At 53.3% G+C, this 137,292-nt stretch overlaps 5 protein-coding genes, 2 long non-coding RNA genes and 1 pseudogene across 25 annotated transcripts in view; 5 read left to right on the top strand and 3 right to left on the bottom strand.

The window, feature by feature from the left end:
* Positions 1-3,259, top strand: part of MAPK8IP2 (mitogen-activated protein kinase 8 interacting protein 2) — a 10,163-nt gene extending 6,904 nt beyond the window's left edge. Inside the window, exons 11-12 of the mRNA XM_025282572.3 lie at positions 2,062-2,160; positions 2,558-3,259. Of these exons, the coding sequence (XP_025138357.3) occupies positions 2,062-2,160; positions 2,558-2,630 (172 nt within the window). The 3' untranslated portion in view covers positions 2,631-3,259. The remainder of the gene's footprint in view (positions 1-2,061; positions 2,161-2,557) is intronic.
* Positions 3,260-17,140: 13,881 nt separating this feature from the next.
* ARSA (arylsulfatase A) lies at positions 17,141-20,404 on the bottom strand. Its single transcript, XM_006066357.4, has 9 exons — positions 20,247-20,404; positions 19,639-19,872; positions 19,213-19,453; positions 18,914-19,132; positions 18,670-18,839; positions 18,227-18,351; positions 18,007-18,134; positions 17,654-17,756; positions 17,141-17,564 (listed from the first exon to the last, which is right to left on the bottom strand). Exons 2-9 carry the CDS (start codon positions 19,854-19,856, stop codon positions 17,245-17,247), a joined length of 1,524 nt encoding a protein of 507 aa, XP_006066419.1. The 5' UTR covers positions 19,857-19,872; positions 20,247-20,404; the 3' UTR covers positions 17,141-17,244.
* Positions 20,405-20,581: 177 nt separating this feature from the next.
* On the bottom strand, positions 20,582-33,704 carry LOC123333136. Its single transcript, XR_006550276.2, has 3 exons — positions 33,581-33,704; positions 21,363-21,525; positions 20,582-21,160 (listed from the first exon to the last, which is right to left on the bottom strand). It is a non-coding gene; the product is annotated as an uncharacterized LOC123333136 (long non-coding RNA).
* Positions 31,515-82,771, top strand: SHANK3 (SH3 and multiple ankyrin repeat domains 3). Of its 2 annotated transcripts, XM_025282569.3 has the most exons (23): positions 31,515-31,672; positions 32,924-33,592; positions 33,913-34,116; positions 35,018-35,089; positions 37,020-37,128; positions 37,204-37,355; positions 37,448-37,615; positions 37,691-37,807; positions 38,167-38,244; positions 38,792-38,858; positions 44,545-44,815; positions 47,637-47,839; positions 48,837-48,950; positions 54,001-54,076; positions 54,314-54,396; positions 54,763-54,887; positions 54,980-55,112; positions 56,002-56,082; positions 59,881-59,904; positions 63,489-63,619; positions 64,227-64,311; positions 68,618-70,871; positions 80,245-82,771. In XM_025282569.3, exons 2-23 carry the CDS (start codon positions 33,308-33,310, stop codon positions 80,837-80,839), a joined length of 5,427 nt encoding a protein of 1,808 aa, XP_025138354.2. In that variant the 5' UTR covers positions 31,515-31,672; positions 32,924-33,307; the 3' UTR covers positions 80,840-82,771. The 2 variants fall into 2 exon arrangements, with proteins under 2 accessions (XP_025138354.2, XP_025138355.2); XM_025282570.3 differs by lacking the exon at positions 59,881-59,904.
* Positions 82,772-87,721: 4,950 nt separating this feature from the next.
* ACR (acrosin) lies at positions 87,722-97,435 on the top strand. Its single transcript, XM_025282567.3, has 5 exons — positions 87,722-87,884; positions 88,856-89,062; positions 89,279-89,562; positions 93,906-94,051; positions 94,575-97,435. The coding sequence occupies exons 1-5, from the start codon at positions 87,817-87,819 to the stop codon at positions 95,112-95,114; spliced, it is 1,245 nt and encodes a 414-aa protein (XP_025138352.2). The 5' UTR covers positions 87,722-87,816; the 3' UTR covers positions 95,115-97,435.
* Positions 97,436-104,331: 6,896 nt separating this feature from the next.
* LOC102398204 lies at positions 104,332-113,377 on the bottom strand (annotated as a pseudogene).
* RABL2B (RAB, member of RAS oncogene family like 2B) lies at positions 112,472-130,069 on the top strand. 18 transcript variants are annotated; one of them, XM_044940680.2, is made up of 12 exons: positions 112,472-112,585; positions 114,459-114,616; positions 115,570-115,645; positions 121,112-121,180; positions 124,242-124,271; positions 125,411-125,486; positions 126,019-126,098; positions 127,957-128,068; positions 128,407-128,504; positions 128,856-128,939; positions 129,120-129,211; positions 129,601-130,069. In XM_044940680.2, exons 2-12 carry the CDS (start codon positions 114,510-114,512, stop codon positions 129,659-129,661), a joined length of 885 nt encoding a protein of 294 aa, XP_044796615.2. In that variant the 5' UTR covers positions 112,472-112,585; positions 114,459-114,509; the 3' UTR covers positions 129,662-130,069. The 18 variants fall into 18 exon arrangements, with proteins under 18 accessions (XP_044796615.2, XP_044796617.2, XP_044796616.2 ...); XM_044940682.2 differs by lacking the exon at positions 112,472-112,585 and adding an exon at positions 112,611-112,783 and having other exon boundaries at positions 128,410-128,504; XM_044940681.2 differs by lacking the exon at positions 112,472-112,585 and adding an exon at positions 112,614-112,793.
* A 6,164-nt stretch (positions 130,070-136,233) lies between these two features.
* LOC123333053 overlaps positions 136,234-137,292 on the top strand; it is a 1,157-nt gene continuing 98 nt past the window's right edge. Inside the window, exons 1-2 of the long non-coding RNA XR_006550225.2 lie at positions 136,234-136,876; positions 137,022-137,292. The exon at positions 137,022-137,292 is cut by the window's right edge and continues 98 nt beyond it. This is a non-coding gene — a long non-coding RNA (uncharacterized LOC123333053). The remainder of the gene's footprint in view (positions 136,877-137,021) is intronic.

Here is a 137,292-nt window from a genome sequence, read left to right as displayed (position 1 = left end):
AGTGAGGTGGTGGGTGACGCCGTCAGGCTGACCAGCTGGCTCTGCCTGTTGTGCCAGTGGAAGGACCCAAGTGCCACTGGCCAGAGCCAGGAGGTGCAGGGCCCTCCAGGTGCCGTGTCCGGGCGGGCTTCGGGAGGTGGGGCAGGCAGGACTGAGCTGACTGGATGTGGAGGCCAATCTGGAGGGAGAATTGGGTGACCTGGGCGTTGAGCAGTTGGTGACCCACACACCAGGAGAAGGGGCGTGGTGCGAACGGGCCTGACAGGCCGGCCGTGCAGTCTTCAGTTGCAGATGTGGTGAGCTTGCGGTGTCCATTGTTACTGGGGTCTGGAGCGTGGAAGAGACCTCGGGGCAGGTATGTTTTGGAGCAGGCGGATAACTTCGGCCATGAGGCAGACAAGATGGCCAGGCGGAGAGAGGAGGTGGGAATGAGCAGCAGCGTACCCGGCAGGTGGAGGCAGCCGTCCTGCCCAGCTGGACACTGCGCAGTGCCAGTGAGGCGTTCCGCGTGGCACAGTGCTGTGCGCCCCAGAGGAGGCGATGGGGGCTGAGCCTCGAGGCACACGAAGCCCTGCAGGGGCCCGGAGGTGCCACAGGTCCTCAAGGGAGGCAGAGTGTGAGAAGCACACTCTGTTCCCAGGGCTGAGGGCAGGTGTGTGCCATTTGCACGCTTGTGGTGAGACTGGGGGCACTCTGCCTGCTGGCTGGGCAACAGTTTCCACTCTTACCAGGGCAGAGCCCCGTTTGGCCGCTTCTCCATTGAGAGGGAGCTAGTTTGACGGGCAGGAGATTTGGGTAGGGGGCCGGGGCTCAGACCAGGCCGTGGGGTGGACTGTGCCATGAGGACTGGCATGCACGGCAGCCACGTGGATGGTGGCCTTGAGAGAAAAGGACAGCAGAGGGAGATGGGGCGCCACAGGCTCGGGCCCCCAGGCCACACTCTGACCATGTGCAGCTCTGAGGTTCAGCGGCCGGGAGGGGACCGAGGAGCTGCTGTCCCAGCCCAGAGCTTCCTGATATTCGCTGTTCCAGAACCCAGCCCAGGCCCCTCAGGGAGGAGGCACAGGGAGACAGTGCCAGGTGGCTCAGGTGAAGCAGGGGCGGGGTCGGCCTCTGCTGGGTGCCCGGGGTCTGGACAAGGTAGGAGCGAGTGGTGATTGAGATCGCAGGCGGCAGAGAGCGTGCTCAGGGTGCCGCAGGCTTGCTGTCTGTGTGCAGCGTGTATCTGACCCTTTCTGGGCCTTGGTGCCATCATCTTGAGGCCGGCCTCACTGCGCTGGTGTGAGGTTTGTGCCGGTTATTAATAAAAAGAGCTTGCTTAGGAGGGTGCCTGGCGCTTGCTCTGAACGCAGTCATCTGAACGTGATGCTCGAGACCAGGTGGTGACGTGTTTGTGGTCAACGCATGCATGCTGTGCTGGTGCCCATGCTGTCCTGTGGATTCCCATCTGGTGGAACCACAAAGCCCTGACCCCCCGGCGTGGACTGGATAGGCCACAGCTGGGTGAGGGTCCCGAGCCTCCTGCTGCGGGATGCTGACAGGCCCACCCTCTGGACAGTAATTTTTGTTAATGTCTTGCTGAGAAGGGCAGGTTCAGGAAAGCCGCACAGGGAACGGAGCTGGGGCCACGGAGCTGGGGTACAAGCTTCTCCAGGAAGACGCTTTTGCACATCAGGGCCCATGTCAAGCCCACAGCAGAGCCTGAAAATACTGTGGGTGTGCAGGACCAGAGGTGGAGCTGGGCAGGCTCCAGGCGTCAGGGGAAGGATGGGGAGGGGTCACCCGGGACGACCAGCAGACCAGGGAGAGACCGCGTCACCCGTGGCCTGGGTGCAGGCTCCAGGCGCTGGCTCAGGAGGAGGAAGATGCAGCTGGATACCCTTGTGGACAGATTAACAAAGATCACCAACTCCTCATGGTGCCCAGCACTGTGGTCCTGGACAGAAATCACGTGACCCGCACAGCCCCCAGCCCTGCCCGCCCTGCACCCCTGCTCTGACCCCTGGGGCCGGTGCTCCATGCCCTGACATCCCTGTGCGCTCGCTGCCCCACCCCCCACAGCTATTTTGGCTTCATCACCAAACACCCGCTGCTGAGCCGCTTTGCCTGCCACGTCTTTGTCTCCCAGGAGTCGATGAGGCCCGTGGCCCAGAGTGTGGGGTGAGTGAGTCTGGAGGGTGGGCCAGTGCACACGATGGCTGGGACCGGGGCAGGGTGCTGACCTGGTGCCCCTGGGGCGCGCAGCTGGGGGGAGGGTGGGGATGAGGTTTGGGGGGCGTGGGGGAGGGTCACATGGCAGTGGAGGGTGTCGAGGGGTGTGGGGGGGCACGGGGGGGGTCAGATGACAGTGGAGGGTGTCGAGGGGCATGGGGGGTGGTCCTCAGTGTGGGAGCGGCATCCCGTGGGGTGGGGAGGGTGGGGGTAGGGAAGGCCACACTGGACCCGGACAGTAAGGAGGCAGGTCCGGGCCAGGAGGCTGAGTGGTGAAGCTGGGGTGGTGTGGCGGGGCCCGGTGGGGCCGTGGGGCCCCGGGCCTGAGGACGCTCTCCCCCTGAAGCCGCGCCTTCCTGGAGTACTACCAGCAGCATCTGGAGTACGCCTGCCCCACAGAGGACATCTACCTGGAGTAGCCGCCCTGCTCTCCTGCTCCGGGAGCAGCCAGGGCTGGGGCCGCCTCGGGAGGCCGCCTCAGCTTCGGCAAGGACTGGACTGGGGGCCCGTGTGGCCTGACGCCTGGGGGGCTGCAGGCTGTGCGGGATCACGTGTCCTCGCCCGGGGGAGCCCTGCGCCTCTGCCCCCCACACGTCTCCCTGCCGCCCAGGGCTGCCCACGGCACCCCCACCCTGTCTGTCTCTGCTCCTCTGTGCTGCGAACTCTCACCCTCTGCTCTTCATTGTGGGGTCGGAACTGGGAGGGGCGTGGGGAGGAAGCTCCCAGGTGACCCCTCTTGCTCGTCCCCCGTGATTTATAAAGGAGTTTTAATTTTTATAGTGAATATCAAGGGATCGTCCCGTCCTCATCATGGGGACAAAGAGAGGGCCCCCCATACTGCCCCACTTGGCGCTCGGGGGATGCAGGGAGGGTTCCCCAGGAGGGCCTTGGTGGGGACTAGGAGTCGTCCCTGATGCTCACCCCGAGTCCCAGACGCTGCTAGGAGGAGGGGGCCCTGGCCTGGGCCCCAGCCACACCAGCATCTGCTTTTGCCGCTGCAAATACTCCCCGCAGTCCAGCACCTCAATAAACTTTCTGCTTGGTGTGACCCTGGCTATTTCTGGGGTGAGGGAAGCAGATATGGGGCTGGGGACCAGGTGCTGCCCACAGCGGCGGGGGCCGAGGTGCCAGGGTGCCGGAACTGCTGTCTGAAGCCCCGCTGGGCTCCCGGTGCAGCACATGGCGGCTGCCTCCACCGTCACTCGCTGGGTCATTGAGGAAGCTGAGGCCCAAGAGAAGGTCACGAGATGCATGTGCTGTCCACCTGCACTGGAGCGCCAGGCTGGGAGTGTGTGCAGGCTCGTGAGTGTGCCCGCATGCTTGTGAATGCGTGTGTGAGACACAGCAGGCGTCACTCTGCTTATATCCAAAGACTGGTGTTTTAAAAATTCTCCACAGAGAGCCAGAAGGCAAGAGGTGACTCTTTGTCACATGCCCTGCCTGCTGGGGAAAGGGCTTCCGTTGCTTCTGGCTCCGCGAGCACCCGCTGTCAGGCGCTGAGGTCAGCGTGGCAGTCAGTGCTTTCCCAAGGGTGGGCCTGCCCCACCCGCCGCGCAAACCCAGGACAAGAGCAGCCCGAGGAAGACCACGGGTGCAGGGGATGGAAGGAGGAGGGCCAGGGAGACAGTCACACGTGAAGGTCAGAGACGCCTGTCTGTAAAACCATGCGCCTCTGCTCACCCACCTACAGAGGACACAGTCACACACCAGGCGTCATCGGTGACCCCTCAGCATCTGGGCAACCGCTGCGCAGGCCAGGGCCCCGACCCTGCAGACAGGGAGACCCAACGGAGCACCTGTGAGCAAACTTCTTACCAGTTGCTGCTGAAACAGGCGGAGCCCTGAGCCGCCGCCTGCCCTTGAGCCGCCGCCCACACCCGGGAGGCTCCATTTGCCCAGCACCCCTCGCCCCGCCACTGGGCTCAGTCCCCTCCTCCAGCTCACCTCCCCACCTCTCTGTGTCTGAGGCTCTGTCTACCTGCCGGCCTTTGGTCAGCGGCCAGACATGCTTGGGTGGCCGTCACGGGCGCAGCTTCCTGTGGGGGCCCTTCCCACGCCTGCCCGGCTCTCCGCCCCGGCCTCCTCTCCTGAGCTCTCAGGCACCTTCCTTCACGCCCCCAGCTTCTGGGGGCTTCTCAGCCCGTGTTCCCTCCCCGGGCTCGCAGTCTCCAGCTCCGCCGCGCTCCCTCGCACCGGCGCCCTCCGCGAGCTGGGCGGCGCCCGTGCTGCCAGTGAGGCACAGGCCCAGCTGTCCTCCAGGAGCGCCCTCTGCCGGCCCCTGGGCAGCGGCCTCGAGGGATTCTGTCAACGGGACCCTGAGCAGGGCACGGAGGTGCACAGGAGCACACGCCTGGTGGCTGCCGCAGACACTTGGAACTCAAGCACTTCCCCCCACGTGCCCGCGTCCTCTTGGGTTGCCCGAAAAGTTCGTTCAGGTGTTTCATAAGCTGGTTTGGAGAACAACTTTTCAGCCGCCTCAACAGAGTCTGTGTTTTATCGTTTTTCCAGTTTCCTGAGCTGGAGCCAGCCTAGACTCCCCTGCTGTCAGCTTCGCCCCCACCCCTCACCCCTAACTCTGCCCCCTCACCTCCCACCTCTGCCTGGATCAAACCACCTGGATCTTTGGGCATCTGGCAGCTCCCGAAAGCTGAGCAAGCTGCTCGCCCTCCTAATTCTGTGGCCGTAATTCTGGTGGCTCCCAGCTGAACCTCCACCTGCCCTGTTGCTGCCCTCCAGCCCGTCTTCCCTCCACCCCACTTCCGCCCTTGGAAACAGCTTCCTGTGGGCATCTGCTGTCCTCTGCGTGTGGCTGGGTGGTCTCCTACCCTCCCGGATGCGGGAGCCCTGGGCTCTGGGCCCTGTCCCTCCCCTGGCAGAGCATGCCAACTGTGAGTCTAAGAGCATGTGTGTGTGCCAAGTCGCTTCAGCTGTGTCCAACTCTTTGCGACCCCATGGACTGTGTGCATGGGATTCTCCAGGCAAGAATACTGGAGTGGGTTGCCCTGCCTTCCTCCAGGGGACTTTCCCGACCCAGGGATCAAACCCATGTCTCTTATGTCTCCTGCATTGGCAGGCAGATTCCTTACCACTAGCGTCACCTGGGAAGCCAGAGAGCAGGACGTGGCTAATGCTCCCTGTCCTCCCAGAGCCTGGTGCAGGGCCTGGCACACATGCTGGGGGACCTTCGGAGCCCGGAGTGGGGAGTGAGTAAGCCTCCCCTGCCAGGACTCTGCCTTCTGGAAATCCAGCCAAGGGCAACATCCTACATGAAAAGCTTTATACACGTTCCTGTTTAAAATGTTGAAAGCAGGGACTTCCCTGGTGGTCCAGTGGTTAAGAATCCACCTGCTGATGCAGGGGACACAGGTTTGATTCTTGGTCCAGGAAGATCCCACGCGCCATGGAGCAATTAAGCCCGTGCGCCACAGCTCCTGAGGCCACAGGCTGTAGGGTCCGTGCTCGCAACAGGAGAGGCCAGCGTGAGATGGCCGTGCACCCTGGGGGGAGCCCTGCTCCCCACACCTAAGAAAGCCTGCAGCAGCAACCAAGACCTAGTGCGGCCAGAAATAGGTGCATTTAAAAAAAGTTGAAAGCATAAAAATCATCTAAATATTGACCAATAGGGTTAACTGATTTAGGCTATAAATAAATAATTGGAATAGTGGGCTGCTTTGAAAAAAAGTGTGCTTACAAATAATAATACAGAAAATGTTATGTTGTTAAGGAAAAATAAATATGCAGAGTCTATGCTAGAAACTACACTGAAAAAGACTGAAAGGAGACACGAAGATCGAAGTCGCCACCGGAGGTGAGGCGGACGGCTTCTCCTCCCTTTTTTCCCTGTCCTAATTGTTTATTAGGGACCCCCAAAGGCAAATAGAAACACTCACAGAAAAACTAAAAATAAAAAAGCTAACATAAAAAGCTATTTTGGCCACAATGAAAGTACCCATCTCAGAGGATTCGGTGAGCTCGGCCAAGAGGCTGAGCGCAGCACTCGAGCAAGTCAGGGCCAGTCCCGTTTATCAACACTGCACGAAGCAGAATGTTTCTATTTTATTTTTTAAGCAGTATTTTTCCATTATAAAGAGTAGTACATGATTATTATAGAAAATGTGGATACTGTAGAAAATAAAAGGAATATTAAAAAATCCTTATATCTTTCCAACTTAAAAACGATTGCTAAAATTTTGGTGTTTCCCCCCCGCCCCAGTTTCATTCCTGTATGTGAGTTTTATTTGAGGCTAGAAGGCGATTGAGAGAATCGAGGTATAATTTAAGGCAAAAAAATTAAAGCAGAGTAGGCAAGATCATTATAAAGTGAAGAATGGTGGTCTCGGCTCAGAGTCTAGTTATGAAATATTGACTGAGAAGTTCATGATTCAAAATGTTAAGAAAAGGAAAAAAACATAATCAGATCTAAAAATACAATCTATAAGGTAAAGAAAAAAATACACGTACAACTGGGACTTTATATTCTTCATGTCACTAGCAACATTCTTTTTGGATGTTAACGGGAATATTTCAACAGGGGGTTAGGTGTGATGCAAAGTATTGAGCTCTAACAGAAAACCCCAGAAAGACAGTTTAATAAGTCAGGGCATTTCTTGTGCCACATGAAGTCTGGAGGCTGATGTGGAGGGCATCAGGCTCCTCTTGGTCCTGGGTCCCTAGTGTGTGGTCTCTGTCCTCATGGCTCCCCAAGGCTGCTGTATCTCTGCACACTGTGCTTGGTTCCAGGCAGGAGGACATGAAAGGGCAGAGGGGCAGGCAGCTGGTTTGGTAAAGGCCCCACTGTGTGCTGTAGTGAGGAGTGGGCAAGAGCGAGGCAGAGAGGGAGCAAAAGCAGCATAAGGCCCATTCTTAAGGCTGGGTGCCCTTCCCTGATGCATCTCCCGAAGGTGGGCAGCCAGAACATTTACCTGCTGGCTCCGGGCCCTAGCTGGTTGAGGGCCACCCCAGGAGGGCTCACCCCTTGCCCTTCAGAGCATCTCACACTAGGGCTGAGGGCGGAGTGAAGAAGCAACTCCCCTCGGGATCACCCAGCCGGCCACAGCCAAGCTCAGGACCCCTGCCTGGGCTTCGGATCCTTCACAGCTAAGCAGCCATCCTTCTCAAAAGAAGCACAGAGAGCAAAACCCCCTGAGGGGCCTCCAAGTACCACCTTGCCCCCAGGCTGAGGGTGGCTGAGAGGCCAATGGCACCCCTAAAGACAGGCCATTAGGGGGCACAGCCTTGGTGCTGAGCGGAGCAGTGGTACCAGGACCCCGTTCCTGAGACAATGCCCTGAGCTGGCCTCACCTGGTGTGCAGGTGTGAGGTGAGTGTGAACCAGGAGTTGCTGCCCAGCATAGGTCTCTCCTCCGATGTGTCCCCACTCCGTCCTGGGTCTCGTGTTCCGGAATTAGCACAGGACCGGGCACACAGGTCCGTCTCCCGCCCTGGCTCTGCCCTGTGGCAGCATCCGGAGTCCACAGTCAGTGGCACCGAGTCCCTCGCCCTCTCCCCGAGAGTGAAGTGCAGCTTTGCAGGGAGGAGGACAGAACAATCTAGCCCTAAAAGCTGCCTCAGCCATCACTGGGGTTGATGACAAGACAACTTTGATTTTGTTTATTTCCTTTGTGCAAATTTAGAGCAGACAAGAGCAGCAGCTCCCGGCATCCGCCTGGCATGAAGGGGCCTGGCTCCCACCCTGTGTAGACTCCCACCCTGTGTAGACACCCCCCTCAGCGGAAGCAGCTCACTACACTCACACTCCACCGCCCGCAGAGAACCTGAACCCCGAGAACAGGAGCTCCTGTGCTCCCCCATTCCTGCCCCAGGCTGGCTCTGCTGGTGGTGAGCTGACCCCTTGCCTTGCTCTCTGGGCCCCAACCACCTGGAGATCCACTTCTGGGCAAGACAGGAGGCTGGATTGATGGTCCCTCCAGGCTGGAGGGGGCTGTGGCCCTCAGAGACCTGGGTGCCCTCTAGGGATGGCGGGCTCTGGACACCCAGCTGGTGATGCCGCTCACGCCACAGTGTTTTAGGGTGTGCAAGACGGGGGGAGTTTGCGCCCTTGCCGAGGACCCTGGGCCCAGCCAGAGACTGCCCCCCAGGGCCCTGTCATCTCGGACCCTCCCAGCCCCGTGTCCCTCTGCCTCTGCTCCCCTTCCCTGGGTCTGTTCCTCTGAGCAGAGGGACTCCGCTTGTCCCCCTGGCGGGGTGGGTGGGGCGGCGGCGGGGCAGGCTTGTGCCTCGGCCCCCGGGGCTGTGACCACCTGAGGGGAGGGGGTCTCCATGGAAAAGAGCCCAGGAGGCTGGGGGCACAAATGCATGCCTCCTCCCTCTGCTACCGCTGCCCCTTCGGCAGGCCAGGGGTCGGGGGGCTGGCGGGACTCTCCAGATGCCCCGGGCAGTGTGCAGGTGTGATGAAGGTCAGGGTCGGATGCAGGAGTCACGGGGAGTACAGACCCCGGCGGGGGCAGGCACACCCACCTGGTCCTCAGGCCCCTCTCAGAGTGAGCTGCAGGCCCTGCCTGGGTACCCTAAGCAGGACACATGACTTCCGGGACAACATTCAGGGAAGAGGTGGAATTCATTCTATTCCATGGAGATGCCCCCTTTTGCTTCCACTTCTGGCCACTTGGGGGACAAGCAAGCACCTGAGCCAAGAGGGACGATGGGAAGGCGAGGGGAGGGTGGTCTCCCTGCGGTCATCACGGTCAAGATCAAGGTCACAGGGTGGGGGGATGGGGGGTGGTGTCAGGACCCCTCCTTTCCTTCCCACCGCCTGAGGGGAAACCTGGCACCCACAGCCTGCTGTTCTGTTCATCCCAACAAAGTAGCTCCTGGCAGAGGGGCCTGGGCTCCCGAGGAAGCCGCTTAGGGGCGTGGATGGTCTTAGGCTCACAGGGAAAGGGCTGTTGCTTTTTTTTTTTTTTTTAATTATTTTTAGTTTTTTGACCATGTCGAGGCTTCGTTGCTCTGAAGGCTTTTTCTCTAGTTGTGGCAAGTGGGGGCTCCTCTATCGCTGTGGTGCCCGGTTTCCCATTGCTGTGGCTTCTCTTGTTGCAGAGCGCAGGCAGGAGGGCGCGGGCTCAGTAGTCGTGGCTCAGATGCCCTGTGGCATGTGGGATCTTCCCGGACCAGGGATCGAACCCATGTCTCCCGCACTGCCTGGTGCATTCTTTACCACTGAGCCAGCAAGGAAGCCCAGAGCTGCTTTTCAAATCAACAGCAGCAGAGCGGGGACATTTTGGACAGCATCTGGGGCCATTAAATGCATGTATAACGTGTGAGTGTGTGTCTGTGTCGGGGGTGCATGCCTGTTTGTGGGTGCATGCCTGCATACCGGTGCCTGTATGAAGAGGGTGCCTCGCACTAACACAGCTACAATGATGAGAAACAAGCTTTTCTGCTCTCAAAGCATCATAGCAAACCCTGCGTGGGGGGGGGGGGGCGGGGAGGGGAGAGCCTCACGCACATGTGTGAGTGCTCTGCCTCAGGGCTCGCAGACAGGGAGGTAGCCCTGACCGCTTCAGTCACTACCTCAGCCCACAGTTATGCTTCCGTGTGACCAAGGACTCTTCCTTGTGACATTTATAACGGGTAAATTTTTTAATGATATAACTGACACAGTCATGATTAAATTTTCATTTCCATTGAACTATAAAATCTTTTGTTTTGTTCAGTCGCTCAGTTATGTCTGACTCTGCAGCCCCATGGACTGCAGCACACGAGGCCTCCCTGTCCATCACCAACTCCCAGAACTTGCTCAAACTCATGTCCATTGAGTTGGTGACGCCATCCAACCATCTCGTCCTCTGTTGTCCCCTTCTCCTTCTGTCTTCAATCTTTCCCAGCATCAGGGTCTTTTCTGATGGGTCAGCTCTTTGCATCAGGTGGCCAAAGTATTGGAGCTTCAGCCTCAGCATCAGTCCTTCCAATGAATATTCAGGACTGATTTCCTTTAGGATGAACTAGTTGGATCTCCTTGCTGTCCAAGGGACTCTCAAGAATCTTCTCCAACACCACACTTCAAAAGCATCAATTCTTTGATGCTCAACCTTCTTTATGGTCCAATACTCACATCCATACATGACTACTGGAAAAACCATAGCTTTGATTATACGAACCTTTGTCAGCAAAGTAATGTCTCTGCTTTTTAATATGCTGACTAGGTTTGTCATAGCTTTTCTTCCAAGGAAAAAGTGTCTTAATTTCATGGCTGCAGTCACCATCTGAAGTAATTTTGGAGCTCCCAAAAATAAAGTCTGTCACTGTTTCCATTGTTTCCCCATCTATTTGCCATGAAGTGATAGGACCAGAGGCTATGATCTTCTTTTTTTGAACATTGAGTCTTAAGCCAGCTTTTCACTCTCCTCTTTCACTTTCATCAAGAGGCTCTTTACTTCCTCTTTCTGACATAGGGTGGTGTCATCTGCATATCTGAGGTTACTGATATTTCTGTCTGCAGTCTTGACTCGAGCTTATGCTTCATCCAGCCCGAGATTTCACATGATGTACTCTGCATAGAAGTTAAATAAGCAGGGTGATAATATACAGCCTTGACATACTCCTTTCCCAATTTGGAACCAGTCTATTGTTCCATGTTCGGTTCTAACTGTTGCTTCTTGACCTGCATACAGGTTTCTCAGGAGGCAGGTGAGGGGGTCTGGTATCCCCAGCTCTTTAAGAATTTTACACAGTTTGTGGTGATCCACACAGTCAAAGGCTTTAGTGTACTCAATGAAACAGAAGTAGATGTGTTTCTCGAATTCTTTTGCCTTTTCTATGCTTTTTTTTATGATCCAATGGATGTTGGCAATTTAATCTCCGGTTCCTCTGCTTTTTCTAAAGCCAGCTTGAATATCTGGAAGTTCTCGGTTCAGGTACTGTTGAAGTCTAGCTTGGCAAATTTGGAGTATTACTTTGCTAGCATGTGAGATGAGTGCAATTGTGCAGTAGTTTGAACATTCTTTGGCATTGCCCTTCATTGGAATTAGAATGAAAACTGATCTTTTCTAGTCCTGTGGCCACTGCTGAGTTTTCCAAATTTAATGGCATGTAGAGTGCAGCACTTTCTCAGCATCATCTTTCAGGATTTGAAATACCTCAAAGGGAACTCCATCACCTCCACTAGCTTTGTTTGCAGTGATGCTTCCTAAGGCCCACTTGACTGCGCTCCAAGTTGTCTGGCTCTAGGTGAGTGATCACACCACCATGGTTATCTGGGTCATGAAGATCTGTTTTGTACAGTTCTTCTGTGTATTCTTGCCACTTCTTAATATCTTCTGCTTCTGTTAGGTCCATACCATTTCTGTCCTTTATTGTGCCCATCTTTGCATGAAATGTTCCTTTGGTATCTCTAATTTTCTTGAAGGGGACTCTAGTCTTTTTCCCATTGTTCACTGAGGAAGGCTTTCTTATCTCTCCTTGCTGTTCTTTGGAACTCTGCATTCAGATGCTTATATCTTTCCTTTTCTCCTTTGCCTTTCACTTCTCTTCTTTTCTCAGCTATTTGTAAGGCCTCCTCAGACAACCATTTTGCCTTTTTGCATTTTTTTCCCCTAGGGGATGGTTTTGATCAACACCTCCTGTACAATATTATGAACCTCCATCCATAGTTCTTCAGGCACTGCATCAGATCTAATCCCTTGGATGTATTTGTCACTTCCACTGTATAATCATAAGGGATTTGATTTACACAACTAGTAAATCATCTGCCTGCAATGCAGGCGACCCCGGTTCAATTTCTGGGTCGGGAAGATCTGCTGGAGATGGAATAGGCCACCCACTCCAATATTCTTGGGCTTCCCTGGTGGCTCAGTTGGTAAAGAATCTGCCTGCAATGCAGGAGACCCGGGTTTGATCCCTGGGTTGGGAAGATCCCCTGGAGAAGGGAACAGTTACCCACTCCAGTAGTCTGGCCTGGAGAAGTCCATGGACTATACAGGCAATGGGGTCGCAGAGAATCAGACACGACTGAGCAATTTGCACTTTCATAACTGAATGGTCTAGTGGTTTTCCCTATTTTCTTCAAGTCTGAATTTTGCAATAAGAAGTTCATGATCTGAGCCACAGTCAGCTCCTGGTCTTGTTTTGGCTGACTGTATAGAGCTTCTCTTGGAGAAGGCAATGGCAAACTGCGGGGAGCCAGTGTGAGGACCTCCGCCCGTGGCAAAGGTCATAAGGAAGGAGGCTCGACATACGCAAAGGCGGGATCGAGCCTCAGGAGTCCCCCTGGAAATTCTCGAGCATCTACCCCCAAAACCAGAGTCTGCCTACTTTACTGTGTTGTGCTCTCACCTACACCTCTGACTTTACGGGGGGCTGTCCCCCACCACCTCTTTCGGAGAAGGAGTTAACTTAGAGCTCCAGTTAATAATAATTCCTGGGCGTGACAGGAGTGTTTTAACCTACAAACTCCTCTGAAGGTTCTCTAGCCCACCTGACAGGCTTGTCCGGCCACATGTGATTGTTCACAGCCTCCCAACCATGAGAGGCACGAGATGCTTTAAACCTTCTAAAAACAGGTTCTTTAGAGAAGTTAGAAAACTATTAGTATAGTATAGTGGGCTGATTAGAAATTGTATTGGTGAAGGGTTTTTCATTTGTTGAGCCAATGTTTATGGCTACATCTCCATATCCCTTGCCCCTTATACACATTAATGAATATAACTAACATATAAGAGAAATAAGTATTAACCTTTGATATTAATCACATTAGACCTTAGGCTAAGTAAATTCTTTTCTTAATTAAAATCCATTACACCCCCACCCTATAGGAATGTAACTTTATCTGGTACCTTCGGAAGGTGGTGTCTATTTTTAAAAATAATCACCCCTGGAGAAATAAGTGTTCTGGTGGACTGACCTCTGTCACAAGGAGAGATTCATAAATTGTCAGCAGGCCCCCTGGCCAGAAGATGATGTAACACCCCTAAGACCTCTGTATACATTTGTATGAAGCACCTGACTTTAATACAAGTCAGGACTGCTGACCCCGCGTGACTTTTGTATAATATCTCAGTGTATAAAAACAGACCCTGGAAAAATAAACAATGGGATCACTTCCTCAAAAGACTGGTCTCCCCATGTTGTTCTTTCTCTCACCTTCTGGCTGAATCCCCATCTGGAATGTGGAGGCTCATCAAGCCTACTAATTATGCCTGGGCCTCTAAGATCTGACCGGGGAGGCCTTAGTGTCTCCTCTCCTTCTGGAGAACGGGAGGACGCCTGCGGCCTATGTAAGTGACGTAAATTCCTTGCCTTGGAATTTTACTAGCTTTCCACGTAAACCAAGTTATTCAGCCTCTTTTCTCCACTGAATTTTCCTACTGAGCTATCCTCATTCTATTACTCTTTATATCTCTAATTAATATTTAATTAAAGCTATCGTATCCTGATCACCAGAGCCGTCTCTCCTTTGAATTTCCCTGGATCCACCAGGGCTGGACACCGGCAGCAACCCCCTCCAGTACTCTTGCCTGGAAAGTCCCATGGGTGGAGGAGCCTGGTGGGCTGCAGTCCATGGGGTTGCTGGGGGTCGGGCATGACTGAGCAACTTCACTTTCACTTTTCACTTTCATGCTTTGGAGAAGGAAATGACAACCCACTCCAGTGTTCTTGCCTGGAGAGTCCCAGGGACTGCGGAGCCTGGTGGGCTTCCGTCTGTGGTGTCACACAGAGTTGGACATGACTGAAGTGACTTAGCAGCAGCATAGAGCTACTCCATCTTCAGCTGCAACGTTATCAGTTCAGTTCAGTGGCTCAGTCATGTCTGACTCTTTGCAGCCCCATAGACCACAGCACGCCAGGCCTCCCTGTCCATCACCAACTCCCAGAGCTTGCTCAAACTCATGTCCATTGAGTCTGTGATGCCATCCAAGCAGCTTGTCCTCTGTCATCCCCTTCTCCTCCTGCACTCAATCTTTCCGAGCATCAGGGTCTTTTCCAATGAGTCAGTTCTTCGCATCAGGTGGATTGGAGCTTCAGCTTCACCATCAGTCCTTCCAGTGAATAGTCAGGACTGATTTCCTTTAGGATTGACTGGTTTGATCTCCTTGCAGTCCAAGGGACTCTCAAGAGTCTTCTCAAACACCACAGTTCAAAAGCATCAATTCTTTGGCACACAGCCTTCTTTATAGTCCAACTCTCACATCCATACACGACTACTGGAAAAACCATAGCTTTGACTAGATGGACCTTTGTCAGCAAAGTAATGTCTATGCTTTTTAATATGTTGTCTAGGTTGGATCATGGGATTCCCTGGTGGCTCAGACGGTAAAGCGTCTGCCTGCAGTGCGGGAGACCTGGGTTCAATCCTTGGGTTGGGAAGATCCCCTGGAGAAGGAAATGGCAACCCACTCCAGTATTCTTGCCTAGAAAATCCCATGGAGGGAGGAGCCTCATGGGCTACAGTTCATGGGCTCGCAAAGAGTCGGACACGACTTCACTTTCACTTTCTTTAGGTTGGTAATAGCTGTTCTTCCAAGGAGCAAGCGTCTTTTAATTTCATGGCTGCAGTCACCATCTGAAGTGATTTTGGAGCCCAAGAAAATAAAGTCTGTCACTGTTTCTGTCGTTTCCCCGTCTCTTTGCCATGAAGTGATGGGAGTGGATGCCATGATCTTCGTTTTTTTTTAATGTTTTTAAGCCAGCTTTTTCACCCTCCTCTTTCACTTTCATCAGGAGGCTCTTTAGTTCCTTTTCACTTTCTGCCATAAGGGTGGTGTCATAAGGACACAAATCTCCAGTGTGTAGCTTCAGTGCTTTATGCATGAGTACACACCACATTTCTAGCCCTTAGTCAAGGAGGGAACTTCAGTAGCATCTGATGGCTCCCTCCTGTTGTACCCAGTCAATTCCCACACACCAAAACCCGGGGAGTCTAGGTTTCTTTGCACTGAACTCCACTCTGTCTGGGTGCTCAGGACTGATGCTCATCTCCTTTGCTAGTCATTAAACACCACAGGAGCGGGACTTTCCCTGGTGGTCCAGTGGCTAAGCCTTCACACTCCCAGTGCAGGAGTCCTGGGTTTGATCCCTGGTGCAGGAACTAGATCTGCGTGGTACAACTAAGTTCAAATGACATAAAGATCCCACACACAATGAAAATCCTGTGTGCTGCAACTACGATCCAGTGCAACCAAATAAATACATATTTAATTAAAAACCCCACAGGAGCAGAGATGAGTCCCCTCTATTGATCCGTGCCCCAGCCCTATGCCAGCAAAGGTTTGTGGAACTAATGAGGTGATGCTCACAACCCAGCTGGGCAACCAGGTGCCTGCAGGTGGTGCCTGAGTGACGGCATTCGTTCAGTCTTGCTGGAGTTTGGATGTGATACAGAGATCGTGAACCTGCTTCCATTCCTGTCTGTCCTCATCCTGAAACCAAGGCACCCTGAGGTGCCTGCAGGCCCCCTGGAGGAGAGGGTGCAGGGGGCAGGGGGTGGGCACGTCCAGAGCACTTGTGCACGTGGGTCCTCCCTATGCCAGCCTCAGAGGGGCAGTTCCAGGATGCAGTGGGATTTGGGCATGGCTAGTGCAGCACCCAAGCCAGACAAGAACTGACAGGTCACATGGAGAACACAGAAGGGGCCCCTGTACCTAGACACATGCCCTCCACACATCCCGTTCACACATCCAACCAGCAAGACTGCTTCTGGCTGCAAGTAACAGACAAGCCAGTAGCCACGGTTTAGAAGGCTGGTTTGTCTTCTCACACTATGAGCTCCGGAGGGACATGGCTGGGGACGCTGATTAGCAGCTGCACAGTGCTGGTCAGGGCCAGCGATGACACAGCATCATCCTCACCATCTCCAAGGATGATGCTGAACAAGACCCTGGGCTCCAGCAGATGCCCTGAGCTTTCTCTGACAAGGATCCTTGGTTACACACCCTTCTCGGGCCAATCACTGGATTGTGAGTGGCTAAGACTGGCTTCCACTCTCCTGGGACTAGGAGAGGCTACACCTGAGAGGTCAAGGGGTCTCAGCCCACCAACAAAAGGGTGGACTCCATCAGTAGAAAGGGGATGGCTGTTTGGTCCACCATGAAGACAGCATACCCACTTTGGGGTCCTGAGCACAGCACTCTTCTCACTCAACCATGAGTGAGCAGGGGGCCCTGATATCAGTACACACACAGGTGGCCCGTGAGGGCTACACGCCACTGTGCAGATGTGTGCAGTGGGCAGTCAGGGGACGCTTTCTTCAGAGAAGGTGCCAGACAGTGTCAAGGATGGGCATCTTGGCCAGCTGCCAGGGCTAAGGGACGAGGGCATGGGTGAGGCATGGCAGGCTACCCGAGGAGTCTGGGTTCTGAGCACAACGGGAAGCCTGCAGTTCTGAGCAGATGGAGCCAAACCGGCACGTCTCTTAAGCGATTACTTTGGTGGAGAATGGCTCCTGCGAGGGCAGAAGTGAAGCCAGGAGACTGCAAACGTGTGCAGGCAGGCAGAAACCTCGGAGCTCTGGAGGAGGCGCTGGGGGCCGAGGGCGGCCTCTGGAGCTGCTGCTGTGCCTTCTGGGCGCGGGGCCCCCAGCCCACGTCATCACGCCGGCTGACCACTCCACCATGCAGGATGCGCGGCTCCTCACCCAACTGCAGACAGGCTTCTCAGAGCCAGGCAGGTCTGGCTCCTGTGCTTCTCTGCCGGGGAAAACCTGGCTCTTTAGGGCAGGTGCTGTGTTCTCCGAGTCTGGTCTCCGCCACTCTCTTGCCCCCTCCCCACCCTCCCCGGGTGCTGCTCCGGTGAACACTGTGCTGCACTCGCCGCCACGCTTGTGTGCACTGACACAAGCGATCTCCAGGGGGAGGAAGGCGGCCGTCTCTCGGGCTGGGCGACCTCAGGCAAGTCGCTGGACTCTCCATGCCTCAGGCTCCACATGTGTAACAGGGAGAAAAACACCTAGCTCAGGGCTCTCACAAGGACCACACAAATTATCACACAAGTGTCAGCTGGTGTTATTAGAGTTCTCGGGTACAAACCACCTCTACACCCCCACTGCACAGCCAGGAACCCCAGATGGCCTCCATCTGCGCCCTCAGGGCTGGAACTCGGGGCAGTGGCAGCAGGACGGCCGGGGGGTGCAGCTGGGCTGGCAGCAGACCTGCAGGGTGGGGTCCTCTCCCCGCGCCATCTGGCTGGGTCCGAAGGTCATGGCAGCATCAAACTGGGCCTTGAGCAGCTCAAGTTGCTTCATTGCCTGCAGCGCCTCTGGGGCAACCTCATCCACACTGTCCAGAAGGTTGTAGTTCTCACCAGGGTCCTCAGACAGGTCAAACAGCAGCGGGGGCTCATGGGCAGTCAGAGGACTAGAGGCGTGGCAGGCAGGGTCCGCAGTGGTGTCGCTGTGGACAGAGCCTGGGGAGGGGCGCACATCTGTGCACAGGGCAGGGGGGCTGGGCTCGGGGGCTGGGAGGGGTGGGCGGGGCTGGGGGAGGGGAGGTTACCCTGGGTAAAGAAGTGTGCCTTGTACTTCCCGCTCCGCACAGCAAAGACCCCTCGGACCTCATCCGGGTAGGCCGAGTAGAAGAAGAGGGTGTGCCGGGGGCTCTGGAGGCAGAGTCGGGGGGTCTGCACGTGCCCAGCACTGTCTTCTGGGCAGACACTGGCTCCCTGCCCACCCAGAAGCCCTCGGCCAGCACCTCTAGGATGCAGCTCGACAGCTGGTCCACCTGGCCCCAGGGACTTCAGGGGCTGCCCACACCCGCTTCTGGGGAGGGTGAGTGGCTGGTGGGGGCGGGGGGAAGGGAGGTCAGGATGGGGGTCGGGGGAGCTGTGGCTATGTGCTCACGGGCCATACCTTGCCTGTGCCCAACAGCAGGGGGCTGAGGTCAACGCCATCCAAGGTGATATTGGGTAGTTGGGCCCCCGCCAGGGCTGCCAGGGTGGGCAGCAGGTCCAGGGAGCTGGCCAGCTCATGGGTCACACCTGGGAGTAGAGGGCTGTACAGTCACTCCATTTGTGATCAGGGCCGGGAAGATGGGACCAAGAGTCCAGGAGCAGAAGGCCTGAAAACTGACCGGGAGCGATGTGACCTGGCCAGAAGGCCAAGGCAGGCTCTCGGACGCCCCCTTCGAAAGTGGTTCCCTTTCCGCATCGCAGGAGGCCAGAGCAGCCACCATGGGACATCCGCATCGTCTCAGGCCTGGGACACACGGGGAGGACGTCAGCAATGAGGAGCCCAGGGTTTCTAGCCGGCCTCGGGGACCCCAGCCCCAGACCGATATGTCACACATTTTGCACAGAAATGGCCAGCACGTGTCTGTCCACTCCCTGTCCTCCCAAGACCAGCACCTCCATGTACTCACAGCTGCCAGGCTCCCACATGCACCCAGGTGTCACCGTATATGGCCAACGACTCCCAAGACCCCCTTAGCCCACTAGGTTCTTGGCCAGCATCAACATGGGAAGACCCAGGGCCCTGTGTGGGGTTGACCAGCAGCCCCCTGCCCCTGCTGAGTACCCGTTGTCCGCAGTGAAGAAGACGAGCGTCTCTCCAAGCAGCCCCAGGTCTCCCACAGCTGTCAACAGGGCCCCCACAGCCGCATCCAGCTCCATCAGGGAGTCCCCAAATGGCCCTCGGCCTGAGTGCCCTGGAAAGCTCTGCCCACTGAACTGGGGGTAGTGGGTGTGCTGAGGATGGAGACTGGAGTTAGCACCAGGTAGGCGCCGCGGGGAGCCCGGGCGGGGGGGCCACGGTCACTCACATGGGAGGCGTAGTACAGGAAGAATGGGCGGCCTTGGTGTTGGGCATCAGTCATGAGGTCACGGGCAAAAGCCACGTAGCGGGCCTCGAGTCCAGGCAGCCAAGGGGGCTGTGCCTCCACCGACAGGTTGGCCAACAGTGGGATAGGGACCAGGCCCTGGTCACAGATGCCTTCGCAGGGGGTGGCCGGCGGGAAGCAGGTCAGGTTCTGGCAAGGGCCCTGAGGGAGCAGCTCCTTCAGTGGTTTAGACTGTGGGGTGGGGCTCTGGGGTCAAGGGGAAGGATCCTGGTGGTTCCTACCTGGTCATGGGAGTACGGGATGCCCAGGAATCGATGGAAGCCGTGGTGGGGGGGCAGAAAGGCCCCCTCAGGCCCCACCCCAAGGTGCCACTTGCCAGCTATCCCTGTGAGGTAGCCTTGGGCAGCCAGGACCTCAGCCAAGGTCACCTCCTCCAGGGGCAGGCCCCCTCGGGAGCTGGGCTCCAGAACTCCAGGGTACAAGCCCATCCGAACTGGGAGTCGGCCGGTTAGGAGGGCAGCCCTGCAGGGCAAGTCAGAGTCCATGCGACAGGGCAAAACCAAGATGCAGATAAGGGGAGAGAGGAGAAAAACAGAGACGTGAATTTCTCCATAGCGACAGAGACCCTGCTCCTCCCTCTGCACTCCGGAGTGAATCTGGGAGGAACCTAACAGTCAGGGGTGAGGGCTCTAGGTTCCCTTCCTCACCGGGAGGGTGTGCACAGAGACACAGGCACGTAGAAGTCTGTGAACCGCAGACCCCCTGCGGCCAACTGGTCCAGATTGGGGGTGGTGGAGCTGGGGTGCCCATAGGAGCCCAGGTCCCCGTAGCCCAGGTCATCAGCAAAGATCAGCAGGATGTTAGGTGGGCTGGCAGCAGCCAGACCTGCGGCCAAGGCCAGAGTGAGGGTCCACAGAGCCTCCATGGCTCATCGCACAGGCCTGTAACAGAGACCCTTGGGAGAGAAGGCAAACTGGCTCCCGCAAGCTCTAACTCGGAGACCCCAGATTTGAGCGCTACCCACTCCCCAGACCCGGACATTAACCTCCCCCAAGAACCCAGGCTCAGGCACTACCCTCCGCTGAAACTCCAGACCCAAATACTCCCTCGACGGAGGCAACCCCTTTCCAGATGCCTCGGCACCCGGAGACCCTCCACCCCAACAAAACCCAGGAGCCTGTAGCCCGGGATCTAACTCCCTGGAGACCCTAAAGGGCCAGGACACGTTCAGACTCTCAGGCGGAGATGTGACCCTCTTCTGCTAAAGGTCCCGCCTAGGCTCGTGGTCAGGGGGCAGAAGTCCCAGAACACTGACCCGCGGGGGCCCACGAAGCGGGACAAAAGCAGCTCAGGGCCGAGGAGGGGGAAAGTGCAGGACACCAGCCAGCCGGGGCCCTCAGGCGCTTCCGCCTCGGCCCGGCCTTGCCCCGCCCCGCCCCCTGACCTGTGACTCCCGCGCGGCCCGCCCCGGGGCGGGGCACGGCGCTGGGGGGCGGGGCACGGCGCTGGGGGGCGGGGCCTCTTCCGACCGGGGCGGGGCACGGCGCTGGGGGGGCGGGGCACGGCGCTGGGGGGGCGGGGCCTCTTCCGACCGGGGCGGGGCGGGGCGGGGCGGGGTCTCGGCTGGGCGGTGGGCGGCGGGTGCGCCCGGGTTTGCGCCCCGAGGCCTTCGGCGCTGGGGGCGGGCGGCGCGTGAGCTGCGCGAAGGAGGGATCCTAGTGTTGGCGCTCGGCGCGCTAGTGTTCCTTAAAGGCCCCGAGCCTGGAGAGTATGGAATGAGCAAATCAGAACCGAAACCGTGGAGTCCGCGGGCTGCTGGCTTTTCCTTCAACGCTATGTTTGGTGTTTTATTGAAACAGATCAAAAATTCTTTCCAACCTTTCCCCCTCCGTTTGTGTGTGTGTGGGTGTGGTGGCGGTGTGATGGGCCGTATGTGTGTCTGTGTGTGTGGTGTGTGTGTGTGGAGTGTGTGTGGTGTATTTGTGATGTGTGTGTGGTGTGTGTGTGTGTGGTGGAGGTGTGATGGGGCGTGTGTGTGTGGTGTGTGTGTGTGTGTGTGTGTGTGTGTCGGGCAGGGGGGTGGCGGGGCATCTGGAGGGCGGTGTCGTCTCTGCATCCATCCGGGTCACACCAGTGGGAAGGGCTCATCCACAGAGTTGCCGGTCCTGGCCCCGTCACTGGACAGCCTTGTATGAATGACTTCACGGTTTTGGTCCCCAGATTGTTTAGCTGTTTCAAAGTAAGAGAGCGCCCCACGAGGCGGTTAGGCGGGTATCTTACTCAGTGTAACTAAACACCCCAAGGTCAGTGCCTCCCGGAGAGTGCCTCCCCACAGCAAGTGCCTCCCCACAGCAGCTCCCGTAGGACATCTCTTCCCTGGAACCCTCCCCGGGGCAGCTCTCTGGCCTCAGGCTCCCCAACAGGGTCGGACCTCAGGACCAGCAGGATGTGGGCTGCTGTTGCAGAGGGTTTCTCATAGTTCCTGTCCCTGGAGCCAGCGGGAGCATGGACAGGGTCCTTGTAAGGCCTCTGGTCACTGGGGTGGGGCCAAGACACAGCTTCCACTGAAGCCCAGCTGTGGAGCTGGCATTTTCCTGGTGAAAGATGAAAGCCAAGACTAGAGGCAGTACGAAGGAGCAAAATTTGAAGGGCAGGGATCTCCCTGAGACGGGGCTGGGCTCCAGGCTGCTGCTGGCCTCATTGGGAATGGAAGGGGCTCCTGTGAACCATCCCCTTGGTGTCACACTCCAGTATGGGTCCTGTGCCTGTGCGTGGGAGCAGTATGGGGTGGGTGGCCAGGACAGAAAGTTTTTCCATGGCCCAGAAATCTTTGAACCTGTAATTGGAACTATCACAGCTGGTTGGCGCTGTGAATTGGAGTTTAAAAGGAATCAGCCAAAGGCTCTTTCTTCCCTTTCTGCTGCAAGCTGGGAACTACCCTTATTCTCCAGGAGAGCCGGCCTGCTGCTGTAATGTTATGCAAATGGCCGACACTTTCCCCTGCAGACTCTGGAGGTTGCTCAGGCGTGTGCCCACGGCAGGCAGCCCTGACCTCTGGGTGGGGAGAGGGCGCGTGTGCCTCCATCTATGTTTGTTCAAAGCTGAGCTCTGTGGGCATCCGAGTCTTTCCGTGATTGTGGGCCTTTCTTGGCATTGCTGTGGGAGCCGGCAGGAGGGTCAGCTTGGGACAGAGCCCCGGTGGGAGGCAGCCTGCCAGGGTGTGGGAAGTGGCTCTGGACATTGTTAATTTGGAACTAACACCCACAGTTAAGAGAGGGGCCTTGTGAGCCGTGCCGGTCTGGTCTTTCTACACCTGGAACAAGGGAGGGGCCTCCATTTCCTGGGCCTGCCGGGGGGCTGGTGCAGCACTTGGCCCATTTGAAGGTATTCTGTGGCGGTACCTGGGAATTGCTGATGTCAGGGATCCAGGACGCCAAGGGGCCTGTGTGCAGGCCTCCACTTCCCCCCTTGGGTCTGCTCCCTCCTCTTTGGCCTCAACAACCATCATTCCTAACCCCAGGATATCGGAGGCAAAAGATCCTAAATCAGTCAGATCTAACAGGGAGCAGGTTCTGGGTTCAGATCCAGGGGCTCGGATGATGCTGAGTGTGCTCTCGTTTTTAAAACCAGGGTTCACAGCAGCCCATGTGAATGAAGCCAACCTGCTGGAAACCTCTTTGGTTTAATAGAGAAAAAGGCACCCAAAGACAGAGAGAGAGAGAAGTGTACTGTGCGTGACCTGGTCTGGTGTCCCCCCGCTGTCCTCTGTGAGGGTCTGAAGACAGCGACCTGCGCTCTGGAGTCGAGGGGGGAGCAGCGGCACGCTTTAGACTCCGGGGAGCTGGCTACTGCAGGGCAGCAGGGGCCGATGGCATGGCCTCAGAGATTTTTGGCTCCCTGGCCATCAAGTCATCCTCCGGGACAAACACAGAGGGTAGCACCAGTGGCTGCCGGGCTGGTGGTGGAAAGACCCTAGGTTTCGGGCACATGGCCCAGACTTGACTCACAGTGCAGCTCCGCGTCCAATTCCTGGACATGAGTCACTCACGGGCCTGGAGCTGCCGGAGGGAAAGACCTGGCGGAAACACCCAAGGCGGTACTAAGTCTTCTCCCTGGCCTCCCTGGAGGGAGGTATGGCCTTCAGCCAGGATGACCATACTCTAGGGGAAGGGACAGTCAGTTTCTCAGGGGTTGCTGGCCGCTAATTCTGAGTGAATACCACTTCCCAGACATTCTGATGCCCCCATAGTCCACTGATCAGAGAGGGCTTTGGAGGTCACACAAGACAAGCGTATGGGGCCACGGTCCATCTCACCGTGGATGCGGTGATTATGTGAATTTATTTTGTATTAATTTCCCTGGTTCTTAAGCATATCATTCTAATACATGTATTGAGCAGCAGGCCAATGCAACACTACCTGCTGATCTAGACAAGGACTCAAGGTTGTAGGCCCAAAGTGAGGCTCCTGGGGTTCCCCTCCTGTAACAGCTGAGGAAACACTAGCTACCTTGACGGATAAAACCCCCAAATCTCAGTGACTTAACACAACAGATATTTACTTCTTGGTCACAGAAAATCCAGTTTGCAACATAAGCAGAAATAGGGGTGGGTGAGTCTCTGCTCCATGTAAGAATTTAGGGACCCATAGAAGAGGAAGTAGGGGCTTCCCTGGTAGCTGAGGAACTGTGCCATTTTTGACTCATGGATTTAAGATCATCCTGGATGCAGAAGGCTAAATAGAGAGCAGGCAGGATAAGAAGGAGGTATTTACTGATTAGGCCTAGGAGTGGCCGCGTTTCCAGAACTCTTGACTTGGCCCTACCTAGATGCAAAAGGAGCTGGGAAATACAGACTCAGAGGGATGGTCGGTTGGAGTCAGCAGGTGGGATATCAGCTTTAGGACATCTCAGTTTGCTGAATGTGGCAAAAAGTAAATCCCTGGGGACTAGTTCTGTGGAGCTGCTGAGGGAGAGTGTATCTCTAGGAGCTCAGGCTAGATGCTTCTTTCAGGACTTCCGACGACTTTGCAGGCACGAACTCCATGTACCAAATCCCTTTCAGCTCAAAGCACTCGTACATGGGTCCGTGCTCTATACCTAAACCCTGACTTTTACAGTTAGTGAGATGAGAGGTCGAGGAACTGGGAGGCCATAGTGTGAGGGATCCCTTGGAGAGACATGGGCGATGTCAGAACGCGGGGTGAGAGACAGCCTGTCGCCACAGTTCCCAGTGAGGGGGAGGACATGGTTGGCCAAGGGGGGCTGTTTGGTCACTGCTCTATTCCTAGTGCCTCACCCGCATGTTTTGGTGTGTGTTTGTGAGTAACCAACATTTTAAATGCAGGACGTCCTCTTGTTCAGTTACCCATCATTAGGCATCCTACGTGCTGACTGCTGTGGCTGAATACAAAAATCAGATTTCCAACAACACGATCGAAGCGCCTCTGCCGTGAAGCACTCGGAAACGCTGCTGCTGTTGCTCAGCCGCTCAGGCGTGTCCGACTCTTTGCGACCCCATGGACTGCAGCACGCCAGGCTTCCCTGTCCTTCACTGTCTCCCAGAGTTTGCCCAAACTCATGTCCATTGAGTCAGTGATGCATCCAACCCTCATCCTCTGACTCCGCCTTCTCCTCCTGCCCTCAATCTTTCCCAGCATCAGGGTCTTCTCCAGTGTCAGCTCTACGCATTAGGTGGCCTCAACTTGAGCATCAGTCCTTCCAATGAGTACTCAGGGTTGATTTCCTTTAGGATTAACTGGTTTGATCTCCTTGCTGTCCAAGGGACTCTCTTCTCCAGCACCACAGTTTGAAAACATCTATTCTTTGGTGCTCAGCCTTCTTTACGGTCCAACTCTCACACCTGTACACTGGAAAAACCATAGCTCTGACTATATGGACCTTTGTCAGCAAAGTGATGTCTCTGCTTTTTTTTTTACGGCTTCCCCCAGCGGTTCAGACAGTTAAGAATCTGCCTGCAACGCAGGAGACCCGGGTTTGATCCATGGGTGGGGAAGATCCCCTGGAGAAGGGAATGGCAGCCCACGTGAGTATTCTTGCTTGAAGAATTCCATGGACAGAGAAGCCTGGTGGGCTACAGTTCACGGTGTTGCAAAGAGTTGGACATGACTGAGTGACTGATACTTTCACTTTCACCACTTTTTAATACTCTGTCTAGGTTTGTCATCGCTTTTTTTCCCAAGGAGCAAGCATCTTTAATTTCATGGCTGCAGTCACCATCTGACATGACTTTGGAGCCCAAAAAAATAAAATCTGTCACTGTTTCCATTTTTTCCCCATCTATTTGTCATGAAGTGATGGAAAGGGATGCCATGATCTTAGTTTTTTGAATGTTGAATATCAAGCTAGCTTTTTCACTCTTCTCTTTCACCTTCATCAAGAGGCTCTTTAGTTCCTCTTTGCTTTCTGCCATTAGGGTGGTATCGTTTGCATATCTGAGGTCGTTGATATTTCTCCCGGCAATCTTGATGCCAGCTTGTGGCTCATCCAGCGGGGCATTTCGCATGATGTACTCTACATAGAAGTTAAATAAGCAGGGTGACAATATACAGCCTTGACATACTCCTTTCCCAGTTTGGAACCAGTCTGTTGTTCCATGTCCGGTTCTAACTGTTGCTTCTTGATCTGCATACAGGTTTCTCAGGAGGCAGGTCAGGTGGTCTGGTATCCCCAGCTCTTTCAGAATTTTCCAGTTTGTCGTGATCTACACACTCAAACGCTTTAGCATAGTCAACGAAGCAGAAGTTGATGTTTTTCTGGAATTCTCTTGCTTTTTGTATGATCCAATGGATGTTGGCAATTTGATCTCTGGTTCCTCTGCCTTCTCTAAATCCAGCGTGTATACTGGAAGTTCTCGATTCACATACTGTTGAAGCCTAGCTTGAAGGATTTTGAGTATTACCTTGCGAGCATGTGAAATTGCAATAAGGAGTTCATGACCTGAGCCACAGTCAGCTCCAGGTCTTGTTTATGCTGACTGTATAGAGCTTCTCCATCTTTGGCTGCAAAGAATATAAACAATCTGATTTCAGTGTTGACCATCTGGTGATGTCCATGTGTACAGTCCTCTCTTGTGTTGTTGACAGACCAGCGTGCTCTGTCCAGTGCATTCTCTTGGCAAAACTGTTGGCCTTTGCCCTGTTTCATTTTGTACTCAAAGGCCAAACTTGCCTGTTATTCCAGGTATCTCTCTTTTTTTCTTTTTAAAATTATATTTTATTCAAATATAATTAATTCACAATGTTTTAGGTATACAGCAGATTGATTCAGTTATAATACATAAAGACACATATATATATATATGTGTGTGTGTGTATGTTGTTGTTATGTAGTCATTCAGTCATATCCAGCTCTTTTGTGACTCCGTGGACTGAAGCCCGCCGGGCTCCTCTGTCCATGGGATTTCCCAGGCAAGAATACGGGAGTGGGTTGCCGTGCCCTCTTCCATCCAGGTATCTCTTGACATCCTACTTTTGTATTCCCATGTCCTGTGATGAAAAGGACTTCTTTTTTTGGTGTTAGTTCTAGACGGTCTTGGAGGTCTTCACAGAACTAGCTTTATGGTTATATTAGAATGTGTTCACTAGGCACCAGGTACATGGTGAGCATGTCACACCCATGTGCTCTCCTAACCTGCACCAGGGCCCAGGGGGAGCTGGAGCCACCTCGTCAGCCCCAGAGCAGGTGCCTGGCATGTGGCCTGAATGAGGAGGGAATGAAGCAAGTCCTACCATTGTCCCTAACACACCAGAGCTCACAGGGAGGCAGAGTGAAGCCAGGAAGCTTTCCCAGGCCACCAGGGTATCTGGTGGCTGAGCTGGGAATTTCCCAAGGCTGCAATCTTGGTCACTAGTGTCTATCGAGCTTCATTTCTCCCATGTGTCCCAAGCGTGGAGAAAGGGTTTCTTCCCTCAGCTATGAGCCTGAGCCTCCAGAACAGGATTCTCATCAGCCCTGTTGGGTCACATGCCCACTGTGGTGTTCCAAGTCCTGGTTTCTCCACTGACTCACCACATGCGACTTTGGACAAGGTGAGTTGTTTCTAATTTGCTCTGTTTCCTCATCTGTTACATGAGGACAGTAATGGGCTGGCTCAGTGATTTAGTGATGACTGAATGAGTTCATACACGTCATACACTTGGGATGACATGTAGTGCTCAAAAATCTGGGGAGTAATCTATTTTCATAATTATTACTATATATTTCTCTTTTATTTAAGCAGTTTTCATAAGGCTCTGTGGTGATCTCTCTGTGAAGAAGTCTCCATGTCAAGTTGTAGCCACTGTTGGTCCCCCAAGTTTGGAGTCTTAGTTATATTACCCTTTGGAGTCCCCAGGACCACCAAGCCAAGAAATTAACATGAAACAATTCCTGGGTTAGTTATTTTCCTCTGAGGGACACATCTAGGCTTCCCAGGCCCAGTTGAGTTCATAACCCCAAGTCACAAAACTGTCACAGAAAGAATCTACAGCCCCCCTGCAGTGAGCGAGTTGGTAGATACTACACATGAGATTAGACCACCAAAACTTTCACATATGTGAACTTTAAAGTAAATGTTTTAAAAATAGTTAAAGACAAAAGAAATCTTTTGTCAATGTAAAGAAAGAACAAGCAGATTTGATAATGTACTGAATACGGCTTGCAGAAATAAAATTTATGGTCACTGAAATTTAAAACTCTATGGGGGGGGGGGGAATAAAACCTATGGATGAGAGCTTCCCTGGTGGCTCAGAGGTTAAAGTGTCTGCCTGCAATGCGGGAGACCTGGGTTCGATCCCTGGGTCAGGAAGATCCCCTGGAGAAGGAAATGGCAACCCACTCCAGTATTCTTGCCTGGAGAATCCCATGGACAGAAGAGCCTGGTGGGCTACAGTCCATGGGGTCACAAAGAGTCAGACACGACTGAGTAACTTAATAACAGATTAAACTCAAACAGAATCAGTGAGATGGAAACCAGAAGTAGAAAAATTATCCAGAATACAGCACACACAGAGAAAAATCTTCAAAGTATTGAGAAAAAAATATTTTGTTAATTTAGCATTCTACACTGGCTAAATTATCACTCAAAATAAGGGTGAAATAAGACATTTCAAAGTCACTACTTTGTCACTACTTTCAGGAAGAAGAAAATTCAAGTCAGAAGGAAAGTGAGTGAAGAGTGGGTTGACATGTGACTCCACGAGCAACCACAACAGACTCGCTGGAGGCGAGAACGATGTGGACAAAGGCCTGAGGCTAAGGCTGAGCCCCTCTAGTGCAGGGAACGGGGAGGGGGACAGCCTTTACTTTGGGCTTTGTTAATCCCACATGTTACAAATCTAAGTGTATTTATGAAAATGATAGAAAGAATGTTTAACTCCAAAAACAAAGGGAGTTGAGGGAAAGAGGAATAAAGATAACGTGATCAATCAAAGGAAGAGCCCAAAGGGAGAAAAAGCAGCATAGACAAAAAAACAAAAAAATACTGACTGACAACACAAAATAAGAAGGCAAAAATCAGGTAAAACATAATAATCATCATAAAACACCATTAAAGGTTAATTTAAAAAATGGCTACACACACTACTTACCAGAAGCACATCTAAGAGTATAAAATGTAGAAAGAATAAAAGGAGAATGAGGGGAAAAGATATATGAGGTCAACACTCACAGAACAGTGCTGTGCCTAGGCTAAATATTGAAAAAAAATGAAGGCAAAAAGCATCATTAAGAACAAATAAGGTACCATATAATGATAAAAGGAATAATTTATCAGAAAGCTATAATAATTCTAAATCTGTTAGCATTAAAAACAAAGCCTGAAAAGACATATAAATCCCAAATTGGCAAAATTTCATGGAGAGGCTGCTAAAGTGGAATTTTATCCCACTTCTTTTAGTAATTTATAAATCAGGCAAAGGGAACATTGGAAAAGACATAGAATATTTGAAAAATACAATTAACAAACTTGATACAATGGAGGTATGATTTTATGTGTGTGTATATTGTTGGAGATATATATGGAGATACATATATATACACACACACAAACACACACACACACATACATATCTCCTTGCATCCAACAATTCCTATTGAATCACATCCATGGCAACCAGAAAGTCTTTATAAAATCAGTATTATTCAAATATACTCAAATATATTTATATTTGTATTTTTTTATATTTATTTTTTAACAAATAAATTATATTTGTATTTGTACTCAAATATACTCAAAGATCAGTATTATGCAGATCATCTTCTCTGACCATAACACAACAAAAAGAAATCAGTAGCTAAGGGCGAGTCCTTCCTCAAAAAGAAATAAATAAAAAGAAAGAAACCCAGTATACATTTGAAAGCTTAAAGTAGCATACTTTTCAGTAATCCCTAAAGCAAACAATACAATGGATATTAGAAAATCAACAAGGTGAAATTAAAAGTACTACTTATTAAGACTTAATGGAGGACTTCTCTGGTGGTCCATTGGCCAAGACTCCGAGTTCCCAATGCAGGGGCCTGGGTTCAATCCCTTCAGGGAACTGGATTCCACATGCCAGAACTAAGACCCGACTTAATGGACGTAACTAAAGTGGAACTTGGAAATTTATAACCTTAAACACTCATTGTCAGGGAAAAGAAAGACTAAAAATTGAATTCGGTACCCAGCTGAAGAAATTAGAAGAAGGATCCTAACAACAATCAAAGCGGTAGAAAGAAATAAACCGAAGAAAACAAAATAGAAATAGATTAGCAGAATGAAAAGTTGATTCTTCAGCAGAAGATTTGTATTCCTAGAAAAATAAAACTTATCAGACTTAGGATGAAATTGGACCTAAATGTACTGACAGATGTTAAATAACTTGAAGCAAACAAAACAAAACAGAAACCTAACCAGAAGCATCGCACCAGGTCCAGACAGAATACTCAGGCGTTCTGCCCCTACAACCTGCTCTGAGTTTGGAGAGGCTCTGCCCTGAACAGACAAAGTTGGGTGTGAACAGTTTGAAGATTAAAGTTCAGCAAATGTCCACTGAGCTCGGACTAAGCACGGGGCCTCAGACACAGGGGTGAACCAAATCAGGAAAGCTCCCGCCCCACGGGGAGCCTGCATCCTGGGGGGAAAGACAGGTCCTAGACCATAAGCAACAAGTGATTTCAGGGCAGGCAGACACTAGGGTGCTGTGGAGGGAAGACCAGAGTGGGGGCAGAGGAACAGCACAGGCGGGGAGACAGGCCCCTGGGGAGGGTCAGACGGCAGGATGCCCCCTGCCCCCCACCCCAGCCCTGTCATGGAAACTGGGCATGAGGCCAGGCCTGCGGGGCTTGCAGTAAGAGGGGGCTGTGGGCCAGGCCTCTGTAGGCAACAGCGAGAGGGCGGGAAAAGCTGGGATCTGGGTGAGGAAGTGGCCCAGGAGTGTGAAAGGAGGGCGTGGTGAGGGAGGGGGACGCGGCCTCACCAGGAGGGGCCCACAGGACGCTGCAGGTGGGGTGCTCTGCCCGCTGCGGGGCTGGGGTGCTTAGGACCTTGAGGGTGTGGGCACAGATGGCCTCTGCAGTGGCTGGGGGCCTGGGGGGCTACGGAGTGGTGGGCAGTGTTCCACTGGAGAGGTCTGACCCTGTGCCAGGCACGTTCCGGATGCTTTGCCCACATGAGCTTCCACAGGCCCTGGGCTTCAGAACCTGTGCTGGGAGGAAGTGGGGATGGGAGAACCATGAGTCTTTCTGGAATCTTAGCCCTGATGGAAGGGCCATGGGGTCTGGGGACTCCTTGCCTTCAAGGACTAAGACAGGAGGGCGGAGAGGCAGGGCTGGGCTGGGAGGTGCTGAGGATCCTGGGGTCTTTTATTCTCAACAAAATAGCCTGTCCCTGGGCCTCCTGCTCCATCAATCCACCAGGCTTCAGGGCCAGGAGGACATTCTGTGGGACAGGTGCTTCTGGGGGTTGGGATTTTTGCCATTTGCCAGGGTGGCGGTGGGTTGGGGAGTGGTGCCAGCTTGGAATTTGTTCATTAAGTGCCTATCTTTGGGCCAGGTGCTCTGTGGACCTGGCCCTGACACGGCAGGCCCAGTTGAGCCTGGAGACCAGGGATGTGTTGGTTGCTTCTCAGATGTGAGGTTTTCTCCTGAAACCGCGGCATTCATGGTACTGGGTGTATCAAGTCCAGTGGGCCCCTGGGGAGGCTGAAGGGGTCCCCATGAGGTCGTCTCGGTGGACAGGTGGGTGTCTGGCCACCCAGGTCAAGGGCAGGGCTGCAGGGAGAGCCCGGAGGCCTGGGGCTGCTCTGAGGCTGGTTGTGGGGAGATGCAGCCTCCTTCTTCAGTCCCGTCGCGACTCTGGTGAATGTGGCCATGGCCGCACAGCTGCCACAGCGGGAGGGGGAGGGACACAGGGAGGGGCAGCTCTGGGTGACTCAGGGAGGGGAGACCAGGGGCAGGAAGACGGTGGAGACAGGGGGGCCGGGAAGCACTCGTTTCCTCTCTCCAGGGCTGGGCCACATGCTTCCCAAGGTGCTTCCTGCAGATAAGTGGGCTTCCAGCAGCCCCTTCCTGCTCCCCCTTCCCCTATCCCTCCCATCCGCCCCAGCCTCTGGGGACCCTCAGCTCCCCAACTCAGGCCAGGCCAGTGGCCTTGGGAAGAGCCTGAACATCCTGGGGTCATACTCCTAGGCAGGGAGGGTCCGCCCAGGCCTCGGAAGAAAGCAGCAGCAGACTGCAGACAGCGCTGGACTTACGCTCGGTGGGGTCAGTGGAGTTCCTAGGAGGCAGAGATTTTTCCTGGAGGGGTGGTGGCTGGGGAGGGAGAGAGCCCGGTTTCCCTCAGGAGTCAGGGCTGGTCCTGGGGAAGTGGGTCTTGCTCTGGGGGGACCAGAGGCTGTTCCAGGGGCGGAGCGGCGGGTACTGTGGGGCTCTTTGGGGTGGGGACTGTTCTCCAACGGGGTGTAAAGAACTGGTTTGTGTGGGGGTAGGGTGCTTCCAGGATGTCGGGGAAGGGTAGGGAGGTTTTCTGTGTGTCTGTGTGTGTGTGGGGGGGGGCGGTTCATTCAAGTTTATTCCTGGGAGGCTCAGGGAGGGGATCCAGGGCTGCTCTTGGAGAAGGTGGGTGAGGCTGGGGTATTTTCTACCAGGACCAGAAGGTGTCCCCAGGCTGGGTTGTTCTGTGAAGGTTAGCAAGTGTGTCTTGTGAGAAGGGGAGCGGCCATGGGGGTCAGGGCCTGTTCTCTGGGGAGGAGTCCAGCACGGTGGGGGAGCTTTGTGGGAGTCAGAAGCTGTTTCTCGGGAAATCAGGGCTATTTCAACGTGAAGGGGCTGCTCGTTGCTTTTAAGAACCTTGAGGGCTCGGGTTTCCCAGCTCTGGGGTAGTTCTGTGAGGCTGACGAGTATTGGGGTGGGGGGGGGGAGCTGGCGCGCTCCAGTGGGGCGGTGGTGCCTGAGCTAGTTTCTTTACTGTGCTCCCCTCTCCTCCGCCTACTCATCACCCCCTCCCGCGTTGCCACGACAACGCGTAAAACTAAAATTCACTTCCCGGGTGCAGGTGGAGACTAGTAGCGCCCCCTCCCCTAAGCCCTGCGTCTTAGGTCGCGGCCCCATCCTGTTGTCGCTAAGGTGACCGGGGCGGGGGGCGGGTGACAGGCGTCGGAGCTAGGCGAACCAGGGGACCTGGGGAGGGGGCTGGAGGAGCGGCGGGCCTCAGAGTCCAGAGCGAACTCCCCAAACTCGGCTAGGGATGCGGGAGCCGCGAGCCGCGCTGAACACAGTTCGGCGAGGTCCTAAGGGTTAAGTTGGAGGGTTAAATGGTTCCGGTGGTGGGAGAGACCCCGGGGCTCTGAGGTCCCTGCCGTCCCACCCCCAGGACTGGGACCGGGTTGGTCCCTGTCATCTCCGGGTCTTGAGTAGGGTGGGGAGAGGGGGTCGGCAGAGTGGGGAGAAGCTGCCACCCCCGGAAATTAATTCTCCAGTTTTTCTCTCCCCTTCCTTCCCTGTCTCTGGTCCCAGTGCCCAAAGCGGCCCCCATCCCAGCTCCAAGACCCCCCGCCTCGCCGCATCTTCCCCGGTGGTCCACGGATGCTCTTCCGCAGCCGAAAGGCGGCGCGGTCCTCGCTGCTCAGCCACTCCCCCCACACCGAGGCCTAGGAGTCCCCACACCCCCAGCACAGCCCCCAGGGTCCCCACCCTGCAGCGAGGCCCTCGGCCTTAGCACGGACCTCCCTCCCCACCCCGGGACCCCAGACAATCCCCTTCGCCCTCGCCGGCCCTGAGCGTCCCGGCCCCCGCCTCCGGCTCAGCCCCCTGCCACCCCCGCTTCCCTCCCGGCTCAGGCCCCCTCCCCCCGCCGCCCCCGCCCCCGGGGAAGGCAGGCGCCGAGCGGAGCCGGGGCCGATGCAGCTGAGCCGCGCCGCCGCCGCCGCCGCCGCCGCCGCCCCTGCGGAGCCCTCGGAGCCGCTGTCCCCGGCGCCGGCCCCGGCCCCGGCTCCCCCCGGCCCCCTCCCGCGCAGCGCGGCCGACGGGGCTCCGGTGGGGAGCCGGGGGGGGCCGGGGCGCGGCGAGGAGCCCCGGGGCGCCCAGCTCCCGGCCGCTAGCGGCCCCGGTCCGGGCGCGGGGATGGACGGCCCCGGGGCCAGCGCCGTGATCGTGCGCGTCGGCATCCCAGACCTGCAGCAGACGGTGAGCCTCGCTGCCCGGGTCCCGGCGGCACCCTCGCCCTGCTCTCGCGGCCCCCTACCCGCGCGCCGCGAGCGGTGCGCCGGAGACCCCGGCCCCGGCCACTCGCCCCTCCCCCGCCGCCTCCACCCGGACCCTCCCCGCAGCCGGGCGGAGGCGGGGCCCGGGGAAGCACCGCCCCCGGGGCGAGGCCTCGCGAGCGGGGCGCGGAGGCGGGGGTCCGCGGCCTCCGCTCCCGCGCCGGGACTCGGGCGGCGCCCCGGGCCTCCGTGCCCCGCTCTGGCCGGGAGGCCGGATCGGCTCACGACCGCGCTCCGCTACAGAAGTGCCTGCGCCTGGACCCGGCCGCGCCCGTTTGGGCCGCCAAGCAGCGCGTGCTCTGCGCCCTCAATCACAGCCTCCAGGACGCGCTCAACTACGGGCTCTTCCAGCCGCCCTCCCGGGGCCGCGCCGGCAAGTTCCTGGACGAGGAGCGGCTTCTGCAGGAATACCCGCCCAACCTGGACACGCCCCTGCCCTACCTGGAGGTGAGCAGCGGCCGGGAACGGGCAGAGCCCCGAGCTCCAGAGGGCGCGGCAGCGAGGGGCACGGACGCGGGGAGTTAGTGTGTACGGGGCGACTGAGGAGTGAGCCGCGTGCAGGCGCGCGGTCAGCAGCACGTGCGACGGGGTGTGAGCGGGCGTGAGTGCCCAGAGCGCCGCGTGGAGTGCGCCCGCCGCGGGCTGTGTGCACATCTGTGTCTTGTCTTCCTGCCACTGCCTGTGCAGTCGTCCTAAGGACAGTCTAAGTCTTACTCGTTTGCTCACCTGTTCATGATGTAAAGGCCGTTGAGCACCCTGTGAGCAAGGGGACCAGATCCAGTTTGGAGGTGGGGGTGGCAAGTGCAATGGGCTTTGGAACAAGCGTTGTGGTCGCTGAGCTCAGCTGACTGGGCCTCCCTGGTGGCACAGGCAGGTAGGCACAGTTCTGTCCAGAGAGGGGTGTCTAGGAAGGTAGGCCTGGAACCTGGTCTTGGAAGAGGACTGAGGTTTCCAGGGAATCCTGGGGGTGGGGGTGAAACAGGAAGGGCACAGCAGGCAGAGGGACCGCTGGGCGTGCAGCACACCTGCCCTCCGTGCAGGTCGTGTCCATGGCGTGTGCATGGGCTGGTGAGGCCGGTGGCAGGAGCTTTGTTATGGGGCAATGAGCAGTGGGGCCCTGGCCACACAGCAGTGGGCAGTATGGGGCGATGAGCAGTGGGGCCCTGGCCACACAGCAGTGGGCAGTGTGGGGCGATGAGCAGTGGGGCCCTGGCCACACAGCAGTGGGCAGTATGGGGTGATGAGCGGTGGGGCCCTGGCCACACAGCAGTGGGCAGGACTCCATTGTGTGTCTGCTTTCACTTAGTCCAGGTGGGTGCCTTTTTCTGCCTTGTCTTTACCTGAGCAGTTTCGATACAAGAGACGAGTTTATGCCCAGAACCTCATTGATGATAAGCAGTTTGCAAAGCTTCACACAAAGGTAAGGAGGCAGCCACAGCAAGGGTACTCGAAGGTGATCTTCTGCACTCCCTCCAGTTCCCTCCCCGCCATGGCCAGTGCTCCACTAGCTCAGCCGTAGCTGGATTTTGTGATGTCAAAAATGTCCTTGAAAAATTCCCTTCTTGAGGCCTTCCCCCTGTCCCCAGAACGGCCATCCCAGCTTGGTTGGGCTGGCCAGCTTTGGCTCAGTCTGCTTTCTCCTGTCATCAGGGACCCAGAGTGGGTGTTGGGGGCGGCTAGAGGGCCGGATGCAGACTCCGGGCACCATGACTTTGGGGTGGTCGGTCTGGTGATGGGTTCCACTCAGGTCAGACTCGCTGACCCCTCTGGTGGGCCCCTGGCTAAGGGGTGGAGTGCAGTAGGGCACAGTGTCTTTGCGGGGCGACGTGAGGAGATGGGGTTGTTGAGGGGAGCTGGGTTGGGGTGGGGAGAACAGGGCATCCGGGACTTAGTGGTCATCCAGTGTGAGGCACTTGAAATTAGGCATCTCATTATTTTTTTTTTTTTCTGGGAGGAACTGTTATTATCCCATTTCATAGATGAAGATACTGAGTCCAAAAGAATTTAAGTGACTTGCTTACAGCTCTGCATCCAGTGATGTTGGGGTTGAACCCAGATCTTCTAACTCCCAGGCCCTATTCCTAGGCCTACCTGTGGGGTCTTTACTCCTGGGTACTGTTGCTAGGAGGGTCTGACCCCACATGCTCTTTGGGCGGCACCTCCCTGCCTCCTCTGAATGTAGGAGGGGCAGGGTGGGTACCCTGGCCCTTTCCATAGGCAGACTCCCTGAGTTCCCATCCCAGGCTCCCGTGGGCCAGTGGACATTTGCTTGCTGGACACTTCATTGGCAGTCTCTGGGGCCTAAGAGAGGGATCTGCATATTCACCCCTGTGCCCCAGTCACCCCCTTGTGACCCTGGTGTCTCCGTGCCCGAGTCCTCTGCTGCCTTGGTTCCGTGGCTGGGCAGAGTCTCCCTCACTGGTGTTGGTATAACCCATCACCTCCTCTCAAGTTGACCTCAGTGACCCGCAGGACACCTATGACTCTTGACCTTCAGTGAGTCTCAGTTGATTTTAGGATAAGTTTCAACTCCGTGCCACAGTCCCGTGTTTCTGCCTGCCTGGTCTCCGGCCGGCCCGCAGCACCACACTAAGCCTCCCGCCCCCCACGCGGGTGGGGCCGAGATCTTTCCTCTCAGCTCTGACCGTGCTTCCTCTTGGCCCGTCGTCCTAACCCTCCAGAGGGTGCCCCCTCGCGTGGAGCTGCCCCTACGGCACCTTGTCCTATTTCTGATGCGTTTTGTCTCTGGAGGGCCTGGGGCCTCAGGCCAGGGCACCTTGCCTGCTGCAGGCAGCGCTGTAGCACCAGCGGGAGCTTAGTGAGGCTCTGCTGAGTGAACTGGTGCATGACCGGGTGAGTGAAGGAAAAGCAGTCAGGGTCACGCCGCAGGAGGGGGCTCCCGGCAAGAGAGGAGGGCCCCGGAGCTGGGATCTGTCGTGGGGTGAGCTCGTGAGAAAGGTGCACCGGAGAAGGAGCAGGCTACCTGGGGAGCGGGGTGTGCGCTGCCCCTGGCTGGCTCCTGCCCACGTGGCTTCAGGCTTTTCCAGGCTGGACAGGTTGGGGCATCAGGGCCAGGGAGAGAAGCCAGGGCAGAGGCTAAGGCTGAGGGAGGGAACTCACTTAGCTGGGCTTGGAGGGCAAGGAAGGACCTGGAGCAGCACGCGGATCCAGTGGAGCTGGGATTGGGGCCGCAGTGGGAGTGCATGGTCAGGGTACCACGGGAAAGGGAGAAGGTCATGGTGTAGGCTGGCGGGTCCCACTGAGGGGTACGGCAGTTCCCTGGGTGATGTGGGCGATGGTCAAATGACGGTCGTCAAGTGTGGGCTGATCCGGATGGCTGGCTGTTCCAGGCGAACCTGAAGAAGTTTATGGAATATGTCCAGCTGCACAGCACGGAAAAGGTGGCCCGCCTGCTGGACAAGGGGCTGGACCCCAATTTCCACGATCCTGACTCAGGAGGTGAGAAGCAGATCAGGGAGGGGTACAGTCTGGGAATGGCCAGGACTGTGACCTCCACCTGTCCGTTGAACCCAGAGTGTCCACTGAGCCTGGCTGCCCAGCTGGACGATGCCACCGACCTGCTGAAGGTGCTGAAGAATGGCGGCGCCCACCTGGACTTCCGCACGCGAGACGGGCTCACGGCCGTGCACTGTGCCACGCGCCAGCGGAATGCGGCCGCCCTGACGGTCAGTGCAGGCCCAGCCCTCGCTGGAGCGTCGTGTGACCTGGGAGCGGAAGGAGGCTGGCCTGGCATGAATACTGGGGTTCTTGCCCTCAGACCCTGCTGGACCTGGGCGCTTCACCGGACTACAAGGACAGCCGTGGTCTGACGCCCTTGTACCACAGCGCCCTGGGCGGGGGGGATGCCCTCTGTTGCGAGCTGCTCCTGCACGACCATGCTCAGCTGGGGACCACCGACGAGAACGGCTGGCAGGAAGTCCACCAGGTAGGCGGGGGCACAGGAGCGGGCCTGGGGTCGGTCTGAGGGTCCAGGCTCCAGCAGTGACGCCCCCTCCCCCAGGCCTGCCGCTTCGGGCATGTACAGCACTTGGAGCACCTCCTGTTCTACGGAGCTGACATGGGGGCTCAGAACGCCTCTGGGAACACAGCCTTGCACATCTGTGCCCTCTACAACCAGGTCGGTCTGCACGTCTGCACACGTGTGCACACGGGTGGTGCTGTGCAGTGACTCCGTGTGTGTGCATGTCTGACCCTGTGGTCACACCACAGTTGCGTGTTCTGCCTCCTGCACTGAGCTGGGTGGCCTTGCAGTCCATGTGTGCCTGTCGTTTCCCTGAACACGTGTCACGCGTGTGTGTTCTGAAAAACCCCGTGTGCACTGAGTGCATCTGGACCCTCTGAGCTAGCTAGGACCTGCACACTTACACCTGCCCTGCTCGTCCCCATGCTACACGTGTGTGTGCTGAACACCCAGCCGTGGGCCCTGTGTGTTCAGGTGCTGCCCCAGCTGTGACCTCTCCTCCAATCTTCCCGCAGGAGAGCTGTGCCCGTGTCCTGCTTTTCCGCGGAGCCAACAAGGATGTCCGCAATTACAATAGCCAGACAGCCTTCCAGGTACGTGACTGTCTGCAGGAGCGTGGGGCTCCCTGGGGCGCGTCTCTCCATCTCTGTGTGGCTTGGTCTTTCTGGACCTTGGTCTATTCCCGGTAAAGCGTGAGGGAGCTTTGGGCCCAGGGTCGTCCCAGGGTGAGGTGGAGGAAGGGTGTGAGCCAGGGCAGTGCCTGGCTCTTATGAGGGGTGCTCATTGAGGACGACTCCCTCGGCCCCCCTTCCAGGGAGAGGAGAGGAGGGTCAGAGGGCTCTGGGGCCAGGGGAGAACAGGTGTGGGCTGTGACTGTCCATTCAGGGGCCTTCACAGGTCATGTGGGGAGACCAGGCGTTTGGAGGGGCCGTTCCGAGAATGGGCAGGGTGGCCAGTGTGTTCTGGCTTTAGCTCCAAGAGTCTTGTGTTCCAGGAGACCCCTCAGTCCCACACAGACTGGGGTGGTGGGTCAGACAGGGCCAAGGTCTGAGCCTGATTGGGCATTCAGGGAACCCCAAGGGCTGAGAGGAGGCAAGCCTGTGCTGCTGAGCCTCCCTCCATCTCCCTCCCACCCCCCAGGTGGCCATCATAGCGGGGAACTTTGAGCTCGCGGAGGTCATCAAGACCCACAAAGATTCGGACGTTGGTGAGTTCTGCCCACCAAGGGCCCTGCCGATGTGGATTTGTGGGGGTTGTCGAGGCCCAACAGGGCAAGAGTGAGTGGGGTTGTTACAAGGGAGCCCCTAACCCGGAGCCTTTTCCTCCAACTCTCCCAGTGCAACTGGGAGTGGTCCCAGTGGTCCTATTAGTGGGCCCCGCAGGGATAGGGAGTGTGCTGAGGGGAGGGCCTGCGCAGGTGACAGAGGGTCAGGTTAGGGTCACGGTTAGGTGAAGGCTGTGGATCGCAGTTAGTCAGGTCAGCGTTAAGGGTATGGTTGTGATTGTTCAGTTCAGCTCAGTTGCTCAGTCGTGTCCGACTCTTTGTGACCCCATGGACTGCAGCACACCAGGCCTCTCTGTCCATCACCAACTCCCGGAGTTTACCCAAACTCATGTCCATTGAGTTGGTGGTGCCATCCAACCATCTCATCCTCTGTTGTCCCCTTCTCCTCCTGCTCCCAATCGTAATTGTTACCACTGTAGATTTAGGAATCAGCTTAGGTCGGAAGCAGGGTTGGAGTTTGGTCAGGGTGTTTTCCTGTGAGGTCGTGTGAAGGGCCAGCAGGGGACAAGTGGCAATGGAGCGCCACCGCAGACGCTCGGTGTTTCACTTCAGCTGGAAACAATGCACTTTAAGTGGCCCACGGCAAGCTTCATACACGACAAGGCCACCTGTATGCGTGTGTGAAGAAATCAGAGCGCAGTGGTAGGCATGCGTGTGGGGAAGGCTGCAGCCGTCTTGGGACAAGGGGCTCTAAGCCCTCGGCAGCCAGTGCTTCGGGGGGCCCAGCACGTGCCCGAGGGAACCCAGGAGCTGTTGTCTAGTCTGAACCTCAGGCCTCAGGGGCCACCCTCTCCCAGGGCAGTGTTGCCTGTGGGGCTGGCCGGGAAGCTGTCCTGCAAATCCTGAGTCTCCCCTCCCCATGTGGAGTGGCTGGAGGTAGGCCTCTCCTCCTGAAAAGAGTATTTTCTGGCCAGCGGCTGCCCCTTCCAGCCACCTGGCCACAGAGCGAGCCCTGTCTCTGCTCCCTCTGTCCTGGGTAGACAAGGCTTTCTGCCCACGGCTCTCCTGGGAGCTTAGACTCCCGGGCTTCCCTCTCTGTTGGGACTGCAGTATCTGATGCCTCCATTTTTACAAAGTTTAAAGTGGCAATGGACAGCAAAGGGCTAAGGCTGGTCCCAGGGTCTGAGTCCTTGTTGGTTCTCATGTGAGGTTATGGTAGGTTACGGTTAGGCTAAGGTCAAGTTCACGTTTAAGGAGTCTTCGTACATAGGCTCCCCTGAACAGACCTGCCGGCAGTGAGGCTTGGTTGTGAGCCCCTTGTTTCCAGGCAGGGTCAGGGGTCCGTGACAGTGGGCAGACCCTGAACCCTCCAGCAGCAGCAGCTGATGTGTGTTGAGCACGTGACTGAGCCAATGAAACGGTGCCGACTTGCGGTCTGGGTTCTGCTTGGGAGAGAACTGTGGTGAAGCCTGAGGTCTGAACTGGGGTGAGAGGCAGAGCAAGTGCTTCAGTGATGGTCTGGCTGGGGCTGCTACTTATTTTGGAGGAGGTCGTCAGCCTGGGATGAGCTTGGCTTCTGGACACGTGGGCTCTGTCTGCTGCTTGTGATGTCACCTTGGGAAAGCGGCTTGGGACTTCTATGCCTCAGTTTCCTTAGGTAAAATAAAGTCTTTTATGGTTCTTTACTCCTTCCCCCGCTGACCTTATGCAGTGTTTGATTCCATGGGTCTGGACTCTGGCAGGTAGCCTTGGTCCAGCTGGTGGGAGGGAGGATGGGGGCTTCTCTGTGGTCCAGGCTGAGAGTCAGGAAGGCCTCAGCTGCCCCTCATCTTTGGACAGAGATGCTGGGGCTCCTGTGGTCACCATTATCAGCTTCTGTCTGGCTGATCCAGGGTGCGCTCACCTGGCTGGGGTCAGGCATTTGTGGCTGAGCTGAGAGGTCACATCAGTTAGTCCCACGGTTGGCATCAGCTCTGCTGGCCACGCACCCTTACCTGCTCAGATGTCACACATACACTCAAATGACACAGCCAGATGCGCCTGAGTCACAGGGGAGTATCTTCTGAGCATTTATGACAACCCTCTCAACAAGCCCCCAGTGAGTGAGTGCTGTTAGTCCATTTTTACAGAGGAGGAAACCCCAGGCACAGAGGGATTAATAGCAGAGCCTATCTTCAGACCGGAGTGATCCAGAGATCCACACTTGGTCCCCCCTCCCCTCGGCACACGCTCCCTCTGGGAGTCAGAGGTCCTGTCTCGCCTCAGCCTGGGGACCCAGGTGGGACCTGCATACAGCAGGAGCAGCAGGGAGGCTCTGCCCAGCCAGCCTTCCTTTTCCTCCAGCACGAAGCCGCCTGGAGGGATCTTGTAGGCTGAGCCCTGTCGTCACCCTTCAGGGGACAGGTCACCTGGAAGCCTCTTGGCAGCCCCCCTGCCCTGACCCGCAGGAAGCAGGGACCCTGCCTGGGAGCAGCCGCCTCTGCTTCCTTCCCTGCTGCCTCAGGCTGCCTCTGGGTCCTCAGGCCCTCCTCCCAGCTCTGGTGTACACACTCTGAGGCACACTTCTCGCTGACTTGTCCCAGAGTGCTTTTGAAGAGTACCCTAGGAAAGTGCTTCTCACTTCGTAGTGTGCATTTGAGTCACCCAGGGATCTAGTTAAATGTAGATTCCGACTCAGAGGGTCTGGGTGGAGCCTGAGATTTCCTAAGGAGCTGGAGGTGAGGCTGCTGGTCTGCATGACCAGAGTCTAGATAGGGCTTGGCAAACCGCACCCAGGCCAAATCCAGCCTTCCATCTGTTGTTTATTTTAATCGAGGCTTTAAAATCAAAGATTTAAATTTCAGTTAAAATCAAATTCATGTAACATAAAATTAACTATTTTAAATCAAATAATTTAGTGGTGTTTAAGACATTCACAACCAACTCTATTGAATTCCATAACATTTTCATCATCACAAATGGAAACTCTGTGTATATTAAGCAATTATTCCACATTCCCCCTCCCTCAGCCCCTGTCAACCATTAACGTACTTTCTGTGTGTATAGATTTACCTGTTCTGGATATTTCATGTAAGTGGAATGACGCTTGGTGTTTGGCTTCCTTCAATAAACTGAAGCATGTTTTCCAACGTAATCCATATTGTAGGATGTATCACTACTTCGTTAGTTTTTATGGCTGAATATTATTCCACTCTTTGTATCTGTGACCTGTTGTTTATCTGCTCATCCTTTGGTAGACATTGAGTGGTTTCCACCCTTTGGCTATTGTAAATATTGCTGTATGGCCGTGTGTGAAATGTCTTTGTTTGAATACTGCTTTCAGTTATTTTGGGTACATGCTTATAGTAGAATTGCTGTGTCATGTGATGATTCTATATTTAATTTTTTGAGGAACTGCTAAATTGTTTTTCACCATTTTACATTCCTACCAGAAATGCATGATGGTTCCAAATTGTTCAAATCCTCACCAATACTTGTTATTACCTTAAAAAAAAAACGATAGCCATTCTAGTCCAAGTGAAGAGGCATCTCACTGAGGCTTTGATTTGCATTTTCTTAACAGCTTTTGGTGCATCTTTTCACGTGCTTATTGGGTGTTTGTATATCTTCTTTGGAGAAGTGTCAAGTTCTTTGATCATTTTTAAATTGCTCATAGAATACATTAGAAAGTGTTCCTTCCTCTTCTATTTTTTTGGGAAGAATTTCAGAAGGATTTTGTTAATTCCTCTTTAAATGTTCGGTAGTATTCATTAGTGATGCCATCTGATGCTGGACTTTTCTTTGTTGGGAGATTTGTGATTACTGATCCAATCTCCTTGCTTTTTATAGGTCTGTTTAGATTTTCTGTTTCTTCTTGAGTCAGTTTTGGTAATTTGCGTTTTCCTAAAAATGTGTCCATCTTATCTAGTTTATCTAATTTGTTGGCATACAATTATTCACAGTATTCGCTTATATTCCTTTTTAATTGTATAACATCAGGTAGTAACATTTCAATTTTCATTTCTGTTTTCAGTTATTTGTGTCCCCCTTCTCTAATTTTTTTCCTTAGTTTAGTTAAAGGTTTGTCAACTTTATTGATATTTTTGAAGAAACAAATTTTGGTGTCATTGATTCCCTCTGTATTTCTAATCTCTATTTGGTTCATCTCATGTAGTCTTTACTGTTTCCTTCCTTTGGGTTTGGTTTGCTTCTCTTTTTCTAGTTCCTTAAATAGGTTATTGATTTGAGACTCCCCCCCACTCCTTTTTTTTTTTTTTTTTGAGACTTCCCTTTTTAATGTAGGTGTTACACCTATAAATTTCCCTTTTAGTACCGCTTTTGCTGCGTCTCATGAGTTTTGGTATGTTGTATTTTTGTTTTTATTTTCTCAAAGTGTTTTCAATTTTTCTTATGATTTCTATTTTGACATATTGGTTGTTTAAGAGTGTTGTTTAATTTTCCACATATTTGGGAATTTTCCGGGTTTTTTTCCCCCCTGCTATTTATTTTGAGCTTCATTCCATTGTCTCTGCAGAAGATACTTTGTATAATTTCAGTCTTTTTAAATTTATTGAGACTTTTTTGGTGACCTCACAAATGATCTATCCTGGAGAATGTTTCACGTGCCCTTGAGAATAATGTGTATTCTGCTTTTGTTTTGTGGAGTGTCCTGTATATATCTGTTAGGTCCAAGTGGTTCAAGTCTTCTGTGTTCTTACTGATCTTCTCTCTAGATGCTCTATCCATTATTGAAAGCAGGGTGTTGAAGTCTTAAATATTATTGTAGAACTGTCTGTTTCTCCGAATATATCAATGTTTGTTTCTATATATTTTGATGCTTTGTTGTTACATATATGCTAATAATTGTTAATCTAGTTGACAAATTGACACTTTTAGCAAATATAATGTCCTCTGTCTCTCTTAATACTTTTTAAGTCTGTTTTGTCTGATATTAATGAAGGTACTTAGATCTCTTTTGGTTACTATTTACATGAAATATTTTCTTTTATCCTTTTATTTTAAGCCTACTTGTGTCTTTGGATCTAAAGTGACTCTTTTGTAAAAGCATATAGTTGGATCATGTTTTAATCACCATCTGCTATTTAAATAAAGTTTTATTGGAACTCAGCCACACCCATTTGCTCATATATATTATCTGAGGCTGTTTTCACACTGCAGTGGCTGGGCTGAGTCCTTGCAACAGAGACTGAACGGCTTGCAAAGCCTGAACTGTTTACTATCGGATTCTTTACAGGTGTTTGCCAACCCTGGTCTAGAATATCTCTTTTACAGTTTCTCTGGTGATAGTCAACTGCAAATAGCTCCATACAGTGGTCGGCTGGTGAGCTGTGTCACATGTGGCCGGTTTTTTGTCTCTCTGGAAGCCTGTGAGATGGGCAGTTCCAAGAGCAGATCTAAGCAGTCCCGAGACTCATCTGGCTGACAGGAAGGGCAGGCTTTTACCTCTGAAGCTAGAGTTAGAGGCAGCTTGGTATGTGACCCTGCCCTCTCCCCTCCATCCCAGCTTCAGTCATGGGGTGATCACCTGACCTGTTCTGCCTGGGACTGAGGTAGCCCCTGGGACAGAGGATCTTACTTTTGAAATCTAGAGACACCAGGCAAACCTGGAGAAGCTGGTTCCCTAATCTGGCCGCCCGGAGTCTCACCTGTTCCCCTCCCCCCACCCCAGTGCCATTCAGGGAAACCCCCAGCTACGCGAAGCGGCGGCGGCTGGCGGGCCCCAGCGCCCTGGCCTCGCCTCGGCCCCTGCAGCGCTCAGCCAGTGACATCAACCTGAAGGGCGAGGTGCAGCCGGCAGCTTCTCCTGGGCCTTCACTGCGAAGCCTCCCCCACCAGCTGCTGCTCCAGCGACTGCAGGAGGAGAAAGACCGGGACCGGGATGGGGACCAGCAGAACGACAGCGGCCCTGCCACGGGCAGGGGCAGCCAGAGCAAGATCAGGTAGGAGGAGGCGGGCCTGAGCCAGGAAGAGCCGGCATGGGCGGGCGAGTGGCAGGGAGAGGCCCGCTCTCTGCAGAGGCCTGGCTCTGCAGGGATGAGCCCAGGTTTGGGTGGGGGCCTCCCAGGGTGGGGAAGGGAAAACGGTGAGGTCTCCTGGCCTGGGGCAGGCTCCCCCACACTGAGCTCTGTTTGCAGTCAGACTTGTGCTGAGGGCAGTGGGCAGCTGTGGGAGGGCGCTGGGAGGAGAGGGTCTGGTTAGACTTGTGGTTTAGAAAACTTTGCGCCAGGGAGGAGGACGAGGGCTGGGTGAGCTGTGCTAAGAGTTTAGGGACTGGTGCGTCCTCTCCATGAGGGCTCCAGATCCATAGGTGGACCCCAACCCTGTTCCCAGAGGAGAGTCTTGGTGTTTCCCCAACCCCTCTGGCCTCCATGGTTCTCCTGTTTACCCTTTAGCACGAGTGCTGGGATCCTGAGAACCAAGGACTTGTCATTCCCAGAACTTACAGCAAAAAGCCTGGGCAGGAGCCCCACTAGACTCTTGGGCTGGAAGCCCACTGGGCCGAGCAGTGGGAGTGAAAGGTGGTTACTGGCTCTACAGACGGTCGGAGTCCAATGCACTCCTTGCACCCGCAGCCACTCTGTGCCTAGGTTTCTCATCAGTTAGGCGGGACTGATCCTACCCCAAACATTGCCTTTGGGAAGCCTTCTGGAGCCTGGCAGTGAAGGCTCCCTACTTGGACCCCTGGTCACAGCACTAGCCAGCGCTGCCGATTAAAGCCTCTCGCCTCCCCGCACCTTCAGGGCAGGAGCTGCAGTTGCCCTGGAGCCAGTCATATAGAAGGTGCTCCGGAGACATGCTGGTCACCCAATAGCACTCTGTTTCCACAGTGACAGCTGGGCTGAGCAGCATAGTGCGTATCATCTCACTTAACCTTGACCTTGTATGAGGCTGTGGTCTATTTTACAGATGAGGGTCCTCACACTCAGGTGGGGTAAATGACTTGGCCAAGGCCACAGAGCTAGGAAGCAGCTTAACTTGCCCCCAGGTAGACCTGATTCCCAAACTTGCTAAGTGTGAGCATTCAGCAGAGGGCTTGGGGTGCAACAGGAGCTTATAAAAGCCATTTCTTCCTCTGCTGTTGTCCCTGCTCATACAGCCTTGACCTGTGATGTCCTCTCTGTCTTTCTGTGTCCCTACCCAGACTGCAAGGCTATTTGTCCTGCCCCAAGTCACTTCAATTCTCCCCCCAAATTTTGCATAGCCCTGTGGCTAAAATAACAAACTCTGGGATGGTTCAGTTCTGCAGAGGCTGCTCCTGAGTTGGAGCTGTGGAAGCCCTGCTTTGATTTGGTTTTTGTATATTCACTCATCCTTTTAGCAAACACAAACTAAGCCTTGCTGGTGGGGCTCCAGCTCACTGCTCTGTGGGGAGAATAGAATTTTTATTACTCTTTTTCCAACAAACATTTAGTAGGTGCCTAGGGTGCCAACTGTGGGGGGGGGCTAATAGCAGGGAGTTCTAAAAGTCTCAGGACACTGACAGCTGGGGCCCAGGGCTCAGAAGCAATTAAGTGGGGAGTGATCCAGGTAAGGGGGCCTCCCAGTGAGCGGCCAAGACTGGGCTGAGGAAGTTTGGCGCACTCTAGAGGGAGAGGGCCTCAGTGGGAGATCACCTTTGGTTGCAGGAGAGGAAGTGTTTTGAGTTTGAGTTGCTGTCGGTGGGGGTGGCATAGAGGTGGGGGAGGTGGCGCCCCCTCTTGGCAAAGCCTGGCCTGCAATGTCAGAGTCCCCATCACAGAGCAGGGCAGAGAAGGCTGTGTTGGAAGCTGAGCGGTAACTTCACAGTTGGCCAGACGAGCAGGAGTGGGATAGTTGAGGTGCTGGGAACGGCCAGGGCCGAGAAAAGAAGGCACCAGCCGTATTACTGAAGTGCAGCTAATTCTCGCCTCCGAGAGCCTGGCTGTTGGCGAAGACTGTGGACGTGGTCCGCCCAAGTGCTAGGGAGCCGGTGCAGGCCTCTGAGCAGGCGAAGGCTGAGGGCTGAGGCCTCGGGCTTGGTGCCCAGGCGGTCAGCGTGGAGAGGGCATGAGCATCCGAGGCGGATGTCCGGGAGGAGAGGACCCAGGTCCAGAGGGGGATTCGGGCGCCCAGAACTCGCGGCGGCCACGGTGTGAGGTGGCCGAGGCCCCAGCTGGAGGGGGGCGCGGACCCGCCGGGGGAGCCCCTCCTGGAGGCTAGGCGAACCCCGAACCGGTTCTGAGACGCTCTTCTCCAGTCCGAAGCCCCTTCGGACTTCCTCTCCTGGCCGGCCTCGCCTCCCGGTGTCCCCGCGCTCCTCCGTCGGAACGACCCCTCCCCAGCCTTCCCCTCCGCGCACCGTAGTCCTCCTCGGCCCGGTGGCCTCTCCCGCGTCCGGGCCGCTGCGACCGGGCCGCAGGGGGAAAGGAGGGAGCCCGGCCCGCCGCCCGCAGAGGGAGGAGCCGGGCCGCGGAGGAGGCGGGGCGCGCGGAGCGGCCGCGGCATGGAGCGAGCCCGGCGCGCCCGGGAGCGCAGCCCCGCGGCCCCGGAGCCCTGAGCGGGCGCGGCTCGTGCGCTGGCGGGAGCGGGCCGGGCGCGGCGGCGCGGCCCATGGAGCGGCCCCGGGCCGGGCCCCCGGCGGGCGGGCGGGCGGCGGCGGGCGGCGGGCGGCGGGCGCTGCGGCGGCGGCTGCGGTGAGGCCGGCGGCGGGGCCGGGCCGCGCGCCATGGAGGCCCCGGGCGCCGGCTTCGCGTGCCCGCTGCCCCCCGGCATCGCGTCCGTCACCTACGTGTTCGTCTACAGCCCGAGCGGGCCCGGCGGCCCCGGCGGCCCCGGCCCCGCGCCCGGCCCCGGCCCGGCGCCCCCCGCGCCCCCCGCGCCGCCGCCCCGGGGCCCGAAGCGGAAACTTTACAGCGCAGTCCCCGGCCGCAAGTTCATCGCCGTGAAGGCGCACAGCCCGCAGGGCGAGGGCGAGATCCCGCTGCACCGCGGCGAGGCCGTGAAGGGTGAGGGGGCGCGGGGGGCGGGGTCGCGGGGGGCGCGGCGCCGGGCCTCCTGGGGCCCGCGGGCGTTCGCGGCGGCGTGGAGGGGCCGTCACCAGGGTTGTCCCCGGGAGCTCTGGGCCGCCGCGGTCATTATGGGATGTCCGTGCCCCTGGGGATGCCTTGTGTCACCGTGGAGGGAGGGCTGCTCGTCTTCACGGGGCTCCTGTCATGCGGGTTTCTCTCCATCCTCTGTCATCTTGGGCTCCCCAAAATGTCACCACGGGGGCTCCTCTCCTCACGGGGGTGTTTCTGTGTCGTTCTGGGGGCTGGTGGTGTTGGGGTTCTCATGTTCGTAGGACCCTATCCGGTTACAGAGCTTCCTTGAATTATGGGGTTCCTGTGTCACTTCTGGGACTTTCTTCATTGGAAACGCTTGTGATATGTGGAATTCTCTGCCAGTTCTGTGGGTGTCTGTAATGAGGGGATCCTGTGCCGTGACAAGCTCCTCCCATTATGGGGTCTCTGTTATCACTGGCGTCCGCCCCTCATGAGTGCCCTCTGTCCAGGGAGCCTGAGGAAGAAGCAGTTGTGTTGGTCAGCTCCCCGTGGTCCATCATGGGGCCCAATCTCCTGGCCACAGCACAGTGACCCTCAGCTCTTGGCAGTGACCCCTGGGATGGGAGAGTTGGTTCAAGAGCAGGGAGGAGAGCGGGCAGGAGCAGGACTGTGGCCCCTGCCTCTGCCTCCTGTCCCCCCTCGAGTGTGTCCATCTGTGCATCTCTTTGTCCCCCACATGCCCATCCTGTGCTGTGCCCATCTGTTCTTTTCTCTCTTCCGTGTGGATCCCAAAATTTTCCCAGGGAAAAAGCCAGGAGGATGAAGGGAGGGAAGAGAAGAGGAGAGAGACGGGAAGGTTGGGTGGTGATAGTGGAGATGGTGGTCGGGGGCGGAGGGCAGCCAGGTGGGCTCCGGCTGCGCCCCTCTGCCCTGACAGCCTGTCTGGCTTCTGTCCCCCCAGTGCTCAGCATTGGGGAGGGCGGTTTTTGGGAGGGGACCGTGAAAGGCCGCACGGGCTGGTTCCCGGCTGACTGCGTGGAGGAGGTGCAGATGAGACAGTATGACGCCCGCCACGGTGAGTGACCCCCGCTTCCCTGGGCGGCTCCTGAGGGCACCTCTCTTCCAGCTTCCCCTTGCTCTTGCTTGGAGGCAAATCCAGATTATATTCACAGAGAAAAGACTAGAACAAATTCAAACACACAGAAGTAGATGCAAACTCATGTACATGACAGACATACCACATGCCCCACACTTACCAGCACACACATGTACATCTGGACCCTGGACAGCTGTGGAGACACTTGTGACATGCCCACAGGATGTACTCGTGTGAGTGTGCACCAGTCTGGGATCCCCCATGTGGCTCTCGTGACCACAGTCCTCCCCAGACAAGGTTCTCCCATCAACGCTGGGTACTTGGAGTGTGTGACTGCTGTGTGGCTGGCAAGCAAGTAAAGAGGTCAGTGTGAGAAAAGAGGCGTCATTCCAAAGTGGACAGATTGTCCAAGTGGGCAGCGCAGGGAGGCCTGGGCCAGCCAAGAGGAAACGAGGCCAGCTGGGCCCAGAGGGGCTGTCATGGGTGCCCCGGGGCCAGGATGGTCTAAAGGCAGCAGGTGGGGGACGACTGCATCCTTCGCCGGCAGGGAGGAAGTGGGGGCAAAGGCCGTGGCTCCTGGGGCTGGTCAGCAGCCTCCGTGTGACCCGGCTGGTCACCTGCACCTCCAGGAAGGAGCCCTCTGGGTGCTGGGATCTGAGGCGGTCCTGCCAGTAGAAAGGAGAGACTGGTCCTTTCAAACCCCAGCCAGAGCTGACTGCAAGCCCTGGAGGCCTCTCGACCCACAGTGGGACAGGGGAGCCCCCTCCTGAGTGGTGGCTCTTGGTGGTCACTAACGGTGTGTCTGGACCCGGGGTGCACACATCTGTCTTTCTGCACATGAGGGGCTCAGACCCAGCGTTGCCATGCTTCCTTATCCTGGGTTGAGAATTTCCCCAGGGCAGCCCACCCCGTGTGGCCTGGGCCCCTGCCCTGGGTGGAACATGGCCGCTGATCCCCTCCTGGGCAGGATTCTTTACTCTTATCCTTGGCTGTTCACCACCTTGCTCTGATGGCTCTTCTTGTGGCTAGGAGCCTGGAAGGGACATGACCCCCTCTGGTCTGCCCAGGGTGGGCAGGTGGGGGGGTGTGTTGAGGTGGAAAATGATTTCAGCGGTTTGGGCGCTGGTGCCAACTGTGGATAGGAGAGGCGGGAGGAAGCCTCCAGACCTGCCTAGGGTGGAGCCGCCTGCTGCCCGTGGTGTGGGGAAGGAAGGTTCTGGTTTGAGAGCTGTGTGGGTCCAGGGGCAGCTGGAGCGGAGTCTGAAGCTGGGGAGGAAGGAGAGAGGTCTGGACTGGACTCAGAATTTGAGAACAGCTAATGTTTCTTAGGTGGTTGGCATGTGCTGGATGCTGTGCTGGGAGCTGGGATCACAGGGGCTGGCTCTGTGCCGAACGAGGAGCAGGTGTGCGCCGTGCTCCAGAGGCACGTGTGGCGTGACTGTGATGGCGTGAGCCCAGGGAGGCTCCCTGAGTTGCTTGAAGGAGTCAGAGGGCTTTTAAGCAGAGGGTTGTTTGAACTGAGCCTTGAAGGGTGGCTGGGGCCCGCCGGGGGGTCAGCTGACGGGGTGAAGCAGAGCCTGTTGGCCAGAGTGTGGCATGGCCTGCTGCGTCCGCACGTGCTGGCACCCAGCGTGCTCCGAGCAGTGTCAGGATGCCTGGCTTGGTTTTTCGCTCTTTCACATCTAAGAATTCATCGGTTCATCCCAGCAGGCCTGGGAGGTGGGGACAGTTGTTGTTAGTCCATCTCTAGGAGGACGGGTTCCACAGTCCAAGGAGCAGAGTCTTGTTCGCAGTGTAGGTGGTGGGCTGCAGGGTCTGTGCTGTAACCGCCACACTTCACGGGCTCTGGTGTGAGTGAACCTGGATGGGGCAGGGGCTGGGCTGGAGGCAGGGGTCCTGGGACCAGGGGCGTTAGTTCATGGCGGTATCATAGGAGGCGGAGTCTGGGGGAGGGGGTTGCTGTCCTGATTGTGCCGTTCATTTAGGATTAGGGTGACGGTCCAAGCAGGACAAAGTGAGGAGATGGAGCAGGGGCGGGGGGCAGGGCTGGGCCAGGGTCGTGGAGAGGGAGAGGACACAGAATACCCTGCTGAGGGGGCTGTAGGCCTCTGGGCAATGGTGGGGCCCCGGACGAGGGCTGGGGCTCTGGCCTGTGCAATCGGAAGGTGTCAGAAGGTACTGGGTAGGTGGGAGCGTTTCATAGGTTGGCAGGGAGACAGGCCTCTGTCCTCACCTGCAGGCCTGGCCCAGCTGCTCTGGACAGAGTCTCTGGTCTGGGACCCAAGGGCTGAGTTCTGCCAGAGGTGAGAGGGCGGCCCAGGAACACAAACCTGCTTCCAACAGGCCCAGATCCAAAGAAGGATCTGTTTCTGAGACTGGAGCAGGGACTTCGAGGCCAAGGAGGGGACACTGCCAACATGTGTGGGCCAGGCGACACCTGTGGTCTGCAGAGCGTGGCTCCCACGGTGCCCGTCTGGGTGCAGGGAGCAGGCGCAGCAGGGAGGGTGAGCCGGTGGGGGCGGGGCGGGGCGGCCTGGGCATTCTGGCGCCGGTGTGGGGCCCCGGGCCGTGGCTCTGCCGCTCCTCCCTCCTCCTCTCCTTCCAGTACTCGGGCGACCATGTGTGTGTTTGCATTTTAGCTGGCTTTTACATGTCTGATTAATAAAACTGGAAAATGAATTTGCGTTATGTAATAAATATACTGTGTTTGGTCGATAAATATAAAAACAGGAGGCCAGTGATCTGCAGAGGCTCTTTTTTTTGGGGGTGGGGGCGGTCCTTCTGCAGGCAGGCACTGTGAACATTTCCAGAGTTGGGTCTGTGTGGAGAACGGTGCAGTGGAGGGGAGAGCGGTCTGGGCCCCCCCGGGGCTGGGCGAGGCCTTGGCTTTGGGGACTGCAGGGTGGTGGGAGCAGGTGTGCTGCAGAGGGGAGAGAGACTCTAGCACTTGGGAGGGAGCCAGTGAGGTAAAACTACAGGCCGTCAGAACCGAGGGGGCCTCCAAGGTGAATTGTCCTGCTCTGTAAGGAGAGGGCCAAGAGGGACTGTTGACGTGCAGAGAATCACACAAGTTAGCGGTAGGGTGCTGAAATCCAGACCAGTGCCTTTCCCGACATCTGTGCGCTGAAATCCAGACCAGTGCTTTTCCCGACATCTGTCTTCTGACGGTAACACAAGCGCTTCTTCCTGTCTTGCCACTGCTCCTTCTGTCCTTTGACTCACCACCCATCCTGCCCTCCACCTGCTCTCCAGCAACCCCCCAGCAAGCCCCCACCCCATGCTCTCCCTCCATCCACTTATATATGCGTTTACCATTTGACCTGGCCTGTCTGTCCCTTGTGCCATCCAGCCATCCACCAGCCAGCCAGTCAGCTGTCTACCACTTTGCCCTCCTAGTTAGCACTCGGAACGCCTGGTATGGATTGCAGAAATAAACACGGCACAGCTCCTGCCTGCAGGGAGCTCACCGTCAGTGGAGGAGACCGGCCGTCAGAACCGTGGTTCCCTCTTGGCTCTCCTTCCCCACTGCTGTCTCTTACTCCTCTGCCCCAGCTGCCCAGGCTGCTCACTGTTCCTTGATAACCCCGAGCTGGCACCTGGCATGTGACTCTGCCCTGAACACCCCCACCCCCGGAAGGCCCTTTACCCACATAAAGAGATGCTCCCTTATGCCTTCTTTCCTTTGTTCAACTCTCCCTTCACAGTGAGGCCTTCATGTGACCACCTAGAGCTGCCGTGTCCCCATCTGCTTACTTTTTCTTCACTGCTTGCCAGCATTCGACGTGTTCTGTGTATGCCTGGTTCTTGACTCCTCTGTCTCTTCAGCTGTACGGTTTAGACTGTACACTGCTCAGCGTAGAGGCTTCTTTCTGTTCTCTGCTGTATTCGTGGAGCCTGGTGCATAGTAGGAGCTCAGTACATACTTCTTTAACGAATAAGTTAATCTTGCGAAATGTTAAGCTGGTAGAGAAGGAGGGAGGAGCTGAGGGATGAAATCTGAGGTGGTGGTGGAGCTGCAGAGCTGGAGCAGAGGTCCTGGGAAGCCGGAAGCAGGAGTGGGTGCAAGGGTACTGGAGAGCCCAGTGCACAGGCTGCGGGAGAAGTCTGTCTGGAGCAGGGCGGTTGTGGCTAGAGGTGTGGCCTGGGACCTGCTGGCTTGCAGGACGTCAGCAAGGCCGAGCTGGGGTAGCAGGCAGCTGGCCAGCTCTGCAGGGAGAGCACGATGGGTAACACTCTGTGGGAGGCAGTGAGAGCAGGCAAGGGGACCCGCCCCCCAAACCTGAACCCCTCCCTGCCCGCTCAGAGAAACGATCTGGAGCAAAAGCCCGTGAGGGCGGGCATCCCTGTGGTGAGGGACACGCTGGCCACACAGGGCTGCCTCCATGCCAGAGCCTGAGAGTGTGTAGCGTGACGCCTGCACTTGCACACGCAGACACGCACACGCACACGCACACGCACAGCCACGTGTGTGAGCACAACAGCTGCGCGTGCTTGCAGGGCACACACACAGACACGCACACGCACAGCCACGTGTGTGAGCACAACAGCTGCGCGTGCTTGCAGGGCACACACACAGACACGCACACGCACAGCCACGTGTGTGAGCACAACAGCTGCGCGTGCTTGCAGGGCACACAGACACATGCCTGTTTGAACACAGCGCTTGCACACGGCTCTAGGCCACACACGTGTGCGTGCTCACCTTCTCTGCCCTGAGTTTCGGGGCTTGTTGGCTCTCCCTGTGGCTGCCCTGGCCTTGTTTGGTCTGCTCTGTGCAGCTGCTCAGGAGAAGGGTGAGCCACAGCCCCTGCCCATTCTGGACCCTGGACCCTTTCCTGCATGGTCCCCTCCGCCTTCTCACCTTAGGACTGCTGGGCCCAGTACCCCAGGCTTTGGACCCCTATTTCCATGAGGGCACAGCCAGGCCAGGGGCATGTGTGTGGGCAGAGGCTGGTGGCCCACACAGGTGAGGGGGGTTCAGGCCAGTTGGAGGGTGAGACCCTCTGTCAGCTCCTCAACCTCCCCTCAGAAACCCGTGAGGACCGGACAAAGCGACTTTTCCGCCACTACACGGTGGGCTCCTACGACAGCCTCTCTGCACACAGGTACAGAAGGGGTAGGTGGGCCGGTGGGCAACGGGGTCAGATGGGGGAGGCCCGGGGGGAAGCAGTCAGTGGGGCGGGGTGGTGCCCAACCCGCACATCTGCTGCCTCCCCGGCCAGTCCAGGGACGACTCCCAGGGCGGGCGCTGCCCATGGACCCTGTCTGGGGCATGTGGGGGGTCAGCCTGATCCGGGTGCTTTCAGCAGGGTTCTTCTCACCTCTCCATTTTCCTTCATCAGTGACTATGTCATTGACGACAAGGTGGCTGTCCTGCAGAAACGGGACCACGAAGGCTTTGGTTTTGTGCTCCGGGGGGCCAAAGGTAATGACCAGGGGGGTGTCCCGCTGGCGATGCGCGCCTCCTGCCTGGCCTCTGCCCCCTTTCTCCCCCACTGCCCGCTCCCTTCCCGCCTCCCCGCCGTGACTGTCTATTCTGGGTTTGGGATGTTGGTAGGAGGCAGCAGTTGTGTTCCCTCCCTGATTTTCGGGGCCTCTGCTGAGGGTGTCTAATGGAGTAGGGGCCTTTCTGGTGGGGTGTGGGGTGGGCCTCTCGGAGGCGTGCGTCCCGGATTGCTGGGCCGGCTCTTCTTGCCCTGGGCAGCCCTGTGTGCGGCCTTCCGGCCCAGGCTGGGCACGGGAGGACCGCCCCGGCGGCGCCCCAGTTGACCGCCCCCACCCCGCCCCACAGCAGAGACTCCCATCGAGGAGTTCACGCCCACGCCGGCCTTCCCTGCGCTCCAATACCTCGAGTCGGTGGATGTGGAGGGCGTGGCCTGGAGGGCAGGGCTGCGCACGGGAGACTTCCTCATCGAGGTGAGGCTGGGCCTTCCCCGCGCGCCCGTGGGTGCCGGCCTCCAAGCCCGGGAGGCCTCACTGGACCCCCACCCCGGCCCTGGCCATCGCAGGTGAACGGCGTGAACGTGGTGAAAGTCGGACACAAGCAGGTCGTGGCTCTGATCCGCCAGGGCGGGAACCGCCTCGTCATGAAGGTGGTGTCAGTGACCAGGAAGCCCGAAGAGGATGGGGCTCGACGCAGAGGTGAGTGTTGGGTTCCCCTTCTGTCCCCTGACCTTAGACCTTTGACCCTGGGCCCACGCTCCTCTTCTCGCTGCAGCCTAGACTGCTGACCTCAGGGGCCTGAACCTAGGCGAACACCCACGTGCGTGGCCTGGGCACCCATCCCTGACCTCAGACAGCCAGCCTTGCCCCAGCTTCTGACCCCTGACCCCAGGTTGCCCTCCTAAGATTCCTGCCCCATCCTTCCCGGTGCCCCCCAGCCCCTGGCATGGAAGAGCCCTCCTTCCCAACGCTGCCAGCAGCTGCCTGGAGGCCGGGGTTGCCATGGCAACTGTGAGGTTGACGCTGCCGCCGCCGCCGCTTATTGTCGGAGGGAAGGGGGAGGCGGCACCTGCGGGAACAGGAAAAGCGTCTTCTCCCCGCGCCGGCGCCGCCCGGGCTGTGTCGCCCGCCGCCCCTGCCCAGGCCCCGGCCTGGCTGCCCACACCCCGGCCCGCGGCGGGGCAGTGGCCTTCGGGGCCTGGGGGAGCCCTGGAGCGGCAGGAGCCCGGCTCGCGGGAGACCCCTCCCAGCCCCCACCCCATGGCTCTGGGGTCCCCTGCTCAGCCCTGGAAACTGCAGCCTGGGTCCCAGGCCGGGGCCTGCCGGCCTGTGAGCTCCCTGGGTCCCTGACCGCCTCCTGAGGCCCCAGTGGCCCTGGCCCAGCCTGACCTTCAGCCCCGCCGAGCTCCCAGCACCATGAAGAAGTTTGCATCCAGCCGCAGCCTCAACAAGATCCTGGCTCAGTGTGACTCGTCCTCCCGGGAGTACGAGGAGATCCAGGCGGTGGAGCGCAGGTGGCATCTGCACCTGGCCACGCCACGCTGCCTGCTGCTAGACAGGAGGTCCAAGGCCTCCCTCTTCTTTGCAGCCCCGCCGCCCCCTAAGAGAGCCCCCAGCACGACGCTGACCCTGCGCTCCAAGTCCATGACAGCAGAGCTTGAGGAGCTTGGTGAGCGGCGGGGCAGGTGGGGGGCAGACAGCCCGGGGTGGGGGGCCGGGTGGGGGAGCCGGCCAAACTCAGGCAGAGACAGAAGGGAGGACGGACGGACAGACGGATGTATGGATAGGTCAGAGGTAAATGCGTGGGTGCTGGAGTGGTCGGGGAATTGGGCTGAAGAGGGAGGAGGTGTGTGGCTGGACTGGGCGCTGAGGGGCGGGTGGCAGGGCTGGAGACGGACAGTGGGGTGCCCAGGTCTGGGGTACGGGGGCAGGGCCTGGCCGCCAGCGTGCTTGCCTGCATGTGCACGCGCTGCCCCCGGCGCCCACGCCTCCAGTGTGACTCTGCTCCTTCATTTCATCCGAGTGAGAAGAGGGGCCCTGAGCTTTGCTCCAGGCACTAACTGTGCGGTCTGTGCCTCCCTAACCCTCTTAGCACCTACGTATGCATCCGCTAAGCAGGGTAATTACAGTGAGCTGCTGACCTCAGGGCTGCGTGAACATTGCTGGTACACTGATGGAACAGGCCCTCAGGAGTGGCTGGAGGCAAAGAAGAGTGTGTTGGGGCTTGGATGGACATGTGGGGGCCACAGTCCCAGGATGGCCACCAGTAGCCTCATCATTGGCGTGTTCAGATATACATGACCGTGTCCTGACATATGGACAGTTAATGGTGGTCATGCCCTAACTTATATGACCATGAGTATCTTCATCATGGCATGTTCCAATATACATGACTGCTAACATGCTCTATCCTTCTATAATCTGGACTCAATCCTAGTCTGGTTCCAGCCATAGAAGGACCCTGACTCTGGTCCTAAGATGAGCTGTGACCCAGTGCTGGGCACAGGAAGGGCCTTGATCATGGTTCTAGACTGAGCCCCAACCCTGGTTTCAGGCTTGGTTCTGCCCCAGCCATAGAAAGAGCCCTTACCTGTCCCCTAAAATTACTTCTGACTTTCCTCATGGACTGACCCCTGACCCAGTCCTTTGCTGAGCCACCCCCTTCCAAGCAGGTGCTCTTGACTGCAGTTTGGTTCAGTGGGGAGGACAGCCACCAAGACAGATTGAGCTGACGTGGCCAGGACCGTCTTCCCCATAAATATTCTGAATAAAGCAAAACTTTAAAAAAATATGCAGCCAATTCAAAATGAAGGGAGAGGAATTTCTCAGTTCTCAAAAATGAAGAGAGAAATCAGAGCCAAGAGTGTGAGAGGAAGCTAATGCTTCCATAATCCATGAGGTCTTGGGACAGATACAGATCCTAAGGGCAAGGGATCAGGGCTCTGATGCCCCTACAAAACCCAAGAGATGTGGAGACGCTAAAACCAAGCCCCAAACTGGAATTAGCATCAGAAGAGCTAGGAATCATAGAATGATGTGAAAGAGACAAGTCAAGGTGTTTAAACACCAAGTTTAACAGAACTCATAAGGCAAGAACAGGACAGTGAGAAAAATAAGCAGATTTTAAGAGGATTCCTAAAGAACTGTTACTGAAACAAAGTTTAGCCACTGAGATTTTAAAAATCCATGCCTGGGGAACAGTATACTGACCTACCCGAAGGAAGAAACTATGAATTAAATGATAAATCTGAGATTACCCAAAATTCAGCACAGAAAGATAAGGAGATGGAAATTATCAAAGAGCAGAAAAGAGATATGGAGGGCAAACCAGACAGCCTAAATAAAGCCCCAGAGGGAAAGGGTAAAAAAATTGAGGAAGAGGCAGTATTTGAAGAGTAAATGACTGAGACTTTTCTAAAATTGAACAAGGACGTGAGGATCCAGGTTGCCGGAGTCTAAGTCTGAAGCAGTGAAGTGGAAACAAAGCTACCTCTGGTAGTAAGAGTTCACAGCACGACAGGTGAAAGGGAGACTCTTAACTACCAGAGGACGATGACTTAGAAAGAACAGGGGTCAGACCGACAGCAAGGTCATCGTCAGCAGCAGCAGATTCTGGAAGACGATGGGACAGTAACTTCAAAGTCTTGAGTCAGAATGCTTTCCACCTGGAATTCTGTGTCCAGTAAACTCCTCAGTCAAGAGTACGGGAGAGAAGTGGGCGGACTCTGGGCCCCAGGGTCACAGGGGTCTGAGACCAGTCAGGGGGAGCTGATCCATCACACTGATTGAGGCTCCAAACCGATCGATAGACAGATGCCAGTCGGCAGTGGATGTGGCTAGACCCCACACTAGGCTCTGGTGGGTGGTTCCCAGAAGTCTCCTGCCAGAGGCCCTGTTCAGCTGCACGTTCAGAAGGGATCCTCCCCGCTTTGCACAAAGAGGTGCTTGGAGAGCCTGTCATCCAGGGACTCAGGGCCTCTGCCCTGCAGAAACAGAACTGCCTTTTGCTTTCTGGGCTGCTTCTGTCTGCAGAGACCAGTGCGTGGAAAAAGAGGCTCCTTCCTCTCTGGTCTGGGTGTTTCCTCTGCTGCCTTCTGACAGGGCTGCTCCGCTGACCCGTCTTCCAGAGGGAAGGGGCACTCGTGCGGCCTGAGGTCAGATCCTTCCACCAGCTCTTCCTGAACAGAGTCTGGGGAAGGGGAAGGGACAGCTTCGCACAGAGCCTCCGTGCACACTGCTGAGTGAGGGGTCGCAGTTTTAACTGAACTGGACCCAAGCCCTTCCTGTGGCTCTGTTGTGAGAAGGGCCTGGGTGGCCAGGAGCACAGGAAGACCACTCCTGCCCCCGAAGACAGTTGTTCTGGGGAGCCAGCCCACTTGCTGACCTTCTCCTGACATATGGTTTGAGAAAGCCAGGCTGGCATCAGGGTCTTCTCAGGTGCCTAAGCAATCATCCCATGATTCACTGTGCTTTTAAAAGGTAGAAATAAGACCCATGGGTTCCTTGCCAGCATAAACACATTACTTTTATGTCACAACATCAAGGGCGGATAGGGCCCTTAGGTATCCTGCAATCTATTGAGACGAGGACTTGAACACGTGGAAAAAAATGAAAATATGAGGCCACAGAAGAAGCAGGTGGCAAGGATGGGGCTCAGGCCAGGTGGCGCCTTGCTGTTCAGAGGGTCCTCAGGAGGAAGAGGAAGGGAGGTGTGTCCAGGGGGTGGTGTCCCAGCAGAGGGGGCCGAGGAGGCTGGCAGAAGTTGGGTTAGAGGAAGGGGTTGGGTAGGGACTCTCCCTGTGAGAAGAAGCGAGGAGGGGGAGGAGGGGGGCGGGCAGGACCTCTCAGTCACCAAGTGCTCAGTGCATAGCTTGGCCCCGGGCATCCTGGGGCAGTAGAGGCCAGCGGGGGCCCAGGCCAGAGGGGCCCCGAGGGGCCGGAGCACCTCCGGCTCGTCCTCTTTCTCATAAGAACTCTGGGACTGCTGGGCTCCTTTCACTTTGGGGTGAGAATGTCAGGGCAGTGGCTGTGCCGGGGGTGCTCCCTGACTGGCCATGGTCCGGCAGACACACTGACCTGCCCGTTTTGGAAGCATACTTCTGGAATGCTCATGGGCGACCATCGCACCATTGATGGTCTCTGAAGTGGGTTTTTATGAGGTTTGGCCTTTTTTCTGAACAAACGTTTGATTCAACCAAGTACGATTTAGCCATGCATTCACGTGTGCATGTCTGCATGTGTGTGTGAGCGTGTGTGTGTGTGCATGCACACAGCATTGTCCCTGCTTGGGTTCCCACCTTGAATTTCCTGTACCAACTTGGCATTTGGGTAGATGTGCCAGTCACAACCTGCCGGGGTACAGGCTGGGAGGGGGGGAGTGGGGGAGGAGGGTGGGAGCGGGGGTGGAGCCCAGGTGCCGGGGGACAAAGTCTGCCTCTCACCCCGTTTACTCTTTCTTGATTCCAAGCCTCCATTCGGAGAAGGAAAGGGGGTGAGTCATCTGCTGTGCCCCAGGCCCAGCTTTGCCTGACCCCTGGTGAGGGAAGGTGTGTCAAGTCAGGGGGTCTGGAGGCCTGCGCTGTACCCTCCTGTTCAGGGGCACAGTAGAAAGACCTGGGAAGGGTCAGACGGGCTGGGCTGGGCTGGTGAGCGTAGCCACAGGCCTTAGGGGCTCGGGCGGGCTGGGCGGTGGTGTGAGGGCGTGGGAGTCTGAGATAGAGCTAGAAGAGCCCCCCAGGGAAGCCACGGCCTGTGCCAGGCCTGGAGCGGAGGAGGGGTTCCAGGGGGCCCAGCCGAGAAGCTCCCTGGGGCGACAGAGTGGCTGGGCCAGTGGGGGCGGGGGCCCGGGTGCTCAGCCCGAGCTTGGATTGTTTTCTGGGACTCCTGTGCCTGGTGTGTGGGTTCTGTTTCTGCCCTGGTCTGTTGTGGGGTTCAGGCAAGTGCTGACATCCTTTCAGGGCAGGAATCAGGGCCCCGCAGCTGGGTGGCCTTCAGCACCCCGTTCCTCCCAACAGGCTGCCCCCTCCATCCTTTGAGCCTCCTTCCTGCACATGCATGTGTCTGGCCTGGCTGCACCAGGCACAGCATCCATGGGAGGAGAGGCTGGGCCTGGGTGCTGAGTTCCCTCGTCTGCAGGCTCCACCCGTCAGGCGGCCGTGAGCCTCTGTCTGCCGCGCGGCCGTCCACGCCGGAGGGGAGCCTGCGAGGGCTCGGTTGTGTGTGTCCCGACTCGTTTGTGCCTGGCGCCTCCCCAGTCCTGGTCTGCTGGGCGTTCCCTGTGCTTGGGGCACACTCACCTGTCTCAGCCCGGGTTCCCCGTGTGACCTGCGATCTTGCCTCTGAGTTTTCCCAGTCCTTGCCCCAGTCCCAGGTGAAAGGCTTTCCCCAGGGTCTTTTCAGGTAGAAAACAGATGACTGGGTCTCCTCTGGGGACACTTTTCTTCGCACATTTGAGGCAGACACAGACGCTATCTTAGGAATGTTTTGGTTCTGCCCTCAGCTCATTAGCGGGGCTCCCAGGGTGCTCTGCTGTGGCCTGTGTGCTGCTTCCGGTTGTAGGGGACATGGTGGTGATTCGTCGCCCCTGAAGGCCCCTCACCTCCTCTTGGGTCCTGGTCCAGAGAGGTGCGTCCCCAGCTTCGTGCCTGCCGTGTCCGGTCTCCACACCCAGTGTGGCTGCGGGCAGTGGGACTGAGCAGTTCCAGGGCCCCAGGCCTGGTTCCTAATGGCCTTCATTTCTTCTTTCTTTAAGAATCTAAAGTAATTTATTTAAGCATATATTTTTTCTCGTTTTTTTGGGGATTGTGGTCAACCTCACCAGCTTGCAGTTTGCAGAATTCTTGGTTCTTTTCCTTTTGAAAATAAGTCTTGTCTGGCCTCGGGCCCCCTTGCTGGTGGCCAGCGGTGGTTTTGCTTTGCTAACTTGCTTTGTGTCTCTGGAACTGAGTTCTTCTGGACCTAGAGATGCAGCCTGTAAATACCCAGCTCAGGTGAGCATGTACCCTGTGTGGCACATGGAAATATTTTCTCTCTGCTCATGTTGTTATGTCTGCTGTTTCTGGATAATCTGGTTGTGAAGTCTGATCTCTTATTGGATCTGTGATTTGGGGCAGCTCCTCTCCCCAGAGCTTCAGATTCTTGCTGGTGAAGTGGAGACAGTAGCTGTGTCCTCTGCCTGTGGCTGTTGCGGGATGAGAGGAATCATGTAGTCTCTTCTCACGCTGGAAGTCACCAAGTGAAAAGTGAAAGTGAAAGTCGTTCTGTCGTGTCCAACTCTTTGCGACCCATGGACTATACAGTCCATGGGATTCTCCAGGCCAGAATACTGGAGTGGGTAGCCGTTTGCTTGTCCAGGGGATCTTCCCAACCCAGGGATCGAACCCAGGTATCCCACATTGCAGCTGGATTCTTTCCCAGCTGAGCCACAAGGGACTTAGCAAATGGTGGTGATGGGGATTCAGCTTCTGAAAGGAAATCACTCACCTCATTCCAGAAGCAAAAGGAAGGCCCCTCTGACCCCCACTGCCCCTGGGGGTGCTGAGAGCTGTGCACAGGCCAAGTGGGCTGGTCTGCAGATAAAGGTGTGTTTTGCTGGTGACTCCAGCATTTGCTGAACTTCCATGTATTTGGAGCCTGGGTTGGATGCTCAGGACACGCAGGCGCGGACGGCCGTTTGCTCTCTCCTCCCCATGGGCTGTCTGGGGAGGTGAGGTGCAGAGACAAGAAGGGCTGTAGAAAGTGTATCCTTAGTGCCTGCCTTGAGCCAGACGCAGCTGCAGCCCTTGGGCTGAATGTGCTGATTCTCACAGCAGACGCTGAAGCGGGCACCTTTTTATGCCTGTTTTATCAGATCAGGAAATCAAGGCACAAAGAGACTAGGTCAGGACAGTCAGCATACAGGATGGGACTGGAGATCTCAGAGGAGTTTGTTTCCGCCCCTGTGGCAGTCGCTGAGCAGTGCTGGGAGGAGGTGTCGTGCTGACCGCCGCACTCCCGCTGGGGCACTTGGGGCGTCAGGTGACTAGTCGTAACAGATGTGTGCTCCTGTGTGGGGGGCGGGGCTCGGGGGTTTGGTGGCTGAGTGACAGGTGGGTCGCAGTGGGGCTACGGACAGCCAGGCCAGGGGGCAGCCGGGCAGACAGTGGGGCTGCCTCCCCCTCTGCTGTGTCCCGCGTGCTGGCCCTAAGTGGACCCTCCCCAGTCATCCAGACACACTTGTTTAACAGAATCTCCAAGTCATGTTGTTCATTAAAGCTACTGCTTTCCAAAACATTAAATAGCTTTAAGAGAAACGAGCAAGCAAAGCTTTTCTTTCATAACAGATTTGAAAAGAGTGCCTCCCGAGGGCACCTGGTTTAGGCCTCAGCCCCAGGCTGGGCCTTCTCCCTCCTAGCTTCTGGGGCAGCTTTCTGAGGGGCTGTTGGAAGCCCCTCAGCATTGCCTCTCCCAATAGCCTCATCTTAGCACTTCCCACCCTAGATGGAGCTGCCTTTCGAGTTGTAGATTCTGGGGCCTCCTCATCTGCATAGAGCTATGCTTTAGGTCTCTAGCCTGGGGCAGTGAACCACTAGCTACCCGCCTCCCTGGTTTTGGTTTACGCACATTCTTTATGGACCTGGCTGTGCACCAGGGTCTGTTCTGGAGCTGCTGCTTGCCTCGGTGCAGTGGGGGTACAGACGGGAATAAAGGAAGGGCAGCGGGAAACTGGGAAACTCAGGAAGTCTCTGGCTCTGAACAGTCCTGCCCCTGCCGTGGTCCTCCCCTTCATGGCCAGCCAGACTTTCCTGGAGCTGCGTTCATGGATTTATCTGGAGCATCCCTGAGGGGAGAGGCCAGGCTGGAGTGGGGGCTGGTTCTGGTGGGTGCGGGGCTTGGATGGGACACAAGTCCCAGGCCTCCTATCTTGGGTCAGGAGCGCATGCCTTGGGGAGTGAGGGCCGGGCCGGGCTGGGCTGGGCGGCCTCTGTTAGCAGCCCCGGGAGGACCAGCTTTGCGGGAGGCTGTGTCTGGGGCTGCAGAGGGCTGTCGCAGGTTCAGGGGCCCCGTGGCTGAGGCGGCACCTCTCTGGCTGTGCAGAGAAGCTGGATGAGATCCTGGCGGCCGCCGCGGAGCCGGCACTGAGGCCCGACATCGCGGATGCGGACTCAAGAGCGGCCACCGTCAAGCAGCGGCCCACCAGCCGCAGGATCACCCCTGCTGAGATCAGCGTAAGCCCGCCTGGCAGCTGGGGGCAGGGGCGTGGGCAGGGCACGGGGGCTGCGTCCCCTCCCCCCAGCTTGTGCATGTGGAGGGTGAGGGTCCCTCATTTGGACTCCACTCTTCAGGGGTGGGGGTGAAGGACCCCACAGCCTCTTCCGAAGACACTGGGGGCCATCTGAGCCCCCCGAGCAGCCACAGTTAAAGCCTGCTGAGTGCTCAGCCTTCTGGCTGTGGTGCTTGATGCCTCCTGCTTTAGGCAGGCTCTGTGCGCCTGGAGCAAGGACCCTAGCCCAGCTGAGGCCACGGCACGGTGTGCCTCTGTCCCCCACCGCCCGCTTCTGGGCTGTTTCCACCCGCCCCCCAGCCTCACCGAGGCCCCTGTCTGTAAGAACCCTGCCCAGGGCTGCCTGGGTCCCACAGCTCTGCCCCTGCTCCTCGGAGGCAGGACCTGGATCTGGCTTCTGTGTCAGCACCATGGGCACCAGGGCTGCTGGAATTAGCACATGGAGGGTCTGATCTCAGGCTTAGGAGGAGGATGGGTGGGGCTGGATGGGGAGCTAGGGACCCCGGTGCTCTAGAACCTCCATATACCCCTGCCCCCTCCAACTCTCACAGTCACTGTTTGAGCGCCAGGGCCTCCCAGGCCCAGAGAAGCTGCCAGGCTCCCTGCGGAAGGGGATTCCACGGACCAAGTCTGTAGGTACGGCTGGGCTGGGGGCTGCATGGGGCTGGAGGACTGGGTGGGTCTGGAGTGGGTGCCGGGCTGGAGGCCCCTGTCTCTTACCACCCTTCAACTGAGGTTGACAGTTCCTCTCCGGGTCCTGCCTCTGCCTGGCGGCGGCCCAGGAATCTCATTTGTTTGTGGACATAGATGGGGGTGAGGGGATGTCAGTCCTTCACCCAACCAAGAGATACTTTGCTGAAAGATACCCCTGAGGCTTCTCCCCATCCCTCCCCACCAGCGGGCACCCCGGTCCTGCTGTCCCACAGACACCGGCGTCCCCGTCCCTGGCTCTCCTGTACCCTGCCTGGCTGTGCCCCTGCAGCCCGAGCTCATGTCACACTTCTGATGCTAAAGCTACTCTCCCCTTGAACCCGCCTCTTCCCCTCTCCAGCACTCCAGCTACGTCTCTACGTCCCTCCTCTCCTTCACAGGCAGTTTTCTGCAGAAGTCTCCCTACTTGCTGTCTCCCCACCTGCCTCTTGGCCTGGGGCAGGCCAGCTTTGTCCATACTTAACACTGAAATTGTTCCCACCAGGGGATCCCTCCCAGGGGACACACTTGACTTTCCTGCTCCCTCCTTGAAGTCTTCCTCTCTAGGACTTCAAGGACAGTTGCCGTTTCCCCCTCGGTTCTTAGTCTCCATCTCTCGCCTGCGGGACGTGGGTCTTTCTCAAGGCTGTGTTGGCCTCTTTGCCTTCGGCACCTGTCCCCGTGGGGCCTTGTTCCCCCTCACCTTTGGCCACCTCCTCCTCTGACCCTGGGCTGGATCATCTAAGAAGCCCTCCCCACCACCTCCCTCTAGGCATCGGGGCCCCCTTACCTCCCCACCTGTCCATCCATCCACCCACAGACATGTCCAGTTTTCTGTCCATCTGTTCACCTGCTGACCGTTCTGCCTGCCCATCCCTTTATTCCTGTGTGCCCGATGCCCAGCAGAGTACATGCCAGTGCTCACTCGAGCATGTGTTTGCATGTGCTGGTTCATTTAATACTTCCAGAGCCTTCCTGAGACGACACTGTCAGTACCTCTAGATTGCAGATGAGGAAACTGAGGCAAAGAGGAAAAATGACTTGCTCCAGGTCACACAGCTGCCTTGCCTGTCTTCTGTCCACTCATCTGGCCAATCAGCTGCAAACTGATGGCAAACCCAATCCCTTATTCACCCCAGGGCCCTGCTGCTTAATACACACTCTAAACTGATGCTGGACAGGGTCTGGGGACTCAGTTGGGGGAGGTGACATGTTTGCAGACAGCTCAGCTCAGCAGTTGCATGGTGGGTATGCAGGCATATTTACTAGGGAGGACCAGTCATGCTTGGGTGTCAAGGAAGGCTGGGGAGTGTGTGTTTGGGTGAGACACGCAGGGCGCCTGGGGGTCTCTGGGAGATAGGGCTGAGCTGCTGGCAGCAGTGGCCCTTCAGAGGCTGCTGGGGCCAGTTCTGTGGTGGGAGGTTGGGGACGAGGTGCAGGAGAGGGCAGCTATTTTGGAGCCAAGAAGCACGTCCCCCTCACCTCCCTGGCCTAAGCCCTGGGCATCTGTGTTTCCTCCTCATGCTCTGGCTGCCCCACCAAATAGGAGTGGTGTGCTCCCTTACACACCTGGCAGCCCTGCCTGGCCAGGCCTCGCTGTCTCGTGCCTCAGTCTCTGAAGCCCCAGCTTGGGTCTCCCTGTGACCGTCGCCCGGGCTTCACCCTCTGTTTACTCTCTAGTCCACCTCCTTGGCCAAAGGGGGCTTTCTGCAGTGCAGAGATCACCTTGCATCCCTGGAGTTACTCCTCTGTGGGCTCCGCGTTGCCTCGGGGCCCTAGGCCATCCTCTGCCGCTTCATCTGGGGATGTTTGTCTCTGTCTCCTTCTGACTTGGCTCCGCATGCACTGTTACCCACCCACCCTCACTGTCTCTGGATGACCTGTCCCTCAGCCCCACCCAGTCCCAGTACTGAGCCCCGCAGGTCCAGATCTAAGTGCCTGTCCTTCAGGCTGTGAACCGCTCAGTGGAGATTACCAGCGTTTCCCTTCCTGGACGCTCCTGGGCTCAGTCCACAGGGAGCTCGTCTTTAATCCTCCATGCCCTAGCCTGCCACCTGTCACTCACTTGAACGTTGATGGAGGTGTCAAGACTCTGGGGCTCCTCATCCCTTGTCCTGTCTGTGTGACCCTGGCCACACATCTCAATCCTTGAAATTCAGGGTCCTGACCCGTAAACCTGAGGACCATCTAGTATCTGCCTCCTGAGGCCACTCTGAGGCTCACCCAGAGGGCTGTACTCATGCTCATAGTAGCTGTTGTCCTGCATCTTGAGGCTGGTGCACAGAAAGTGCTGGGGAAATGCCCAGGGTTATTATTTGGGCAGAGGGCCCCACCTGCTCTGTGTCAGAACAGAGTCCCATTTTCACCCCAAGGCAAGTGGCGTGTCTTCACCCCGCCTTAGAACGCGGTGTGCCAAACCTCCTGCATCCTCCAGGAGCACTGGCTGGTCCCGCGTGGCTCCAGCCCGTGCACAAGCTGGTGGGTGTTGAGCTGCGTTTATATGCCGCGCAAGAAACGTGGCGGGGAGGAGACCCAGGCCACACCTGGCCCGGAATCTGTGTCCAGCAGTGGGGGTGGAAGGCAGACCTAAGAGTGGTGATGGCGACTGCAGCTGCCTTCCCGGGGTGCTTCTGGGTACTCAGCCCTGCGCTCTAAGCCTTTAAACAGCTCCACGCCACACGCCCATGGGAGGGGGCAGGTCTCCAGAGATGAGGAAGCTGAGGTGTCAGGAGGCGAAGAAACATCAGACAGTAACGGGCAGAACTGGAATTCAAGCCTTATCGCACACCAAAGGCCCCCAGCCCCACCGCACGCCCCTTGCTGTGCTGTTACGCAGACACAGGCGGGCAGTGCTGTGTGGGTGGACTGGTAGAGTGCCACGGCAGCAGAGGGGGCGGTGGGTGGGGACAGGCGGTCTGCATGGGAACGCGGCCAAGCCCTGAGCCAGGCCAGGTGTAGATCCGCAAGCAGTCTTCCCAGAGCCCTGTGCGTCAGCTCTGAGGAGCTGCTCGTCCACTCTCCTTGGCCTGGGCTGTTCGTCGCCTGCAGCCTAACTGAGCGCGCGGGCGGCCCAGCTGTCTGCACTGCACACGGGCACCCGGGAGGCCCCGCCAGGTTCTAGCGAGGTGGCAGGACAGTGGGGGCCCTGCGTGTTCCAGCCCTGCTCTTGCACAGACCCTAATGACATCGGAGTGAGGCAGGAGGTAGGGTTCATTTTAACTCTGTGTTGTCCACGAGAGAACTGGGGCGTCGAGGGGCTCAGGGCCTGGCGTAGGCTTACACAGCCAGTAAGGAGTCAAGCTGAAACGTGGGTCACGTGCTCAGCCTGCCATCCCTCCTCTGCCCAGCCTTCCCGAATTTCTGCCACTAGGGCTACGGCAGTTCATGGGGTCGCAAAGAGTTGGACATGCCTTAGTGACTGAACAGCAACAAGGGCTATGGCATGACCTCCTGGCAGCCTCCCCCAGCCCAGTGCCCATGGGTCGCTAGGATGGAGCCTCTCTGGACCTGTCTCTTCACAGAGCACCACTCACCCGGGCCTCAGCTCTCTCTTCCTGGCCACAGTCCTGTTGCCCCTTGCCTACAGTGAATCACTCCTGCTTGAGAGAGTTCCCCCTTATATCTGACTGTCTCCCTTCCTCCAACCCCGGTTGCCACCAGGGCCTCCCAGTGACACCTGCTTATTCCACTGCTAGAGGCTCAAGAGGAAGCCTTGCTCAATCTTGGGCGGGAAGGCCTGTTCCGACCACCCCTCGCCCTTCTCTGCAGTTCCGTCCCCACTGCTGGGGTGGGGGTGGGGTGGGGGCTGCTGTCTTTGGGCCCTCTCCATGGGTCAGAGTTGGAGTCTTCTCTCAAAAGCCTCTGCTGCTGGGCCCTCCTCTCCCCTGTATTTGAACCCATCCCTCTCCCCAGTCCGCAGGAGCCCTACCAACCTGACGCCCGGCTTGAGGTGCAGAGCCTGGCCTTCCGGGACCAGTCCAGCCTGAGGACCTTGCTCAGACCCCCTGCCCTGGGCTCTCCGTGTCTCCCCGTGTCTCCCTCTGCTCTGTAACCCTAGTGCCCACACCCACCCTGACTCCATCCTCCGGCGGGCAGGCCAGCAGCCCTAGCAGATTTTGAAGATGCCTTTGCGCCCGGGACCTGGGCTGCCCCCGGGGGTGGGGAGAGGGCAGGCGTCCAGGTCCGGAGGGGCCTCCTCGCAGGCCCTGGCCCTCGGTGCCACGGCTGGGCTCACCAGGGCCTCTGTCTGCAGGGGAGGACGAGAAGCTGGCGTCCCTGCTGGAGGGGCGCTTCCCGAGGAGCACATCGATGCAGGACTCGGTGCGCGAGGGCCGTGGCATCCCGCCCCCTCCGCAGACCGCGCCGCCGCCCCCTCCCGCCCCCTACTACTTCGACTCTGGGCCGCCCCCCGCCTTCTCGCCACCGCCGCCTCCGGGCCGCGCCTACGACACCGTGCGCTCCAGCTTCAAGCCCGGCCTGGAGGCGCGCCTGGGCGCGGGCGCCCCGGGCCTGTATGATTCAGGCGCGGCCCTGGGTCCGCTGCCTTACCCGGAGCGGCAGAAGCGCGCGCGCTCCATGATCATCCTGCAGGACTCGGCGCCCGAGGCGGCCGACGCCTCTCGGCCCCCGCCAGCGGCCACCCCGCCGGAACGCCCCAAGCGGCGGCCTCGGCCGCCGGGCCCCGACAGCCCCTACGCCAACCTGGGCGCGTTCAGCGCCAGCCTCTTCGCGCCGTCCAAACCTCAGCGCCGCAAGAGCCCGCTGGTGAAGCAGCTGCAGGTGGAGGATGCGCAGGAGCGCGCGGCCCTGGCCGTGGGCAGCCCCGGCCCGGTCGTCGGCAGCTTCGCTAGGGAGCCCTCCCCGACGCACCGCGGTCCTCGGCCCAGCGGCCTCGACTACGGCCCCGGAGACGGCCCCGGGCTGGCGTTTGGCGGCCCGGCCCCAAGCAAGGACCGGCGGCTGGAGGAGCGGCGGCGCTCCACCGTGTTCCTGTCTGTGGGCGCCATCGAGGGCACCTCTCCGAGCGCGGACATGCCTTCCCTGCAGCCCTCGCGCTCCATCGACGAGCGCCTTCTGGGAGCCGGCGCCACCACCACCGGCCGCGACCTGCTGCTGCCCTCCCCAGTCTCTGCTCTGAAGCCATTGGTCAGCGGCCCGAGCCTTGGGCCTTCCGGCTCCACTTTCATCCACCCGCTCACCGGGAAACCCCTGGACCCCAGCTCGCCCTTGGCCCTGGCCCTGGCGGCTCGCGAGCGGGCTCTGGCCTCCCAGGCGCCCTCCCGGTCCCCGACACCTGTGCACAGCCCCGACACCGACCGGCCCGGGCCCTTGTTTGTGGATGTGCAGGCCCGGGACTCGGAGCGAGGGCCTCTGGCTTCGCCAGCCTTCTCCCCCAGGAGCCCAGCCTGGGTTCCCGTGCCTGCGCGGAGGGAGCCCGAGAAAGTGCCCCGGGAGGAGCGCAAGTCTCCGGAGGACAAGAAGTCCATGATCCTCAGCGTCCTGGACACGTCCCTGCAGCGGCCCGCTGGCCTCATCGTTGTGCACGCCACCAGCAACGGGCACGAGCCCAGTGGGCTGGGGGCCGAAGAGCAGCGCCCTGGCACTCCGGAGCTGGCCCCGGCCCCCACTCAGTCAGCTGTGGTCGCAGAGCCCCTGCCGAGCCCCCGGGCCCAGCCCCCCGGCAGTGCCCCCACCGACCCCGGGCCCGGCCAGGGCAGCTCCGAGGAGGAGCCGGAGCTGGTATTCGCTGTGAACCTGCCGCCAGCCCAGCTGTCCTCCAGCGACGAGGAGACCAGAGAGGAGCTGGCCCGCATTGGACTCGTGCCGCCTCCCGAAGAGTTTGCCAACGGGGTTCTGCTGGCCACGCCACTCCCCGGCCCCGGCCCCTCGCCCACCACGGTGCCAGGCCCGGCCTCAGGGAAGCCGAGCAGCGAGCCGCCGCCCGCCCCGGAGTCCGCAGCGGATTCGGGGGTGGAGGAGGCCGACACGCGCAGCTCCAGCGACCCCCACCTGGAGACCACGAGCACCATCTCCACCGTGTCCAGCATGTCCACCCTGAGCTCGGAGAGCGGGGAGCTCACGGACACCCACACCTCCTTCGCCGATGGACATACTTTTCTACTCGAGAAGCCACCAGTGCCTCCCAAGCCCAAGCTCAAGTCCCCGCTGGGGAAGGGGCCGGTGACCTTCAGGGACCCGCTGCTGAAGCAGTCCTCCGACAGTGAGCTCATGGCCCAGCAGCACCACGCCGCCACCGCCGGGCTGGCCTCTGCTGCCGGGCCTGCTCGCCCTCGCTACCTCTTCCAGAGAAGGTCCAAGCTGTGGGGGGACCCCGTCGAGAGCCGGGGGCTCCCTGGGCCTGAAGACGACAAGCCAACTGTGATCACCGAGCTCAGCTCCCGCCTGCAGCAGCTGAACAAAGACACCCGCTCCCTGGGGGAGGAGCCGGCCGGCGGCCTGGGCGGCCTGCTGGACCCCGCCAAGAAGTCTCCCATCGCGGCAGCTCGGTGAGCAGGGCAGTGGGGAGGGTCGGGTCCCGTCCGCCCCGCCCCGTGCTCCTCCTGTCCTTCCGTGGCTCCGTCCCCCAGCCGCCCATCCCGTCCCCTCTGTCACCTGTCCGTGCTACCCCGCCCTGCGCTCTCCTGTCCACCCCTCTGTCCTTTACCTGGCCTCGTCTGTCTGAGACCCAAGGCTCTTTCAGGGACCTGAGATGTCAGAGGTGCTCTTCTCTGCATCCCTGTTGGTGCTGGCCATGAAGGCTGGGCGTGAGCACCTCCGCACCCTCCTGAGGCTCTGTGCCCCTGGGAATCCCCGAGGACTCTCTCTTGACCATAGGTGCCTCTACCATTAAGGGTCCTTCTGTGGTCCACTCTAAAGTTGCCGCTGCCCCCACCCCCAGCTGCTGGACTTCTTGGTGCCCTGTGCAAACCGCTACCCACCCCACCGTCCTCTTTGTGGCCATGTGGCTGTGCCATGCGGTTGGTACCATCTTTCCTCACTTCCTTTTGAAACTTAGAGTACACTGGATCCTTTTCCTCCTAAGACCCACCACCAATTTCCTGTTTTCTGCCCCAGAAACATTTCTGTCACTCAGCACTGCCTTAGAGCCCCTCGAATACTGATTCCTGTGCGTGATTTTCAGAGTGCATTAAGGAGCCATTAGATGGAAAGCATCCTCTCTCTCTGCACCTCCATCTGCTTCTTCCCCGTACCTTCCCCATTCCTCTGGCCTCCCCGCCCATTGCCTGCACAAGGTGGGGACTTAGAGAGGCCATGTGGTGCTCTGGACGTGGGCAAGGGGCTGGGGGCTGCTCTGGCTCAGAGTCCGCTGCCACAGCCTCTGGGCTCACCCCTTGGCTCTTCCCTTGAGGACCTCATTCCCAAGAGTGTGCCCCAGAGAGGACCTCCTTGGGCCTGTGGGCTCCATGGATGCTGGTAGGAGAGCTGGTCTGAGTCAGAGCTGGTCACCCCCGGTCAGTCCTTGTCTGCTTTTGCCTTCTGCACCCTGGCGGCTCTCCCCCACTTCTAGCTTTGTGGTATCACGTGGGGCACCACCTCCTGACTCCTCCTCTCCACCATGTGACCAACCTAGTGAGTCCTGCCAGCCTTGGAATGCAGAGTTCACAAAGCAGTGAGGAGATCCAGGTTTTACTCACAAGGGCTTGTCCAATCTACTTTTTTCCCAGCTAAGGACTCAAAAGATAGGTGGGGGCTTGGGAAACTAGTGATGCTTCTCCTAAGTGGTTTGGGGAGCTACCCTCCAGCTCCCGTCATCCTGGGCTGGCTCTGGTGCCCTCCCCACTTTTCACCTCTTCCAACTCCCAGTTGAATGTGAAGGCCTTATTCCTACCAGGACAATGTTTCAAGTGCCCTTAGAGAGGGTGTTAGGGGTGTGGCCAGGGGAGTCCAGTTGGAGTGAGCAGCCCAGGCCTCTCAGGAACAGAGCCCTGAAGGCGGGGGTTTCCTGATGCAGCCTGGACCAGCCCCCATCTTTGCTCTCTGCTTCTCCTGCCTCCACCAGCCCCTGCACTCCTTTGTGCCCCTCCTGATGAAAATTAGGGCCGGTGACAGTGGGTAGCACCACGCCCGGCACAATGCAGGCCTTAATAAAACATCTGCCAAATGCAAGTGCTGTCTTTTGTGATCTGAGGCCTAGGCAGGCAGCTTAGGACAGATGCCACAGAAGGACAGACACTTGGTTGAGGTTTGCTGGCTGTCGAGACCCAGAGCCGCGCTCAGGGCAGCCCAGGCCCCGTCTTCGCTCCATGGGCTCCCGTGGGGCTGAAGCAGGTGGTCTATCAGCTGAGCCTCCTGCGGCATCTCCCGGGGTCTCTCCTGAGCCTCCTGCCATGTCTCCCATGGTCTCTCCTGAGCCTCCTGCCGCGTCTCCTTGGGTCTCTCAGGAGCCTCCTGCTGTGTCTCCTGTGGTCATCTTCAGCCTTTCCCATTTGTCATGGCAAGGCTCTCTCGTCCAGTGGCTCTGGGTTGCATCAGGACCTGCGTGTGTTTCCTTTCTTGGATGTGGGGGTCGGGGCAAGGCCAGCAGTTCCAGCTTTTATATTCTATCTGCTCTGCAGGCCCACGGCAGAGTGATTCTCTTTCCCTCAGGAGTTCCTGCAAAATCCAAGGCTCCGATTGGCTTCATCTGGGTCCCCTGTGTCCCCTGAAATGGTCACCTGAGTCAGGGAGACGCAGGGCTGCTGTTGAGCAGGCCTGTGTAATATGCTGTTTTAGGGGTCAGGGCTTGTGGTCAGCCCAGCTACTGGACAGGTGCTAAAGTGGGGGTGGGGGTGGTATCCAAAGGGGACTCGGGTGATATTCCCAGAGGTACCAGGTGCTAGCGAGCCTAAAACAGGAGACTCCTTTGTGCCATGGCATTCATCAGCTTTAGCAACTCACTTTGTTCCCTGACATTGGCCTGGGTCAGATGGTCCTGGATATCAACCCTCAGCAGGTTGCATCTGAGTTTGTAGTCTTGGACAAACCACTTAGCCTCAGTGAACTGCAGCCCTCGCTCGCGGAATAGTGAGGGTGGCCAGGTGCTCCGCCAGGGCAGCAGGTGGACTCGTAGAGCCCTTATGGGAAAATAAGCACACTCTGCACCGGACCAGACTGAGTCACGTCACTTGGTCTTCACCGCCTTTCTGTTGGATGGATACATGAATGTAACCTCCACTTTCCAGACAATACAGCTGAGGTTCTGAGGAGGGCCATTCCAGCCAGCAAATGGTGGCAGCTGACCTCAAGCCCTGCTCTTTATCCACTGTAATCTGGAGTCTCTGTCATTAAGCCCCTTCTGGTGACACACACAGGGTTAATGTGCAGTAACTCCCCTCACATTCCCGGATGTCTGACTCTAGGTGAGAGACCACATAATCGTGGTTATCTGGGTCACCAAGGCCTTTTTTATACAGTTCTTTGTATTCTTGCCTTGTCATCTAGAACCAGATATCCTGGAGTGTGAAGTCAAGTAGGCCTTAGGAAGCATTAGTATAAACAAAGCTAGTGGAGGTGATGGAATTCCAGCTGAGCTATTTCACATCCTAAAGGATGATACTGTGAAAGTGCTGCACTCAATATGCCAGCAAATTTGGAAAACTCAGCAGTGGCCATCAGACTGGAAGAGGTCAGTTTTCATTCCAATCCCAAAGAAAGGCAATGCCAAAGAATCTTCAAACTATGGTACAGTTGCATGCATTTCACATGCTAGCAAGGTAATGCTCAAAATCATCCAAGCTAGGCTTCAACAGTACGTGGACCAAGAACTTCTAGATGTTCAAACTGGATTTAGAAAAGGCAGAGGAACCAGAGATCAAATTGCAAACATCCATTGGATCATAGAGAAAGCAAGGGAATCCAGAATACCATCTACTTCTACTTCATTGTCTACGCTAAAGCCTTTGACCGTGTGGATCAAAACAAACCATGGTAAATTCTTAAAAGAGATGGGAATATCAGAATACCTTACTTGTCTCCTGAGAAACCTGTATGCAGGTCAAGAAGCAACAGTTCGAACTGGACATGGAACAACAGACTGGTTCCAGATTGGGAAAGAAGTAAGTCAAGGCTGTATATTGTCACCTTGCTTATTTAACTTACGTGCAGAGTACATCATGTGAATTGCCGGCTGGAGTCAAGCTGGAATCAAGATTGCTGGGAGAACTATCAACAACCTCAGATATGCAGATGACACCACCCTAAAGGCAGAAAGCGAAGAGGTGATAAAGAGCCTGTTGATGAAAGAGGAGAGTGAAAAAGCTTGATTAAAACGCAACATTCAAAAAATGAAGATCATGGCATCCAGTCTCATCACTTCATGGCAAATAGATACAGAAAAATGGAAACAGTGATAGATTTTCTGTTCTTGGGCTTCAAAATCACTGCGGACGATGACTGCAGCCATGAAATTAAAAGACACTTGCTCCTTGAAAGGAATGCTATGACCAGCCTAGATAGGGTATTAAAAAGCAGAAACATCACTTGGCCGACAAAGGTCCATATAATTAAAGCTATGGTTTTTCCAGTAGTCATATATGGATGCAAGAGTTGGATCATAAAGACGGCTGAGCACCAAATAATTGATGCTTTCAAACTGTGTTGCTGGAGAACATTCTTGAGAGTCCCTTGGACAGCTCGGAGATCAAACCAGTCAGTCCTAAAGGAAATCAACCCTGAATATTCATTGCAAGGACTGATGCTGAGGCTGAAGCTCCAATACTTTGGCCACCAGATGTGAAGAGCCAACTCACTGGAAAGACCCTGATGCTGGGAAAGACTGAGGACAGGAGAATAAGCGGGTGAGAGAGAATGAGATGGTTGGATGGCATCACAAACTCAATGGCCATGAGTTTGAGCCAACTCCAGGATGGTGGAGGACAGGGAAGCCTGGCGTGCTGCAGTCCACGGGGTCGCAACTGAACAGTGATCTCCCTCACTCAGAAATGCATGTGTGTTCGTTCTGTAGACCAGCACCTACGTTTATCAACCGGAGTATAACAAACAGCTCGTGGATTCTGAAGTCACTACAGTTGAGCCCAGTCAGTGCCCTCCGCAGGCCCAGCGGCCTTAACCCATGTGCCCCGCCCTTCCTTCGCCACGCCCCTCTGCATCCCGTCGGCTCCTGCTCACAATCTGTCCTTCCTCCTCCTTGCCCTCAGCCCTGGGTGGGAGCACAGGCAGTCAGCCCCCCGTGCAGTCAGCACCCCGTGTGGCGCACGTGTCGCCGGCTGGGGCTGCTGGGCAGCTCTTTGCAGCCAGCAGCGGCTAGAGTTTGGCCCTCACTTCTCACGTTGTGACCACAGCTGCTGCTGACACTGTCTGCTGGAGACATGTCCCAAATGTAGAAGGTTTGGGGTCCAGGTGGGGCTGTTTCCTTCTGGGACTGACCCCAGCTGAAGCTCGAGGGCAGTTGCCACGGCCACTCAGTGGGTCACACCCCCGAGCCTTGTCGCCTGGACCCAGGCCTGCCCGCCTCCTCACCACAGAGACACCACAAGGGAAGAAGTACTTGCTCTGCCCACCTTCTCCACTGATAGCTCAGTCCAGGCTCTGTGTCCCTTTAGCTGCAAGACACTCCGTGGCCTGGAGATCTAAAAAGATCTCAGACAGGGAAGGAGAGGTTACTGCTTACGTCAAGGACGTGAAGCTTGGTAACTTGTGGAAATGCATCCGGAAGGCCCATGGACTTGGCTGCTTGCAACTTTGATCCCAGACCAGCTCTCTCTCTGCTTCCAGCTTTCAGTCTAGCCTGACAAGCAGAACATCTTCTCAGAGCCCCACGCCCGCTCTAAACTCCCTCCGTCTTCCAGACCCCGTGCTTGGATCTGAATCCCACGTGTGGCCTGAGGGCTGCCTGTCTCTGAGCCCCACAGCAACGCTCGGCTCTGCTCTGGCTCTCGGTTTTATTCCTGTCTGAGCCGCACATCTGATTTCACCTAAAAAGATTCTTGGACACAAAGTTGGCGAGGTTTCTTCTCAGTGGTGCTTCTCAGAGCTTCTGATGTGCGGCATGCTGTGGTCTGACCATCTCCTTAGGGGGTCACCAGGTATCATCCCACAGAAGACGCACATTTTTGCGGGGATGGAGAACCCTGCCCGGGGGACCCCTGTGGGCCCTGTCCTGCTCGCATCCGGGAGTCTGGCTGGAGCCTGACGTGACTGCAGGTGCCTCAAGGCCCACAGGAGTTGCTCTTTGGAAACTGGACCTGTCGTGTGCCGGCCAGGGCAGGACACAAGGGCCAGCGTGTGTTCCTTCCTTGAGGAGGTCCTCACAGGTGAGGGACCTGTGAGGTGGATTTGCAGGAGCCGTGATCAGGGCCTCAGGGGCCACGAACTCCACTGGAGGAGTGGGAAAGGGTCACAGGGGGCGCCCAGGGGTGTCTGGAGTGTTGGAGGTTGGAGCCGTGAGCTGGTGCAGGCAGTGAGAAGTCAGGGCTTGGGTGAGACGCGGACACCAAAGGGGGCCTCGTGGTGCTCCCAGCTCGAGTCGTTTGAGCTCCTCTTGAGGGCTACTTCCCTCTATGAGCCTCTCAAGTTGCAGGAGGCCACAGGCCTAGACCTGCCCTGCATGAGTGTAGTGGCAGAAAGTTCCAGGCAGAGGCCGGGGCCGGGCTGGGCTGCTTCTTGCCTGTTGGCGTCGCTGGGCTGACAGGCAGTCAGGCCTGGAGTGACACATCACGTGGCTCTGGTCTTACAGCATTTCCCCTCATGCATATTGTGTTCCTGGCTTTAAGCTAGGTACCAGGAGTCAAGGCTAACAATTAGGAAGCCAGGCAAGAGGTCCTGAGCGAGCCCATGAAAGGTCTGGGATCAGAGGTAGCTGGGGGATGAGGAGAAAGGCCTGGGTTCATGAGCCATGCGGGTGAAGAGACAGGGCAGCTGATGGGGGCTCCAAGGCCTCTGGCGCGGGAGGGATCAGGGGAGGAGAGCATGTGTGGGGACCCCAGCAGAGGTCTGGGGCTCAGGAGAGACTGGCTCGGCCTGACATGCGGCGTCCGTGGACACACTGGTTACAGCAAAGGGTGGAGGTGGATGACATGGCCTGGGAGAAAGTGCGAACTAATGGGGGACCGATCTAGAAGGGAAGTGGAAGGGCACCTAAGAGGGGAACTGGTGGACAGGTCAGCAAGGGGACTCTGCTGACATCCTCGGCAGCTGCAGGGGCTGGGGAAGGGGAGGGGAGGCGTGATAGCAGACCTCACTGGTCCAGGCGCCAGGAGTGAGCCGGATAGTACAAGACTCAGACACCGGTGGGGAGGATGCCGAGGACTGTGGAGCCTGGCTAAGCTGTCTGCAGAAAGACCAGGAGGCGTCCAGGGTGCAGGTGCCTAGTGAGGTACACATGCCAGAGACTTCCCGGAAGCCCTCTGTGCCCGGGGCCTGGTGGGGAGGCCACTGGAGCGTGGAGAGCGGTGACGAGCGGTGGCGGACAGTGGCGGCCGTGCAGAGGTGGTGTGGAAACGTGGACCCAACCAGGGACGCCCTGGGGGTCCTGGCCCGGGACAATGTGGGCAGTTCCCTGTTCCCGAGGGGAAGGGGAGGAGGAGCAGACACCCAGATGTGGCATCCCTGGACACTTCCTGCCAGGCCCTGGGGCCTCGGGGGGACAGCCATGGGAGCATGACGAGCCCTCTCCCCCCTGAGGCCCCAGGGGATCGTGGCCCTTCAGTCCCTCTCTCACACGCCTCCTGGCACCAGCCCTAGCCTCTGGCAGGCACCCTGCTCCACACCCAGGATCTCCCCTTGGCAGGGTCTCCTTGGCGCTTCTGAGCCAGTACACCCTCATCCTTGGCCTTCAGCTCACCTCCTGCCAGGGCTCCTGACCCCGCTCCAGGAGACGCCTGGGGTGGGCACACAGGACTCCATCCTGAGATGCAGGTTCCCGGGCCCGGGGGGGATGTGCGGGGGCCTGGGCACGGGGACAGGAGCGCTGACCCCAGCTCCGCTCCCTTGCCCTCCCTAGCAATCTCTACCGCTTGGGGTCCCTCCAGCCCCTTGGGGTCCTCCCCCGCCTCCACTGCTGCCCTACTTTGCCCCGAAATCCAGGTGGTACCACCGAGGCCAGATGTGGGGGAGAAGAGGGTTTCTTCTAATGATCGGTGCCTGTTCCCTGAGCCCGTCACCCAGGTGCTCTTGGAGCCCCTCTCTGCTGGGGTGGGGAGAACACGGTCTGGCCTCTTCAAGAGGCTCTGCTCTGGATCTGAGCAACTGGGCGAGGCAGCGGGGACAGAGGCTGAGGAGAGGGAGCCAGGCAGCGGAAACCAGGTCGAGTAGGACAGAGCTGGATCTCCTGGGAGACGCTGACCTTGCACCGGTGAGAGAGGAGAAGACAAGACCTGCTTTCAGGGGACGAGTGATGCTCAGGATGCCCTCCACAATGTGGGGCAGGCACCAGTCAGGATGGCACAAAAGTGGGGGAACCCAGGGGAGGGGTCCTTAGCCCAGTTCAGGCAAGGGCAGAGAAAGGGAGGCGGGCCGGCAGCAGCACAAGGTCACAAAGCACCCCCAGGGCCAGGTGTCGGCTGGGCATCTGGCACACAGGGCTCTGCGTGAAGCCTGTGGATGAGGGCCACAGAGTGGAGAACAGGCCACAGGCTGGCCAGAGGCCCACCCAGACCCACCTCGTCTGGCCTGCACTTCCCCTCGCCCTGCAGCTCCAGTGTGCTCCTTCCCATTGCACCGGCCCACTGCCTCCGAGCCTCCTCCCGGGGTATCTGGCCAGCGGGTCCCCACCTGGCTGCGCACTGTGGTTCTGCCCGGCGCGCCCGCTCAGGGCCGGCGCTAACTCTCTCTCTCATTGCTCTCTCCTGCCCATCTGCATGTGGCTGCTCTGTCTAGCTGCGCGGTGGTCCCGAGCGCCGGCTGTGTAAGTGAGCATGCCCATCCCATGCCTCTCTGTGCGCTGCCCGCCTGGATCTCTGCTGTGCTTGGTCTCGTGGGGCCCCGGTGCCACGGCCGGTCCCCCGAGGCTTCCCTTGGCCACAGCAGGGGCATAGGGAGACAAACTGGGTGGGGGCGATGTGGGATACAGGAGGGGGTTTTCTCTGGAGGAGGCCTCCCGTCGGGCCTCCCACCACGGCCATGCTGGGGGGTGGAGGGGCTGAAGGCCGGGTCCGTCAGGTGAAGCTGGGGAGTGCAGACCATCTGCGCACGCGTGTGTCTGTGAGTGTGTGCTGTTTCTGCACATATGCTGCTTGTCACTGTCGTGGGCAGGCCATGCCGCTCCTGCCGCTGCTGCTGCATGTATGTGGCATACGTGGCTGCCGCCGCCGCGTGCTTTACTGCGCAGCGAGGCCGCATGGCACGTGCACCGCGGCCTCATGCCTGTCCTGCACGCGCTGCTCTCTGTGTGGGTGTGAACGCCTCCTGGTGTCCGTCTCAGACCTCATGGACTGTTCTGTCTTGTGCTGCCACCAGCCTTGATCACGGCTCAGCCAGCCCTGCGGCCGGCCCAGGTCTCTCTGGGTCTCATGATAACAGAGGGGCAGTGCTGAGGGGTACTGCCAGCCCTACTCTCTGGGTCTGGGTGGATGGGCGGTGTCCAGAGCCGGTGTCGCAGGCTGTCAGAAATGTCGGGTCAGCCCTTTGCCCCAGAGGCTGTCCTTGCTCAGGCAGCCTGCTCTCGGAGCCCCCGTGGAGTAGAGGGGCCGGGCTCTTACTCCATTCAGTCTAGGGCTCCCCTTCCCCCAGCAGGGCACTGACTCTGGGGGCCGGGCCAGAGGAACCACGGGATCCTATCCTCCTGTCTCCCTCCGGCCCCAAGGCTAACCCGCCCCCGGCCCCGCCCCCAGCGTCCTCCTGGCCTCTGGCCCCGCGCCCCTCCGCCCGGCCCCACCTTGCCTGGTACCCCTCACCTGGCCTTGACCCCCTCTCCCTCCGCAGGCTCTTCAGCAGCCTCGGTGAGCTGAGCACCATCTCAGCGCAGCAGCGCAGCCCTGGGGGCCCGGGCGGCGGGGCCTCCTACCCGGTGCGGCCCGGCGGCCGCTACCCTGTGGCGCGGCGCGCCCCGAGCCCAGTGAAGCCCGCGTCGCTGGAGCGGGTGGAGGGGCTGGGGGCGGGGGCGGGGGGCGCGGGGCGGCCCTTCGGCCTCACGCCCCCCACCATCCTCAAGTCGTCCAGCCTCTCCATCCCGCATGAGCCGAAGGAGGTGCGCTTCGTGGTGCGCAGCGTGAGCGCGCGCAGCCGCTCGCCCTCGCCTTCGCCGCTGCCCTCGCCAGCGCCCGGCCCGGGCCCCGGGGCCCCCAGCCCGCGCCGGCCCTTCCAACAAAAGCCCCTGCAACTCTGGAGCAAGTTCGACGTGGGCGACTGGCTGGAGAGCATCCACTTGGGCGAGCACCGCGACCGCTTCGAGGACCACGAGATCGAGGGTGCGCACCTGCCGGCGCTCACCAAGGACGACTTCGTGGAGCTGGGCGTCACGCGCGTGGGCCACCGCATGAACATCGAGCGCGCGCTCAGGCAGCTGGACGGCAGCTGACGCCCCCCGCCCCCTCCCCACGCCCCGGCCGCGCCCTGCGGGCAGGGCCCCCCTCCGCCCCCGGGCTGCGGGCTCGGCCCACTCCCCAGCCCCCACCCTACCGGCGCCCGGGCCAGGAATGTTGCATGAATCGTCCTGTTCGCTGTCGCTCGGAGACTTGCCCTGTACATTGCTTAGCGCCCTCCCAGGCCGTCGAGCCCCACCCAGCACACGGTCAGGAAGGGCGCGGGCCGTGGGGGGCTGGAGCGGGAGGGGGTCGGGGGCGGGGTGCTCCAGCCTGACCATCTCCCGCTGAGCTCCTGGTGGCTACTTTCCCAGAGGGGGTAACCTAGTCCAGCATGCGAGGTCAAGACACACCTTGGTGACTCGGGGGGAGGGGGGAAGACATCGGGGTTCTCGGTTGGGGGCCAAGGAGCCCCCTGTTTTGCATATTTTAATCCACTCTATATTTGGAACAAGAAAAGGAACAAATATCTCTGTCCTTAATAGCTTCCCTTCCCCTCCCCTCCAGCCCCCGGTTCCGCTGCGGCTGCCCAGTCTTCCATCTCTGGCCCCTCAACTGCCACTGCCACCCCACATGGGGCAGGGGACGCTCCAGCTGGTCTGGGGTTGGCCAGGGTCCTCGCACCCGCCCCGGGGCCCCGCTGGGCCCCCTCCCCTCGCTGAGCTATGGTGTTCCCCACCGACCCTTCAGGTGCTGCGTGGAGGAGGGGCGGCAGGCGGCGACTCCTGTGGGCCCTCGCACGGTCACGCGGCCTGGGAGAGCCGCCCGGGGTGGGTGTGGTCGCAGGGCCCTGGCACCTGCCCCCGGCCGTCTCCCTCACAGGGTCCCCCCCCAGCAGGGGTCTAGCCTCCTCTCCGCGCTGCTGGGCGACTACAGCAGAGAAGCCTCCCTGCCTCAGACCTGAAGTCGCCAGTTCCGCCCTGTGTGTGTGTGCGCACATGTGCGAGTGTGTGAAACTCGGGGTGCGACTGAGTGCATTGGAGCCCCTTGTGTGCCTGACTGGAGGGTGGTCCCAAGGGGCCACTCTGGACTAGTGTGGGGGCTTCGGAAGCTTGCACAGGGTGCGTGCATGGGTGTGTGCCTGTGAAAGCACCCCGTCTCCACTTCCAAAGAAAGTCAGAGGTCGTCTTGCACCCTGGGACCTGCTGTTTGCCCAGCCTGTCCGTCCAGAGCCTCGCGGAGCCTGAGTGGGCCTTCTTGGTGAAGCCTTGCTGCTTGGGAGAGGCCCCCAAGGGCCCTTGGAGGCAGTGCTCCGCCCCCTCTGGGCTTCTAGGGGGGATCATAGGGGCACCCCTAGAGTCAGGCCACTGCGAGCCTTGGGGAGAGGCAAAGACCCCAGTGGGCACCCCAGCCCCCCTTACTGTGACTCCTCACACTCAGCAATGACCTGTGGGGTGGGGGGCCCGGGACGTTTTTAAACCTAGGGTTTGGAGTCTGGACTAAGCTCCATCCACGTCACTCACGAGTTTCTGTTTATATTTCTAGCTTTTTTTAATAAAAATGAAAAAACCCAGAAAACAGAAGTTTTCACAGCCCAGGGGCTTGGCACGCCGGTCTGTGCCCACCCGCCCTGCCCCGGCCCACCGGCCCCATGCCCTGGGCAGATTCACACCCAGTAACCCTTTCACCAACAGACCAGGTCACACACACGGCAGCAGTCACTGTAACAGACTGCCACATACACACTCGTCTCACTCACCTGTGGGTTTTGGTTCCGTTCAGTTTGGGTTTTTAACTTTACAGGGTCAGTTCCGCTTCGCCCCTCCTTTTGTACGGAGCTCCACCTGGGGGGTTTCTCCCCCTGCTCCAGCTCCGAGGCCTCCTGACCCTGACGTTGTGATACACCCCACAGAGATCTATGTTTCTTATATTATTATTATTGATAATAATTATAATATTATTATGTAATAAATTTATAAGAAATGAAACCATTTCTCAGTTGCCTACTTGAGGAGATACTGGAAGCACAGACTCTGCCCTCCTTTGGGCAGGTCACACAAACCTCCCTGGCCCTCAGCAGGCGTCTGGCCGCTTACACCGACGACCCACGGACCCTTTCTCTGACCTGGTCTCTTTGCTGACCTCCATGCCCGCATGCCTGGCTTCTTTGTGCCTCGCTCTCTCCGAGTTGTGCTGGCCCTGAGCCCGTGCTTCCTGAACTGGAAGCTTCTCTTTCTGCTCACCAGCCCAGCGAATGACCCCTCCTGAGCCAGAAGTCCGGGTATCCTCCGTAGCCTTTGTCCACTTTTCCCGCTAGTGTCCAGGTGTCCCTAAATTCTGCTGCTCCTGTCTTTGAGCCCTCTCCTGTCTGCCTGTGCTCTCCTGCCCCAACAGCTCCTGCCCAAGTTCAGATCTCCCCTTGAGCCAGCTGCCACCAGCCATTGATGGGGCCAAGCCTGTGTGGTAGCTGGTGGGGAGGGTGGTAGCTCCCAGAAAGGGCAGGGGCACCTCAAAGAGTGAAGGGGGCGGTATAGTGAGGCGAGTGGACAGAAGAGACCCAGAGGGAGCCATGGAAGGTGGAGACTGCGTGGCTGAGGTCTGACGGAGGGCCAGAAACCATGGAGGCGGGCCATCAGACCAGCTGGGCACCTGGTGGGGTTCTAGGAGGGCAGTGTGTGCAAAGCCACGCCACACTGGGTCAAGGTGGAGCGTGAACATCACACATGGCAACTGTAGACCTCGACTCAGGATGGGGCCTGGGTGATGCCTCCAGGGAAGTGAGAAGATGCCGGGAAGGATAAGAACGGTGGATGGAGTGATGCCTTGTGTGCAGAAGGGGAGTGGACTCAGGTGTCTTTACCCAGGGCGGGCAGGAAGGTGGAGCAGCTCTGAGAAGCAGGTGGATGTCTGGAAGGCCTGCTCGGGAAGGCAAAGGCCCCTGTGAGGCTGAGATGGTGACCACTGGCAGTGGGGCCTTGAAAGAGGCTTGCAATCTGTCTAGAAAGCCCCACAATTTCTAATTTTCATATTTTCACATTTTTGGCTTCATTTTCAAGTTGGAAACTGTGGTCATCCCACAGAAGTGGCCTAGAAGGAAGTGGGGACCTGGGAGGGTCTGAATGTGGAGGCGCAGGGGGGTCTCTGAATTCCCTGAGCCCAAGCACTGCAGCAGCTGCGGGTCAGCCTCCTCTGAGCCGCACGTGGGACCCTGCGTCCGGCTGGAACTGGGCTCGGACCTGGGGGCCAGTCCAGCAGGCATAGCAGTGGGATCATGGCATGGAAATGGCATTGCCATACTGACCCTGGGTCCTGGGGAGAAGATGGATATCCCACGGGTCAGAAGACACCTCAGTGCCTCAGAAAATGAGTCAGAACCTTCAAGACCGGGACTTGGCAAGAGAAGCCTTGATCAGAGGAGCAGGTGGTGGGATGGCAGAGGGTCGTGGCGCTGAGTGAGCTGCAGCCTCCCAGTGCCTCTGGGCAGACACTTTCTCACTCAGGACGGTGGACTCTCTGCTTCCTCCTGCCCCCTCACGACCTCAGAATGTCCCAGCTTTATCCCCTCAGGGGCCCTAAGCATCTCACCAGCATGCTGTCTGCAGCCTGGAGCAGAGAGCGCTTTGTGGGTGGCCCTCACCGCTGACCACCCTACAGGTCCTGTGGGCAGCTCTGGGCACTGAGGCTGAACAGATGAGGAAGGTCCTGCTCTGCAGGGAGTATCATATGCTGGAGAATAACCGGGTGGGTGGGAGTTAGCAGGCTGGGAGAAATGAGGCAGGATCTGCGGGAGCTGGCTGGGGCTGGGCTGGGGGTGGGCACAGGATGGCCCAGGTGGGGGCGTGCAGAGGGAGCCAGGGCAGGAAGGAGGCTGGGGAAGCGAGAGGGGCTCGCGGGGCTGGGGAGGGTAGGGCTCGAGAACGGGGAGAAGGAGCCTCACGAGGGGGGGACCCCTTGTTCTGCACCCCCCCGCCCCGTGCTGGGACCTCCACCTTGGCCTGAGCCAAGCCACCAGGAGCCATTGAGACCCCATCCTGTGTTCCCAGAAGCTTAACTGTCCTGTACCTTCCTGTCTCTCCCTTGCTCTTCAGAACAGTGTGGAGGAGGCAAACGAAGTCCCTCCTCCGTTAGATTTAATGACACAGCTGAAGCTGCCGGTCTGTATGTGAGACACTCAGCATACGACTGTGTCTGGGAGCAGAGACTAGAGCCTGTTTAAGAGTCAGAAGGGGCTGCTGCTCTGCAGAGTCACACAAGAGTTTTCTTCTAAAATCTAGACACTGGGTCTTCAAACTTTGTTATTGCATAACCCCTAAATGTTTTGAAAATCTGGGTACCCCTTTCCATTTTGAAACTTTTATTTTACATTTTCATCTTATATTTTAAAAAGCTTGCAAACAAGCTTGCAAACGTTATGATTTCCAGAAAATTGTACATATTAACATTTAAAATAAATGGTTACATCATTCTGTTACAGGATTCACATGAATCTAAATACCATTTCAATTTTATGCCCATCAAAATCCTGTAAAAACACCTGGATAATCTTTAACAGTCAAAACTGTAACATCACTTATTGAATTCCTGCTGCCATTTCTTGAACTATATTTTCAAAGTCTTTTTTGATTACTTTATTAGGCACAATCTGTTACTGAGTTAAAATAAGCAAGTTCTCAGGTAGGTGAAATAGAACCTTGCAGACCTTCAGGTAGAGGAGGTGAGGCCACCTGCGATGAGAGAGAGACAGAAAGACACCTTGGAAACTTACGTATTGAGCAAGAGTCCTCCTGAAACTCAAGTAGCAGAAACAAGATCTGTGACACTCAGGCATGGGGAGTTAGAGACCCTTAATAGACACGGTACCTAAGAGCCCTGAAACCGATGGAGGGGAGACAAATGCCCCTCACGCTCAGGGTGAGGAGAAGGAGACCTCGACATGCAGCAGCAGGGATTAAAACCTTTTGCCACTCAAATAGCTGATAGTCTTGAGATCCGATTGCATTTTTATCAGGGAAATAAAACCTCTTGCCTGACAGGAAGGGAACTAATGAATACTGAACTCAAGTAAGGAAATTAAATCATCCTGCTTCTCACCAGGGGGATAAGTCCTTGTCACTTCCTAGTAAATAAAGATGAAAGGCATGTTCTGGCTTTGTAATAAGAGAGACAAGACCTTCTGACCTGCAGGGAGAGTAGATTTAGGGACAGTCATGTAGAGAAAATGGTAACTTCCTGACAACGAAGTGCATGAGAGGATGTCTCTGGACTCTGGAGAGGAAATGAGATGTCCTGACGATTAGACAGGAGAGACGGAGATGCCTGATGCCCAGGGATGAGGAGGCTCACAGAGGGAAGATGAGATGTGCTTGTGCTACAGCGGGAGAGAGGAGACCCCTTGGTCACTCAGAGAGAAGAGGCAGGGCCTCCAGATACAGAGCAGAAGAGATGAGGCGTGTCAGGTGGAGACAAGACCCCCCGACACTCAGGGCCTGTAAGACCTGCTTGTGCTCAAATGGGAGATACGAGATTTCATGGCCCTCAGATAGTGGAGATGAGACCTCAAGATACTCAGGAAGGGTAGGAAAGACTTCAGACAGGCCGTTGAGTTGGAAAATTTGGACACTTATGTAGAGGAGAGGAGACCTCGTGGTGCTCAGGTAGAGAAGATGAAAGCTCAGGATTCCGACAGGGAGACCAGGACCTCCTCCAGCAGGAGCCGGGAGACTGCCTGGCGGTCAAGTGGGGGCACGGGAACCCCAGCATTGCGGTGTGTCAGTTGAAGCTGCAGAGCACTCACAGCGGTGAGACGCAATCTCCTGACACTCCGAGGCTGTGAGACCTTTTGGTTCTCAGGTAGAGAAGATGGGACAAAGTCACGCTCCCGTCTGAGGTCTTTGGTCCTGAGCTGGAAGAAAGGAGAGATCCTCACAGTCAGGGGGAGGAGATGATAGCTTCCATCAGCAAGTAAGATATGTGCGACCTACTGGATGTTCAGTTGAGGGGGATGTGACGTGAAAGTTACATGAGATGAGAAATTCAGTCAGTTCAGTCGTTCAGTCGTATCTGACTCTTTGCGACCCCGTGGACTGCAGCACAGCAGGCCTCCCTGTCCATCACCAACTCCCGGAGCTTGCTCAAACTCATGTCCCTCAGGTTGGTGATGCCATCCACCCACCTTGCAATCAGAACGTTCAGTTAGAGAAGATGCTCAGGTAGAAGAAGTGAGGTCATCTGACTATCTGAAACGCTTTGTACCTGGAAAGAGGACAGGAGGTGTCCTGACACTTGGGTAGGAGAGGTAGGTGGTGCCTCGTGACCGTCACGTAAGTGAGGAGTGACTCCTTGACATTCAGATAGGCCAGCTGAGACCTTGTGCCCAGGTACAGGCGCCGAGACTGCTCCTCCAGCAGGGAGAGATGTCACCTCATCACGCTCTTGCAGGGAAGGTAGAATTTTAACATCCAGGTAGGTGAGTTGAGCATTTTTCTGTTCTGGGATATGAGATGCTGTCTCCTGACAAGCAGAAGAAGCATTATTTCATGACATTCAGGTAACTGTGCTGAGAATTCCTGACACTCAGGTACAGAAGACAATTTTCTGCTTCGCGTAGTTCCCATTTAAAGGAGACCTGGAGAGATCCAGGTAGAAGATATGAGACTTTGTGGACAGAAAAGTGGGCTTCATAGTTTTAAACTAGGGAAAGTCAAAATGGTCTTCAAAAAATGTGCTGAGAGCACAGCCTTGGCAGAGAGAAAGAGTTTGCCGCCTACGGGGTTAAGGTCTGTCAGTCTGTAGAGCCCAACTCCCTTGAGCTGCTGACGTGCTGGAGGTCTCACAGGGGGCTGACCGTGGTTACAGTTTGCATGAGGGCTGGGGGAGGCTGTGCAAGATGTCGGAAGTCGCTCCAGCATGAACCGCCAGGCCTGGTTTCTGGAGGGTGGGGGTGGGACGTCACCCTGCTGATTGGTCGGAAGGCCATGAAGCTTTGTGAGGTCACTGGGCTTCCAGGCCTGGCTGGGGCAGGACTTTGGCAGAGATGCTGCCAACTGCCGTTCTGCTGGTCTTGGCAGTATCTGTGGTCGCCAGAGATAACACCACGTGTGAGTAAGTGTCAGACAACTTGGGTGGGGGGAGGGTGTCTTCTGAGTAACAGACCCCGTCCAGACTCCCTCTGTCTGGGGCTCTGCAGAAAGCCAAGCTGGGGCCTTAGCATTCCCCCGGGTCTCACAGCGCTTTTGCCCCACATCGCCAATTCGGACCTTCCCTGCTCCCACCATCCTCAGCCCGGAGCCCCCAGGGCCCCTGGCATCTAGAGCTTCCTCCTGAGAGGAACTCTGGGGCTTCCGCAAAGCACAGGCCGGTTTCCACGGTGCCCTTGTCCCCACCAGTGACTGGCTTCACTGCCTCTTGAACATTGAGTCCTGCAGACCCTGGGAAGCACCTCCCCTCAGCCCTGTGCTGACCCCAGAGATCCCAGGGCATCCTCATGCAGCACCTCGGGGACCCCCACTCCATGTGTAGACTCCCAAGCCCACAGGGTACCCTGCAATCCCAGAAACTCCCTGCTTCTCACCGGTGACACAGAGCCCTGAACGTTCACCTCCGCCCCGCCCTGCACTCCTCCCCCGGGTCACTTCCACCTGCGCAGCTCTCCTCCTGCGGCCGCCCAGCCCAGCCCTGCAGCTCTGAGCCCCTCTGGCTCCTTCCTGAGCCTCCACCAGGGTCACCTGCTTCACGCCCACGCTAGCTCCCTCTCCTGCCCAGCCATCTCCCGCACTGCTAGGGCCCTTGGTCTGTCCTAGCTGCCTGTGGCCCCTCTGTCCCCACCTTGTGACCTCAAGACCTGAGAAAACTCCCCCCCACCTAACATTTCCCGAAGCCCCTGGCCACCTGTCCCGGCACGGCCCCCAGCACCGCTGCTCAGCTGCGTCCCCTGGACCCTCACCCTGGGGCTGCCCCAGCTGGCTCGGGACCCCATGGCTGCTCCCCCTGTGACCAGCCTCAGGCCCCTCTCCCCCCGCTGCGGAGGCGCCAGGATGGCCTTGACTTGAACAGTGCCTGTGGTCTCTCCTCAGTGGCCCCTGTGGGATACGGTTCAGGCAGAACCGGCAGGGGGGCATGCGGATCATCGGCGGGCAAGACGCTGCCCACGGGTCCTGGCCCTGGATGGTCAGCCTCCAGATCTTCACGTACCACAACAACCGGCGGTACCACGTGTGTGGAGGCTCCCTGCTGAACGCCCACTGGCTGCTCACTGCCGCTCACTGCTTCAGGATCAAAAAGTATGTGCGGGAACTCGCAGCAGGGGTCTTCAGAAAGGCTCTTCTTAGAACTGGGCATTCTCCAAGGGTCTCAGTGCAAAGGTCCCTGAGGCTCTGGGCCTAGTGGCAACCAGACTGAGGGGTTGACCCGGACCTGCTGGGGATGGGGCCCTCCGAGGGTCATGGTCATCAGCCAGTCTGCAGCCAGTGTGACCTGGCTTACCTCTGTGCCCACAGAAAAGTGACCGACTGGAGGCTGATTTTTGGAGCTAAGGAAGTTGAGTGGGGGAGCAATAAGCCAGTGAAGCCACCTCTGCAGGAGAGATATGTTGAGAAAATCATCATTCATGAGAAATACTCCGCGAGCTCAGAGGCCAACGACATTGCTCTCATAAAGATCACCCCTCCTGTTATCTGTGGGCACTTCATTGGACCAGGCTGCCTGCCTCAGTTTAGGGCAGGCCCACCCAGAGTTCCCCAGACATGCTGGGTGGCTGGCTGGGGATTCTTAAAAGAGAATGGTGAGTACGGGCGGGGCAAACCCCACTGACATGGTCTTAGGTGAAGGGGAAATCCGTTGATGCCTGCCCGAGCCCCACCCAGTCCCTAGCCCTGTGCTGTGAGTGGATCCTGTCACCGTCCCCTTTCACAGCCAGAGAAACTGAGAGTAAAGCTCTGTGTCCAGGGCCCCTTGCCAGTGGCTGGGGTGGCCACCAGGGGTGGCTGGGCAGCATGCACAGAAGAGCACCTCGGCATCTTTGGAATGGGGTCAAGGCTGGGCCTGGAGCTCCAGGGCTGCCTCTGGAGGTGGGGGTCATGCCTTGAGGCAGGCAGCATGTGGAGAAGGGCTCTGGATGGGATTTCCGTCTCCATGCCTCAGTTTCCCCATCTGTAAATGGAAGGGCCAGGTCACATGGTCTCCAAGCTCTGCAACTCCTGTGCGTGGCCCCTCCTGGCCACCTCTGCCCCCGACCCTTGGCTGTCAGTCCCACCCAGCTGTTACTGCAAGCGTCCTCTGTAGACGGCGAAAGGGGCTGCTGCTGGGCATGACTTTGTGTGGGTCAGCAGCCTGGGCAGCATGTTTCTGCCAGTGGGGCAAGACCGAGTAGAACAGGCCTCTGTGCGTGAGCTGCGCGTTCAGCTTCCCGTAGGCGGGCACGTGAATTTTCACCAGTCGTGTCACAGGTGTGAACGTATGATTGAAATTGACTTGGCGCTCAGTCTCCTTTGTTCACTGATGGAACATCTGTTCATTGGTGGAAAATCTGGGCCTCCTGGGGTTTAAACCTCAGTGTTTTTTGTGTCTTCTATCTTCTCCTCCCTCAAAATTGATTTTGGTTTTTGGTAGGACCGCTGTCTGTGCCGCCTTGCGGGGAGGGTGTCTCACAGCCTCTTCCCTGGCCTGGGGTGTCAGCCTCTGTCTGGCTGCTGGTGTCCGTGGCTCTGCCGCGGCTCCCAGAGCAAGCGCACACTTTCTTCTTGCTCCACCCCCTGCCCTGCTCTGTCCACCTCTCCAACCTTGTCCTCAGCTTTCGGGGGTTCTTGCAGTCCCTGGGAGGCTGATCTCAGGGTTTCCATCCAACAACCCCTCAACCCCACCTCTGCTCTCCTTTTGCTCAGGAGAATTGTAGGCTCCCGTCTATATCCTGGACGTCACACAAGGCCTCTTTGTTCTAGAATCACCTTGAATTTAATGCAGTTTCTATCCCTTTTTGTTTGTTTGTTTTTGCAAACCCATCCCTTAAAAAGTGAAAGTGTTTAGTCGCTCAGTTGTGTCTGACTCTTTGGGACCCCCCTGGACTGTAGCTCGCCAGGCTCCTCTGTCCCTGGAATTCTCCAGGCAAGAATACTGGAGTGAGTAGTCATTCCCTTCTCCAGGGGGTCTTCCCAACCCAGCGATTGAACCTGGGTCTTCCAGGGCCAAGTCTTAAAGAAACCCCCAGGCTCCTGTGATACTCCTTCTGACCTTTCTTTATCCGGACCTACCACTTCCTTGAACTCAGATGCTTTGGGGCTGGAAGAGTACTTTTGGGAATCGGTCTCTTTTTCCATCAGACTTTTAGTTTCTGCAGGATTTTTGGCATTTGATATTTAAAACCAAGGTGCTGAGATTGAGAAAGCTCTTTTGTGTCTCAGGACACCTGTCTCTTAACAATGAATTGCGTGGCTTCCAAGGCTGTAGGCTCTGCCATAGATTTAAAGGGTCACTTTAATGGCCAACAAGCCAGGCTTGTGCTTGTTAGTTCCATGTCACCTGTACCTAAAGGGCAATGAATGTGTGAAACCCTCCATGCTGCTTAGGTGGGAAGGAAAAGTGGGGGCTAAGGAAGTTGGGAACATAACCGAAGCCTTGCAGACATGTGTTCAGCAGCCATCCACTGAATGCTTGCTGGTGCCCTCCCCAGCCACGGTGCTCCATGGGCTTCCCTGCTGGCCTTACACTCCGAGTCTGCCCCTTCCCACCTGTACCGCACATGGTGTTCAAACCCTCTGGGCAGTGACTGGCTGTGGGTGCTGCTATGGCAGGGCCGTTGAGATTCTCCTGCCTGTGGGACCACATGATTCAGAGGGTACAGTCGCCTTGGCTCTTGGGCTCCAGTTCAGTTCAGTTCAGTTCAGTGGCTCAGCTGTGTCTGACTCTTTGTGACCCCACGGACTGCAGCACGCCAGGCCTCCCTGTCTATCACCAACTTCCGGAGCTTGCTCAAACTCATGTCCATCGAGTTGGTGATGCCATCCAACCATCTCATCCTTTGTTGTCCCCTTCTCCTCCTGCCTTCAATCTTTCCCAGCATCAGGGTCTTTTGCAATGACTCAGTTCTTCTCATCATGTGGCCAAAGTATTGGAGTTTCAGCTTCAGCATCAGTCCTTCCAATGAATATTCAGGACTGATTTTCTTTAGGATGGACTGGTTTGATCTTGCAGTCCAAGGGACTCTCAAGAGTCTTTCCCAACACCACAGTTCAAAAGCATCAATTCTTTAGCATTCAGCTTTCCTTATGGTCTACCTCTCATGTCCATCCATGACTACTGGAAAAACCATAGCTTTGACTAGATGGACCTTTGTTGGCCAAGCAATGTCTCTGCTTTTTAATATTCTGTCTAGATTTGTCATAGTTTTTCTTCCAGGGAGCAACTGTCTTAATTTCATGGCTGCAGTCACCATCTGCAGTGATTTTGGAGCCCAAGAAAATAGTCTGTCACTGTTTCCATTGTTTCCCCATCTATTTGCCATGAAGTGATGGGACCAGATGCCATGATCTTCTGTTTTTGAATCTTGAATTTCAAGCCAGCTTTTTCACTCCCATCAAGAGGCTCTTTAGTTCTTCTACACTTTCTGCCATAAGGGTGTTGTCATCTGCATATCTGAGGTTACCGATATGTCTCCTGGCAATCTTAATTCCAGTTTGTGCTTCATCCAGCCTGGCATTTCACATGATGTACTCTGTATATAAGTTAAATAAGCAGGGAAACAATATATAGGCTTAACATACTCCTTTCCCAATTTGGAACCAGTCTGTTGTTCCACGTCCAGTTCTAACTGTTGCTTCTTGACCTGCATATCTTGACCTTGATTTCTCAGGAAGCAAATCAGGCGGTCTGGTATTCCCATCTCTTGAAGAATTTTCCATAGTTTGTTGTGATTCACAAAGTCAACAGCTTTGGCATAGTCAATAAAGCAGATGTTTTTCTGGAATTCTCTCGCTTTTTGTATGATCCAACGGATGTTGGCAATTTGATTTCTGGTTCCTCTGCCTTTTCTAAATCCGGCTTGAACATCTGAAAGTTCATGGTTAATGTACTGTTGAAGCCTGGCTTGGAGAATTTTGAGCATTACTTTGCTAGCACGTAAGACGAATGCAATTGTGCGGTAGTTTGAGCATTCTTTGGCATTGCCTTTCTTTGGGATTGGAATGAGAACTGACCTTTTCCAGTCCTGTGGCCACTGCTAAGTTTTCCAAATTTGCTGGCATATTGAGTGCAGCACTTTCACAGCATCATCTTCCAGTACCTGGCCTTCGGTTTGGGCTCCAGGCAAGATGCAATGTTGGCTGCTCCAGCCACAATGCAGGCTGGGGTTTTCCTAACCCCTGGTCATGGCCAAGCATCTGAGGCTATAAAGGAAGTTCTGACCTGGCCTCAATGGTCATTTCAACCGCCTGTGCCCCTGACAGGCCTGCTGTGTGTGGAGGCAGCACTGTAGGTCTGTTGCCTCCATATCTGAATAGAGATTTGAGGCACACAGAAGGGGCTTATTGGCCCAAGCCCTGGGGGTCCCGTCCCAGCCGGATGGAGGCTAGAATGCAGGGGATGACCTACAGCCGGAATGAAAGGCGTGTCCTGGACTTGAGTCTAGAGAGGAAAACCCTTGGTGTGAGTCCAGGGTTCCCTACTGTGACCTTGGGAAGTGGCATTCCAATCTCCTGATTGGAGAAAAGGGGAATAACTGTTTCTAACTCATGAAGTGCCTGTGAGGAGTGAATGAGTGAAGCCTGTGTGACTCAAAGTAAGTGCTCAGTATGTCCTTGTTATAATTGTTAATAGCATAGCAAACTTCCATAAGCCAGCATCCACCCTTCACGTATATGAGTCTTCAGCTGCCTCCACTGCCCTCCTTCTGTCGTCTGTCCACAGTCCCCTCACTTCCTTCTCCTCCAGTTCCATCTCCCAAGTCTTGTGTGCTCTTCCAGCTGTGCTTTCTTCCCTTCAGGAGTGGATAAGGAGATGCCGGGGGCATAGGCTTGCGTGGCTCTTAGGTTCAAGTGGAGCATTTGAGGCCATTGGGGGCTCAGTGGCGGGAGGAAGGCAGGGCTTTCCCAGATGTCTCCTGTGCTTACTGATCACTGAGTCACCTGGCTGTAGCCCGCAGGACATCACCTGTGCTGCAGGAGGCGCACGTGGACCTTATCGACCTCGACTTATGTAACTCGACCAGATGGTACAATGGGCGCATTCGTTCAACCAACGTGTGCGCAGGGTACCCTGAAGGCAAGATTGACACCTGCCAGGTAACTCTCCACCGGGTGCGCTCGTGGACACTTCCTTTCTGGATCCCTGAGCAAACCTCCCTGGTCCTGTTTTCCACTGCCTGTAGTCACTATGTGCTTGGGTGGTGACATGCACACGCTGCCCAACAAAGACTCAGTCACCATAGTTAGAGCTTTCTTCCACCCTCACACAGAGATCATATCCTCTGAACACCGCCCAGAAGAGAACATTTACCTCTCTTCACCAGAATGCAAAAGGGTCAAATCCACTTGCACACACACGTTCATGTACCCACGTAAAACCATACACAGACACATGGGTTTGTCTGTCCTCCCTATCAGTGCAAGAAAACCCATGAAAATCCCTCCCCTTCTCACAGCCCCAAAGAAGTTGTTGGCACCACCTCAAACTCTGCCATAACTGCCTGTGTTCATGGCAGCAGGAGGCCATGTGACTGCAGAAATTACCTGCCCAGAGGCCACGGCCCTTCTGGGCAGGGAGAGTGGCTCAGGCAGAGCGTGACTTCTGTATCCTTCTGGGCAGGGGGACAGCGGCGGGCCTCTCATGTGCAAAGACAGCGTGGAAAACAGCTATGTGGTCGTGGGAATCACAAGCTGGGGGGTAGGCTGTGCCCGAGCTAAGCGCCCTGGAGTCTACACGTCTACCTGGTCCTATCTGAACTGGATTGCCTCCAAGATAGGCTCTAACACGGTGCACATGATTCAGTTGCCCACCACTCCCCCTGCTTCTACTCCAGCAGCCCAAGCAAGCCCTGGCTCGGTTCAGCCTTCCATTCGCCCACCTTGGTTCTTCCAACACGTTCCTCGACCACCTCCCTCTCAGCAAGCTGTTGCCGTGGCCCAACCCCCACGTCCCTTAAGCCCCCAACCCTCAGTCCCACCTCCCCCCCCACCCCCACGACCACCCCCACCGCAGCCTTCCACTAGGCCTCCCCAGGCACTCTCCTTTGCCAAGCGACTGCAGCAGCTCATAGAGGTCTTGAAGGGAAAGACCTTTCTTAACGAAAAGAGCAATTATGAAATGGAAGCCACAGGCCTTCCAGGACAACATGCCTCCTCCTGATCTGAAGCCATTCTCAACGGACCCAGTGAAGCCCTCACTCCTGAGGGAAAAAAAGATGAAATAAATGGATATAAATACAAATATAAATATATATACACTAAGAGACGCTTTCTGGACTTCTTCCTGTATGCCCTCCCCAACTTAATCCCTCATCAAGTCTACCCTGCCTCCATTCACCCTTGTATTGTACTAATGCTGTTGACTTTAAAAAAAAAAACAAACACAACGTGAGTTGTGAGTTAAGTTTTATTTGGGGCAAAATGAAGACTCTAGCATGAGAAACGGCACTTGAGATAGCTCTGAGAAACTGCTCCAAAGAGGCAGTGGGGGAAGGTCAGTAGCTGTGAGATTTTTGGTGAAGGGGGAGTACATGCAATCAAGCACATTTTATTTAGAGCTTTCTGCTGGTCTCCTGAAGATTCCTGCTGGTCATGAGGAGCAGACATCATCCTGAAGGATTTTAGTGCTACTCTAGATATGAGGAGATTGAAGAGTTGGCTTCGTAAAGCCAGCTCCTGAAAATATCTAACTGTCTGAAGACCGGTCCTGTTAGTTTTCCTGGAGCGCCAAGAGCCTCATTTCTGCCCTCCACCCTAAACTCTGCTCAGAGGGTGTTGAAGGTCAGCGGCTGGAGCGGCGCCTGAGTTCATTCTTGTGGAGGTGGATGGCAAGTGCCAGCTTGTAGTTGCCAAAGTCAGCTGTGGTTTTTAACTAGAACAAGATGACCTGGGGTCATAGTCCAGGTAATTATTAAATGCTGGTGTCTCTGCATATTAAATCAAGGGGCCGCACACTCCCTTGAGGTGAGCTGACTGAAAATGAAGGATGTGGGTCCAAGTCTGCTGGAGGCCATGCTCTCCTGGTGCAGAGAGACAGACCCACGAGAGGCCTCTGTCTTTAGTTGTGTCTTCTCTCCTCCTCGAGGTGGAAAATTTCCCCCCTGGGCCTGTGATCTGCAGCTGACACTTGGGTCTCCTTCCTGGAGGGACAGGGCTAAGCTCAAGAAGCACTCTGCCGGGAGCCTGCAGAGAACAGGCAGTGGGTTCTCGTATGGCTTGTGCAAGCTTCTCATGCACGTGAATAGAACCTAATCCCCTTCTTCTATTTTCCTTGTCCATATTACTCTTTGACTTCCTTTTCCATTTATCAAATGCAGACATTTCCATATTAGCACACGTGGACCCCTGTCTCTAACTGTGCTCCACAACAGGGGCATTTATGAGCCCGTGGTGTCCCAGAAGGGGACTTCTAGTCTTTCAACACATTTCCCCACATCTAAGCCAACACTGGTTCACAGCAAATTCATCAATCCTTGCCAACCTAACTGATGCTTACATTTTCGTTTTTAAATTATGAATGAGGCTGTTTGTAAGTGAAGTGAGACTCTCTGATCTGCCTTCATGTTCCTGCGGATGCTCTAGCCCTGAGAACGGCTCACAGATTCTGGAGCAGAAGGCTCTGCACGGGGACAGGAGGAGCAGGAGGAAATGGAACAGCTGTGTGCAGAACCCCCAAAAGGGGTCAGGCATCTGAGGAATATGCTTACTTCCTTACAGGATTCTCAGGCATGACCAGTATTCTCAAAAGTTAGAATTCGTAATTAAACTTATTGCTAGGAAGAATAGCAGAAAATGATTCAACAATGGCTAAACTCGCACATGGTGAAACTCAGACACTGGAAAACCAGGCATGTTAGGAATAACAGGTAAAGGGGCAGAAGTTCTAACTGTGAATTTGATCAGTACGTGACATCTAATATTCACAAAGAAAAAGCTGAATGAACCAATGAATATAATTGTAGTACATTTTAAATGAAAGTGTAAAAAATGGAGGTAGTTCATTTTTAATATGAGCAAGAAACCGAAGCTAGCTTCTTGATGTTTTCTGAAGAAACTACATTCTTGGTAAAGAATCATCACTGACCCTCTCTGGTTACCGATGAGTCTTCGCGTGGAGACGTGCTTTCAGAGTGGAATGGCTGGGTGGTGCGCTAGGGGTAAGCTTTGCTCTGTGACTGCAGCCCAAAGGTGTCAGCGCCATCAATGTAGTGAGCATATCCACCACTCCCCAGAGTTTCCTTGTGGGACCTTGTAATCCCTCCAGCCCTTTCCTCCCTGGCTCCAGACAGTCTCCAATTTGCTTTTTCTCATTATGTATTAAGTTGGATTTCTGAAGATTTTATACAAATGGAATCACACATCAAGTAGTTCTTTTTGTCTAGCTTCATTCAGCATAATCATTTTGAGATTCATCTATACGGCAGTGTGTTCAGCAGTCCATTCCTTTTTATCGCTGACCTTGTCATCACACAGCTATCCCAGTTTTTCTGTCCATTGTTGGTGGATGTTTGGCCATGTTAAGTACAGCAGCGATGTGCATGTGTATGCAAGTCCTTGTATGGAAACGTGCTTTCATAGCTCTTGGCTGAGTGTGTGTGGAATGGCTGCATCCTATGGTAGGTGTATGCTTAGCATTTTTTAAAACTGCCAAAGTGTTTTTTCAAAATGGTTTAAACATTTCACATTCCACCAGCAGTGGGAGAGAGTTTCAGTTCTTGAGCTCCTCACCAACACCTGGTCTTGATAGCTTAGTGGTGAATGGTGGACCATGTCACCGGATTTGTGGTCTCTGAAAGAGAGGGTTTAACTCTGGGACCAAAGACCTTCTCGGTCACTCAGAGTTTTTTTCGTAGATTTTATTTAAAGTGAAAGTGACAGAAAAGGCTTTTGACGTGGACATTAGAAGGGGACAGGAGAGTCCCCGCCTCACTGGTTCAAGTGGTTTATACTTGTCAACTAGCTGCTGAGAATAGATGAAAGATATTTCAAGGTTGTGAGAATTTTGTACAAACCCTTTACTGTAACATACATCCTGGGATGACATCAGCATGAGATTAGTCAGAAGGAACAGGTAAACCCCGAGCTCAAGGCTGTGGAAGTTCTTACCCAGAGCTTTTCCCATAACATATATAAAGTTCAAAAAAATGCATGCCTTTGAAGGAGAGACACTGTTGCCTACAAGGCTGCCTGTCTAAGGCAAAGACTGTGAAAAAGAAAGAATGTTTGCCTCCTCCTTAAAGGGGCCTTAGGCCTGGACTCCTTATTAACCTGCCTAAGTCAACTCTCTCAGTATGATCAGTTCTTCTAATTTTAGGGGTTCTGAGAGATGTGTAGTAATATTTCATTTGGGGAGTTTTTCCCATAAACAAATGTAGTCTATCAGTAAGTTTGAAGCATTCTAAATGAACACAGCTGAGATGTGGTATCGGTAATGTAGCAGGGCAATAACTCAATCCTAGAGCACAATATGGAAGGACTCCTAGGGAAAGAGGGAGGTAGAAAAAGGCATAAAATAAACATATCCAAGCAGAATTTGGATTTTTCAAGCATCACTAACATCAGTGGGAGACTGAAAGAAATAATGATAGGAACGGTTCATAGTACAACTCTAATTTCAGAAGCAACCTGCTTCAGAAATGAGAGGTCCATTCCTTATAAAGATATTCCAAAATATCCAACCTCTTGGAACCTCTGTCTGCTGATGTTACTACATCCAAATAACCCTTTATATTTAAAACTAAATCCTCAGGTGTCCTTTTAATGCTCTACATTTTTCAAGGTGAACAAAATGGTGTTCATGTCTCAATTTGCCAGGTTAAATTAAAAATAACATCCAAGCAGGTCTTAATTCATTACACTCATGTGTCTACTACGCAAAATATACAAAACCTATTTTGTGGGTTAATTCTTCTAGATATGGAGCTAAAAGTTTATTAATACATTCAGTGTTCTTTACATCATCTTTGTTCCCACACGAGTTTTTAAAAAAGCAAGAGTTGAAAGGAACCTTCAAAAGTCATTCAGTATGTTTCTTAAGTTTTAAATGATTTATTTGCTTTTTAAAAAAGTTATTCGTTTGTTTTTGGCTCCATCAGTTCTTGGCTGTGGCCTGTGGGCTCAGCGGTTGCAGCAGGCAGGCTCAGTTGCCCGGTGGCCTGTGGGATCTGTTTCCCAACCAGGGATTGAACCTGTGTCCTCTGCATTGGAAGGCAGATTCCTAACCACTGGACAACCAGGAAAGTTCTTAATTTTTTATTGTCTTTAAAATAAAAAAGACTTCAAATAGGAGACTTCATGACAATTCCCACTTAAGTTAAATCTCAAATTTTCACGCTTTTTTATTGGCCCCAGTAAAATAGATCTGGAGTCCCTCATTTTCTGTCCTCACTGGAGATAGAGCACAGCTTATCTTATGATTTCTTATGTTGAGTCCTTTAATAGAAGTCTCAATAACAAGACATGAAACCACATCTACAGCTCTTTCCTCTCCAGAACAAAATGGCCTTAACTTTTTGATCTTTATTTCAGAGATCTTATTTTACAATCTGTATTGCATTCCTTTTTATTTCTCCTAAATCTCCTTCCGAGTTCCTATAGGACCCTAAGGGACGACATGCCAGCAGGGACTGGATTTGTAATTTACGACCTTCCAGAGGAGACCCACCCTGAATAGTCATTGGAAGGACTGTTGCTGATGCTGAAGGTCCATTAGTTTGTCCACATGATGCAAAGAGCTGACACACTAGAAAAGACCCTGGGAAAGACTGGGGGCAGGAGAAGAAGGGGACGACAGAGGATGAGGTGGCTGGATGGAATCACCGACTCAGTGGGAACCCTGGGAGATGGCGAAGGACAGGGAAGCCTGGTGTGCTGCGGTCCATGGGGTTGCCAAGAGTTGGACACGACTATGCGACTGAACTGCAAAAAACAACCTCTCTTAAAGCTAGGTCTCTCTCTAATGATTGCCAATAAAGGACAACAGCCGGCCCACTATCTGCTCTTATGATAACAAGTAAGCACGAGTCAGCAACTCGCCCACAGTCTGTCTGTCCCCTGCGATTGGGTGGTTGTAGGTTCACCCTTCTCAAGAAGCATATCCTGTATGGCCTTGCTGACCTTTCTGCTGTTTGTTTTCACTGTTACTTTCTAATGTATGCTTTGATCTTGCCCCATTCATTATTCCTTTTCCCCAAATTTCAGAAAGTTGAGTTCTGATATGCTCAATCAAGGAGAACATATTCGTTCCCATGGTGTTATTCCTAGAGAAAAATATAAACAAAACAAGGCTGGGACTTGCTAGCTACAGCTTGTCCCTCCTGGCTGGCCTGGGTACTGAATTTGTCCTGTGAGCCAAGTGTTGAGCACTATGTCAGTTCAGTTTAGTTCAGTCGCTCAGTCGTGTCTGACTCTTTGCGACCCCATGGACTGCAGCATGCCAGGCTTCCCTGTCCATCACCAACTCCCAGAGCTCGCTCAAACTCATGTTCATCGAGTCAGTGATGCCATCCAACCATCTCATCCTCTGTTGACACTTTCTCCTCCTGCCTTTATCCTTTCCCAGCATCAGGATCTTTTCCAATGTGTCAGTTCTTCACATCAGGTGGCCAAAGTATTGGAGCTTCTGCTTCAGCATCAGTCCTTCCGATGAATATTCAGGACTGATTTCCTTTAGGATGCACTGGTTGGATCTCCTTGCAGTTGAAGGGACTCTCAAGAGTCTTCTCCAACACCACAGTTCAAAAGTATCCATTCTTCGGCACTCAGCTCTTACATCCATACATGACTACTGGAAAAACCATAGCTTTGACTAGATGAACTTTTGTCAGCAAAGTAATGTCTCTGTTTTTTAATATGCTGTATAGATTTGTCATAGCTTTTCCTCCAAGGAGCAAGCGTCTTTTAATTTCATGGCTGCACTCACCATCTGTAGTCATTTTCAGTTCAGTTCAGTCGCTCAGTTGTGTCCGACTCTGCGACCCCATGAAATGCAGCATGCCAGGCCTCCCTGTCCAACACCAACTCCCGGAGTTCACTGAGACTCACGTCCATCGAGTTGGTGATGCCATCCAACCATCTCATCCTCTGTCGTCCCCTTCTCCTCCTGCCCCCAATCCCTCCCAGCATCAGAGTCTTTTCCAAAGAGTCAGCTCTTCACATGAGGTGGCCAAAGTACTGGAGTTTCAGCTTTAGCATCAGTCCTTCCAAAGAACACCCAGGACTGATCTCCTTTAGAATGGACTGGTTGGATCTCCTTGCAGTCCAAGGGACTCTCAAGAGTCTTCTCCAACACCACAGTTCAAAAGCATCAATTCTTTGGCACTCAGCTTTCTTCACAGTCCGACTCTCACATCCATACATGACCACTGGAAAAACCATAGCCTTGAGTAGACGGACCTTTGTTGGCAAAGTAATGTCTCTGCTTTTGAATATGCTATCTAGGTTGGTCATAACTTTCCTTCCAAGGAGTAAGCGTCTTTTAATTTCATGGCTGTAGTCACCATCTGCAGTGACTTTGGAGCCCCAAAAAATAAAGTCTGACACCATTTCCACTGTTTCCCCAACTATTTCCCATGAAGTGATGAGACCAGATGCCATGATCTTGGTTTTCTGAATGTTGAGCTTTAAGCCAACTTTTTCACTCTCCTCTTTCACTTTCATCAAGAGGCTTTTTAGTTCCTCTTCACTTTCTGCCATAAGGGTGGTGTCATCTGCATATCTGAGGTTATTGATATTTCTCCCAGCAATCTTGATTCCAGCTTGCACTTCTTCCAGCCCAGCATTTCTCATGATGTACTCTACATGTAAGTTAAATAAGCAGGGTGACAATATACAGCCTTGACGTACTCCTTTTTCTATTTGGAACCAGTCTGTTGTTCCATCTCCAGTTTTAACTGCTGCTTCCTGACCTGCATACAAATTTCTCAAGAGGCAGGTCAGGTGGTCTGGTATTCCCATCTGTTTCAGAATTTTCCACAGTTTATTGTGATCCACACAGTCAAAGGCTTTGGCGTAGTCATTTTGGAACTCCCCAAAATAAAGTCTGTCACTGTTTCCATTGTTTCCCCATCTATTTGCCATGAAGTGATGGAGCAGGATGCCATGATCTTTGTTTTCTGAATGTTGAGTTTTAGGCCAACTTTTTCACTCTTCTCTTTCACTTTCATCAGAAGGCTCCTCAGTGCCTCTTCACTTTTTGCCATTAAGGGTGGTGTCATCTGCATATCTGAGGTTGTTGATATTTCTCCCCGCAATCTTGATTCCAGCTTGCGCTTCTTCCAGCCCAGCGTTTCTCATGATGTACTCTGCATAGAAGTTAAATAAGCAGGGGGCAGTACACAGCTTTGTATTGTGTACGGTGCTGAGACCACATAGAGAAATGCCAGCTGCCCTACTGTAGACATTCTCATTGTAAATAACTACCTGTGATGTAACATTAACACCTTTTCACAGTGATCTGGGAACAGTGCTATTTTCTTGCCAGCCAGTCAGTTCAGTAGCTCAGTCCTGTCCGATTCTTTGTGACCCCATGGACTGCAGCATGCCAGGCTTCCCTGTCCATCACCAACTCCCGGAGCTTGCTCTAAGTCGTGCCCAACGAGTTGGTGATGCCATCCTACCATCTCACCCTCTGTCGTCCCCTTCTCCTCCTGCCTTCAGTCTTTCCCAGCATCAGGCTTTTTTCTAAGGAGTCAGTTCTTCACATCAGGTGGCCAAAGTATTGGAGCTTCAGCATCAGTCCTTCCAATGAATATTCATGACTGATTTCCTTTAGGATGGACAGCTTTGATCTCCTTGCAGTCCAAGTGACTCTCAAAAGTCTTCTCCAATACCAGAGTTCAAAAGCATCAGTTGCTAATTGGATTAATTTCCTTAACTAACTCTGCAATTACACATAACACGTAGCTCTTTTAAAGTGTGCTATACACAATTACAAGACTGAAATTAAACTTAATCATACTTTAATTAGTAAACTCAATTTTGTATTGTTGTGTTTTTATTAAAGGAAGAACAACATGTTATGATACCTCAAATGTAGTGACTTTTGTTCAAGATGATGAAAAGTTTAGATAATTTCCCTTCAGATCATTTCATGTCAAAGTTACAGTTTGTTAATTAGTTGACCAAAACTGAATAAAATAACATGAAAAGAGACGCTCAGGCAGATGAGAATGAGACAGGATGCTGACCGAGGCCCAGGCAACTCTGCTGCTCTGTCCCCTGTGCCAGTGAAAGCAGCAGGTCGCTGGTTCCCACCTGGAAGGGGTGCCCGGCCGCTTTATTCTTACTGGGTTCAATAAAGCTTTAATCAGAGTGGTGAAATAAAATGCACGTTTTGTTGTAAGACAAGAAAAAAAAGTAAAATTTCTCCCAGTCTGGGCATCTTCTTCCCCTTTAGTGTGTGCTGTGTGTCTGCATTAACTAGACCTCCTTAGGTGAGAACCTTCTTTCTTAGTCTTGGAAAGAGTAACGATGACCCACTATGGCCTTGTACAGGCAGATCTGGATTGTGTGAACTATGAGCATGCCATCTGATACATAACCCTTAGTTTCAAAAATGACATAACTCTTCTCTGACCTCTAGTAGGCCGAATAGTTTTCAGAGCTTTCTGAAAGACTCTCTCCTGGGTCATAATCCTGAAATTGGCTCAAGTGAAATTGTCCCTTTCTTTCTTAGAGCAACTATTGATTACTTGATTAATTAATTGAAGAGCCTCAGTGAGTTTCTCCAACACTTCTTTCAGTAAGGCAGCGTCACTCTGGTTGGGTGATGTGCGTGTCTCTGCGCAGAGATCATTGGTTTTGTCCTGCTTGTCTGAAGACATTTGAAAAGCGAATGTTAAAGCAGTTCTTTTGCCCATTTCTGTTCCCCTCTAACCTGTAAAGAACTGAATTAACCTGTTTATTCTTTTCCTAGATAAAGAGAAGTGAGAATAAAGAATTAAGTAGTTAAAGGATGACGAACTCTCTGCCTCCGAAAACTCCATTAGCAACCCTGCAGGTAGACCAGGTAGGCAGGACGAGAGCTGAAGGGAGAGTCAGGCAGCCTGCCCACAGCACCGTGGGGCCCAGCCTCCTGCCCACAGCACCGTGGGGCCCAGCCTCCTGCCCACAGCACCGTGGGGCCCAGCCTCCTGCCCACAGCACCGTGGGGCCCAGCCTCCTGCCCACAGCACTGTGGGGCCCAGCCTCCTGCCTCAGCGAACCACTGAGATTATCTCCCCTTCAGGAAGATTATCCTTTCCCTTTAAAAGCTGTCATGGCCAAGTAGAATCTGTGGATTTGGTCTTCGGACATGAGTCTACTCCGCAGATCTTCTCTGCAATTGCTGGCTTTTCTAATTAAAACACCTTTCTTGTCTGCTGACACTTGCTTCTTGATTACTGTCTTTTGAACACTGAACGGCCGAACCCGGGTTTGGTGACAAATGTAATCATTTGGTTATTTTTATCCCCAGGAAGCACAGATTTCTTATTAGGCTGTCTGCTGTCATATTAAGAAATAATGTCCCATGTATGCAATATGGTAGATATTCTTTTGGAGAATCAATATTGTGAAGACTTTCAAATATACCTTTGTTGGTAGTCAGAGCATAACATAAGAAATATAAAGTTTTGGAAGTACGACTGTCTTTCACAAACCTTAGTGGGTTACTGGCTCAATGTCACGGTTCTGGTTTCCAGTTAATGTAACATCTCAGCAACAGCAACAGCTGTACTCACCCCATTTTTATTGAAAACTGAAGTTTCACACAGAAAACCAAAAGACTCTTAAAGTTCAAAAAAGATTTCTTTCCCATTTTCTAGGTCATTTATCCTACTTCTAATCCATTTAAAATCTGGTAATGTTTTTTCAAAATAAAATTTTTAAAAAGTGCAATTGAATTCAAAATTTTGGAGGAGACTGTGGTGGCTAATATATAATTATTCACATCAGAATTTCTTGATTGATTTTTCCTCCAGCAACCAAATATTCACCCCTCCCTGCAAAGAAAGTTGCTAACTCATTTCCTGTGAAAACTTTCCATTGACCATCCTCAGGAAGTTCTGCCTCTGCCAGCTGGTCTGCATCAGAAGCTGTGGATAGCATATCTGAGCATTTTCTTTCTCTGCCAGCCTCAGAGAAATTTCCAGCACAGATTCTCCTTCTTCCTATTTGGGCATTAAGTGGTAGAAAATGTAGAATCAGGAACTTTTGTTCTGGTCATGGAACTGGAGACTTTAAACCAAACACTCGCAAAGTGAACTGCACACGGTCACGTCTGGCGATGAAATGATACATGAACAAATTTAACGGTGGTCTTTGAGTTTGAGTCCCTGTGAAAATCATTGTTTTTCAGATCTCCCATTTGTCTCTTATAAGTGTCTTGTAGAGGGTCTCTCTCCAGTAAGCTGGCATCCACTAAATTATCATTCCAGGAACCATTCCAGGGCTCCACACAATCCCCTATACATTTTGGATTTTCTTTATCATGGGGTGGAAAAGGGAATGGCAACCCACTCCAGTATTCTTGTCTGGAAAAATCCGTGGATGGAGGAGCCTGGCAGGCTACAGTCCATGGCGTCCAAAGAGCCGGACACGACTGAGCGCACACATCGTGAGCATTATCGTGAGATGTGATCTAAGCACCAGTTTCCCAATAACCTTTGTCTATTGTCTTCCCTGGAGCTGTGAAAGGCAATAGTCATCACACCTCCAGCTGCTTTGAGCTCCTGGACTGCATATGGTATATAAGAGGTGTAGGAAGTTATTTTAAAAAAAGGTACACAGGAACCTCTTTAGCAAGCAAGACTGCAGCAGTGCCTTTAGGAAGTCTCTGATTGCTGCGACTGCTACTGGACTCCAGCAGTCAAACCCAAGACAGAGCTGCTCAGCATCTCTCAAGGCATTTGTGCATCCTCTGCGTTGATTGTTACACTGTAAGGGCATTTTCTTGAGATCTATTCAATAAAATTAGAGATACAAGGGAACATTTCATGGAAAGCTGGGCTCACTAAAGGACACAAATGGTATGGACCCAACAGAAGCAGAAGATATTAAGAAGAGGTGGCAAAAATACAGAGAAGAACTGTACAAAAAGATCTTCATGACCCAGATAATCACGATGGTGTGATCACTCACCTAGAGCCAGACATTCTGGAATGCGAAGTCAAGTGGGCCTTAGAAAGCATCACTACGAACAAAGTTAGTGGAGGTGACGGAATTCCCATTGAGATATTTTGAATCCTGAAAGACGATGCTGTGAAAATGCTGCACTCAATATGCCAGCAAATTTGGAAAACTCAGCAGTGGCCACAGGACTGGAAAAGGGCAGTTTTCATTCTAATCCCAAAGAAGGACAATGCCAAAGAATGTTCAAACTACCGCACAATTGCACTCATCTCACATGCTAGCAAAGTTATGCTCAAAATTCTCCAAGCCAGGCTTCAACAGTACATGAACTGTGAACTTCCAGATGATTGAACTGGATTTAGAAAGGCAGAGGAATGAGAGCAAATTGCCAATGTCTGTTGCATCACTGAAAAAGCAAGAGAGTTCCAGAAAAACATCTACTTCTGCTTTATTGACTATGCCAAAGCCTCTGACTGTGTGGATCATAACAAACTGGAAAATTCAAGAATACCAGACCACCTAACCTGCCTCTTGAGAAATCTGTATGCAGGTTAGGAAGCAAGTTAGAGCTGGACATGGAACAACAGACTGGTTCCAAATAGGGCAAGGGGTACATCAAGTCTGTATATTGTCACCCTGATTATTTAACTTATGTGCAGAGTACATCATGAGAAATGCTGGACTGGATGAAGCACAAGCTGGAATCAAGATTGCCAGGAGAAATATCAATAACCTCAGATACACAGTTGATACCATCCTTATGGCAGAAAGGAAAGAACTAAAGAGCCTCTTGAGGAAAGTGAAAGAGGAGAGGGAAAAAGTTGGCTTAAAGCTCAACATTCAGAAAACAAAGATCGTGGCATCTGGTCCCATCACTTCATGGCAAATAGATGGAGAAGCAGTGGAAACAGTGGCTGACTTTACTTTTTTGGGCTCCAAAATCACTGCAGATGGTGACTACAGCCATGAAATTAAAAGATGCTTACTCCTTGGAAGGAAAGTTATGACTAACCTAGACAGCATATTGAAAAGCAGAGACATTACTTTGTCAACAAAGGTCCGTCTAGTCAAGGCTATGGTTTTTCCAGTGGTCATGTATGCATGTGAGAGGTGGACCATAAAGAAAGCTGCGCACCGAAGAATTGATGCTTTTGAACTGTGGTGTTGGAGAAGACTCTTGAGAGTCCCTTGGACTGCAAGGAGATCCAACCAAGTCGTCCTAAAGGAAATTAGTCCTGAATATTCATTGAAGGACTGATGTTGAAGCTGAAACTCCAATACTTTGCCCACCTGATGTGAAGAACTGACTCATTTGAAAAGACCCTGATGCTGGGAAAGATTGAGGGTGGGAGAAGGGGATGACAGAGGATGAGATGGTGGGATGGCATCACTGTCTCGAGGGACATGAGTTTGAGTAAACTCTGGAAGTAGGTGATGGACAGGGAGGCCTGGCATGCTGCAGTCCATGGTGTTGCAAAGAGTTGGACACAACTGAGCGACTGAACTGAACTGATTGGAGAAACCATAGCTTTGACTGCATGGACCTTTGTAGGCAAAGCAATGTCTCTGCTTTTTAATACACTGTCTACATTTGTCATAGCTTTTCTTCCAAGCAGCAAGTCTTTTATTTTCATGGCTGCAGTCACCATCTGCAGTGATTTTGGAGCCCAAGAAAATAAAGTCTATCACTGTTTCCATTTTCTCCCCATCTATTTCCCATGAAGTGATGGGACCAGAAACCATGATCTTTGTTTTTTGAATGTTGAGTTTTAAGCCAGCTTTTTCACTCTCCTCTTTCACCTTCATCAAGAGGCTCTTTAATTCCTCTTTGCTTTCTGCCATAAAATAATGTCATGTGCGTATCTGAGGTTATTGATATTTCTCCCTGCAATCTTGATTCCAGTTTGTGCTTCATCTAGCCCGCCATTTCGCATGATGTACTCTGCCTAGAAGTTAAAGAAGCAGGGTGATGATATACAGCATTGCTGTACTGCTTTCCCAATTTGAAACCAGTCTACTGTTCCATATCCAGTTCTAACTGTTGCTTCTTGATCGCATACAGCTTTCTTAGGAGGCAGGTAAGATGGTCTGGTATTCCTATCCCTTTAAGAATTTTCCACAGTTTGTTGTGATCCACACAGTCAAAGGATTTAGTGTAGTCAGTGAGGCAGAAGTAGATATTTTTCTGGTATTCTCTAGCTTTTTCTATGGTTCAGTTGATCAAATTGGCAATTTGATCATTGATTTGTCTGCCTTTTCTAAATCCAGCCTGGACATCTGGGAGTTCCCTGTTCACAATACTGCTGAAGCCTAGCTTGAAGGATTTTGAGCATTACTTTTCTAGCATTACCAGTGCTTTAGGGGAGGGCAGAATGAGGAACAATTGCTTAATGGTTAGAGTTTCTATTTGGGATCACAAAAAAATTCTGGAATTGACATTGGTGAAGGTTACATATGAATGTTCTTAATGTCACTGAATTGTACACTTAGAAATGAGTTAAAATGGTTAATCTTGATATATATATTTTAACATTTAAAAAGTGAAAAAAAGTTACAGTAGAAAAAAATCAACTAAATCCAAAAGGATGCAGGAATGGAGAAAAGCAGGGCAGATAAGTACGAGATCGGTCGCTGCCGGCACTGCTGGCTGGTTTTGCGGACGAGCGCCGCACAGTGCGTCCCCGGGCTCGTCTGGCACGCGGGGCAGGGTGCAGCACCGAGCGGGAGGTGTGCTGAGGCACTTGCCACATTGCTGCCGTGGTCACGTAGTGTGCGGCTTTGGTTGCAGCCCCACGGAGTTAGGCATCTCCGCAGTTGACTTTCCTGTACAAGCAGCATTCTTTCTATTTCTGTATCCACGGACATTTGTTAGTATTGGACCAGTGTTGGAAGTGGAGATGTCCAGTAGACAATGGTGAGCATAGGTTGGAACTCATACGACAAGAATATAAAACGCCCATGGAAACTGATTTCAGGCGTACCCGATAGTCTATCAAGGTAGACTTCTATGGGGAAATCCTCAATATGTTCATCTTTGGCTGTCTCAGACAGGAAAAAACCTTTGGCTCTTTCGATTCACTTATTTCAGCAATTCAAGGTTATACTGAGTAAGCTAAGAAATGCCTAGCTTTACCAGACTGGATGTGAAACAATGAAGGCAATTTCTTCTAGGCTTCTGAAAGCAAAGTGATGAATGACCACTGGTGAGAGAGAATTTTATATTTTCAGTCACTGTTTCCTAGTACTTTACTGCTCATAACTATGCAGCCTCACCTGGTTATATTTAATTTTATTTTCACCTTAGTTATATTTTAAAAATAAAACATTTTCCTAAATCTGTGAATTAAACAGTATAACATAGTTACCACATCATGCTTCAACTGTCAAGTTAAATTCATCGTGAGATGTTATTAAAAAGACTTTATCTTTAAAAAAAATTTTTAGTGTATTATATTAAAATCTCTTTCAAAATTTTCTAAAATATACCACTAGAAAGGTCATTTTTAAAGTGCCTTATATGGAAATAAAATAAATATAAGTATAGTTGTAAAGGCAAGTCACTAATATGAGATGAGACCTACAATTCTCACGGTAAAACCAAGAATGTATGTACTTGCATAGACTGTGCTGCTGAACAGAGAAGGCTCATAAAAGAAAAAACTTTAGGTCGTATGGCTTATTTTTGGTTTTTTAGGTCTATACTGTCTTCCACAGCGGCTGCACCGATTTTACACTTCCACCTACGTGCACAAGAGTTCCTTTTCTGCACATTCTCACCAACATTTGTTATTTGTGTTCTCTTTGATGACGGTCATTCTGATTTGTGTGAGCTGATTTCTCACTCTGGTTTTGATTTGCATTTCCCTCATGATTAGTGATGTTGAACATCTTTTTACATGCCTGATAGCGTGTTCTTTTTTTTTTAATGTGCATTTTGTCCTTGGAAAAATGTCTGTTGAGTTCTTCTGCCCACTTTTCAATTGCTTTTTTTTTGGTAAATGTATTTTTTAAATGTTTTAAATTATGAAAGTATGGTAACACATTTACAGGAGACTTGGAAAATACAGAACAAAGTTACACACAATTCCACTGTATATTAAAATTATTTTTTAAGTAGATAATTAGTTGGAGTTTCAATATCAAACTCTCAAAATTTAACAGAATGCATGGACAGAAATGCATGGACAGAAATGACTGCAGCCATGAAATTAAAAGATGCTTACTCCTTGGAAGGAAAGTTATGACCAACCTAGATAGCATATTCAAAAGCAGAGACATTACTTTGCCAACAAAGGTTCATCTAGTTAAGGCTATGGTTTTTCCTGTGGTCATGTATGGATGTGAGAGTTGGACTGTGAAGAAGGCTGAGCACTGAAGAATTGATGCTTTTAAACTGTGGTGTTGGGGAAGACTCTTGAGAGTCCCTTGGACTGCAAGGAGATCCAGCCAGTCCATTCTGAAGGAGATCAGCCCTGGGATTTCTTTGGAAGGAATGATGCTAAAGCTGAAACTCCAGTACTTTGGCCACCTCACGCGAAGAGTTGACTCATTGGAAAAGACTCTGATGCTGGGAGGGATTGGGGGCAGGAGGAGAAGGGGACGAAAGAGGCTGAGATGGCTGGAGGGCATCGCTGACTCGATGGACGTGAGTCTCAGTGAACTCCGGGAGTTGGTGATGGACAGGGAGGCCTGGCGTGCTGCGATTCATGGGGTCGCAAAGAGTTGGACACGACTGAGCGACTGATCTGATCTGATGGACAGAAAAGTAGAAGGATACAATAGACCTGAAAAGCACTATGAACCAATTCAACATAATTAAGATTTATAGGTCCAGTGGTAAGACTCCTTGCTTTCAATGCAGGGTGCCTGGGTTCAATCCTTGATCAGGGAACTAGATCCCACATGCCACAATTAAAAGTCCTTGCTGCAACTAAAGATCCCGCATGTTGTATCTAAGACCTGATGCACCCAGACAGATAAATTTTCAGGCTTCCCAGGTGGTGCTAGTGGTAAAGAATCCATCTACCAATGTAGGAGTTTGATCCCTGGGTCAGGAAGATCCCTTGGAGGAGGGCATGGCAACCCACTCCAATATTCTTGCCTGGAGAATCCCATGGACAGAGGAGCCTGCTAGACTACAGTCCATAGGGGTGCAAAGAGTTGGACATGACTGAAGTGACTTAGCGTGCGTGCATACAACAGCAGGATACAAACTCTATTCAAGTTCCCAAAGACTATAAACCAGGAGACACTGGAACGTACAGGGACATAAAGTTGGGTGCAAAAATTTCATGGTCTAAAGGTATTGAAATCATATAAAGTCTGTTCTATTATTATTGTGCAATTATGTTAGAAATTAATGTCAAAAGATATTTGAAAACAACCCACATATTTTCAAGTGCAAGGTGACATTTACCAAGAGAGATCTTTGACTCAGCCATTGAAAGTCTCAATAAAGTTAAAAGACTGAAAAAACACAGAGAGTGACTGCAGAGAAGAAAGCAGTTAAATGAGAAATATATACCAAAATGAGAAATTAATGTCAAAGATACTTTAAACACATGTATTTGGAAATTAAATGTCCACTGGTAAATGATGGGTGTATCTAAGATGCCATAACAAGGAAAATTAGAAAATATTTGTAACAGAATAAAAATGAAAAAGGAATTTATCAGAACTTGTTGCACGCAGCTGATGCTACTCAATGCAACTAAATACAATATGGAAGCTTGAATAAGATATGAAAATAAACAATAGACACTGGCATAAAATTTTGTGGAATTTGGACAAAATATGTACTTTTAGCCCATTAGACTGAGCCATCCTAGCATCTTTGGTCTATATGAATGCACTAGGGTTTCTGTCCTTTTGCTATAAAATTGAGACAAATGACTAGATAGAATTGCAACAAATTGGAGGGTTATGTTTGGAATGATTGGACTTGAAATAGGCTAGACCAGTGCACATGAGTATGTATAGGCTGATACATACTTAAGTAGGTATCAACAAATCGCTACAGTATATTTTCGAAAACAAAGATGATACATGTTTTTCTCACTAGCTCTCCTGTGGACTTGATGGTTTATTTCGACCGGATGACAACTAGCTATACTAATCATTGTTTTGATCTGTATCCTTTATTTTGCCCATTTTATAAGATTGTCTCTTGCATTATCCATTGTATAATCAGTCCTCTATGTATATGGGATGCCATCTCTATACGGATATAGAGATTCTAGGGTTGTTCAGGGCTTTCCTGATAACTCAGTTGGTAAAGAGTCCTCCTGCAATGCAGGAGACTCCGGTGTTTAACCTCAGCCGCCTACCGGGGGCCAACGCCTGTCCCCCGCGCCGCGCCTCATGCCCCGCCCCACGCCTCATGCCCCACCCCCACGACTCAGGCCCCGCCCAGCGCATCAGGCCCCGCCCCGCGCCTCAGGCCCACTTCCCTAGACTCCGGACTCCCGCTTTCCACTCACTCCCCGAGACGTAAAGCCGCCTGGATCCTGGTTCAGTCCCCAGGTGAAGCCCACCCAGACTCTGGCAGTTGGAAACCCCAGGCCGGCCTGATCCGGATGCTCGTTCACCGGAGGTTCTCCGGCCCGGCATCGCACGAGCCAGCCTCCCGGGGTCCTTCAGGCCTTCGGCCGGGCAGCCCTCCTGAAGTCCTTGAGCGGTTGCGTAGCAGCTGCGGGGGACGCGGGCAGAGCTGGATGCCGAGTGAGGGGCGGTGGGCCTTGGGCTGACTGTCGGGGTCCGATAGTGGAAGGAATCCGGGACGGGCGGGTTCCGAGGGCGGTTAGGGGCCCCGAGGGCGGCTAGGGGCCCTGACGGCGGCTGGCCGTGGGCGGACAGACCTGCGGCGCCGCTAGTCTCCAGTCCTCGCTCGGAAACAGCCGAGATGACGAAACGGCGCGAGTGGCGGCCTCGCCTGTGGGAAGCGCCCCTTCAAGGCCGTCCTCGGGCCCGCAGCTGGACGGAGGGCCTGGTGGGGAAAGAATGGGACAGTGGTTCTGGCAACGGTGGGAGGAGGGAGGCGAGGGCAGCCCATTCTGGCCAAGAGGTTGAGGTGCTCGAAAACTACTTGAGTGAAAGAGAGCTTATCCAGTGGGTCGCGAGAATATCGACAAGCATTGAAGGTCTTCGAGAATAGATTTGGCTGCGTTTGGCTCCAGCTGCAGGGTGGAGGTGGAAGGGGCAGCCCCTCATTATGCTTATTAAGCATCTGCTACTTCCCGATCACTGCTCTTGAGGCTGAGGGTGCCTCGGTGAACAAGGCTGACTCCCTCCCTACCTGAGCAGAAGCAATAGCATTGCGGTCAGGGAAACTCAGGGGTCCTGTTGGTATTTTCCACCCTTGTGTGCACCTCTGTCATAGCTCTTGCCACAGTAGAGTTTTCCTTCGTGTCTTGTGCAAGATCTGCCGGTATTTAAGGCTGAGTAAGTGTGGGCGCTGCAGCTGCATTGTTGCATCGTTGAGCTCAGAGTGTGGACTGTGGCACAGTCTCAGTGATGTTTGTGAAGTTATTAATATATTTGGGCGTGATGACATGAGGATAGTGGAATAGAGCTAGAGATTATATTACATTTCGGTGCTGGCATTGGGTGTCTGGTGATGTCTTGTACAGACAAGGGATGTGAAGAGTGAGTTTGGGGTGGGCGGGGCTTAGGTTTCACAGGTCATTTTTGCCGTGTGCAGTGGTTTGCTAGTCAAACCCTGGTAGGCAATTGCATACTTGAGTCTGGCACTGAGGGGCACGCGGTCTCTGTGGAGATGCAGATTTGGCATCATCAGCATTTAGGAGATCCTTGAAACTAGTAGAGGTTGAAATAACCCTAGAGAAGAGGGCCTAGAGAAGAGGGCCTGGGAATGCCACGTTTGGGAAAGGGAAAAACAGCTACTGATTTCAGTAGGATGGAAAATGAGGTGGAGGTGAGAAGCATGAGGTAGAGGATCCGGAAGAGACGTCTTTGGCTGTGTGGTCTGTCACTCGCGATGATAATTCAGGCCCACACAATGTCTCAAATTGATTATGTGATGTAAGCATTGATTTTTACCCCTGCTTTACAAGTGAGCAAATGTTTGTACATAAATCTTGTAAACTTCAACATGGTTTTAGAATAGTTTCTCCAGGTGGGAGTGGGAGTTGTGGTCCTCAGCATAGCTGTAGTAAACAGATGACGCAGGGTAAACCACTCTAAGAAGATCTTTTTGGGGACAAGATTACAGTGCCATGGTTCAGCAAGTGCTAGCCAGGTTGGTAGTGAATAGAATAGTGTTTCCTGGGGCTCCTCTCTCATCAGGTCATTGTCTCCCCTGTCCAGGAAGAGGAAGGGAATTTGGTTGAGGGGACTTCTCATCTCTTTACCAACAGCCTCTTCTTGATCTTTCCAGTGACAAGATCCCCCTCCCCTGAGCTGATGCCCTTTCTACAGCCAGAAGCCAATGGCTAGGGACAAAGCCAAACCCTGTGAGCTGGACCAGGAGAAATACGATGCTGATGACAATGTGAAAATCATCTGCCTGGGAGACAGCGCTGTGGGCAAGTCCAAGTATGTTGGAGGATTAGGGGAGCAAAGCCAGGCCCAGAACAGATCTGGGTTCTTAGAGGCAGAACCTGTGCCTCTGTTCCTCCAGGGGCACAGAGGAGCATGGTTTCTGTGGGTGTGGTGAGGGAGCCCAGGCATGGGGGAACAAGGGAGCCTCCCATCAGCAGCTGTGTGTGTCTGGGGAGGAGGGCCGGAGAGGGCTGAGTCAGAACTGAGAGAGGTGAGCTTTACCCTCTCTGCCAGGTGAGTCCTGGCAGACTGCTGGGGCAGTTCTGGTGAGGTGAGAGCTGAGGTTTTCCTATATGTGGTGTGTGGGCTGAGAGATTTCAAGGTGCAGACAGTGGGAACGGGGAGAGGAAAGTGTGAAAAGTGTGACTAGCGTAACCAGCAGCAGGTTGAAGAAAGGTGGTGAGGAAACGTTCTTGGAAGAACTGACTGAGAATAGTGGATAGAAATGATGACTGACTGTAACCAGCATAAAGGTTGGCTCGATCACATGCAGCGCCTCTGTGCACAGGTGGGACTCCCCTGAGACTCTGAGCGAGGCTCTGCAGTGCAGCAGCCTGTCTCCACAGGTGTGAGCCTGCTTGTCTGTTTCCGGGGCTATGGGGCACACATCCATTTCTGCCCCTGACCAGATACCTTGTTTAGTCTTATATCCTGGGAGCCCCAGTTCCACCTTGTTTTCCACTTTTATCTTTTATTAACATATCCTTGGAATCAGGGAGCTGTGAATAATTCCCTAGGGGCTTTGCTGGTTGGCACAGTGGTAACTTAACTTTTCTCAACCTCAATGCTGTTTATTTTAAAAGATGCCCTGGGAAAAGCAAAACAGGAACTTGTAGCAGGAGCCCTAAACTGAAGCCTTCATCTCAATGCCCAGACTTTAGGTGGACCAGGGCTGTCACTGTAAGATGCCCAGGAAGGAACTCAAACTAACGATTTTCTCATCACAGGGCTCTGGCTGGAACTCTCGGTGCTGTGTTGAATAGAAGTGGCAAAAGCAGGCATCCTCTTACTTCTCACTTGGAGGTGAAGCTTTTAGTCTCTCACAACTGAGTGTGGTGCTAACTCTGGGGTTTTCATCAGTTCAGTTCACTTCAGTCACTCAGTCGTGTCTGACTTTTTGCGACCCCACAGACTGCAGCACGCCAGGCTTCCCTGTCCATCACCAACTCCTGGAGCTTGCTCAAACTCATGTCCATTGAGTCGGTGATGCCATCCAACCATCTCATCCTCTGTAGTCCCCTTCTCCTCCTGCCTTCAATCTTTCCCAGCATCAGGGTCTTTTCCACTGAGTCAGTTCTTTGCATCAGGTGGCCAAAGTATTGGAGTTTCAGCTTCAGCATCCGTCCTTCCAGTGAATATTCAGGACTGATTTCCTTTAGGTTGGACTGGTTTGATCTTCTTGCAGTCCAAGGGACTCTCAAGAGTCTTCTCCAACACCATAGTTCAAAATCACCAATTCTTCAGCGTTCAGCTTTCTTTATGGTCCAACTAGCTTTGACCAGATGGACCTTTGTCAGCAAAGTAATGTCTCTCTGGTTTTTAACATGCTGTCTGGATTGGTCATAGCTTTTCTTCCAAGGAGCAAGCATCTCTTAATTTCATGGCTGCAGTCACCATCTGCAGTGATTTTGGAGCCTAAGAAAATAAAGTCTCACTGTTTCCATTGTTTCCCCATCTATTTGCCATGAAGTGATGGGACCGGATGCCATGATCTTAGTTTTCTGAATGTTGAGCTTTAAGCCAACATTTTCACTCTCCTCTTTCATTTTCATCAAGAGGCTCTTTAGTTCCTCTTCGCTTTCTGCCATAAGTGTGGTGTCATCTGCAGATCTGAGGTTATTGATATTTCATCAAGCAGTCTTGATTCCAGCTTGTGCTTCATCCAGCCCAGCATTTCGCATTACGTACTCTGCATAGAAGTTAGATAATCAGGGTGACAGTATACAGCCTTGACGTACTCCTTTCCCAATTTGGAACCAGTCTGTTGTTCCATGTCTGGTTCTAACTGTTGCTACTTGACCTGCATACAGGTTTCTCAGGAGACAGGTCAGGTGGTCTGGTATTCCCATTTCTTTCAGAATTTTCCACAGTTTATAGTGATCCACACAGTCAGAGGCTTTGGCATAGTCAATAAAGCAGAAATAGATGTTTTTCTGGAACTCTCTTGCTTTTTCAGTGATCCGATAGATATTGACAGTTTGATCTCTGGTTCCTCTGCCTTTTCTAAATCCAACTTGAACATCTATAAGTTCACGGTTCATGTACTGTTAAAGCCTGGCTTGGAGAATTTTGACCATTACTTTGCTAGCATATGAGATGAGTGCAATTGTGCAGTAGTGTGAACATTTTAGCATTGCTTCTCTTTGGGACTGGAATGAAAACTGACCTTTTCCAGTCCTGTGGCCATTGCTGAGTTTTCCAAATTTGCTTGCATATTGAGTGCAGCACTTTCACAGCATCATCTTTCAGGATTTGAAATAGCTCCACTGGAATTCCATCACCTCCACTTGCTTTGTTCGTAGTGATGCTTCCTAAGGCGCATTGACATCACATTCCAGGATGTCTGGCTCTAGGTGAGTGATCACGCCATCGTGGTTATCTGGGTCATGAAGATCTTTTTTGTGTAGTTCTTCTGAGTATTCTTGCCACCTCTTCTTAATATCTTCTGTTAGGTCCATACCAATTCTGTACTTTTTTGTGCCCATCTTTGCATGAAATGTTCCTGTGGTATCTCTAATTTTCTTGAAGAGATCTCTAGTCTTTCCCTTGGTTTCCTCTCTTTCTTTGTATCGATCCCTGAGGAAGGCTTTCTTATCTCTCCTTGCTGTTCTTTAGAACTCTCTATTCAAATGGGCATATCCTTTTCTCCTTTGACTGTAGTTTCTCTTTTCTCAGCTATTTGAAAGGCTTCATCAGACAAGCATTTGCCTTTCTGCATTTCTTTTTCTTGGGGATGGTCTTTTTTTTTTGGGGAGGGGGGGATGGTCTTGATCACTGCCTTCTGTATGATGTCACGGACCTCCGTCCATAGTTCTTCAGGCACTCTGTCTATCAGATCTAATCCCTTGAATCTATTTGTCACTTCCACTGTATAATTGTAAGGGATTTGATTTAGGTCATACCTGAATGGTCTAGTGCTTTTCCCTACTTTCTTCAATTTAAGTCTGAATTTGACAATAAGGAGTTCATGATCTGAGCCACAGTCAGCTACTGTATAGAGCTTCTCCATTTTTGGCTGCAAAGAATATAATCAATTTGATTTCGATATGACCATCTGGTGATGTCCATGTGTAGAATCATCTTTTGTGTTTTTGGAAGAGGGTGTTTGCTATGACCAGTGTGTTTTCTTGGCAAAACTCTGTTAGCCTTTGCCCTGCTTCATTTGTACCCCAAGGTCAAACTTGCCTGTTACTCCAGGTATCTCTTGACTTCCTACTTTGGCATTCCAGTCCCCTATGATGAAAAAGACTTCTTTTTTTGGTGTTAGAAGGACTTGTAGGTCTTCACAGAGCCATTCAGCTTCAGCTTTTTTGGCATTACTGGTCGGGGCATAGACTTGGATTACTGTGATAATGGTTTGCCTTGGAAACGAACAGAGACCCTTCTGTTGGTTTTGAGATTGCACCCAAGTACTGCATTTTGGACTCTTGTTGACCATGATGGCTATGCCATTTCTTCTAAGGGGTTTTGCCCACAGTAGTAGGTATCATGGTCATCTGAGTTAAATTCGCCCATTCCAGTCCATTTTAGTTCGCTGATTCCTAGAATGTCTATGTTCGCCCTTGCCATCTCCTGTTTGGCCACTTCAGTTTACCTTGATTCATGGACCTGACATTCCAGGTTCCTGTGTAATATTGCTCTTTACAGCATTGGGGTTTTCATATGTGGCCTTTTATCCTAGAGGTGACTGCCTTCTCTTCTTATAGAGTGTTTTTGTCATGAGATGGTGTTTGGTTTTTGTCAGTTGCTTTGCTTGCATTTATTGAGATAAATATGTGGAATTTTCCCTTCATTCTATTTATATATGTTTGATTAATTTTCTTAAGTTGTACCACCTTTATATTCTGAGAATAAATCTCCCTTGGTGATGATATATAATCCCTTTAATAAGGTTTGGTTTGCTAGTGGGTTGTGTTTTTTTGCGCTGTTCTGGGTCTTAGTTGCTGTGCGTGGGCTTTCTCTGGTGCAGCGAGCAGGGGCTGCTCTAGTTGAGGTACACGGGCTTCTGCACGTGGCGGCTTCTCTTGTCACGTAGCTGGGGTCTAGAATGCAGGCTCATTGTGGTGCATGGCTTAGTTGTCCCACAGCACGTGGAGTCTTCCCGGACCAGGGATCAAACCTGTGTTCTCTGCATTGGCAGGTGGGTTCTGAACCACCGGACCACCAGGGAAGTCTGCTGGTGGATTTTGGGGGGATTTTTACAACTAAAGTCATGAGGAATATTGGCCTGTAGTTTTCTTTTCTAATAGTGTCATCTGGTCTTGGAATCAGGGTACCCCTGGCCTCATAGAAAGAATTATAAAGTGTTCCCTCCTCAGTTTTGGGGAAAAGTTTGAGAAGAACTGGTGTTTGTTCCTGAAATGGTTGGTAGAATTCACTAGGGAAGTAATTCAGTCCCGGACCTTTAGTTACAGGGAGTGTTTGAATGCTGATGTACTCTCCTTACTTGGTATAGGTCTACTCAGATTTTCTATTTCATTTTGAACCTGGTAGTTCGTGTGTTTCTTGGAATTTGTGCACTTTCTCTAGGTTATCCAGCTTATTGGTATGCAGCAGTTCACGGTGTTCACTTGTAATTTTTTTGTTTCTATAAGACTGACTTTACTCTCCCAGCTTTCAGTTCTGGTTTTGATCGTTTGTGTCCTCTCTCTTTTCTTGGTCTACCTAAAGGTTTGTTGATGTTGTTGATCTCTTCAAAGAACTAATTTCTGGTTACACTGATACTCTGTTGTCTTTCTCTTCAGTCTTCTGCGAATCTCCACTCTAATCTGTATTCTTTCTTTCCTTCTGCTAGCTTTGTGTTTAGCTTGGTCTTTCATATCTACTGCCTTTAAACGTACAGTTATGTTGTTGATTTAATTTGCACTGTTTGTGAATTTTCTGGTTTTCCTTCTGTTATTCTAGTTGCATTCCGTTTTATTTGTAAAGATACTTTGTATAATCTCAGCCTTCTTATTGACATTTTTGTAGCCTAAGCTGAGTTCATTGAGAAAAATGTGCATTCTACTGTTGTCAGATAGAGTATTCTGTATGCTTGTTGGGTCTGTTTGGTTTCTAGTGTAGTTCAAGTCCTCTGTTTCATTGTTCTATTCATTACTGAAAGTGGGATGTTGAAATCTTAACGTGTTATCGTGCAGCTGTTTCTTTCTTCCTTTAGTTGTGTCAGTGTTGACTTCATATATTTTGGAACGACTCTGTTGTTCTTTACATATATGTTTATAACGTTTCTATTTTCTTGACAGGTTGGACTTTTCATCGGTATCTAATGTCCTTCGTCTTTCGTAACATTTGTCACTTAAAAGTGTGTTTTGCCTGGCTGTAGCATCCCAGTTCTCTCCTGAATACTGTTTGCATGGAGTATCTTTTATCATCCTTTTGTTTTTCAGCCTCTTTTTGACCTTGCATCTAAAGCAAGTGTCTTACAATTAGCACATACTTGGTACATATTTTTAAATACACTCTGCCAGTCTCTCACTTTTAATTGGAGAGTTTTATCTATTCCCATTTACAACAACAGTAATTAAAGTTATTACTGATAGAGAAGAATTTACTTCTGCCATTTAACTATTTGTTTTATATGTCTCCTGTTTTATTTCTCAATTACTCCATTACACTGTTTTTTAAGTTGATTTTTGGTAGTATACTGTTTTGAGTCTCTTTCTTTCATATATAATTTTTAAAATTTTTTATTAATAGTTACCTTGAAGATTATAATTAATATCTAACATTTATAACAGCATATTTGAATATCAGTTTAACTATAATACCATACAAACACTCTGTCCCTTCCCTTTATATTGTTTTGTCACATATGACATCTTTATACATTAATTGTTCATTAACATAGATTTATAACTATAATTTTATGTATTTGTCTTTTAAATCTTATAGGAGAAAAAAGAGGAGTTATAAACCGAGAGTATGAGAGAGCTGTTTTAATATTTGCCTATGTGGCTCCCTTTACTGAAGACCTTTATTTCTTTATGTGGCTTCAAATTACTGTTTAATCCTTTCATTTCAACCTGGAGGGCTCATTGTACTGTTTCTTCTAGGGCAGATTTACTGCTTATGAGCCACGTCAGCTTATATTTATCTGGGAGTTGTCTCAATTTTGTCTTCATTCTGGAAGGATAGTTTGCTGTGCATAGAATTCTTTGTTGACAGTTTTTTCCCCCCTCAGGACTTCAATTATGTTTCCACTGCCCTCTGATCTCAGTGGCATCTGATGAGAAATTGGCTGTTTATTTTATTGAGGATTTTGTCTTTCAGTTCCTACAATCTGCCTGTGATGTGGAACAGTGTGAGTTTATCCTGCCTGGAGTTTGTTCAGCTTCCCAGGTGTGTGTATTCATGTCTTGCATCAGGTTTGGGGTTTTAGCCATTGTTACTTCACATAACCTCTCTGCCGCCTCCTGTCTTCTATCTGTGATGCCTGTGTCAGGATGAGTAATGCTGTCTGTGGGTCCTTAGGCACTGGTCATTTTCACTTGCTTTTCTTTCTGCTTCTCAGACTAGATGATTTTGGTGCCTTAACTTCAAGTTTGCTGAAGATAAACTGTTTTTTGCTTTCTCAAGTGGTGTTGAAACCCTCTAGTGAGTTTTTCACCTAAATTATTGTACTTTTCAGTTCCAGAATATCTGTTTCTTTTCATATTTCCTGTCTCTTTATTAATACTCTCATTTTGTTTATGTGTTGCTTTCTAATTTCCTTTAGTTCATTGTCCATGGTTTCCCTTAGCTTTTTGAGCATATTTAAGATAATTGATCTGACATCTTTGACTAGTCAAGTATCTGGATTTCTTCAGGTATTATTTCTGTCAAATTCTTTTTTATCATGTGAATAGGCTATACCTTCCTGTTTGTATGCTTTGTAATTTTCTGGTTTAGAATTAGACATTCTGAGTATTTTACTGTGGTGACTTTGTGTGTGTTAGTCACTCAGTCATGTCCAACTCTTTGCAACCCCATGAACTGTAGCCCTCCAGGCTCTTCTGTCTGTGGGATTCTCCAGGCAAGAATACTGGAGTGGGTGGCCATTTCCTTCTCCAGTGGTGACTTTGGAACTCAGATATTCCCATTCCTTGGGTATGGCTGATTTCTGCTTTTTTAGGGCTGGAGTGTCTACTTGTAACTTTTCCATACTTTTTACAAAGTGTTTATTCCTTCTTGTGTGTGGTCATTGGTATTTCTGTTCCATTATCTGTGGTCAGACAGTGACCTGATAAAAATTTCCTTAAATATTTGGCTCCAAAAGGGAAAAAAAAAAAACGGGATAGTCCTATCCTGTTAAATTTCCAGTAGTTGCAGGGGAAGCCTCCGAAGCCTGAGAGAGCTCAGATCTGGCTCTTTGGGGGTTTACCAGCTGAACACAACACGCAAGACAGACTTTCTGAGGACAGTGTCTCCACTGCCAGCCAGACAGGCGGAGCACCGGTCACCGCAGGGCTTCGGCGGGCCTGCGGTGGGCGTAGCTGCTGCTGATCTGTGCGTGTGGTTCTTCTGCACAAGGCCAGCACTCTCCTTTCATCCAGCACGCTCCTGGCTGTTGAGTCCAGTCAGGTTCCAGAGCTCTGAAATGGTTGATTCTGGTCATTTTTTCCAGTTACCAGTTGAGGGAGTGACGCCTTGAACTTCCTACCCCACCGCTTTGTGTCGTGTCCTCCAGGTTCATTTTCTTCGTGCACAGGTATTCAGTTGTCTCCATACCGTTTACTGGTAAAGCTCCCCTCTGTGTGTGCGCGTGTGCTCAGTCATCATGTCCGACTCTGCAACTCCATGGCCTGTAGCTCACCAGGCTTCTCTGTCCGTGGAATTATCCAGACAGGAACACTGGAGTGGGTTGCCATTTCCTTCTCCAAAAACAATCCTTCGCCCCGCTGAACTGCAGTTATGCTTTTGTTCCAAATCCATTGACCATGCACATGGCTATACATATTTTCAGAGTGTGTTTGTTGTCTGTCTGTCTTCCCCACTAGAATGTAAGCTTCACAAAGACAGGAATTTTCATCTGTTTTGTTCAGTGTTATATCCTGGTGCCTAGCCTAGCATCCAGCATATGGCTGGCACTCAGTAATTTTTTTCTACTTTTTTGTACTAAACTGTATCTGTCTGTTCTGTTGAAGAGCAGTTATGAAAAATTATCATTTTTATGATATTAGATACAGTACTGCAGAGAATATTTTATGCCTACCATCTTGGGCACAAATTCTATTAGAGCTGGGGTGAAACTGCCCAGTTTTAGCATTAGCTCAAATTTTGAGTTATCCCGTTTTCTCTCCAAAGTAGTATGATGGATTCTCACTCCTACTGCATAGTATAGGAATTTCTGTTGCTTCACGAAGTCCCTAACTTTGTGACTGTCATGTGACTTTTTCAGTTTTGTTACTCTAACGGATGAGTATGCTACTTCATCTTATTTAATTTTCATAAAATCATTAAAAGATTGAGCATCTTTTCATCTGTTTGTTAGCTGTTCATCTGATTGCCTATTCATACTCTCAGGACCAGGTTGTATGTGTGTTCTCTTAGGTATCAGAGCTGTTCATGATTTCTGTATACTGATTCTTCGTCAGTGGTTGGCATTGCACGTGTCTTCTCCCAGTCTGGGAGGGGATTTGTTTGTTTGTTTTTTCTTTAACTTTTCATTTTGAAATAACAGATTTACAGTATGTTGCAAAGAGAATACAGAGAGGGCCTGTGTATCCTTTACCTACTGTCTCCATTGGTTAGCTCTTAAATAACCAGAGTACAAGATCAAGTGCAGGAAATCAGCATTTGTTCAATGCCTGTGTATAATTCCGTGTCATTTCATCACATGTAGATCTGTGTAGCATCACTGGAGTCGAGATACCCAGCTATCCCAGCACAGTGGAGGCCGCAGCTGCGCGTTTGTAGCCGCTCCCACCCCACTTCACCCTCTACCTGCCCCGCCTGCCTCCACTAACCTACTCCATCTCTGTAGTGACCTCCTCTTGGCAACATTGTATAAAAGGAGTTGGCCTTTTTCACTCAGCCTAATACCCTTATGATTCATTTAAATTGTTGGGTAGATCAGTAATTTGTTCCTTTTTATTGCTGGGTGGTAGTCCCTGTTGTAGATGTACCACAATTTGTTTATTCCCTATAAGGAGTAAACTGCGGTCCCTGCTCACAGGAAAAGCACCTGTGGGTGCTGGTCAGTGTTACAGCCAAAGGGTGTCAAGAACTTAGCCCCAGTCAGGACGAGGGTGGATGGGTGGTCCCTGGGCATTGTCCTTGAAAGGGAGCTTGTAGCTGAGGAAGGAACTGGGGGGAGCCATAGCTGGCTTCCAAGGTCCCACCCCTGGGTGGTGCAGCAGCGCGAGGAGGAGGCAGGAGCGCTGAGGGATGCGGCTGACCACCTTGCATGTTCTCCCTACAGACTCATGGAGAGGTTCCTCATGGATGGATTGTATCCTTCAAGTTTGAAATGCTCCTTGTGGCCCTTTCCACTCCCATGCCAACTCAGCCCCCCACACCCCTGGCCCTGCTTTGCTCTGGGTCCAGGGAGGGGCAGGTGAGCGAGTGCAGACGGTTCATGCACGCTGGTCTCTCACCAGCTGGCCTGCATGGCGCGCTGCAGTATACGCTGACGTTGACTCCCATCCGGATTTGCTTTGTGTCAGGAGGGCAGTGCAGTGGCTACCGTATCTCGTCCGATGCCCTGACACCCCACCTCTCCTCAGTAGCCCTGGCTAAGTCGCTGGACATCTCTGACCTCAGAGCTTGAGCTCTCTACAATTTAAAAAATCTCTGGTGTGAATCAACTTTCTGAAGAAGGATCTGCCAGCCCCACCCTCCTTTCCTGAACTGTTGTTAGTATGCAAGTTTGGAATGAGACAACTGAGATGATTTGTAAAAATCGTCCCAAGCGAGTCCATTGAGAACCATGGGTAAGAAGAGCCCTGGCGCCCCCTCCTCCCTGCCCCGGGCCGCAGCCTCCCAAGGCAGAGTCCACGTGTATCTTACTTCACCTTCTCCTGAGTGCTATGCGCTCACCCACCTGTGTTGTCCCAACTCTGACGGTTAAACCACACAGCTTCTTGCAACTTCAGAAAGTCGTATTCCCCATGCTTTTTGATAGGGTTTCATACACAGACAAACTGCAGCTCATAAGCAGCTTGTTAGCTGGCTGTCTGGCTTAAGGAGGAGGCTTGTTTCCCCTGGAGCTGTTTGTTGCTTCTTATAGCTGGGTCTGCTCTCTGCCTGCAGGAGCCCCATCCACAGAGAGCTGGGCATCCACAGTGGCGCTTGCCAACTACGTGATGCCGCTTCGGACAGCTGCTCTGCATAAGTCCATTGCATGTATTCCCTTGTACTCACGTGGCCAGGACACAATCCCAGCCTCTCCTGCCCCTCACTTTTCATGGAGATTGTGCCTGTGATGTTTGAGGTTGAGGTTGGTCCTCTGTCTGCAACACTCATTCACTTTAAAGTCTGAATAACTTTCTAAAAAAGGAGAGCCTCCATTCCGTCACACCAGCAACCACCCCTAGCACCTTTCTTGCGTCTCTTTTTATTCATTGTTTTCCTTAACCTAAATGCAGTCAGCCCCAGCAGCTGTCCACATACGCCCTGACCCTGTACAAGCACACGGCCACGGTAGACGGCAAGACCGTCCTTGTGGGTGAGCAGCGCGGTGCTGAGCTGCCCCGGCTCCCCAGAGGGAGGGTCGGGAGGGGAGAGTCAGGCGGCGGAACCGAGGGCCCAGGCTCAGATGAGGGGCTGGAGGCGCAAGGGGAGGCGGAAAGCAGCACACAGGTTCTCCTCAGTTCTCTTCAGTCAGGAAAATAACAGGTATTGCCCGAGTGTTGTCTTCCACAAAGGATTGGCTTTCGGTGGGGTTACAGCCTTTCCCTTGGCCAGGCCACACATCTGGCCTCTGTGCTGAGCACTCATGGGAATTGGGTCTAGTTTTGACCTTGGCGGGCCCTGTGTCTTACTGGGTGGGGGAGGGCGGGCGCTGAGCCTGCCCCTCGTGGGGTCTCCTGTCTGCGTTCTCCTTCTTCCTGGCCCCCGCCTCCCTCGGCGGCCTGGATGCACCGCCGAGCGCATCACCTGCGGACCACACTGCCGTGAGCGGAGCGCTCGCCCGCCCTCCCCGCCGCCGGGAAGATGCTCCGCCCCCTCGGGCAGTCAGAGCTGTGTTCCTGTTGCAGACTTTTGGGACACAGCAGGCCAAGAGCGGTTCCAGAGCATGCACGCCTCCTACTACCACAAGGCCCACGCCTGCATCATGGTATGCAGCCTGCTGGGAGGCAGAGGCGCGGGCAGGCCTGGCTGAGGGGTGAAGGGGTGAGGGAGGCGCGGGCAGGCCTGGCTGAGGGGTGAAGGGATGAGGGCCTGAGCCCTCCTCAGCAGGGCTGGGTGCCGGGGGAAGGATCAGGGCAGGCTTTAGACTGCAGAGGTTCTGGATGAGAGCCTGCCTGGGCCAGCGTCTCGTTAGGGGTTAGGGTGAAGGGGTATGTGGAGGCCCTTCCACCAGGAGGAGCAGGTTCAGGGCTTCATGGTGGGCAGCTCCCTGCCCGGCAGTCATCTCAGAGTCAGACAGCCCCCCCAGGGCCCCTGTCCTGCCCTTGTGCTTAGGGTACAAAGTCTCTTGACTTTTTCCAGAATTTAATGCTAGTACCTGTACAGGGGGCCTTCCCTGGTGGCTCACTGGTAGTGCAAGAGACGCAGGCTTGATCCCTGGGTCGGAAAGTTTCCCTGGAGAAGGAAATGGCAACCGAATCCAGTGTTTTTGCTTGGGAAATCCCATGGACAGAGGCTCCTGGTGGGCTACAGTCCATGGGGCGGCAAAGGAGTCAGACATGATTTCCTGACTAAACAGCAACAGGCTGTGCAGGGACAGAACGAGAGGAACGGGCGAGGGGGAGGCAGCCGGGGCGGGCTGGGGCCCGCAGGCGTGGCCTCTGGCCTGGGATGTGCGCCCGTCAGCCCCATGGCCCTCTTCTGTCCTGCCAGCCTGCCTGCGTGCCCGTGTCTGCCCGTGCCCCTCACGGCCCTAGCCTGCTGGGGGGGCCTTGGCCACATGGGGACCTGATCGCCCCGGAGGGAGGTGGGGTTCTGCGAAGGCTGTGCTGCTCGGCCTAACCAGCGCCTCCTCAGCTCAAAACAAGGAAAGGAGGCTCAGGGAACTCGACCTGGGCCAAAGCTCTGACGGCGATCATGGCAGGAGTGAAGCAGATCCCCAAGGTTTCACTACAAGCATATTTTAGAAGACGTCTTTTTTGGGAATTCAGTAAAACATGGTCATTTATTGGAGTTGGGCCTGGGGGTGCCACACGAGAGCCTCTCAGCAGGCCTGCTGCTGGCTGGAGCCCGCCGCCGTGCGGGGGGAGCCCCGGCCCCAGGCATGGCTGCTCCCGCGAAGGGCTGCGTCATCTCCAAGTGAGATCTGCCGCCCCAGCAGGGTACAGGGCTGTCCCTCTCGACCCACAGCTGTGCTGGGGCAGTTTGGACCTTCGAGTCTGTTCTGGGAGATGGCTTGGCGGCAAGCAGCTGACCTTTTGGGGAGCTCCTCTGAGGAGCTGGAAGGATCCTTGTAGCGGCCACTTGAAGCATCTTAGGACTTCTGGCCTCCTCGCCCTTAGATCTAGTCAGTGTTCATGCTTCTTGCTGATAATTTTAAATAAGTAAACAGTATAAATTATAAACAGTTCATAAAATGGTAAGCTGCAAAATAATAAAAGATAAAAGTTACTTCGTAAAAGTTTAAAATATAAAATTAAAAGTTTATAATTAAAGGTAAAACAGCTGCAAGGGTACTCTGCAGACATTGAAGACGATCATAAAGGGGCTTTAAAAATGGGTAGGCAGTGATTAGACTAAGAAAACAAACAACATTCAATATTCACAGACTTATCAATGGTACAATAAGTAAAATGGTACTCTTGGTTAAAATAGGTAAGTTAGGTGGCAGGATGCAGGCTCTGGAGGGATTCTCTGAGAAGCATGGGCAAGGCTTGTGGAGAGGGGCTGCGTGCAGAGTGGCCTGCGGGCTGAGCTCCCAAGCCCGTCTTGCCGGCTTGCGCGTGTCGCCTGGGGGATGTGCAGAGACGGCGACGCACCTGGGCTTCTTTCCTCTGCTGATTCAGGTGTTCGATGTGCAGAGGAAAATCACGTACAGGAACCTCAGCACCTGGTATGCAGAGCTGCGGGAGTTCAGGCCGGAGATTCCGTGCATTGTGGTGGCCAATAAGATCGATGGTGAGGCCACCCCTACACCTGGGTGCCAGCAATTTGTGGGGGAACCCACCGTCACACGTTTTGTCGTCCTTTCCTGGGCCATCAAACCACCAGTGATCTGTTCCTCCCAAAATAGATCCCTTGACTGCCTGCCGTCACTCCCCTTCCAGTAATATCCATGTGAGCCAACCTGCCTCCTTGAGACACAGATCCCAGTTGAATGAGCTCTTTATATGACATGTCTGCTGATTGTCCCTGCTTGTCCCACTTCCTGGAATGGGGACCTCCAGTGACCCACCCTTCAAGACTCCCTCCTTTTCCCTTGGTAGACAGGTCAATGTCCTACCTTCTCTCTACAGCAGACATGAAGATGACCCAAAAAAGTTTCAATTTTGCCAGGAAGTTCTCCTTGCCCCTGTACTTTGTCTCAGCTGCTGATGGTACCAACGTTGTGAAGGTAATAGGAGACTGCAGAGATGGTCTGGTGAGGTGGGGAAGGCCTGACATTTCCGGGGATGTGGTGGAGAGAAGGGCTGGCTGCAGGGCTGTTGGTGAGGACGGCATTGCTGGGGGCCCTGGTAGCGACAGGAAGGGGTCGTCGTGAGTGTCGACAGAAGGGGAGGTGATGGTTTGGGTCTGGTGAAGAAAAGGCGTATTGACCAGCACGGGGTCAGGGGACGGGGAAAAGGTGCTGACCTCAGGGTGGAGTGTCGTGTGGACGCGTGATGACGGTGGGCCAGCGGGCGCAGGGCAGGCAGAGCCTCGGCCAGTGGTGCCCACAGCCTCGTTTCCCCTCCCACTGCCCCAGCTCTTCAGTGATGCGATCCGATTAGCCGTGTCTTACAAACAGAACTCCCGGGACTTCATGGACGAGGTTTTGCAGGAGCTCGAGGTAGGTCCGGTGCAAATGTCAGGTGGCATCGAGAGAACGGCCTTTCTCTGTAGGGGTGCAGAGCTGGCCCCGCAGACCCGGCTTGGCAGGCAGCACTTGCTCGTGGGCGTGGCCCCTGGAGGTGTCAGAGCCTCACCTGGGCACACGCAAGGCCAGGCCTCACCCGCCGCTTGTTCACAGAACATCGACTTGAAGCGGGAGGAGGAGGAGGAGGAGGAGGAGCAGATGCCAGACAAGGAGCAGCCGGGCTGCCAGCAGAGCCCATCTCCCTCGTGAGCACAGGAGGTCTTTCCTGTGCTCACCGGCCCACCTCCCTTGGCAGCGCTTCAGCTCTCAGGGGAGGCACTCTCCCAGCCCGTCCCTGCCACACCGCCTACAAACCCAGCTGTCCCATTGGCACCCCCACCCTGACTTCTGTGGCCTGTGACCCTTCAGTACACGCCAGTAACAGGCGTCAGGCCCATAGGAGACCCTGAAGCCAAATGAGGGATGGACCCTCCAGGGCATATGGGGCAGTAAAGAGAATTGGAATATTCTCTGTGTCTCATCAAGGATATTTAGGGGTCTCCCCCACCCCCTCCCCGAGAGCTGATGTCAGGGCCTATTCATTGCATTTCCACCAAGAGGACGATTTCTAATTCCTGACTTTTCTCCTCTTTAGGCTCCCAACTAAACCAGTCAATTTAAGAATGATTTTGAGCAGAGAGCTGTTTGTTCCTTAAGTTTTTCTAGAGCTCTTCTCGATATGGCCAGTACTTTGATGAACAGCGAGGCCAAGATCACAGGCCCAAGTTTGCTGTTAACATCAAGAGAAAGCAGGTGATAGGTCTGGCCGCAGACTAATACGCAGACATCACTGCTGTGAGCATCACGGTCAATACAGCCACACACAAGGCATGCATGATAAGCAATTGACTTTAGGAAGCTTCTTTTAAAATCCGTATTTCATTTTTCTGGGGACTGATGTGGGCTGTGAGCCTCCTTGGGTGGCAAGGGCTGCTGAGAACCGACCTGCCACCTTTTCCATTTATATCCAGGACTTGTTGCTCACTAGAATGCTTTTATGATCATCTTGTACATCATTTCCATTAAAAGTTTTTTTACAATAAAGATTGAATTACATAAACAGAGTTGATGTGCCTGCTTTGTGGGTATGGATTTTTTTTTTTAAGCAAAAAGTCACAAAAGAATGGGTGGACCAACAGCTGCGTTAAATGGGGGGAGATGGCCATGATTGTCAAGCAGGGGTGACCAGGTTAACTTCGCTTATTGTCACAGAGATCATTTCAGTGGAATTTAGGGTTTTAAAAAATAGGTATTGGTTTGGGAATCAAGAACAAACATTTTTACCCTTTAAATTATTGATGCTTACAGTTTCAATTTAAGAAATGTAACCTGAATTCAGTGTTACCCTGGTGAGATAGGCTTTTAAAAACAAGAGCAACAACAAAAAACCTTTATTATAAATGAATAATGTGTTTAGAAAGTAATTGCTTCGTTGAGATATGATTCAAATACCATAAAACTCACCATGAGTATTGGGCTTGCATAGCCATTTTGCATCTGTTCTCATAGAAGCAAAGCTCAGAAGACAACACATCTTGGTTAGCTGAGTTACTGGGGCTGTTCTCTGTCTCTGCTAGGGGCCGGCTTCAGCCTGCCTCTCCCTAAGGGAGCTCTGGAGGGCAGACAGTCCCGCAGGGGTGATCCCACTTTGAGACCAGGGGGATTCTTGTGCCAGTTAGCAAAGCGTGCGAAGAGGAAGAGGTGGAAGGGATGACGTGTAGTGTCTAGCTCACAGTGGCTTCTGCTTTAGCAAGGGCAGGTCTCTGGGGAAAAGGCAGCCGTGAGTTCAACACTCAAAGCAGGTAGGGGAAAAGTGTTCAGGTGGGGTGTCAGCAACATCCATGGCCACATAGCCCTACATTGCTCAGATCCACCTGCTTCTGAAAGGTCATTTCATTATGACACACAGGATCACCGCCCTTGAGTCTTCTTTAATATGTTCCTGAGGTGAAACTTACATAACAAAGTTATATATGGTAAAGTACACAAGACTGTGCCCTTTAGAACAGTTACATTGATGGGCAACCGTCACTTCTCTCTAGTTCTAGAACCTTTCCATCACTGAAGTAAAATGCTTTCCTCATTAAGCAGTTTCTCTCCAATATTCCCTCCCCTCAGCCCCTTGCAGATACGGGTCTACATTCTGTCTCTATGGATTTTATCTATTCTGGATCTTTTCTATAAATGGAATAAAACATGATGTGACCTTTTGTATCTGTCTTATCCTTCACTCCTTTTTATGGCGGAATAATGTTCCAGTGTGTTTATAACAAAGGTGGTTTGTCCATCCATCCATTGACGGACGTTTGTGGTGTCCATCTTTCAGCTATTGTGTATATGCTGCTATGAACATGCTTATACATGCGCATGTATGCTCACTGGTGCTTCTATGAGCAGTTTTCAATTCTTTTGCCGTCAGAGACTGTTGAGGCTGCTGTAACAAAATACCATTGACTGCGTGTCTTGTTCAGTCACTCAGTCGTGTCTGACTCTTTGTGACCCCATGGACTGCAGCACGCCAGGCCTCCATGTCCATCACCAACTCTCAGAGTTTACTCAAACTCCTGTGCATTGAGTTGGTGATGCCATCCAACCATCTCACCCTCTGTCGTCCCCTTCTTCTCCTGCCCTCAATCTTTCCCAGCATCAGGGTCTTTTCCAATGAGTTAGTTCTTTGCATCAGGTGGCCAAAGTACTGGAGTTTCAGCTTCAGCATCAGCCCTTCCAATGAATATTCAGGACTCATTTCCTTTAGGACGGACTGGTTGGATCTCTTTGCTGTCCAAGGGACTCTCAAGAGTCTTCTCCAACACCACAGTTCAAAAGCATCAGTTCTTCAGCGCTCAGCTTTCTTTATGGTCCACCTCTCACATCCATCCATGACCACTGGAAAAACCATAGCCTTGACTAGATGGACCTTTGTTGGCAAAGTAATGTCTCTGATTTTTAATACCTAGGTTGTCATAACTGTCATGCTGTCTAGGTTGGTTGTAAATGTTCTTCCAAGGAGTAAGCATCTTTTAATTTCATGGCTGCAGTAAGTATTGAGCCCAAAAAAATAAAGTCAGCCACTGTTTCCACTGTTTCTCCATCTATTTGCCATGAAGTGATGGAACCAGATGCCATGATCTTAGTTGTCTGAATGTTGAGCTTTAAGCCAACTTTTTCACTCTCCTCTTTCACTTTTATCAGGAGGCTCTTTACTTCCTCTTCACTTTCTGCCATAAGGGTGGTGTCATCTGCATATCTGAGGTTATTGATATTTCTCCCAGTAATCTTGATTCCATCGTATACTTCATCCAGTCCAGCATTTCCCATGATGTGCACTGCACAGAAGTTAAATAAGCAGGGTTTCAATATACAGCCTGGACGTACTCCTTTTCCTATTTGGAACCAGTCTGTTGTTCCATGTCCAGTTCTAACTGTTGCTTCCTGACCTGCATACAGGTTTCTCAAGAGGCAGGTCAGGTGGTCTGGTATTCCCATCTGTTTTAGAATTTTCCACAGTTTATTGTGGTCCACACAGTCAAAGGCTTTGGCATAGTCAATAAAGCAGAAATAGATGTTTTTCTAGAACTCTCTTGCTTTTTCCATGATCCAGCAGATGTTGGAAGTTTGATCTCTGGTTCCTCTGCCTTTTCTAAAACCAGCTTGAACATCTGGAAGTTCATAGTTCACATATTGCTGAAGCCTGGCTTGGAGAATTTTGAGCATTACTTTACTAGCGTGTGAGATGAGTGCAATTGTGCGGTAGTTAGAGCATTCTTTGGCATTGCCTTTCTTTGGGATTGGAATGAAAACTGACCTTTTCCAGTCCAGTGGCCACTGCTGAGTTTTCCACCTTTGCTTGCATATTGAGTGCAGCACTTTCACAGCATCATCTTTCAGGATTTGAAATTGCTCAACTGGAAATCTATCACCTCAAATAGCTTTGTTCGTAGTGATGCTTTCTAAGGCCCACTTGACTTCACATTCCAGGATGCCTGGCTCTAGGTGATTGATCGCACCATCGTGACTATCTGGGTCGTGAAGATCTTTTTTGTACAGTTCTTCTGTGTATTCTTGCCATCTCTTCTTAATATCTTCTACTTCTGTTAGGTCCATACCATTTCTGTCCTTTATTGAGCCCATCTTTGCATGAAATGTTCCCTTGGTATCTCTAATTTTCTTGAAGAGATCTCTAGTCTTTCCCATTATATTGTTTTCCTCTATTTCTTTGCACTGATCGCTGAGGAAGGCTTTCTTATCTCTCCTTGTTATTCTTTGGAACTCTGCATTCAGATGCTTATATCTTTCCTTTTCTCCTTTGCTCTTGGCTTCTCTTCTTTTGACAGCTATTTGTAAGGCCTCCTCAGACAGCCATTTTTCCTTTTTGCATTTCTTTTCCATGGGGATGGTGTTTCTCCCTGTCTCCTGTACAATGTCATAAACTTCTGTCCATAGTTCATCAGGCACTCTATCAGATCTAGTCCCTTAAATCTATTTCTCACTTCAACTGTATAATCATAAGGGATTTGATTTATGTCATACCTGAATGGTCTAGTGGTTTTCCCTACTTTCTTCAATTTCAGTCTGAATTTGGCAATAAGGAGTTCATGATCTGAGCCACAGTCAGCTCCCAGTCTTGTTTTTGTTGACTGTATAGAGCTTCTCCATCTTTGGCTGCAAAGAATATAATCAATCTGATTTCGGTGTTGACCATCTGGTGATGTCCATGTGTAGAGTCTTTTCTTGTGTTGTTGGAAGAGGGTGTTTGTTATGACCAGTGCATTCTCTTGGCAAAACTCTGTTAGCCTTTGCCCTGCTTCATTCCGTATTCCAAGGCCAAAGTTGCCTGTTACTCCAGATGTTTCTTGACTTCCTACTTTTGCATTCCAGCCCCCTATAATGAAAAGGACCTCTTTTTTGGGTGTTAGTTCTAAAAGGTCTTGTAGGTCCTCATAGAACCATTCAACGTCAGCTTCTTCAGCGTTACTGGTTGGGGCATAGGCTTGGATTACTGTGATATTGAATGGTTTGCCTTAGAAAAGAACAGAGATCATTCTGTCATTTTTGAGATTGCATCCAAGTACTGCATTTCGGACTCTTTTGTTGACCATCATGGCTACTCCATTTCTTCTAAGGGATTCCTGCCCACAGTAGTAGATATAATGGTCATCTGAGTTAAATTCACCCATTCCAGTCCATTTCAGTTCGCTGATTCCTAGAATGTTAATGTTCACTCTTGCCATTTCCTGTTTGACCACTTCCAATTTGCCTTGATTCATGGACCTTACATTCCGGGTTCCTATGCAATATTGCTCTTTACAGCATCGAACCTTGCTTCTATCACCAGTCACACCCACAGTTGGGTATTGTGTTTGCTTTGGCTCCATCCCTTCATTCTTTCTGGAGTTATTTCTCCACTGATCTCCAGTAGCATATTGGGCACCTGCCGACCTGGGGAGTTCATCTTTCAGTGTTCTATCTTTTTGCCTTTTCATACTGTTCATGGGGTTCTCAAGGCAATAATACTGACGTGGCTTGCCATTCCCTTCTCCAGTGGACCACATTCCGTCAGACCTCTCCACCATGACCCGCCCGTCTTGGGTCTGCTCCCTAGCAGCCATCAGACTGCAGACACTGCCTAAGGTGACCCCTGAGGAAAGGAAGCTCAGGATGTGAAAACAGGATGGTGGCCCCAGGTAGGTGAGGTGCACAGGAAAGGAGTGGGCCCGGACTCCTGCATCTTCCCATACACACAAAAGCACGAAATCCCTCCACTCAGGATATCTGGTTTTCTTTAACAATAGTCTTTTCATGTTCAGACTACCTGCCCTTTGTTACAGAGTTCTCTGTAACCTGTCTTCCCCCTTCACCTCCTGGGAGCAGTTCTCTCAGGGTTACTTGAGATGGTGTCTCCTGGGCTTGAAGTCCTAAAAATTCCCACTGACTAAAACATAACTCTCAACTTTTAGGTTGTGCATCTTTTTTAAGTCGGCAGGAATATTGTAATTTTGTTCTCAGTTTCATTGTTTAAGGAACTTTCACACTGTCTCCATGGGCTTCCCACGTGGCACTAATGGTAGCCTATCTGCCAACACAGGAGGCATAAGAGACGTGGGTTCAATCCCTGGGTCAGGAAGATCCCCTGGAGGAGGGCATGGCAACCCACTCCAGTATTCTTGCCTGGAGAATCCCATGGACAGAGGAGCCTGGTAGGTTACAGTCCATGGGGTCGAAGAGTCAGATATGACTGAAATGACTTAGCACTCACGCTGTCTCCATAGAGGCTGTTCCCAGTCAACATTGCAGCTTCGATGGAGGACGGTTCTCATTTCTCTCCACCCGCTCCAGCCTTGGTTCTTTGTAAAGTGTTTGACAATGGCCATTCTGACTGGTGTGAGGTGATACCTCATTGTAGGTTTGATTTGGATTTCTCTAGTATTTAGTCCTTGGAAGGAAAGTTATGACCAACCTAGATAGCATATTAAAAAGCAGAGACATTTCGTTCCCAACAAAGGTCCGTCTAGTCAAGGCTATGGTTTTTCCAGTGGTCATGTATGGATGTGAGAGTTGGACTGTGAAGAAAGCTGAGCACCGAAGAATTGATGCTTTTGAACTGTGGTGCTGGAGAAGACTCTTGAGAGTCCCTTGGACTGCAAGGAGATCCAACCAGTCCATCCTAAAGGAAATCAGTCCTGGGTGTTCATTGGAAGGACTGATGCTGAAGCTGAAGCTCCAGAACTTTGGCCACCTCATGAGAAGAGTTGACTCATTGGAAAAGACCCTGATGCTGGGAGGGATTGGGGGCAGGAGGAGAAGGAGACGACAGAGGATGAGATGGCTGGATGCCATCACCAACTCGATGGACATGAGTTTGGGCAAACTCCGGGAGTTGGTGATGGACAGGGAGGCCTGGTATGCTGCGGTTCATGGGGTCACAAAGAGTCGGACATGACTGAGCGACTGAACTGACTGGCTGACTGAGTATTTAGCAAGACTGACATAATTTCTTGTGATTTTTTAAAAGGGTATGAGTGAAACCCCTTGCAATTGACTCTTGAACGTCTGCCCTGTGTTTTGATAAACACTAGAACATTCCTTGAAGGCGGATGTTGTTTAGTCGCAACCCCACGGGCCTTGGGCATATTAAGTGTCCATCAGCACAGCTTTTGACGTTCACGTTGTTGTTATGGGAAACGGCCACAAGGCGGCAGCATTTTTCATGCCCCTTTTTTCTTTTCCTTTCTGTGCAATTTCATTTTGATCTTATATTGGAATAGAGTTGTATCCGATGTTGTGTTTATATAAGGTGTACAGGAACTTAATTCAGCCATGCATAAATGCATATCTATTCTTTTCCAGGTTTTTCTTCCCATATACATAAGATCCTAAAAAGTAGTGAGAAGCAAGAGTCAGAGAAGAGAATTAAAATGCAGCAGGAGGTGGTGGAGGTGTTGGAAACAAGTGGAAAATCCAAGAAATGTAATCCTGTAGAAGCAGGGCTCTACAAACTTAAAGCACAGAAACTGGGTTCTGGAATTCTTTACAGTGGGCACATTTTCCCTAAGAAACTGCCAGAGAAGCCACCCACTGTGCCTGTTGGCTTTGATTTTGAAATGGAGAAAAGAATCATACAGCAAGAAGCAAAGAGGGTATTGCAGGATAAACAGTTAAATTTACGCAAAGCCTTGCCCTTATCGTATCTTGTTAGGTGTTGTGTGTGTTCCCGATAAGAAAGAAATTCCACTCACTGTCCCCAGGGCTCCTACCTTGGTTTGGAAGAAGAGAACCCAAATCAACCCAAGAGGACGAGGACGAGGAGTAGCCAGGAGTGATAAGAACCCAACAATGGCCCCAGATGGAGGACCTTTTAAGCCCAAATCCTGGTGAGAACTGTGGAAATATGCCCTTTCTCTTTTGATTCAAAAAAGTCACTTAGAGAAGGAGAAGAAAGTAAAACAGCTGCAGAAAGGGGAGGGGCCCAGCTTCTGGGCACTGCCTTCATCTCATTTTACCACCATTGACCTGCAGGAGAAGAACATGAAGAACGCGGCTCAGGCTGAGCCTTCCGCGTGGAGCCTGGCAGAAGAGGCGCCCGAAGGCACAGACGTGGGTTCTCTCCGCTCCTCCGGGGTGGCGGACGGGGCGGCTCCCTTCAGGCCGCGTCCGCAGCCGAGCCTGGGGGTGGAGCGACCGGAGCGCTCGGCGATGCCCGCGCAGTCAAGGGCCGCTCCCTGACAGGAGTCGGTGGCTTCCACCCTCCTCCTCCGTTCTATATGTGAGTCAGAATATATAGTTGATT

Source organism: Bubalus bubalis, chromosome 4 (genome assembly GCF_019923935.1).
Source record: "Bubalus bubalis isolate 160015118507 breed Murrah chromosome 4, NDDB_SH_1, whole genome shotgun sequence".
Classification (NCBI taxonomy): Eukaryota; Metazoa; Chordata; class Mammalia; order Artiodactyla; family Bovidae; genus Bubalus; species Bubalus bubalis.
The sequence above is the reverse complement of the archived record's forward strand: the minus strand, read 5'-3'. Positions and strand labels throughout refer to the sequence as shown.

What these genes read in the sequence shown, in the direction of transcription:
- ARSA (XM_006066357.4), bottom strand. Translation starts at nt 19,856, where the DNA reads ATGGAGGCTCTGTGGACCCTCACTCTGGCCTTGGCCGCAGGTCTGGCT. An exon ending in TCCCGTACTCCCATGACCAG is followed by an intron (nt 19,133 to 19,212) that starts GTAGGAACCACC and finishes CTGCTCCCTCAG; the next exon opens with GGCCCTTGCCAGAACCTGAC. An exon ending in GCCAGGTCACATCGCTCCCG is followed by an intron (nt 18,135 to 18,226) that starts GTCAGTTTTCAG and finishes CTCTACTCCCAG; the next exon opens with GTGTGACCCATGAGCTGGCC.
- SHANK3 (XM_025282569.3), top strand. Translation starts at nt 33,308, where the DNA reads ATGCAGCTGAGCCGCGCCGCCGCCGCCGCCGCCGCCGCCGCCCCTGCG. An exon ending in ATAGCCAGACAGCCTTCCAG is followed by an intron (nt 38,245 to 38,791) that starts GTACGTGACTGT and finishes CCCACCCCCCAG; the next exon opens with GTGGCCATCATAGCGGGGAA. An exon ending in CATTCGGAGAAGGAAAGGGG is followed by an intron (nt 59,905 to 63,488) that starts GTGAGTCATCTG and finishes CTGGCTGTGCAG; the next exon opens with AGAAGCTGGATGAGATCCTG.
- ACR (XM_025282567.3), top strand. Translation starts at nt 87,817, where the DNA reads ATGCTGCCAACTGCCGTTCTGCTGGTCTTGGCAGTATCTGTGGTCGCC. An exon ending in AGAGATAACACCACGTGTGA is followed by an intron (nt 87,885 to 88,855) that starts GTAAGTGTCAGA and finishes GTCTCTCCTCAG; the next exon opens with TGGCCCCTGTGGGATACGGT. An exon ending in GGGATTCTTAAAAGAGAATG is followed by an intron (nt 89,563 to 93,905) that starts GTGAGTACGGGC and finishes ACCTGGCTGTAG; the next exon opens with CCCGCAGGACATCACCTGTG.
- RABL2B (XM_044940680.2), top strand. Translation starts at nt 114,510, where the DNA reads ATGGCTAGGGACAAAGCCAAACCCTGTGAGCTGGACCAGGAGAAATAC. An exon ending in CGGCAAGACCGTCCTTGTGG is followed by an intron (nt 125,487 to 126,018) that starts GTGAGCAGCGCG and finishes TTCCTGTTGCAG; the next exon opens with ACTTTTGGGACACAGCAGGC. An exon ending in AGGTTTTGCAGGAGCTCGAG is followed by an intron (nt 128,940 to 129,119) that starts GTAGGTCCGGTG and finishes GCTTGTTCACAG; the next exon opens with AACATCGACTTGAAGCGGGA.